The sequence below is a fragment of the Salmo salar genome, chromosome ssa13, assembly GCF_905237065.1.
Source record: "Salmo salar chromosome ssa13, Ssal_v3.1, whole genome shotgun sequence".
Taxonomy (NCBI): Eukaryota; Metazoa; Chordata; class Actinopteri; order Salmoniformes; family Salmonidae; genus Salmo; species Salmo salar.
This window is the reverse complement of record NC_059454.1, coordinates 104,225,238-104,369,416: the sequence shown is the minus strand read 5'-3', so window position 1 is coordinate 104,369,416 and position 144,179 is coordinate 104,225,238. Positions and strand designations below refer to the sequence as shown.

Below are 144,179 nucleotides of genomic sequence, written 5' to 3'. Positions count from 1 at the left end.
TAAATCGCATGGTTTGCTTTCGCTGTAAAGTCTTCTTGAAATCTGACACCGTGGTTGGATTAACAAGAAGTTCATCTTTAAACCAATGTCTAACACTTGTATGTTTTATGAATTTTTATAATAAGTATTTGTTTTTGAATTTGGCGCTCTGCAATTTCACTGGATGTTGGCCAGGTGGGACGGTAGCATCCCACACCCTCTAGAGGGGTTAAAAATCGAGTTTCAACTGTTCAGTGCTGCCCTTTATGTCATTAAAACCCACATGGACTACAATAGCATTGATGTCCATGTCCTGAAGTAGTGTATTCGGGAGCAGCTTAGTAATGTAATGACAGGACATTTTGCACCAAGAACGGTCACATTTCTTACCATGGAGCCTCCCAAAATCACAGCTGGCGAGAAGGATGAGGAAATCCGCCTATTCCAACACGTCGGAGAACCCTTTATTGACGGGCAAGAGGCAGGATAACTTGAGCACGTTGCTCCCGACAGATGGAGAAGCCCCGATTGATCCAGAACAGGGACGAAAGGATGCTGACGTCGAAATCGTAGTAGTAGGCACCGCGGCCACAGACACAGGCACGCCCAGTGACGAAGGTGCAGGAAGATCAGGCTCCAGGACGGCGAAACTATTCATTGTTTGTATCCGCTCGTTGGGAGTGTAGACTGCGTTGTTGGAGGCCGCTGTATTTTGGCTTCCCGGCTATCAATTAGGGGCGGTCCGAGCAACACCAGCCAGTCGGATAACGACAAGGCGGAGATTCATCCAACAAGCACGAACGCCGTCCAGCCACCGGCATAGAAAATGTAAACATTCCACTCCACAGTTTATTTATTTCTCCAGACAAAGAGGGCTCCATTGCAAAACTCATCTGGTACCAAATTCGTTAGTTTGATGGCTAGCAGCTTAGTGCGTCTGTCAAGCAGGATTCCCAGGACAAGAAATAGCGGTTCTAGATGTTAAAACCTAACTGTGTCGCGGAATCCACCCAAAAACAAATTCGGTATTCGTATTTAATAAATTGCGGTTTTGTTTTAATAAAAAAATAACTGAATTGTTTCCATCATCCTGTGAAGCGGAGAACCTGAGCTCTGACGTTGCGTAAAGCATGTAACTATACAGCCTCTGTGTTCCAATTTTGGTGCTTATCAATGACACAATCTGCCATTTTCAAGTGGAAAGGGCTACTGCTAAGCTAAGTAAACATCTTGGGTCTCTGACTCTCCTGTTACATCAGCTACTTTCTAGGTAGGCGGCGTAGGCCTGGTTATGAGGTCAGGTTCCAATTGAGCCAAATACATTAAAAACAGGAAAAACTGAAGAAAACACACCATTGCAGAAACGTCACATGCTAAAATTATCGAAATCAAGAGAAAACAAGTCAGAAATCAACAGGTGATAAACACAAGTTACACCACAGCAGAGCGGACAGACACATCAAGCCCATTTCAAGCAACATAAAGGGGGGGGGGCCCATGGAAGCTCCCAAAGCTTTAGAGGCGGTTTGGGAGGAAATAACATCTTAATTAACTCATTGGGACAAAAGATAATGGAACAATAAATTGATTATGAGGATAGATAAATAGGATAACAAAAATAAACAATTCCAAAGTAAAAAGGGAGGTTCTATAAAATCACCCAGGTGTTTTTCAGATCATGCGGACCATAAGAGAGAAGCTGTGCAGCATTTGAAGGCTATAGAAGCTGTTCAGCATTTGGAGGCTTTAGAAGCATGCAGCATTTGTGTCGCAACATGCAAGCCCACACGAGGTTTGTCCTGACCTGTGGCTCCTCAACGAGTCGGCTCTACTAGATGAGAGGCTCCTTCTTTCAGAGAATTACACAATTCTCAAGCTATAGGAGAGAGAGAAGATGAGAGATGACAGTTATGATGATGTGGTACTGTAGATATCTCTGTGTGATGTAAAGAAGCCTGTCAGGATAGAAGGGATGGGAAGACTGTACAATACATCCGCTGTCACCCCAGAACATGTAGAGTAATAAATATACCATATACACACACACACACACACACACACACACACACACACACACACACACACACACACAGCCAGCATATGAAAAAAAAAACATCATCCATAACACAATACACTGCCCAGAACGACAGAGTAGTTTGATCATTAACTCAAAACACAGTGGCAGACTGTACAACATTGAGAGGATTCAGGGGAACATTTAATAATTCTGTGAAATTACATGTTGGTTGCCTGCTGTGTTTGTCGTTTTAGTGACTTTCATTACTTAAGGATATAATCATATAGCCTGGTCCCAGATCAGTTTGTGTTTGGCATGACAAACTATAGGCGTTGGAAAGACCACAAAAAAAACTGATCTGGAACCAAGCTAACAACCATACAAAATAAAGAATCTTTGTATAGGACAGGACGAACAGAACACCACAGACTAGAAAGGACAGCCTTGGCCTGTCCGTTCTCAATCTATACATTAGAGTAATAACATTATCCACCCTTACAAGAGTCCGAGGGGAAAATGTCAATCAGTGTGCATCTCTGCCTACAACTCCCACCAGCTGTAGGCTTTGTGTGATTAGCAGCCAGAGAAAGCTCTATTCAGAGCCTGAGAATATACTGAGATCCCTCTAACCCCATGACAGCATCTTTAACGCTATAGTCTCTTATGGCTACCTAATTGGTTATGTTGGAGAACATGTTATTATAATGGTCGAAGCACAAAAACAGTACTGAAATAATAAACTTTTTTTTAAATCCTGGGAAATTTGATGCTTTAACATTACAGCCATTTGTTTTTCAGCTGTCAAATCTCAGGCGTGACATAAATATTTTCCCATGGCACATCAACGGCATTACCATTTTGAAAACAAAGAATATTCTGAATGTGCTTCACAGAAAGTTCTACAAGTGTTTGTTGAATAAAAATGTATTCTCTGAAATAGTGGCAAACAAATAAATCATTCACACAAAATCTTAAAATGTTTCTTTCTGGCTGCAATACAAGCAGAATTAATAAAGAGATGAAAGAACGTAGAACTCATTTCTGCAGACAGATGGTCAAACCTTAATTCACAACACTTTCCCTGTGTATGCTTCCCAATCCCCCATACGCAAAATTAAAGCACTTCAAAAGAGTGAATGCATTTCCCCCCTTCAAGAGAACAGAAACTAAGCCCTGCCTTGCTGCACTCAACTCAAAATAGATCATTAAAACCTGTCACAAAAAAAATGTATGGGCTTGCCTATTGATTTAACCTTTGATGGTTTAGATTCAAAACCACAAAATACTCAGGTGTAAACATTAAGATAGATACAGCAACATTAGCATTCCATCTTTGTAACTCAAACTCTGAACACATTCATATATTTTGGCAAGTGGATGTTAATCTCATGAATAAAAAAATATAAAAAATGACAAGGAAACTAACTGGCATTACCATTTAAAAAAGGTCTCTTGAAATAGACATGTCTTAAACTCAAAATATTATATACTGGTTAAATAAAAGGCTAAATGAAAATAAGAAATATGAGATGAAACTCAAAGAAGAAGGGTTTCCATTGTACTGCACGGCCCTCAGCCCCTGGCAATGCAACAGAGATCATTATCCCATGATAAGATACAATCTTCCAGACAATTGAAATCAGGTCACAGAATTGCTACCCAAACATTGAATTAATTAGCATTTTTTGGGATGCGTTACTGTACAAAACAACGGACAATTTATCAAGTCATGCAGAGAATTGGGCACATACAACAATAGATTAAAATGTATATAAAACAAATTATATGGCTTTTAAAATTATATGTTCTTTGTCCTGTCCATTTCAAATAGCCTATATGGCACACAATACATTGCAGAGATAGGCCACTGGGGAATTCCTTTGTAATTCAAAAGCCTGTCAGTGTATATTTAAACTGCGTATAGAATGCATGCGCCACTGAACTTTGACAATGTTTTTTAATCTAAACTCATGTCTCAGTTAACATAGTCATCACTTACACATCATTTTGGTTTCAAAAGTGTTGTGACTTATTTTGGCTATTTACACCAATACCTTGAATGTACTTCCTTCCTTCCTTCCTTCCTTCCTTCCTTCCTTCCTTCCTTCCTTCCTTCCTTCCTTCCTTCCTTCCTTCCTTCCTTCCTTCCTTCCTTCCTTCCTTCCTTCCTTCCTTCCTTCCTTCCTAGCCTGTGGCTTTAGCAAACCGTCACAACAAAGACAGCAACACCCCAAATAAGGTATCGCCCTGTGCGGTGTCCCACTCCCTCACCCCCATGATCACATCTCAACTGTGGCTCCTCCTGCCTCTCAATGCTCACATCATCAATAGTTTGTGAGGAGATGACAGGGCACCAAATTGATGAGCTATAGGTTAGGGGTCACATCCCCCTCTACATACTGAGGAAACAGGCTTCACTTGACTCCCACAAAACGGGGCACCGGCTCCAGACACATCTCAATTGAGCGTTGACTGACCAGTGCCACGCACCCATAGACCCCTGCCCGGCCCTGGTGACACGGCAGACAGAGCGGAGGAAGTCAGGGTGTCACGGGGTCCACATCTCTAATTGATGAGCGATGCTGAATAAGAGGCGCCATTTCACTTTTAACAAATGGCCTACTTCACAACAAACGCATGGCAAACAGACTGCTAGAACTCACTGGGCCGTGACACCTGATTTCAAGTTGAATGCTCCTTATAGGACACATCACTGCATTCTATACTCCTCTGTAAACTGGTCATCTCTGTATACCCGTCGCAAGACCCACTGGTTGATGCTCATTTATAAAACCCTCTTAGGCAGTTGTAGCTGCTTCGCGTGATGTATCGTCTCTACCTTCTTGCCCTTTGTGCTGTTGTCTGTGCCCAATAATGTTTGTACCATGTTTTGTGCTTCTACCATGTTGTTGCTACCATGTTGTGTTGCTACCATGTTGTCATATGTTGCTGCCATGCTATGTTGTCTTAGGTCTCTTTATGTAGTGTTGGTGTCTCTTGTCGTGATGTGTGTTGTGTCCTATATTTTTATATTATTTTTTAATCCCAGCCCTCGTCCCTACAGGAGGCCTTTTGGTAGGCAGTCATTGTAAATAAAAATGTGTTAACTGACTTGCCTAGTTAAATAAAAGGTTAAATAAATAGGGAAGTAAAGTTCAGATCTCCTGTAGGTAGCCTGATGGATATAGTCTGTAGATATAGTCAGTCTATGCCTTGATGAATCTCTGAGCCTGCCCTATAAGAGAGAGAGGAAGCAGGTGGAACACAATGTCATATTAACTACTAGTCACACTCAGATGAACCTCGAAGCATCTCAGACAGCAACAGGCTGGTGCCCAACTCCTGAGCCTTGGCCTCTTTCTCTATATGTAGCTGTGGCTATGACTTCCCCCTGACACTGATATGAATACACTTCACACGCATGGTGGACTAGCTGAGACCGACTGGGGAACGCCACTCATACCCTGGCCATGTGGCCTTTCCAGTAAAGATATCACCAATACCCTCCGCCCCGGCCTGCTCCACATTCTCATCTGTGCTGTCATGCTTAGGGTTCAGTCCCAAATGGCACCCTATTCCCTATATAGTGCACTACTTTTGACCAGGGCCATTTGGGACACAACCTGCCAACATCCACACTCCCCTGACAGCCCTGTCAACATGCTGAAGTGGGGGAGGGGAGAAAGAGAAAAGAGGGGCGGTTACAAGCCACGGAGAGAGAATGGGGGTTGACAGAGAAGAGGAGGGAAATGGGGAGAAAGAGAGAGACTGTGGGTGAGTTGGCGTCCTCATAGGTTTGGTTTGCTCCTAGCAGAACTCGGCTAGGTGAAGCGAACGTCATTCTCCCAAAGGACTTTGGCTGAAAAACGTGTAAAAAACAACATTACTGGTTTGTCCTTAGAGCCACTATAGCAACATAGCCAGTAACACTTCCTCAAAATAGTCTGAATTAATCTAAGATAAATCAAGAAGTCTGTTATTCATTGTCATTTTTGCAGAGGTCTTAGTTGCGCAATCTAGCTAAGATGTTTGGTGAAGTATTTCAAGTGAAAACAAATGTGCATGAAAACTACTAATGCACTGCAGACAGTAGGACCTAGCTGCACTCTCTTCTTCTGTTGAATGACAGCAAACACTTGAAGAAACCTGTCCATATTCCCAACTCTACTGTTGACCAATCACCAACAAAAAGGGGCATAGACCTCAGCTACAGCTGAAAAAACCCTTTCCAAACACCAAAACAAACAAAAAAAGTCGTAATATATGTACCGTTGAAGTCGGAGGTTTACATACACTTAGGTTGAAGTCATTAAAACTCATTTTTCAAACACTCCACAAATTTCTTGTTAAACTATAGTTTTGGCAAGTCGGTTTGGACATCTACTTTGTGCATGACACGTAATTCTTCCAACAATTGTTCACAGACAGATTATTTTTCTTATAATTCCCTATCATAATTCCAGTGGGTTAGAATTGAACATACACTAAGTTGACTGTGCCTTTTAACAGCTTGGAAAATGACAGAAAATGATGTCATGGCTTTAGAAGCTTCTGATAGGCTAATTGACATCATTTGAGTCAATTGGAGGTGTACCTGTGGATGTATTTCAAGGCCTACCTTCAAACTCAGTGCCTCTTCACTTGACATCATGGGAAAATCAAAATAAATCAGCCAAGACCTCAGAAAAACATTGTAGACCTCCGCAAGTCTGGTTTCATCCTTACATCCTTTATACTTACAAACAATAGTATGCAAGTATAAACGCCATGAGACCACACAGTTGTCATACCGTTCCTAGAGATTAATGTACTTTGGTACGAAAAGTGAAAATCAATCCCAGAACAACAGCAAAGGACCATGTAAAGATGCTGGAGGAAACAGGTACAAAAGTATCTATATCCACAGTAAAATGAGTCCTATATCGACATAACATTTTTACATTTTAGTCATTTAGCAGACACTCTTATCCAGAGCGACTTACAATAGTGAATGCATACATTTCATACATTTTTTTTTTGCGTACTGTCCCCCCGTGGGAATCGAACCCACAACCATGGCGTTGCAAACACAATGCTCTACCAACTGAGCAACAGGGAAGACAAATTCTTATTTACAATGACGGCCTACCTTGGCCAAACCCGGACGACGCTGGGCCAATTGTGCGCCGCCCTATGGGACTCCCAATCACAGCCAGTTGTGATACAGCCTGGATAACCTGAAAAGCCGCTCAGCAAGGAAGCAGCCACTGCTCCAAAACCGCCATAGAAAAGCCAAACTGCGGTTTGCAAATGCACATGAGGACAAAGATCGTACTTTTTGGAGAAATGTCCTCTGGTCTGATGAAACAAAAATAGAACTGTTTGGCCATAATGTCCATCGTTATGTTTGGAGGAAAAAGGGGGAGGCTTGCAAGCCGAAGAACACCATCCCAACCGTGAAGCATGGGGGTGGCAGCATCATGTTGTGGGGGTGCTTTGCTGCAGGAGGGACTGGTGCATTTCACAAAATAGATGGCATCATGAGGCAGGAAAATTATGTGGATATGTTGAAGCAACATCAAGACATCAGTCAGGAAATTCAAGCTTGGTCGCAAATTGACCACAAGCATACTTCCTAAGTTATGGCAAAATGGCTTAAGGACAACAAAGTCAATGTATTGGAGTGGCCATCACAAAGCCCTGACCACATCCTATAGAACATTTGTGGGCAGAAATGAAAAAGCATGTGCGAGCAAGGAGGCCTTCAAACCTGACTCAGTTACACCAGCTCTGTCAGGAGGAATGGGACAAAATTCACCCAACTTATTGTGGGAAGCTTGTGGAAGGCTACCCGACACGTTTGACCCAAGTTAAACAATTTAAAGGAAATGCTATCAAATACTAATTGAGTGTATGTAAACTTCTGACCCACTGGGAATGTGATGAAAGATATAAAAGCTGAAATAAATCATTCTCTCTACTATTATTCTGACATTTCACATTCTTAAAATAATGTGGTGATCCTAACTGACCTAAGGCTGGGAATTATTACTAGGATTAAATGTTTAAATGTATTTGGTAAGGTGTATGTAAACTTCCGACTTCAACTGTACGAACTGTTGTTTCGACTGGGAAGCCTGCGACGGGGTTTAGAGGTCAGACACACCAAGAAAACAGACCACCAAAACGTACTTAGCACAGTAGGCTGCCGTTCCTTCTCTTGCTCGAAAAAATAAATAAACACTGTCTGCTGAGTACTGACCTGGTACCGACAAACCGTTCGGTTGTACTTGTAGTGTCGCCTACCTGTCAGTGGCCGACAAATTGACTGAGCCAATCCGAGAGCACGGACCTCTAAGTGGGGGAGCCGAAAGGAAAATGTAAAAAAGTTCATTACACTGGGAAAGTAGCCAATTATTATTTTAAGTATGTTCAAGCAATCCTGATGAAACAATCAAAATCGCGGCATAATACTTTTTTTCCCTAGAGCATGTCTTTACATATTCTACATCTAGCTAAGGAGTTTAGTACTTTAAGCATATTTTGTTAATGTGCGCTTGCTCATTATTAACTTGCATTATAGGGAATCATGTTTTTTGGGGGGTGGGGTGGGAAATATGGTTATTTTAAGGAAGCTTTCATGTTTCACTGTATCAATTAAGTTCTAGTCTTTCTGGCTAGCTGGCATTAGCTTGCTCTGGGCCAAGCAGTCACACACTTCATATTAAACAAATGGGGTGGTAAGTACAGCACAATGCACACAACACTAAATGATTTACCTAGCAAGCTATCTAGCAAGATTAAGAAATAATTTCAGCCCCTCTCCTTTATCCCACAGGCCCTACTGCCATTGCAAGTTGCTAGCTAACTTTAGCGTCACTATTCGCCAGTTAGCATAGCTACTCCAGTAACTCTGGGAAGCTTACAGGCAGCTGTTTGACAAAAAAAACGAATACATTGTAATATAATATAGCTAGTGACGCTAGTTATCAACAAACGCTTACTACAAATTCTATCTAGTTAGCTGGCAACAACATTAGCAAAGCTACAAGCCAAACATAGCTTAAGAAAGCCATGCTACTGCCACCCTGTGGTCTGGAGTATTTTAACGAGGCTCAAGGCAGTTGATCTGTTCCATCTAAACAACAAACATTGACTGCTGACACTCTGGGTCGAGGTTCTAAGTATCTATCGGCAGTCAAAATCCTTGGTGTGTCTGAGGCTTTAAAAAGAGTATACCGACTGAGTTCGCACTCTCCTCCCATCAGATGCCTCTGCTCTTGGTGGCTTAGAAGAGCCGGATAACCTTGCTCACAGAGATTGAAAAGGCTTTGTCCCAATCCAATACAGACTAGTTTAGGAGTTCAACTTTGGCTCAGCAGATGTTTGTTATCTGACTGTTTGGTGATTAGGCCTTGCCGGGTGGAGGACTGGCCCATCAGGTTTTAAATCTGTGTACTCGCATGCAACTAGCTAGTCCTAGCTGTGTAAACTACATTTGGAGTAATCTACGTAAGCATTTCTGTCCTAGATTCTGTCCCCATCGGTGCAATGCAGCCAACCAACACTTGAGTAAAACTATTTCTTTATACAGAACAAAACAAATGACTGGGTGAAATCCCCAGTGTTCACAATCAGCAAAGAGGTGTACCCAGAGGACAATTGGTTTCTGATCTGCACTGTGCACTGGGGTGGATTACAAAGGTTCGGGTTTCAACAGAAATAATCCCTGTCTACAAGTATTAAAACCCAAATCTGGCTTTAGAAACAACACAACAGAGGGAATGGTGCACAACAGCAAGGCTGTATTTACAATCTGGGAATACTTGAAGCAGATCATTTTAAAAAACAGCTTCCACAACCAGTTTAAGATATGACTAATCTCTCGACTAACTGAAACAATGTGCAGCACATGGAATTTTTCCAAATGGGGTAGGTTGTTTACTTGGAATTCAAAGTTATTCTAATACTGTGGTAGATTCAGAGATTTATACAGGATTCACATTTTATTAAAACAAAAAATGACATGTCATGCTGGAAGTAATAGAATTTAGTTTTCCTCAAGACAAACTAATCAAGATGTTCCATCTTCCTACAAAAGGCCTCTAGCTACTAGGCTGTTAATATTTGGGGAGTTGCCTTCCATCAGATTGCACATATTTACTGGGATGTCTGCTGATGTAATTGTTTGCTGCTGGAAAGCATGCCAGATAAAAATGAGATGGGATGTGTTGGGATGGGCGGGGGGTTAGTGGGGTTGTTCAGCAGCAACAGCGCCGATCAGAGCTGCATGAATCTTAAGTAGTCCCATGTTGAGGGGGTCTTTGTTCCCGGACCACTGACGGGGGACACTCTCCCACTTTTCTTTTCCCTTCCTTTTGGCAGGAACATTTATCATTCTTCCAAACGAACAATTGTGCTACAACACTGACCAGCACAGGCAGAACAATGAACTACTAAATCTGGGGCCTCCGTCACCCCCAATGCTGGTTGCTAAGAAACCTTTGATCTGCCGGACAGCTTGTCAACAAGCTCATCACTTACTTACTGAACTCAAAACCATCTAAGTTTTCATTCTGCACACATGTAGAAATACAGGCAGACGTACATTGTTCTACAAAAATGGGCTGGTAAAGGCTTAGCTAGTTAAAAACGGATCTGCCTCAGTATCAAAATGATCTGTCGGTTTTCAGCAATATTTTCTATGATTCTATATGCATTTAAAAACTTATGAACACATTCAAACTTTCAAAATTAAACTGTGTGCTGTAGGCTACCACTGATGCAGAGGAATGTTATCAGTCTAGGGCCTGTGGATGAAACCAGTCCAACTCCACATACCCTGGCCTTGAAGGGGTTAACTTCTTTCTGTCAGGGTGCTGCGCGTGTGTGTATATATCACAGCTGTAACCATTGAGAACGGCGTCGCTGACTCTGTGCACACTGCATGGCTCCAGTAAAGTTCAACTTATCGCACCATTTACCTGTATCGCATCAATGCAGGCAATTTATCTCAATCTGGAATTTTGACAGTGGTGCCGACAGACCCGGTCGAGCGTTTTCTAGCTCCAAGCCAACTTTGCAGTATTTGGCTTTTTTTGGTGCAATTTCTTAAATTATTATGCGCGCTAATAGCGTTTCAAATTGGTGACGTCACTCGCTTCGAGACCTTGAAGTAGTTGTTCCCCTTGCTCTGCAAGGGCTGCGACTTTTGTGGAACGATGGGTAACGATGCTTCGTGGGAGGCAGTTGTAGATGTGTGCAGAGGGTCCCTGGTTCGAGCCCAGGTAGGGGCGAGGAGAGGGACGGAAGCTATACTGTTACCTATAGGCAGAAACTAAGCAGGAAGCACTCATGGTAAAAACAGTTCAATGTTGGTCTGACCAATCAGAATCGATTACAACTTATCCAAACGAAAAACCCATGGGTAGATGGCTGCATTCACGTAAAACTGAAAGCGTAAACTACCGCATTTAACCACGGCTAAATGCCTGGGAACATGGAAGTGTACAAACAGAACAGCTATGACCTCCGTAAGGCAATCAAAGAGGAAAAAACGATAGTACAGGGACAAAGTGGAGTCACAATTAATTGCCTCAGACAAGATGTGGCAGGGACTCCAGACAATCACGGATTATAAAAGGGAAAGCCAGCCATGTCAGACACTGACGCCTTGCTCCCACAAGCTAAACACCTCTTTCGCCCGTGTAGAGGAAAATAGAGTCGCTGAAGTGGGCCCCCGCCGCGCACGAGTAATGCGTGCTCCCAATCTCTGTGGCCGACGTGAGTAAACCCTTGCAAGGCTGCCAGCCCAGACGGCGTCCTAAGAGCATGTGCAGGCTAGCTGGCTGTTCATGGAAGTTTACATACTTAGATTGTTGTCATTAAAACTCGTTTTTCAACCACTCCACAAATTTCTTGTTAACAAACTATAGTTTTGGCAAGTCGGTTAGGACATCTACTTTGTGCATGACAAGTAAATCTTCCAACAATTGTTTACAGGCAGATTATTTCACTGCATCACAATTCCAGTGGGTCAGAAGTTTACATGACTGTGCCTTTAAACAGCTTGGAAAATTCCAGAAAATGATGTCATGGCTTTAGAAGCTTCTGATAGGCTAATTGACATCATTTGAGTCAATTGGAGGTGTACCTGTGTATGTATTTCAAGGCCTACCTTCAAACTCAGTGCCTCTTTGCTTGACATCATGGGAAAATCAGCCAAGACAAAAAAATAAAAAAAAATGTAGACCTCTACAAGTCTGGTTCATCCTTGGGAGCAATTTCCAAACACCTGGAGCGTGGTACAACTTATCTGTACAAACAATAGTGCGCAAGCATAAACACCGTGGGACCACGCAGCCGTCATACCGCTCAGGAAGGAGACGTATTCTGTCTCCGAGAGATGAACGTAATTTGGTGCAGAAAGTGAAAATCAATCCCAGAACAACAGCAAAGGACCTTGTGAAGGTGTGGAGGAAACAGGTACAAAAGTATCTATATCCACAGTAAAACAAGTCCAATAATTGACATAACCTGAAAGGCCGCTCAGCAAGGAAGAAGCCACTGCACAAAAACCGCCATAAAAAAGCCAGACTACGGTTTGCAACTGCACATGGGGACAAAGATCATACTTTTTGGAGAAATGTCCTCTGGTCTGATGAAACAAACATAGAACTGTTTGGCAATAATGACCATCGATATGTTTGGAGGAAAAATGGGGATGCTTGCAAGCCGAAGAACACCATCCCAACCGTGAAACACGGGGGTGCATTGCTGCAGGAGGGAATGGTGCCATTCACAAAATAGATGGCATCATGAGGAAAGAAAATGATGTGGATATCTTGAAGCAACATCTCAAGACATCAGTCAGGAAGTTCAAGCTTGGTTGCAAATGGGTCTTCCAAATGGACAATGGCCCAAGGATACTTCCTAAGTTGTGGAAAATGGCTTAAGGACAACAAAGTCAAGGTATTGTCGGCAGAACTGAAAAAGCATGTGCGAGCAAGGAGACCTACAAACCTGACTCAGTTACACCAGCTCTGTCAGGAGGAATGGGCCAAAATTCACCCAACTTATTGTGGGAAGCTTGTGGAAGGCTCCCCGACATGTTTGACCCAAGTTAAACAATTTAAAGGCAATGCTACCAAATACTAATTGCATGTATGTAAACTTATGACCCACTGGGAATGTGATGAAAGAAATAAAAGCTGAAATAAATCATTCTCTACTATTATTCTGACATTTCACATTCTTAAAATAAAGTGGTGTTCCTGACTGACCTAAGACAGGGAATTTTTAATAGGATTAAATGTCAGGAATTGTGAAAAACTGAGTTTAAATGTATTTTGCTAAGGTGAATGTACACGTCAGACTTCAACTGTATATGTGACCGATCGCCTCGATCTTATGTAGCAAAATTTTACATTGGATAAAAATAAGAGACTCAGAGCTACAAAATGGGTGAGTGGCGCAGCGGCCTATGGTGCTGCGTCACTACAGATCCTGGTTCAAGCCCAGGCTGTCCCACAGCCGGCCACGACCGGGAGACCCATGAGGCAACGCACAATTGTCCCAACATCGTCCGGGTTAGGGGAGGGTTTGGCCGACCGGGTTGTCCTTGTCCCATCGCGCTCTAGCGACTCCTGTGGCGGGCTGGGCACAATACACGCTGACTTCGGTAGGCAGCTGTACGGCATTTCCTCCGACACATTGGTGCGGCTGGCTTCCGGGCTAAATCAAGCAATATGTCCAGAAGCAGTGCTGCTTGGTGGGGTCGTGTTCCCCACCCATCTCTTTAAGGATTCACATGAAGCCATGTGCTAAACAGACTGAGGAAGGTAGTGTAATAAAACAACCAAAGATTAAGACTAAAAGTGGTGAAAAATAGTAGCCTACAATAAAGAAAACTCCAGGTAAAAAATACACATTATCTAGTCCTTGGCCTTTATCCTAATCTGACTTTGAAAGTGTCCAGATAAAAATATTTTATAATTATTAGATGCTTACTGAGACACACTTGTTAAATTGATGGGTCAATGTGACAAAAAAAAAGTGCTAGAACCACCTCCCAGGCTAAGTGGTCACTATTGTCTAGACATGTACATTAAACCTAGTTGGTTAGCTTTAGGGACCTACAGTCGTACGCCAGCAATTCATGCATGTTGGCTAGCTATGATGTTTGTACTGTAACTATGGGTTGGGATTATGGTGCATTCTTTAGCTAGCTAGCTACATGTCTAAACAAAAGACCACGTCGCCAGATGATTACATGACCCTTCAAGTTACCCAGGTGGCCGTAAACACACCACAGACACACCTGATGTACATGACCCATCAAGTTATCAGCAAAACATGAACCATAATCCCAACCCATACCAACAGTAAAAACTGATTGTCATAGCTAGTCACCATGAATGAAAAGCTGCAGTATGTATCTGCAGGTTGCTAAAGTCAATCAACTAAGTTATAACTAGCAATGAAAATGGCTTTGTGAGATACTGATAATATTACTACACATTTCATACACGTAACGTTAAGCTAGCGAGCCAGCAAGCAAATGTTCGCTAGCTAGTTAACAGTACGTTGTAACTTGCAATGAAAAAAAAAAATATATATATATATATATATATATATATATATCTGAAAAAGTAGATAGATTCTTACACATGGATGAGCGCTTCACGGCAGCGTCTTTTCTGTTTGATTTGTAGCTACACAAAAGTATGTGGACATCTCTTCAAATTAGTGGATTCGGAATCACATTTCACCATATGGCATTCCGACGGACAACTCTGGGTTTGGCAGATGCCAGGAGAACGCAACCTGCCCCAGTGCATAGTGCCAACGGTAAAGTTTGGTGGAGGAAGAATAATGGTCTGGGGCTGTTTTTCCATGTTCGGGCTATGCCCCTTAGTTCCAGTGAAGGGAAATCTTAACACTACAGCATACAATAACATTGACAATTCTGTGCTTCCAATTTTGTGGCAACAGTTTGTGGAAGGCCCTTTCCTGTTTCAGCATGACAATTCCCCCGAGCACATAGCAAGGTCCAAACAGAAATGGTTTGTCGAGATCGGTGTGGAAGAACTTGACTGGCCTGCACAGACCTCTGACCTCAACCCCATCAAACACCTTTGGGATGAATTGGAACGCTGCTGACTGTGAGCCAGGCCTAGTCGCTCGACATCAGTGCTTGATCTCACTAATGCGCTTGTGGCTGAACGGAAGCACGTTCCCGCAGCAATGTTCCAACATCGAGTGGAAAAGCCATCCTAGAAGAGTGGATGCTATTATAACAGCAAGGGGGGGGGACCAACGCCATATTAACGCCCATGATTTTGGAATAAGTTGGTCGACGAGCAGGTGTCCATATTCTTTTGGTCATGTAGTGCAGCTTGTTTGGCCAGTTGTGTCAAGTCACTCCGGTACACACTGACTGCGCAGAAAGTAGTCCATTACAACTTTTTCCCACTGATCTTCGTCGATAACGCCTAATAAATTCAGGGCAGAATTGAGAGAAGTATCAACAATTCTGCAATTCTCCATGGCCTCAAATCAAATTTTATTTCTCACATGCGCCAAATACAACAGGTGTAGACCTTACCGAGAAATGCTTACTTACAAGCCCTTAACTCTATTTCTTGAAATGCGTTGCTGGTTAAGAAAATATTTACTAAATAAACTAAAGTAAAAAATAATAAAAAGGCACAAGAAAATTACATAATAACTAGGCAATATATAGGGGGTACCGAATCAATGTGCAAGGTACAGGTTAGTCTAGATAATAAAAAGCGAGTTGCAGCAGTGTAAAAACAAAAAGGGGGAGGTGTCAATGTAAATAGTCCAGTGGCCATTTGATTAATTGTTCAGCAGTCTTATGGCTTGGGGGTAGAAGCTGTTCAGAAGCATTTTGGACCTACACTTGACGCTCCGGTACCACTTGCAGTGCGGTAGCAGAGAGAACAGTCTGACTAGGGTGACTGGAGTCTGACCATGTTTTGGACTTTCCTCTGACACCGCCTTGTATATAGGTCCTGGATGTCAGGAAGCTTGGCCCCAGTGATGTACTTACGTTGTATCTTTCAAAAAGCAGCGATAGCAAGAATTATCTACACATACTGAACAGCTCATGTTATAGACAGAAGCATGCTACATGGCAGACCAATCCAAACGCATCTCTCGGCATATCCAGCCCATCCATTATCTCAGCTAATCATGCCTAGCAGGAAGGTTCCTGACATTTTCTGTACCTAAACCAACTAGGAACTTTACATTTTATTGGCATTTATAGACAGTATACACATTTGTTATTAAGGCACAGCAAAGTTCCAGAAGGCATTTCTGCCCCAAAACACATTAAATAAATACGTTAAAAAGCCTCTCCTGCGAAGTAGTGATGTGCGACAGATGCCTAGCTTCTTGAAATGGGTTGCGTATTCATTCTCTCCCTATCCCAGTCTGTTGTTCCCACTTGCTTCAAGATGTCCACCATTGTTCCTGTACCTAAGAAAGAATAGGTAACTGAACTAAATTACTATCGCCCCGTAGCACTCACTTCTGTCATTTTGAAGTGGTCATGGGTGAAGTCCTTGTTCACCCATGACTGCGTGGCCACGTACGTCTCCAACTCAATGATCAAGTTTGCTGACGACAACAGTGATAGGCCTGATTACCAACAATGCTGAGACAGCCTACAGGGAGGAGGTGAGAGCCCTGGTGGAGTGGTGCCAGGTAAATCACCTCTCCTTCAACATCAACAAAATGAAGGGGCTGATCGTGGACTACAGGAGACCGCAGAGAAAGCACATCCCCATCCACATCAACGGGGCCGCAGTGGAAGGGGTTAAAAAGCTTCAAGTTCCTCAGTGTGCACATCACTGAGGACCTGAAAAATGGTCCTTCACACCGAGACTGTATCACCGCCTGGTACGGCAACTGCAGGGCCCTCCAGAGGGTTGTGCGGTCAGCTAAACGCATCATCGGGGGCACACTGCCAGCCCTCCAGTACATCTACAGCACCCGATGTCACAGGAAGGCCAAGTAGATCATCAAGGACCTCAGCCACCCTAGAAACAGGCCTGTTCCCATGACCTTAAAAAAAAAAAACAGTCACTAGCCAGTATCTTACCCTGCACCTTAGAGACTGCTGCCCTAATGTACATAGTCATTGAAAACTGGACACTAATGTTTTCATAACATTTTACCCACTTTATATGTATATACTGTATTCTAGTCATGGCTCATCCTATGTAACTACTGCTGTACACACCTTTTCTATTCACATACTGTCCATACACACACACACACACACACACACACACACGTCAAAAGTTGACACCTACTTATTCCAGGGTTTCTTTATTTTTACTATTTTCTACATTGTAGAATAATAGTGAAGACAAAACTATGACATAACACATATGGTCATGTAATAACCAAAAGTGTTAAACAAATCAAAATATATTTTATATTTGAGATTCTTCAAAGTAGCCACCTTGACAGCTTTGCACACTCTTGGCATTCTCTCAACCAGCTTCATGAGGTAGTCACCTGGAATGCATATCAATCAACAGGTGTGCCTTGTTCATTTGTGGAATTTCTTTCCTTAATGCGTTTGAGCCAATCAGTTGTGTTGTAACAAGGTAGGGTTGGTATACAGAAGATAGCCCTACTTGGTCAAAGACCAAGTCCATATTATGGCAAGAACAGCTCAAATAAGCAAAGAGAAATGACAGCCCATCATTACTTTAAGACATGAAGGTCAGTCAATGCGGAAAATTTAAAGAACTTTGAAAGTTTCTTCAAGTGCCGTCACAAAAACCATCAAGCTCTATGATGAAACTGGCTCTCATGAGAACCGCCACAGGAAAGGGAGACCCAGAGTTACCTCTGCTGCAGAGGATAAGTTCATTAGAGTTACCAGCCTCAGAAATTGCAGCCCAAATAAATGCTTCAGTGTTCAAGTAACAGACACATTTCAACATCACCTGTTCAGAGGAGACCGCATGAAGCAGGCCTTCACGGTCAAACTGCTGCAAAGAAACCACTACTGAAGGACACCAGTAAGAAGAGACTTGCTTGGGCCAAGAAACACGAGCAATGGACATTAGACCAGTGGAAATCGGTCTTTTGGTCTGATGAGTCCAAATTTGAGATTTTTGGTTCCAACCGTCGTGTCTTCGTGAGACGCACAGTAGGTGAACGGATGATCTCTGCATGTGTTGTTCCCACCGTGAAGTATGGAGGAGGTGGTGTGATGGTTTGGGGGTTCTTTGCTGGTGACACTGTCAGTGATTTATTTAGAATTCAAGGCACACTTAACCAGCATGGCTACCACCGCATTCTGCAGCAATACGCCATCCCATCTGGTTTGCGCTTAGTGGGACTATCATTTGTTTTTCAACAGGACAATGACCCAACACACCTCCAGGCTGTGTAAGGTCTATTTGACCGTGATGGAGTGCTGCATCAGATGGCCTCCACAATCACCTGACCTCAACCTAATTGATGGTTTGGGATGAGTTGGACCGCTGAGTGAAGGAAAAGCAGCCAACAAGTGCTCAGCACATGTGGGAACTCCCTCAAGACTGTTGGAAAAGCATTCCAAGTGAAGCTTGTTGAGAGAATGCCAAGAGTGTGCAAAGCTGTCATCAAGGCAAATGGTAGCTACTTTAAAGAATCTCAAATATATTTTACATTTGTTTAACACTTTTTTTGGTTACTACATGATTCCATGTGTTATTTCATAGTTTTGATGTCCTCACAATGTAGAAAATAGTAAAAATACTTGAATGAGTAGGTGTGTCCAAACTTTTGACTGGTACTGTATATATTTATATTCCAGACTATGACACTGCTCGTTCTGATAAGTTAATCAAATAATTAAGACCATCGGATGATGTGTGTGTTGTTGTTGTCGTCATTGTGTTGCTAGATATTGCTGCCCTTCTGGAGCTTCACCTGCGATGACATCCGCAAAACTGGGCCTCCCGAGTGGCGCAGCGGTCTAAGGCACTGCATCGCAGTGCTAGAGGCGTCACTACAGATGCGGTTCGATCCCGGGCTGTGTCGCAGCCGGCCGCGACCAGGAGACCCATGAGGCGGCGCACAATTGGCCCAGCGTCGTCCGGGTTAGTGGAGGGTTTGGCCGGCTGGGAGGTCCTTGTCCCATCGCGCTCTAGCGACTCCGTGTGGCGGCCGGGCGCATGCATGCTGACTTCGGTCGCCAGCTGTACAGTGTTTCCTCTGACACATTGGTGTGGCTGGCTTCCGGGTTAAGCGAGCAGTGTGTCAAGAAACAGTACGGCTTGGCGTGGTCGTGTTTCAGAGGACGCATGGCTCTCAGCCTTCGCCTCTCCTGAATCCGTACGGGAGTTGCAGCGATGGGACAAGACTAACTCCCAATTGGATATCACGTTTTTTAACAAAACATCTGCAAAACTGTGTACGCGGCCAATGAACTTTGATTCGTCCATATAGCCCAGCTCTCCTGTCAACACCCACATACTGTAGGGATACATACAGTATATCCCTAACAAGAGAGATGTCTCAAAATGTTAGACTAAGATGACATGGTATCAAAATTGTGCAATATAACTACAGTATGATTAGGTATGAGGCAGATGTTTGCAACAGGGTAGTTGGTTAAAACTCTAGAGGGAACAATTAGTGTTAGACGCCCAAGTGACAATTACAAGCCAGAAACGTGACAAGCTAGCATTTTATTAGCCAGAAACGTGACAAGCTAGCATTTTATTTGCCAGAAACGTGACCAGCTAGCATTTTATTAGCCAGAAACGTGACAAGCTAGCATTTTATTGCCTCCGTCTCAACATAAGAGTATTATATAGGCTACAGAGGAACTCCAGCGTTCCAATGGAAAATAACAGGCGAGCCAGCAGCAACAAGCGAGCCAGCAGCAACAAGCGAGTCAGCAGCAACAACCGAGCCAGAAGCAACAAGCGAGTCAGCAGCAACAAGCGAGCCAGCAGCAACAGTGAACATAACAAATGAAGAGGATGCAAATGAGGCCCCATGAGAATCACATACGTCTTCTGGGAGAAAACAGAAAGGTTTTACCAGGCTGGGTTAGTGCTACATCACATGGGGTGGAGGTTATACCAGGCTGGGTTAGTGCTACATCACGTGGTGGAGGTTATACCAGGCTGGGTTAGTGCTACGTCACATGGGGTGGAGGTTATACCAGGCTGGGTTAGTGCTACATCACATGTGGTGGAGGTTATACCAGGCTGGGTTAGTGCTACGTCACATGGGGTGGAGGTTATACCAGGCTGGGTTAGTGCTACATCACATGTGGTGGAGGTTATACCAGGCTGGGTTAGTGCTACATCACTAGCACTAACCCAGCCTGGTATAACCTCCACCACATGTGACGTAGCACTAACCTTACACTAGCCCACTCTTCCTGCCTCTTGGCATGCAAAGCATTGCATGGGCGGGGAAAGCGTAATAAAAAGGCACACTAACATGATGGTGACATCCTCTTACTTCATCCAACAAAACAGGCACGAGAGAAGACAGTGGACGCTTTCTAGAACCTTCATGCAGACAATGGGAACAAGAACTTACTTGTCTGTCATGGCTTCAACTAGCGAATATTGATTCATGAAACGGCCTTTTCTGTCCTGCACAGTAGCTTGAAACAGGGGAGTGAAGGATGAGATGGTTTACATCACAGATCTGTGAAGGGAGAGAAGAGGTAAAGAGGAGGAGGATAGGAAGAGGAACAATGAGTTCATATGAAACATCAACAGCTTTACATGTGTCATTATAGCATTTATAAAATGCTACTTGCTGACATGGAACTCACAACACCCTATCTTTTCATGAAGAAAAAAAACCATGCATATACTTGACTAGAAAACCTAAAAATGCCCTTTAAAAATGGCCCGGTAGGTATTTCCCTTGCTTGTAATATGGACACTAAGCTTCTCTGGAACACTTATTACAACACCCTGTGTTTCAGCACAAAAGACATTTGAACAGGCTGAGGATAACTTGCAGACAAGCCCGACTTGCTCACAATTAGCAAAGGCAAGGATTGGTCTTCAACTTGTGGGGGATACAGTTGCCATGGCTACCAGCGCAGCTGAAGCCGCCAAGCATAAATTGTGATTCTAGCACTGAGAAATCCACCAGGCAACCAGACGGCTGGAAAGAGTGGTCTAGGATATTCTTCGGGGCATAAATTGCCGAAACGTTTCGTTAAATCAAATTTCACCACAACAAAATGTCATTACCTGATGAAAATGCATTACACCATCCAGTGTACATGTGTTTGCTATGGTTGCATCAATGTTAACAGTCATCACGTGGCGCAATATGTACACAAGGGTTCCGAAAGGCACTTGACTACAGTACACAAAGCATTTCTTTATGCATGCCAATGACGCCATTGTAGAAGTGTTTTTCTAAATAAAAAAAGACACCTATAGTATAGTGATGTAAAATGTGTTAACATTATTTACTACTGCAGTTGTATCATAAAATCGGTGTAAAAAAAAAAAAAGGCATAAATCATTATGCAGAGCACATTCTCTAATCCTGTAGAGTTTATCCTGCAATAGAGCTCTGATATTAAAAAGAAATGAAAACCTGCTCAATTTTGGATTTTCATTAGGATGTTGGTGACAACATTTTAATTTGGAATGTTTTATTTGCCACGCGCTTAACCTTAGAGCTCTAAGCTGTGTCCTCAGTGTACAGTAATGCATCAGCAGAATCAGCCATAAGTCTATCAGCTTATCTTTCCATAAAAAGATTAAAATAGTAACACACTAGCTAAATAGATTAGGCCCATCCGCATGTCAACACATACGCTAAAAAATATCCAACACCTATCCTGAAGAGGGATAGGTAGATAATCAGCTAGATGGGTTTTCGCTCTTTTAGCCTAAAAAACTGGGCCTGGCTACTGCCATTTTCAGCAAGTAGACAGACTTACAATAGGCCTTTTGACAATTACACTGGTCTGACATTACTGAATGATCACACACAACATGTAGGTCAAGATATACTTCACCACCTAATCAAAAGCAATGTTAAAAAGCCATAATGGTTTAGGACTGCTGGTGTGGATACCATAACAGAGATGCTCCAAGCAATAAAGTGTACCGTTGGAGCTGCCAGACCAGAGCTGATCTAGGATCAGGTCCTACCTGGTCCATAACAAATCTGATTCATTATGACTTAATGCCGGGCAGTACACGATTTCACCACAAAAATGCGTCGTCGTTTTTGCCGTCACCAGACTAAATTTTCACAATCGGGGTGAAATCCTATGAACTTAGGCTAGGATCAGTATGTCGGGACTGGGGTATTTTTAGTGGGTTAAGGACACCCCGATGATGGCTGTTTCCTACAGACCCCCGTCAGATGTCCTGAGCATTTTCTAACATGTCAGACGTTTTTGGTTTTGCATCTTGTAGTAGGAGCAGAGCTACGACTTAAATTGGACACGGCCTACTGCCAGTAGCCAATGAGCGCTCAGCATGTGAGATCAAAACAATGACCAAGAGGAAATCAACAACACATAGGTTGTCACTAGTTACCACAGCCACTATGTCAACATTGACTATATATCGTAAACATTCATTTTTTGTTGTCTTCATTTAAGATTAGGCATAAGGTTAGCAGTGTGGTTAAGATAAGTTTTAAAAACTGATTTTAATAAGATAAAATGTAGAAATAGGCGGGTTTAGTCATAATTAATGAGATTGATTGTGCTGTGGGGAGAACGCTGCTTCCTTTTCAATATTAAAAGTTCTCACCTCCAAGTCCTACTGTAGAACAATACAGTGCATTCGGAAAGTTTTCAGACCTTGACTTTTTCAACTTTGTTACGTTGAAGCCTGATTCCAAAAAATATATATAATTATATATATATATATTATATATATATATATATATATATATATATATATAAACAATACTGATTAAGTGAAAACAGGTTTTAAAAAACAGAAATAACTCATTTACTTAAGTATTCAGACCCTTTGCTATGAGACTTGAAATTTATTTTTTCATTGCTCCTCCTTGAGATGTTTCTACAACTTGATTGGAGTCCACCTGTGGTAAATTCAATTGATTGGACATTATTTGGAAAGGCACACATACGTCTATATAAGGTCCCACAGTTGTCAGAGGAAAAACCAAGCCATGAGGTCAAAGAAATTGTCCGTAGAGCCCCGAAACAGGATTGTGTTGAGGCACAGATCTGGGGGAAGGGTACCAAACAATTTCTGCAGCATGGAAGGTCCCCAAAAACAGTGGCCTCCATCATTCTGAAATGGAAGAAGTTTGGAACCACCAAGATTCTTCCTAGATCCGGCCAAACTGAGCAATGGGGGGAGAAAGTCTCTGAAAGTCCTTGAGGCCCAGCCAGAGCCCGAACCCGATGGACATCTCTGGAGAGACCTGAAAAATAGCTGTGCAGCGACGCTCCCCATCCAACCCGACAGAGCTTGAGAGGATCTGCAGAGAAGAATGCGAGAAACTCCCCAAATACAGGTGTGCCAAGTTTGTAGCGTCATACCCAAGAAAACGCGAGGCTGTAGTCGCTGCCAAAAGATGCAAAAATTTCGAAAAAACCTGTTTTTGCTTTGTCATTATGGGGTAGTGTGTGTAGATTGAGGAGGACTATTTAATCCATTTTACAATAAGGCTGTAACATAACAAAATGTGGAAAAAGTCAAAGCAATGTAAATCCATATTGTCCACGCCATATTTTGTGCCTCTGAGAAACACAGGGCAGGATCAACTAGGAAATCATCATGTAATGTGAGCACCCACATCCTGGGGTTGAGGATGAACAGAAGATCTGGGACAAGAAAACATTTATTAGGGAAATATGTGGGCACGTCCAAGTTGTTACGATTTTAGAGGTTGTGTATGCCCAGTATAAAAAGCAAAACAGATCCTACTCAGAGGCTTGATAAATACAGACCCAGACAGCCTCTAGCTGTGGAACCTGGAGACAATGACTGGTTCTCTGGGGGGGAAACCATCCTGGCTGGGTTGCCTGGCTGTCGTCTAGTGTTCCTGTCTGCCTCCGTCCACCTTGTTAGTGAGGTTAGGATGTCTGATGCAGTCTGCCTGCCCTGGGACATGGCTTGAGATTAGATTCCTATGGCGTTCCAAATTAACAGCCATGTCTTAGGGCAAGTAGTCTGGCCCCAGTCCCCTCGGTGCTCCTCCCCGTCAAGACAGGCCCTCTCTTTACAATAACATAAGGCAGCAGAATGGCTGACATTCTTCAATTAGGTCTATGCTCCTGGTCCTACCTCTATGTCTATAACTCAGTAAAGCTCAAATCTTCTCTACAATATACAGGTCTCCTTTTTGTCTTTAGGTCCACCCCAGCCCCTACCCATAAGCAATTGAGCATTCAATTCTTCTGTAAAGAAAAAATGTAAGAAAAGAAACATTGACCTGTGCCTGCCAACATTTGTACGGGTCTCTTGGGCCGGCAGATTAGACTACCCCAGAACGTGTGGGGCGATAACCACTATTTTCTCTAGTCAATTTCCTACAGCCAATAATGGAAAAGTTTGAAATATGCAGAGATAGCAGAGGGTTTTCCACAATGCAGTTGTTCATGAACCAATTGTCAAAGTGCTCAGTGCTGCAGACGCTAATGGAAAAATGGCAAGCGTTGCAGTTTGCCTTGCGGAGAGGAAATTCCATTAAAGTATGTCCAAGGGGGAAAAGCAACTGTTAAAAGGGTAGGACTGTGGAATTTTAAGAATATATCTTGATATCTGCATAGATGAATGCGTAAATTAGTTTCAGGTATCAAAGAGCTTCCAAGGAAAGTGCAGACTTCGAAGTCAATTCTGTTGTTTTCCTTTACCTTAGTTCAACCATCATCTAGGTGATTGAAAATGTTCTATTTTATAAAGATCTGTCCAATAGAATTCATGGAGGCTCATCAAGAAATGTGAATTTCACTACCACAGCAGGAATTCAAAAAGAGCATCATATATATAATTTTTTTTTTTATGAACAAAAGGGGGGACCCAACCTACATCTCTGATAAACAGACATCCACACAAAAAAAGATGTCAACAATTTCTATTTGCATTTTCCACTCTGTACATGTAGGATTAAATGGAAAATAATGAGGTGGTGTCAAATCACACATCACTTGATCCTTGTGATGTTTAAAGATGGCACATGAATGACAAAAGGCTGCATGGCTATCTGTTCTGTGCTACCACTGCTATTTCGGGGAATTGAGAGCTCCGAGGCACGAGCCCAGAGTCTTTGAAGTGCAGCGATAGCACTTGAAAAGACGTTAACTGGCTTTGATCTTGTGAAGCAAGGCAACACTGACTGGGCTGGCTGCTGCAAACGAAAACAGTATCCCCCATACCCAATAATGAGGTGGAAAACAAGCATCTCTACAGGGAGAGACCAAAAATACCAGCTTCCTTGTCAGGGTAAAATAATGACACACAGCGAGTAGCTTCACAACTTTTTCCATGTCCTGCTGTAACAAAACCTCAAAAAGGAATAGGTCACTTTAGCAAATAAATCCCATCTGTATAGCCTGGTAGAGGAAGGACATTAGAAAGGCCATTTCTTTTTAGAGCCTGTACAAATGTACCCCTTGCAGATCTAACTACCGGTAAATAAACAGTCAATAAGCTCATTTAAAAAGGCATAAATATTATTGTAACTAAAGAGTATAAGAATCAAGTGGAATACCTCACCACCGATAGTACGGTGGTGCTAAACAGTTTTAAAATCACATGCAGGCACCAGGAGATTTCACTAGAAACAAAAACACTGAATAATTCAACATCCAGACAGAGAAAATATGTAAAAACACTAAAACCATATGCATAAGCTTACTTCGAATGTGGAGCGTAGTAGTCGACTTCCAAAGACAAACTGATCATGACATGTTCTCAACAATAAAGAGTTATTGGTCACATTTATGCTGCTTCCGTCCAGTGTCTGTTGTCCCATGCAAGTCCTGGTAGTATTTATGATAACGGACTCTTACCAAGCTCTGTAGCCCAGTCAGAAGCTCCTCCAGCTGGGGAGAGTAGCAGTTGGTGGCTCCACTCTTCACAACCCCCTACCAAGATGTTAGCATGACCAGTGACAACACTGCTGACCATGACAAAGAGAAGAAAAAAATACAAGCATCCACCAGAGGCAGCAGTCACCTCCTCCTCTTTCCAGAGGCAGCAGTCACCTCCTCCTCTTTCCAGAGGCAGCAGTCACCTCCTCCTCTTTCCAGAGGCAGCAGTCACCTCCTCCTCTTTCCAGAGGCAGCAGTCACCTCCTCCTCTTTCCAGAGGCAGCAGTCACCTCCTCCTCTTTCCAGAGGCAGCAGTCACCTCCTCCTCTTTCCAGAGGCAGCAGTCACCTCCTCCTCTTTCCAGAGGCAGCAGTCACCTCCTCCTCTTTCCAGAGGCAGCAGTCACCTCCTCCTCTTTCCAGAGGCAGCAGTCACCTCCTCCTCTTTCCAGAGGCAGCAGTCACCTCCTCCTCTTTCCAGCCATACCGCTCCTTCCTTCTCTCCAGCAACAATAAATGATTCAACCGTCTGTCCAAAAATGCGACAGAAATAAGAAAAGGAGGGAAAAGCCCACTCATCCAACACACGGAGAGCAGAGCAGCCTTGCCTCTTTGGCAGCCCTACTCAAACAATAGGAGTATCTAGTGGACTTGCCTGCCTGCCTTCTCTCTGTCAAGGCAGTCAAGCGGTGCACGTTGTGGAGCGATAGCGCTGAAATCTCTCTCGCCTCTGGAATGCACACAATTCCAGGAGGAGGAGGGGGAAGAGGGGTTTCTCTGAGTGTCTATTGTTTAAAAGGGTCGTTCTGCGATCCTTAGCAGGCAGGGTGAATAGGGATCAGTATTCCAGCTGCCCTCTTTCAGCAGTAAATCCTATTGTTACCCAAGGTGCTCTGGTGCTGCTACAGTGAGAGAAACAGGAGCGGGTTATATCGGACCATCATTTCAGTGGTTAGTGTCCACCCACATGAGTAGAACACGTGTTATAGGTTAAAGATTGACAAGTTGTACGACAATGGTGTGGACGTCAGCTGCAAAAGAGCGGTGGACATCCCAGTGACGGAATGTACTGTACGTAGAAAACTCCCTTTCTTTCAGCCACACTGGAAACTTTTCAAAACACTGTCAATAGCACTGTGCTTCACTGAGCTTTCTGTTTCTCCCCTCAGTGACATCCATCCTCTTGGCTTCAGCTGTTGCATCTTGGAGACTTTTCAATTTCGGAGTTCTGTTTTCCTTCGGGAAGGGGGCCAGGAGTTGCCAGGACAACCATAAATACTCTTGGAAATGGAAACCATTGTTACACTGACTGAAGGCATTTGTAAGACTGAATGTTGCGATAACAGCCATACAGTATAACACGACAGTTGGGTTTCTTTTGCATCAAGCGGTTTTACACTGGATATAGGCTACCTCACGTTAACTCAACGGTATTCACAGCGTTTCAGTTTGATCCTCCTTGGCTTATACCTATAGGCTCAATGTAGACTAATAATCTCTTGCTGTCCCCGCCGCTTCAATCAATCTGACATGAGCACAACGCCTAAAGCACCATAATGTGGTTTTGATGCTTCATTGATCCTGGACAATTCATGTCACATGCATGGAAGTCACTGAGGTGATTTCATAGCAATATTTTTGATTTTCTAAAAGTCGCTAAGACATATCAATTGACAACTGAATTTGAGCCTAGAGGAGAATTGTTTTTTAAATAATAATAAAAAAGAAAAAGACAAATTGGGAGTCGTGGTGCTGAAATGAGATCTGCCGCAACTCCATGTAAGTTGGCAGTTCTTATAGTAGCAACTGAATAGAGCAACTTCTCAAATAAAAGTAGTCGTACATACATAGTGTCAATATGAGCTCCATGCCAATAGAAATAAAGAAACGTGCAGTATCTTGTTGGGTTTTTTTGGTGAAGAAAGCAGCTGTGCAGGAAACGCTAGATCAATCTTCAATATGTAGCTTCTTATCATTTGATATGAAATCATATTTCTGCTAAATAGCAAGACAAACATTAAAATGGAATATTGAAGGATTCTGGAATGCAATGCAACACACTATTCCCCGAGGCTCCGACAACAATTTAATTGTGTCTGTTGCAAGGAGCAGATGCTCCTCATGTTTGTGCCAATAGGAAATTATTCAAGCCTGGGGATGTTGGTGTGTGGGTGTGGCGGGGGTAGTTCTGCGTCTTCCATCACAATCCTGTTGGAATGCAACATATTCCCTAAAAACAACTATAGTAAGTCCTCATGTTGCTCAGGTCCTTGAGTGCCGGGGGAACAGAGGTAATGCATATGTAAATAGGTACAACAGAACAATGGGATGTGTATGATGACTTCATAGCACCGTTTACAGTGGCCTCCACAGCTGGGGGTAGAAGGCAGCTCACAACTGCTCTGGCAATTGCCAGTCTAGCCTGGAATTCAAACTGATATGAAACTGTGCATATTGTGGTCCCCAAACCCAGCAGACCCAGTCCATTAAATGACCTGATGCAGGTCGACTTACTGCAGCAGGAAAGCTTGCGAAACACAAACCTGTGATCCAACTTGGCCGTGTTAGGTACCAAGCGGAAGAAAAGACTTAAAAACCTGAACTTGTCCAATAAGACCCTTGTTTCTGTTTTCCATTGCAAAATGTTTAAAAGTGATTTCAGTTGTGTACCCTAATAAACATGACCCTGTCCTCTACAATAATTGGGGTTTGCCTCACTGGTAGCAGTGACATAGAAAACCCTCGGTGTGCTAACGGCATATCCATGCAACCCTGCACAAGCCCTCTGTCAGAGGCAATTTGAGCACTCATAAGTTCTGACAAATAGTCTGGTCTCACAGACAAGGAGTACATAACTCATGACAAGCAAAACAAACGCCATTTTTTCACATAAGTCTAGTTGGAACAAAGATGCTTTTGAGTGATATAGAGCATTCCATTTCAGTCTTATTCCAACTAGCCATAAATCAATTACCGGTGAAAAGTCTCTGAAGTCTGGGTTGCGTGCTTCAATAGGTTGTGTCACAAGCAAGAATATTCTATGTAATTCGATCTCAACTCGTTTGCGAGTCCTGTGCTTCCAATGATGTCGTTAACAACATGAACCTCAACGTCAAGACAACACAGTAGTCACACAGATGTTTAGTCAATGAAAGGATTGCAAGCGTTCAAAACATCATTAGCATGTTTGAATTAAGGAGTCACTGAATAAACCAAAACAATCTACTGCAATGAAGTCCCATAACCTTTCCTGACCTTTACTCTGAAATAACAAGACCGTAGGAAAGCAACTTGATATTGGAATTCAAGAAGTGAAACAAAATACCAAAGCAACATTTATGCATCAATGTTCTTGCATGACTTCTTCACTACAGTGAATTACCAATGACATAGCCTAAATCCGTTTATTGATCCATCATTTAAGAGTCATGATGACTACGTGCGTGTTGCTTTGAAGTAGCCTCGAGTCTAGATAATTTACCAGCATGCATTTCAATGTTAAAGCGACATCGGCCTCTTCTCCTGCTGAGAGGATTAAAGCTGAAGTTCACACACATATAATGTTGCGGATAAAGTTCGGAATTACACAATATCGTATGTACAACATCTAAAAGACCTGAACCACTATACGGAGAGATCAGATGTTTCTAAAATGACATGTCTGTTTTGGAGCCTTTGTTCATCTGTGGCCGCCATACTGCAGAACAAGCAATGAGGAAGTCTCCTGGTGGTGGGATAAATTTCTCAAAACCAAGTGGGAAAAAAAAGAGATTTGATTCACATCAGGTGAACTTCTTTAAAATGGCAGCACTGTATTCTGATGGAGGCACAGAGTCCGACAAGAGGCTCTTCTCTTCCCTGGAGTACCTGACGCGCTATTGATGAGCTCTGAAAGCACTTGGCACACACAAGTCGGCAGGAGTCAACACAGCCCTTCTGTCACTAGTCTGTCTGTTGACAGACAGGGTCCTTCCTACATTGTCTAGTTGGGTTCACCGGGTGTGCTGAGAATCATAAGTCATCATCGATATTCAACATGTTTGACTAGACAGTTCCCCATTCAAACCAAAGTTACCAAAAGTTGTCATCATATAATGTCCATAACCAGCTGATTAGTCTGTTTTCCAATGCCTTAGACTTGGCTCATAAGATGTTGGTTTCATGTACAGTACCAGTCAAAAGTTGACACCTACTCATTCAAGAGTGTTATTTTTACTATATTGTAGAATAGTGAAGACATCACAACTCTGAAATAACACGTGGAATCATGTAGTATTTTTAAGTGTTAAAATCAAAATATATTTTATATTTGAGATTCTTCAAAGTAGCTAGCCTTTGCCTTGATGACAGCTTAGCACACTCCTGGCACTCTCAACCAGCTTCATGAGGAATGCTTTTCCAACAGTCTTTCCAGTTCCCACAAATGCTGAGCACTTGTTGGCTGCTTTTCCTTCACTCTGCGGTCAATTGGGTTGAGGTTGGGTGATTGTGGAGGCCAGGTCATCTGATGCAGCACTTCATCACTCTTCTTCTTGATCAAATAGCCCTTACACAGCCTGGAGGTGTGTTGGGTTATTGTCCTGTTGAAAAGCAAATGATCATCCCATCTGGTTTGCGCACAGTGGGACTGCGTATCGCTGCAGAATGCTGTGGTAGCCATGCTGGTTAAGTGTGCCTTGAGTTCTAAATCACTGGCAGTGTCAACAGCAATGCATCAACACACCTCCTCCTCCATGCTTCACGGTGGGAACCACACAAGCAGAGACCTACTCTGCATCTCACAGACAGAGGTTAGAACCAAAAATCTCCAATTTGGACTCATCAGACCAATGGACAGATTTCCACCAGTCTAATGTCCGTTGCTCGTGTTTCTTAGCCAAAGCCAATCTCTTCTTCTTCTTATTGGTGTTCTTCAGTAGTGGTTTCTTTGCAGCAATTCGACCATGAAGGCCTGCGTCACGCAGTCTCCTCTGAACAGTTGATGTGGAGATGTGTCCGTTACTTGAACACTGAAGCATTTATTTGGACTGCAATTTCTGAGGCTGGTAACTCTAATGAACTTATCCTCTGCAGCAGAGGTAACTCTGGGTCTTCCTTTGCTGTGGCGGTCCTCGTGAGAGCCAGTTTCAGCATAGCGTTTGATGGTTTTTGCGACTGCACTTAAACTTTTTTTTTTAAGTTCTTAATTTTCCGCATTGACCGACCTTCACGTCTTAAAGTAAATGGACTGTCATTTTTCTTTGCTTATTTGAGCTGTTCTTGCCATAATATGGACTTGGTCTTTTACCAAATTTGGCCCTCTTCTGTATACCACCTCTACCTTGACACAACACAACTGATTGGCTCAAACGCATTAAGGAAAGAAATTCCACAAAATAACAAGACAACGGTTAATTGAAATGCATTCCAGGTGGCTACCTCAATCTGGTTGAGAGAATACCAAGAGTGTACAAAGCTATCATCAAGGCAAAGGGTGGCTACTTTGAAGAACCTCAAATATAAAATATATTTCGATTTGTTTAACACCGTTTTGGTTACTACATGATTCCATGTGTTATTTCATAGTTTTGTTGTCTTCACTATTATTCTACAATGTAGAAAATAGTAAAAAAGAAAAACCCTTGAATGAGTAGGTGTGTCCAAACTTTTGACTGGTACTGTACCTCCACTGTTTATGAACTGCTATATACACACACACACACAGCTTTAATGAACATGAATACTACCACCTCACACTGTTTTATGATTGTCTGCTGGCTGGTAAATGTTCACAGCAATTTCCGGTCCTGCTCTAACAAAGAGCCAGAGGTACAGGGCCAGAGGGACAACCAGAGTGAAGTGCGAGTCCACCATTATATTGACAAGGTCCGGGTGGCTGCCATGCCTCACATGACCCAACACAGGACTGGAATCTAATTTGATGAGGCAGAATAATTACTATATTGAGGCCTCGGGGGGGGTCCAATCAGACAGGCAGAGCATAGTATTCCGTCAGTGGGTCTTCAAGCATTATAAATCAATGTTCAGAGTAATGAACCTTTGATGTATAAAATAATAACTTAGTGAAACATTAAATTAATTAGGTACGTGAACAGATGTGTTCATACAACGAAAGCATTTAGCTGCCTATCTGTCCTCAATGCAAAGATGCATTTCTCACACTTGATAGCTCATCCACAAGGTAGGTTACCTTCTGGATGTCATACAGGCCTAACATTCTGTATGACTATCTGTTGTTGGCAGAGTGTCCAATGTTATCTACTATCAATATCTCCACAGGCTTCACATTTGACTAGAAGCGAAGAGCAACACAGTCAACTGGGTGGCAGGTAGCCTAGTGGTTAAGAGCGTTGTGCCAGTAAACAAAGGGTTGCTGGTTTCAATCCCCGAGCTGACTAGGTGAGAAAGAAAAAAAAAACCTGTCGATGCGCCCTTGAGCAAGACACTTAACCCTAATTGCTCTTGTAAGTCACTCTGGATAAGAGTGTCTGCTAAATTACAAACATTTAACTTCCACATTTTCCTATATTTGCTAGCAGGCTCCTGGACAAGCAACCAGGGGTACTAGCACCTCTGGGGGTACTTGATCTATCCACAGGGGGTACTTCAGGGGTACTACGGGCAGAGCAAAATTCAGTTGGTGGTACAGTCAGCAAAAAAAAAGGTTGGGAACTACTGCTATAGAGGACATTCATTTTAATGGCTTTGCATTGATATGCCTGAACTGGATAAGTTTCTCTGTACTACTTCACTCCATATCACCCAGGAGATCTGCTGAAAGAGGTAAAAGATCAAGCCTTCCCAGTAATAAAAATGACTATCATTATGAGAACTATGATTGATGCGTGTGTCTCAGCAGCATGATATACAGGTAACGCCGTGTTCTCGGTTGAGAGTATTCCAACGCGTATGCTCTTTGGTTTGACCCTAGCCTAGAAACCTGACAATGAAATTCATTGAATTCTACGCCGGACATTAATAAGTGTTTGGATCACAACCTCTACAAACCAGAATGTTCAATAAAATTACATTTTAACTTTACTGGTTGTCAATGTGGTTGGTCCTTTTGCAGGTAAGGATGTAAGACAACAGGAAAGTAGAATTACGTCAAGGTTTCTAGGGGCAGGACACCTGACAGTCCTTCTGCCTGCTCAGGTCAAGAGCCTCCTCAGGTCAAGAGCCTCCTCAGGTCAGAGCCTCCTCAGGTCAAGAGCCTCCTCAGGTCAGAGCCTCCTCAGGTCAGAGCCTCCTCAGGTCAGAGCCTCCTCAGGTCAGAGCCTCCTCCGTCTCTCTCCAAGTGGACAAGAGTGATAGTAGCTGATGCTATGTGTTATACAGTCCTTGAATTATGTCACTATTTTCTTATACAGTCAACATTATTATTTCTCTTGTGCTAGTACTCATTCATTCGCATGCTGTTTATTATGGACAGTATATTAATTCACACATTCTCTGTAAAGATACACATCCATCTCATATATCCTCTGGAAGTTGCCTTATTCCTGCCAGTGAGTCCCTGGAGCACCGCTCGCTTTTACTGGTAGTGCGTTCAGATCTCTGTCGCCTGAAGCATGACCAACATGAAAACACCTACATGAGACGCAGGCATACTTGCCGAGTTCGTGCACGCGTTTACATGGTTCTGCGCATGCTTCAAGTGATAGAAATCTGAACTCACTACCTGCTGTAAAGTAAGTTAAAATATTATTGTATTCAACATTCTGGCTTGTAGAGGTCGTGAGAGGAAACGTTTGTGATCCAACCGCTAATTTATGCCAGGCATTGAATCCAATGCAATTCGACGTCGGGTCTCCAGGCTAGTTCAAACAATTATGTACATAAACCCTGGATTGCTGGTGCTATGTATTGGCCATTGTGAGGCTTTGAAGCCACCGGTTGGCCCTCCACCGGAGCAGTCCTCCATAGGAATTAATGGAATTTTACAGTATTTCAATTAAATGTCAAGGACAAAAAAAAAGGTTATTTTTTTGTATACTTTAAAAGGAACATTTTAATTTGTGTGTTTATTTCACATATAATTCAAACGTATGCATTAATGAGTCTTTAATAGAATAAACATGGCAAAAACGAATGTAGACATTAATAAATGCACTTCTATAGCTTCCAAAATGCTTTACAATGGTGATAGGTGCCAAGATGGAGGCACGGTAGCTTCAACACAGCCCCCCCCCAGTCACCTAGTACATCTATTTATATAAAATCATTCAATTCAACCACTGTAATCTCAAACTGTTACGTGGATAGTCGTTCCTTCTCTCCCATTTCAATACAAATATTGTGTTGTTCAAATGAATGAGCGCCCTTCATTTATGCGTGCATCTCTAGCAACCCCGGAATGACCCTGAGAACTCATTAAACATGGAGATTTTAATCTTTAAAAAAGCCTCTTGACTAAATAATAATAATAAAAATTCTCTAACTGAAACAATTTTACGCCACATGTGTAATATATGAGGTGAGACGCTGTTGTGGCTACATTGTAACAAACGTGTATTTGCAAAAGTTATTAAAAAGCATGAAATACATTTTACAAGCCTTCCTTTGAAATTATTTAGATGGTGATGACAACCTACCCACGATTTTAGTCTGATAAAGGCAAGTCAACAACAGTGCACTTTTTTTTGTTACAGGAAAATCGATCTTTCAGAAGCATTTATTAATGTAACTAGATCGCAAACTTCAAAATAAACATAGTAAAGCTGTAGTAAATTCGTTACAAAATAAACAACCTGTTGTAACAAGTGTAAGGCGAACTAAAAGCTCCAACCCCTCAAATATAGACATTGCTCCAACCCTACTCACTGAGTGAGCAGCATGCATGACCGCAAGGCAAACTCAGATACCAGATAGACAGCCATGCAACAACCCGCAGCAGATAAAGTTTCAACAAATGCTCAGTAAAACATATCCGTATCACGAATTAAACGGTGCATTGATCTAAACATAAAATCAATATTTGACTTACTTGATAAAAAAGATCCTCTTTGTCTGGGTCGTTAAAATAGTTGACCGTGGTTGCCGGAGCTTGTCAAGTTTGTCGCTGTGGCTCACAGCATGGCGGGTGTGACCTGTGTGTGCTGCTGCGAATTCAAAAATCCTTTCTCAGCAGTGATATCAGTCGAGATAGAGTGGGGGGTGGGACAGGGAAAAGCATTATGCAAACAAGCAAGGTAGGTCTCCAGAGGGCACTGATGCGCTTGTGAGAGAGAGCGGCACAAAGCCTGCAGTTGTTACACATTTTATTCAGTCTTTAATGCTTGTTACGAATAATATTCTATTTGAAAGTTATTATGATACATAGGCCTAGCAGATAATGTAATTTATTTAACACCTTTAAAAAAAAAGATAATTGAGGACAGACAGAGGAGTTTAAATGTTGTAGCACATTCAATTTAGAATAGAATAGAACAGACTCAAACCTCCAAATGTGCGTCTGCATGGACTCACTAATGTCTAGACTTTACTTTTGACCAAAACTTTGGGGGGGAAATCCTTGGACAGCTACTCACAGACATTCTACTGAAGGGGTTGGAAAGGTCATTGTTATGGGTCAAAGGTTATGCAACATTTCCTCAAATGGAGCAGTGAATCAAAAACACAGTAAAGCCAGACAAACCATCCCTTGTCTTATGGTCCAAAGAAGGGGGTGGAGAGGGTAGAGTGCGGGGGTTCCAACCCCAGACTCCATAAAGTGGTGGCTTGGGCTAAACACAATCACATCTTTCAGCCGTGGAGCTTCTCTACTCTTGATGAAATGTGGTTGTGAAGTGTGAACAAAGTACTGTTGAAATATATCCAGTATTCCAATAGCCTATCTAAATGAATTATGATTTTTCCCTCGTCCCTTAGTCTAACTTAAATTCCATGCCCTCCATCTGTATAATGGCATAGTATTCCTACATATCTTTAAGTTTAATGGTCAGCGTATACAGTACATGTTTTCCTTCTACATAGATTTTTCAGCTATATCTTCACGACATACATCTAAACGTAAATGTCACATTATCTTTCTTCACCTTTATCTTTCAGACTTAGGTCCTTGTTTTGAGAAGATAATTGTAGTATGTTGTTGGTAAGATGTAACCGCTCTGTTACACACTATTATTGAGATATACAGTAAGTCATATAACTTAGTCCAATCACAGTCCTATCAGTCCCTGTAGTATCTAGAGCAGAGGAGGCTGGTCGGAGGAGCTATAGGAGGATGGGCTCATTGTAATGGCTCGAATGGAATAAATCGAACGGTATCAAACACATGTGAATCAAGTTTAACTCCGTTCCATCTATTCCATTTCAGCCATTGCAATGAGCCCATCCTCCTATAGCTCCTCCCACCAGCCTCCTCTGATCTTGCGCTTACTTTAAATGACTCCCTGTGTTAGTGGTACCGTAAGTGCTGCCCAAAATGAATATAAAAAGCAGCTGTGGTAATCTTCATTCACCATGTGACGTGTTGGTTAAGAGAAAACAGGTGACTATGGAATGTTTGTTGGAACCAGTCTCCAAACGCAATTCAGAGTCTGCTGATTTCTACAGATGTGCATTCTAGAATCTAGATCCCTTCCATTGCCTTCTAGATCCCTCCCTGTGCATTCTAGATCCCTCCCTGTGCATTCCAGATCCCTCCCTGTAGATTCTAGATCTATCCTCCACATATAATAATAATAATAATTTATTCAACTTTCATAGCGCTATTCATTACATAAAGAACCTCAAAGAGCTTTATAACAACACAAAAAAATGGTTGGAAAGTCCATGGGTTGAGTAATCATTGGAGGGAGGGGGTCAAAGGGGAGAGCAAGCAAAGATGCTCTCTGGAGCAAGTCCAGGGGAAGGCAGGCAGCACGGTGTCATCAAGGTGTCTCGCTGTCCTTGCCGTCTGTGTGGCTTCTCCATAGTAGGACTCTGATTAAGTTTGAGCTCAGCCACTGCAGTTCATGGACTCCGTAGTAGGTGTAGCCAGCTAGCTGGTCCTTCACTACTACCAAAATGAAGCACCCACAGGTGAAGATATGGGAGCCACGTGGTCAGAACTCACACCACATTTCAATAATTAAAGGAGATGTATCATCTGCTTGGATAGGATGCATTTTTGGGAATATTTTTATTCTGTACAGGCTTTCTTTTTTCTCTCTGTCAGTTAGGTTAGTATTGTGGATTAACTACAATGTTGTTGATCCATCCTCAGTTTTCTCCTATCACAGCCATTCATTTAAACTCTGTAACTCTTTTAAGTCACCATTGGCCTCAATGTGAAATCCCTGAGCGGTTTCCTTCCTCATCGGCAACTAAGTTAGGAAGGACGCCTCTATCTTTGTAGTGACTGGGTGCATTGATACATACAGTGCCTTCGGAAAGTATTCAGACCCCTTCAATTTTTCCACATTTTGTTATGTTACAGCCTTATTCTTAAATGAATTTCATGGTTTTCCTCAGCTATCTACACACAATACCCATAATGACAACGTGAAAACAGGTTTTTAGATTTTTTTTTGCAAATGTATAAAAAATAAAAAAGTATTCAGACCCTTTGCTATGAGACTCGAAATTGACCAATAATGCAATGGCCACTTTAACAGATCTCTAGAGTTCCTCTGTGGAGATGGGAGAAGCTTCCAGAAGGACAACCATCTCTGTAGCACTCCACCAATCAGACCTTTATGGTAGAGTGGCCAGACAGAAGCCACTCCTCAGTCAAAGGCACATGACAGCCCGCTTGGAGTTTGCCAAAAAGGCAACGAAAGACTCTCAGACCATGAGAAATAAGATTCTCTGGCATGATGAAACCAAGATTGAACTCTTTGGCCTGAATGCCAAGCATCACGTCTGGAGGAAACCTGGCACCATTCCTACGGTGAAGCATGGTGGTGGCAGCATCATGCTGTGGGGAAGTTTTTCAGCGCCAGGGACTAGTCAGGATCGAGGCAAAGATGAACAGAGCAGAATACAGAGGGATCCTTGATGAAAACCTGCTCCAGAGCGCTCAAGACCTCAGACTGGGGCGAAGGTTCACCTTCCAACAGGACAACAACCCTAAGCACACAGCCAAGACAATGCAGGAGTGTCTTCAGGACGAGTCTCTGAATGTTCTGGAGTGGCCCAGCCAGAGCCTGGACTTGAACCCGATCGAACATCTCTGGAGAGACTTGAAAATAGCTGTGCAACGACACTCCCCATCCAACCCGACAGAGCTTGAGAGGATCTACAGAGAAGAAAGGGAGAAACTCCCCAAATACAGGTGTACCGAGCTTGTGACGTCATACCCAATAAGACTTGAGGCTGTAATCGCTGCCAAAGATGCTTCAACAAAGTACTGAGTAAAGGGTCTGAATACTTATGTAAATGTACTATTTCATTTATTTTTTTATTGGCTAACATTTCTAAAAAACTGTTTTTTCTTTGTCATTATGGGGTATTGTGTGTAGGTTGATGAGGCAAACATTTTTTTTAATACATTTTAGAATAAGGCTGTAACAAAACAAAATGCGGAAAAAGTCAATGTTGTGAATACTTTCTGAATGTACTGTATATGAGTGATAAAGTAATGTCACCCTTCATTTGCTGTTAACCTTTGGAAGTGCTTCGATAGCAAGTTTGGGAGGGGTGTGATCTCTACACCAGAGCCACTCTTCAGATATGCCAGTGAACTAGGCAATATATAGTCTTGTTGGCATGTCCATGCTGCAGAGCAGACCGATACATCACTGGAATAAATCATACTGGAAGAAGTTGTTATGCATTAAACAAAATGTGTCTGCATCATTATGTACTGACTACAGACACACGTTACTGTCTTTCAGTGTTTTTATTGTGCTTCAACTTTTTAGAGAGAACGTTTAAGTCAAGTGGTTTCAAAGTAAAGTGGTGTCGAAGACAAAATGTCAGAAAGGTGTTGCATCAGGGCATGTAGATGTTTGTGGAAGTGTGACTATGTTAGGGGATCTTAGGGCAGACCAAGAGATCACTGTGGGTGACGTGCTCTATTAATGGAATTGAACCTCAAAATTGTCTGGTGCAGAAAATGAGGTTAAAAACGTAGTGTATGTGTGTGTGCGCAGTGCTTGTGTGCGAGAACGATATGATAGTAGGTTATGATGATTCATACTGTAATGACAGGGTCCCTCTGAAAAACTTGATGAAATGCTTTAAAAATATTTTCCACTGTTTAAAAGCCAGATCATATTATATATTTAATATAAATAGTTATTCTGCCACAGCCATCTGGGGCATTCCAGATATGAACTAGACACCATGCTCAATCTATGTTGCCTGCAGCCACGGCATGCCTTCACTCTCAATAACATGAGCACTGCACCCACAGAACAACAACAGTCACAACGTTCATAAAAAAGCAAGACAATCAAAATGGCCTTGGTAGAGAGTAAATGATCAATCCAGTCAAGAATTGACCTACTCAGGCACATAAGGCTATTGCACAACCAGCAGGTGACCTCTAGCCACATAAAGCATTGCCTATTTACACTATTTTGGTAAGGCATTTATTGTAAAGTGAAAGCTGTTAACTTCATAGATTCCATTTTTTTTTTTAATCTGTATTTCAATCATCCTCCTTCACCTCCCCGCTGCACCAACCACCAACACACCAACACTCAGCAGTTATCCTCCAGAAATATTATAGCCAAACACATCTAAATTATGGTACACCAACTATGAGCACGTAAAAGTGGCATCCTGCAAAATTATAGTTCGTTTCTTTTTAAGTAGGCCTACACCTCAATATTGGACAGGTAAGTACCAATAAGTTCCCGTCTTCACCGATGCCCTGTTTTAACATGTCCTATAGCACCATCTCATGGCCAAAAGCTTACAACACAACATTTCTGCAGGACCAAGTAACCAATTTCAAAAATATATTTATTCTCATCAAAAGTAATGACATTCAAAAAAGACAACAGCCAAACACCATAGAATGATTTAGGCTCAAGAGTGACAAACTTCTTTCATACCATTCTGTTAAGTGATACCAAGAAATGGGCCTGGTTGTCAATCACAAATGATAAGTTTGCATTTCAGACTGATGATATCCTCAGTGGTTCAGTTTAGAGGCTGTACGGCTCTATCAACAGTTATGATCACAAATACATGAGCTGAAAAATAAACATGTATGACTGGCCACCAAAAGTGGCCTGGCTGGCTACTTGTCATGCCACACGTGCTGCCTGCATGTCAGTGGACAGTACATAGAAAAACAGGTACTTTGGAGAACCTGGAACATGTAAAGTATACAAGCAAACACCATCTTTACTGGGCTTTCAATAAGAGTTGACTTTATGTACAAAAAGCTAGTCAATACCGTCTGGTGCACCTACTTATAAATCCATTCAGTTAGAAAATAGAAAACACAGTACATATCATTAGTCATAGAAAAGTGAGCACATGCAGCCATTTGGGAAGGTCATACAACAATGATATTAAAGTGATAGAAAAACAACATGTTATGTCAATAACATGTTACTCAATACTTTATTTCAACACTTGATCAAAAGGTCGATATTCATCGTAGGCACTTTGGTATTAGTGTAGTACTAGTAGCAACATAGTGGTGACGTACGATATCCATTAAATGCCACGGTGACAGAACATTCACCTCCTCCATGCAATCAGAATGAGCTTGGTTGCTGAGACAAAGACAGCTTCATGCACAGCAGACAATATAACTTGTAGGGGAGCAAGTATTCAATGAATACCACGGAATGTTGACAGGAAGGAACGTTTCAGATCAGTTCTTCGGTAGTGGTCGTCTAAACAGGAGAATGTGAGGCTCTGAAAGAAAGAAAGAAAAAAATATATATATATATATATAAAAAAGAAGAAGAATTAACTTACAAATTCCAAACCCTTTACATATAGTCTACGCTTAGCCTGGTCCCAGATCTGTTTGTGCCGTCTTGCCAACTCCTTTGGGTCACTCACTGTCACGCCAAGCATGACAACAGAAAATTGTCAAGAAACAAAACAAGCCCTGGGACCAGGCTATTTGCCTTGAGACGTGATTGATGTGGTGTAGACCAAGAATTTAGCGTACAAACCAGGTTCATGGATCATATAGTGCACCCATCCAAGAGACTGCTGCACTCCCATTCGCCTCCACTCATCCTCAGACATCAGGTGGGATTTGGGGACTTGTTTCACCATCTCCCGTGGCAACACAACATGTCTGTTGGAAGAGCAAGGAGAGCAACAATAAACACATTTTTACTGTAGTAAATAATATATTCAAAGTCCATATAGTTTGAATATTTTCTAAAAGTACTGGTTAGTGGTTATGTACTTTATAACCTAAAACCAGTGCGAGTTCATCTTTAGACTGTAGCTAGCTAGGCCTATCCAACTGAACGGAACAATAAAAGAGGCTAAGATTCAACGTTAGATATTGGTAGGTAACAGTTAAAGTAGCTAGCTAGACCACCAATTCAAATCAGGAACTGGTTATTAATGGAATTATCAATTGAAAGCTGAAACTTCAACTTTCATCAGACTGCATGAATTGACAAAGCCATCGATCACGTGACACCATTCATTATGTGACGACTCAATAGCTCATTTGAAGTATCTCAGGTGGGAGATTTATGTAGACATAAAACTATTAGTTTGAGCTACTCGAGTGGCACAGCGGTCTAAGTGCTGGAGGCGTCACTAGACACCCTGGTTCGAATCCAGGCTGAGTCACAACGGGCCATGATTGGGAGTCCCATGCCAAGTCCCATAGGGCGGCGCACAATTGGCCCAGCTTCGTCCGGCATAGGCCGTCATTGTAAATAAGAATGTGTTCTTAACCGACTTGCCTAGTTAAATAAAAGGTTAAATATTCCAGGAAATGCTATTGCAGGCTAGCTCAGTGCTGCCCCCTCTCATTGAGTGTCTCAAGTTGAAGGCTGACTGGGGTACTGCAAGCTGCCATTAGCTATTAAATTATCCTTATAACTTTTTTCTGTGATTTTAAAATAATCAGGGCATACATCTGGTGTAACAGAAGCAATTATTGGTTTCATGATTATCTTCTAAATTGTTATTTACGCAAAGATTTTCCCTTCACTAGAATGGAGGATCCTGTTTTCTGCAACGCCCGCAGAACCGCAGTCGACCTTGAACTTTGTGATTTCAACGAGAGGGGGGCAGTCATTTACCCCTAACTTACAGCAAGGGTGGTAAGCAGTAGCTCTATCACTGGGGTCCCAATATCTATGTCCATAGATGATATTAAAGAAAATGTGAAGGGAGGAAGAGTGATTGAGGCCAAAAGGTTGATCAGTAGGAAAGAGGGTCAAAGAAGAAAGCCAATCAGTGCTGCTGAGGGTTGAGAAGGTTTTGCCTGGAAAAGTACAGATTGGATTCCTTAGATACAATGTAAAATAATTTCTCCCATCCCCATTGTGGTGTTTAAAATGCCAAAGAATGGGACGTGTAGCTGTTCAATGCAAAGAAAGGAAAAGATGTGCCAAGTGTGGAAGGAACATGATTATGGTGAATGTGGGAGCAATGTGAAGGTTATTTGTTGTAATTGTGGTGGGGAACATAGTGCAGCATTTGGTAGATGCCAGGTACAAAGAGAGGCTCAGAGATATAGAATCAGTCATGATATATCATATGCAGGGGCTTTAAAACAGATTAGTGGAACTAGTGTGGAATGATGGCCCTTCCTGTACTAAGTGGACCTAATGTAGGGGCTGGTGTTTCTGCTGATCCTGGCATGGTTTACGAGGCATGTTCAGAAATCTAGCGCGCATGAATGTACGGTGTCAAAGGACACTTTGATTATGAATAGTTGACTTGGTAGCTTTTATTTGTAAGGTTATCAAAATGTCTTGGGTTGTGGAAAGCAGAAATGGCAGGTTGAAGGTTATGGTGGAGATGGCAAAAGAGATATTGGGGGTAACAGATGTAACTGTTGAAATGGTTGTTGACATGCTGAACAATCCTAAGGGTGGAGTGTTTCAGCATGATATAGATGAAGTTTAATGGGGTAGAAGTTAGTGGGGATTTATTTGTTTTCATGGTAGTACAGAATTGGGCAAATCATGAGTGATCGTACATTCCAGCACAGTAAGTGGCTGCATGCACTGAAACGATTGTTCCATGATAGCATAGAAGAAGCTGTAGCTCTGGTGCAGGGTGTCGTTCTGCAGCGCGCCAATCCACCCGCATGCTTGTAGTGGAGATCCGACACATGCGCATGGATCTGGCGGTAAGCATACGTCTTATTTTGTATTTTGAAGAATTGACAACAGGCATATCGATAAATGTTTGTCGCTAAGCTACCGACATCATCTTAACTTTGGTTACTTACGAAAGTATATTGAAGTTAGTCATTAAACAAACTTCCCTCAATGGGAGAATAGTGAGTACGCATCCGAACAACGTCACGGACCAGAGCTAACTAAGCAAAGTAGTAGCACAGAACAATGAGACAGATATTTCACCGGATGTATAAGTGTGAAGCATCCGGTTGGGGTTTCCACTCACCAAATATGGTGGTGAGAGGAAGCCCTTTGGCCTGCAGTGGGAGAAAATTGATTTTGGCCGATATTCTGCTTATTCTCTCATCGATAAACATTTGACCTCAACAGTTTTCTGTTTCTAAAACTAGAATATGTTACTACAGAGTGGTCAGATATTTGTAGACTTTACCAAAGTTAAAAAAAAAAAAAAAGCGTTAGGAAGGAGTGCAAGGGCAAATTGAGTTGTTGCACACGCGCACTTCAGAGTAGGCGTTCCCTAACGGAAATATGCTAATTAATATTATAACGCGCCAATAGGCTCTCGCTACCTCGCACTTGCCTCTGCCCACTATGATTAATACTATATATGGTAGTATTACTAGTAGCAGCAAAGATGGAACTCATCTACCTAACTAGATATTAACAGTTCACTGGAGTAATTTTAAATATAAAAAAGGACGAACGACAGTCGTTGGTAGTTACGCCATTTTCGCCTCAGAGAATATAAAGCTGGCTAACTAGTTATTCGTGTGGTTTGCGTATTGCTGCCTTTCACAGTTCGAAAATTGAGTTAGCTACATTTTGTCCACAATTTGTTTTTTTTTCATGGGGGAGAGAAATCGCATCACCATCTAACTGTAGATATATAACCCGTCCCACTACTTCGGTCCTTATAGATCCTGGCTAACGTTAGTTAGTTAAACCACACACGCTAATAGTAGCTACCAGCTAACGTTAGCTAGCGAGCCAAGTTAACACAGGATCAGGAAGCGAACATACCTGTATTCATAGTGTTCGTCGTTATATTTGTCTGAGTAGTAGATTTGTTTGTGTGACATATTGCCAATAAACAACTTTGACAGTATACACATGCAATTCCACTGCACTTTGTTTGAAAGTACTCCACGAACGTCCCCACTGCTAGCTTCGTTGCAACACGTTTGGCTAACCGATTCAAACCTATGGGAGGAAAAAAAAAGCCTTACCAAGCCACTGATTGGATAGAAAGGGATCACATGACAATAACTAAGCATGTGCAGGTCCAATGAGGGAAAATGTCCACACTAGGCAAATCAAGTGCCTAATTTACACCATTCACAACAATATATTTACGTTTCATCAAATAATTGTGATAGTTTTTTTTATAGCTATTTTTTCATTCACTTTGCAACTGAGTCCTGCAACATTGTAACGAATGATGGAATGTACGACTTGAAGCAGCCGTAGATCTCTGATAGCAGTGATAGCTATATTCTATCATCAGAGAGGAAGAGACTAAGCTAGAGGCTTTACTCCGCCAAATATATGGATATACTGACAAGATACATGTACTTCCGCCCTAACGATGGGAGTCGTTGTCCACAAAGCGGCACGGTGGGCTGTCAATCTCCCGTCTATCCTTTTTTTTTTTTTCGATTGGTGGAAACATCTCATTATTGTAATAATTTTTTGGAATATGTCTGACAAAGTGAAAATGTAGAGCTTCTGTCAACCTCACTCGCGCTGCGCATAATGTAGATATCAAAGAACACCGCGGTTCTCGGGCGGTGTAGTTTGGGAAACCATTCACTTCAGAAAAAGTTGTGATATTAATCAAGTTTTCTTTCATTATGTGTTATCGCTGTTAAGACACTGATGCCCTTTGCAACCACGTTGTGACAAAAACTCACTCTCATTCTTATGTTTAATAAATGTATTGTATAGTGTGTGTGTGTGTGTGGCAGGCTTACAATGATGGCAAAAAACAACATTTGAGAGTGCGCTGACCCTGGTGCTAGGAGTATGTAGCTGGAGGTTGAATATTTGATGGGGTACGGGACAATAAAAACGTTTGGGAACCACTGATGTAAGTGTAACAGTTTTGCTTCTGTCCCTCTCCTCCCCCTACATTGGCTCAAACCAGGGACCCTCTGCACACATCAACTACTGACACCCTCGAAGCATCGTTACCCATCGCTCCACAAAAACCGCGGCCCTTGGAGAACAAGGAAAACGACTACTTCAAGGCCTCAGAGCGAGTGACGTCACTGATTGAAAAGCTATTAGCTCGCACCACGCTAACTAGCTAGCCATTTCACACCGGTTACATAGGCTTTACGTGCGTTAGCCAACAGAGCACAGATAGTGCTGTTGGCTAGAGCACACTTGCAAATACCAGAGTGGGCACACTCGTTAAATAACATAATATTGAGTTGTGAGAACCATCAGTAGAGTGTAAAATGCGATGGAAACCCATTTCACTTTTTTTAAATATTTTATTCGGTACATACTAATTTTACCTCAATGTATTTTTATGTGCACTACATCATTACGCACCTCCTTTTATCTGCAACAAGTCAATTTGATGCAAACACATCTCTGGTGGGAAAATGCGCATATTATTTTAATGCAGATTTTAGAATATTCGCATTAAAATCTGTCTCCCAATTGGATGGAAATCTAGCTACTGTAGGTATTCTGTAGGTGGATCAGGGCAGTGTGGAGTGCAATTGAGATTGCATCGTCTATGGATCTGTTGGGGCGCTAGTCATTGTGGCATGAAGCCTTAGAGTTCCCGTGAACAGGAATGATGGTGATCAGTTTTAGATGTGGGATTTCAGACTGGGACAAGGAGTGGTTGAAATTTTTTTACATTTTATTTAGCAGACGCTCTTATCCAGAGCAACTTACAGTAGTGAATACATACATATTTCATTTGATTTTCATTTCATGCATTTTTTATTTACTTATTATTATTTAATTTTTTTTGTACTGGCCCCCCGTGGGAATCGAACCCACAACCCTGGCGTTGCACACACCATGCTGGCATTGCAAACACCATGCTCGACCAACTGAGCCACAGGGAAGGCCTTGTGAAAATGCTTGCCAGCTGTGAATATGCTTGCCAGCTGTTCTGTCCATAGTTGCGGTTGGGTTGTTGGAAATGCAACGATATAAGTGGACACGTGGCATTTCAGCAACTTTGAAACCCACTTTATATCGGAGTGGTGCCTGTTGCTCACCCGCGTAGCTGCCCTTTCATTAGCTAGAATGGTCCCGCCTGACACTTTCCATTGTTAGTGCGGTCACTCTACTATTTTGTCCATAATATAGAAAATCTTTGATCATATTCATCAACAACAATATCAGTGGTTGTTTGCCTGCCTATCGCCATTACATTTAGATTTTAGTAATTTAGCAGACGCTCTTATCCAGAGCGGCTTACAGTTGTGAATGCATACATTTCATCCATTTTTTATTTTATTGTAATTTTTATTTATTTTTCATACTGGTCCCCCGTGGGAATCAAACCCACAACCCTGGCGTTGCAAACACCATGCTCTACCAACTGAGCCACACGGGCCATGTACCAGAACACTTTCAGATGCATACATCAATGATGTCGCTCTTGCTGCTGGTGATTCTCTGATCCACCTCTAAGCAGACGACACCATTCTGTATGCTTCTGGCCCTTCTTTGGACACTGTGTTAACTAACCTCCAGACGAGCTTCAATGACATACAACTCTCCTTCCGTGGCCTCCAACTGCTCTTAAATGCAAGTAAAACTAAATGCATGCTCTTCAATCGATCACTGCCCGCACCTGCTCGTCCTTCCACCATCACTACTCTGGACGGTTCTGACTTAGAATATGTGGACAACTACAAATAAACTCTCCTTCCAGACTCACGTTAAGCATCTCCAATCCAAAGTTAAATCTAGAATCGGCTTCCTATTTCGCAACAAAGCATCCTTCACTCATGCTGCCAAACATACCCTCGTAAAACTGACCATCCTACCGATCCTCGACTTCATCGATGTCATTTACAAAATAGCCTCCAACACTACTCAACAAATTGGATGCAGTCTATCACAGTGCCATCCGTTTTGTCACCAAAGCCCCATATACTACCCACCACTGCGACCTGTACGCTCTCGTTGGCTGGCCCTCGCTTCATACTCGTCGCCAAACCCACTGGCTCCAGGTCATCTACAAGACCCTGCTAGGTAAAGCCCCGCCTTATCTCAGCTCACTGGTCACCATAGCAGCACCCACCCGCAGCACGCGCTCCAGCAGGTATATCTCACTGGTCACCCCCAAAGCCAATTCCTCCTTTGGCCGCCATTCCTTCCAGTTCTCTGCTGCCAATGACTGGAACGAACTGCAAAAATCACTGAAGCTGGAGACTCATATCTCCCTCACTAGCTTTAAGCACCAGCTGTCAGAGCAGCTCACAGATCACTGCACCTGTACATAGCCCATCTGTAAATAGCCCATCTAACTACCTCATCCCCATACTGTATTTATTTATTTATCTTGCTCCTTTGCACCCCAGTATCTCCACTTGCACATTCATCTTCTGCACATCTATCACTCCAGTGTTTAATTGGTATATTGTAATTATTTCGCCACCGTGGCCTATTTATTGCCTTACCTCCCTTATCTTACCTCATTTGCACACACTGTATATAAACTTTTTTCTACTATATTATTGACTGTATGTTTGTTTATTCCATGTGTAACTCTGTGTTGTTGTATGTGTCGAACTGCTTTACTTTATCTTGGCCAGGTCGCAGTTGTAAATGAGAACTTGTTCTCAACTAGCCTACCTGGTTAAATAAAGATGAAATAAATGTCAGTGGTACTGCAAGGCCAAAACAAAAAGGAAATCCAGGTAGGCCCATGGTCCGTATATCTTTTTATATTTTGAATTCCCGAGTCAAAACGGAGAGTGGAAAAACAGAAAACGGCTCTTTTTTATTTCTGAAATCTGCAATCTTGTTTTCCCATTTATTGTGTCAAAATTGGACATGGTATAACGGAAAAATAAATAACAACAACCTTTATAATTTGTTCGATTTTTGTTTTTCATTTTGTTCATACCCGGATGTACTATTCCCCTTATATAATATTCACAGGATTGGGGGAGGGGTGTTTACAGCTTAGGTTGGCAGCACAAAGAAAGGATTAGACTGTGAGTGTGACTGGAAGATAAAAGTACTTATGTTAGCTAAGATGCATAACTTATTATGTAGTTAACATGCCAATAGAATAAACTCAACAACTGAACAAAGTTGGCTTGCACTAGCTGGCTAAATATAACTAACTGGCTGGCTACTGACTAGCTAGCTGGCTGGCTAGCTAGCTCTACCTTGTTACTGGCTATAGTCATGCTAGCTAGTATTAGTTAGTGGAAGTAAGTTAGTCCCACAATCTGCTTTTAAGTGCCCCCAACCGGCTTTTATGTGCCGCCAACCGATTGTCTTTTTTTGTTCATTTATTTGCGTTGTTTGTAACTTATTTTTTTACTTATTTTGTGCATAATGTTGCCGCTACCATCTCTTATGACCGAAAATAACTTCTGGACATCAGGACTGCGATTACTCACCACGGACTGACAGAATCCTTTTGTCCTTTAACGAGTCTGACGAGGCCGACGCGAATGACATACTGCTTTCTCGGGAACAGGCCCAGATCCCTGTGATTTGCATGAAGAGGAGGAGGAGAAAAAGGGACGGAGGGCGGGATGCCTTCTGAGAATTCGTAGGCGATTGAATAAACCCCCACTTCCTTCCATTCTGCTAGCAAACGTGCAATCTTTGGAGAATAAAATCGATGGCCTATGCGGAAGATTAAACTACCAACGGGACATTCAAAACTGTAATATCTTATGCTTCATGGAGACGTGGTTGAACGACGACACTATCAACATACAGCTGGCTGGTTATACGCTGCACCGACAGGATAGAACAGCGGCGTCTGGTAAGACAAGGGGCGGCAGGCTTTGTATTTTTGTAAATAACAGCAGGTGCACGATATCTAAGGAAGTCTCGAGCTATTGCTCGGCTGAGGTAGAGAATCGCATGATAAAATGTAGTCCACACTACCTAGCTAGAGAGTTTTCATCTGTATTTTTCTTAGCTGTTTACATAACCACAGTCAGAGGCTGGCACTAAGACAGCTTTGAATGAGCTGTATTCCGCCGTAAGCAAACAAGATAACGCTCACCCAGAGGCGGCGCTCCTAGTAGTCGGGAACTTTAATGCAGGGCAACTTAAATCTGTTTTACCAAATTTCTATCAGCATGTTAAATGTGCAACCAGAGGGAAAAAAACTCTGGACCACCTTTGCTCCACACACAGAGAGACATACAAAGCTCTCCCTCGCCCTCCATTTGGCAAATCTGACCATAATTCTATCCTTCTGATTCCTGCTTACAAGCAAAAATGAAAGCAGGAAGCACCAGTGACTAGATCAATAAAAAAGTGGTCAGATGAAGCAGATGCTAAGCTACATGACTGTTTTGCTAGTAAGGACTGGAATATGTTCTGGGATTCCTCCGATGGCATTGAGGAGTACACCACATCAGTCATTGGCTTCATCGATAAGTGCATCGATGACGTCGTCCCCACTCTCCGCAGCCGATGTGAGTAAGACCTTTAAACAGGTCAACATTCACAAGGCCGCAGGGCCAGACGGATTACCAGGATGTTTATTGCGAGCATGCACTGACCACTGGCAAGTGTCTTCACTGACATTTTCAACCTCTCCCTGTCCGAGTCTGTAATACCAACATGTTTTAAGCAGACCACCATAGTGCCTGTGCCCAAGAACACTAAGTTAACTTGCCGAAATGACTACCGACCAGTAGCACTCACGTCTACAGCCATGAAGTGCTTCAAAAGGCTGGTCATGGCTCACATCAACACCATTATTCCAGAAACCCTAGACCCACTCCAATTTGCATACCGCCCCAACAGATCCACAGATGATGTCATCTCTATTGCACTCCACACTGCCCTTTCCCACCTGGACAAAAGGAACACCGATGTGAGAATACTATTCATTGACTACAGCTCAGTGTTCAACACCATAGTGCCCTCCAAGCTCATCAATAAGCTAAGGACCCTGGGACTAAACACCTTCCTCTGCACCTGGATCCTGGACTTCCTGACGGGCCGCCCCCAGGTGGTAAGGGTAGGTAACAACACATCCGCCATGCTGATCCTCAACACAGGGGCCCCTTAGGGGTGCGTGCTCAGTCCCCTCCTGTACTCCCTGTTCACTCATGACCGCACGGCCAGGCACGACTCCAACACCATCATTAATTTTGCCGATGACACAACAGTGGTAGGTCTGATCACCGACAACGACGAGACAGCCTATAGGGAGGAGGTCAGAGACCTGGCCATGTGGTGCCAGTACAACAACCTCTCCCTCAACGTGATTAAGAGAAAGGAGATGATTGTGGACTACAGGAAAAAGAGGACCGAGCACGCCCCCATTCTCATCGACGGGGCTGCAGTAGAGTAGGTTGAGAGCTTCAAGTTCCTTGGTGTCCACATCACCAACAAACTAACATGGTCCAAGCACACCAAGACAGTCGTGAAGAGGGCACGACAAAACCTATTCCCCCTCAGGAGACTGAAAAGATTTGGCATCAAAAGTTTCTACAGCTGCACCATCGAGAGCATCCTGACTGGTTGCATCACCGCCTGGTAGGGCAACTGCTCGGCCTCTGACCGCAAGGCACTACAGATGGTAGTACGAACGGCCCAGTACATCACTGCGGCCAAGCTTCCTGCCACCCAGGACCTCTATACCAGGCGGTGTCAGAGGAAGGCCCTAAAAATTGTCAAAGCCTTCAGCTACCCTAGTCATAGACTGTTCTCTCTGCTACCGCACGGCAAGCGGTACCGGAGCGTCAAGTCTAGGTCCAAGAGGCTTCTAAACAGCTTCTACCCCCAACCCATAAGACTCTTGGACACCTAATCAAATGGCTACCCAGATTATTTGCATTGCGCCCCCCTTACACCGCTGCTACTCTCTGTTGTTATCATCTATGCATAGTCACTTTAATAACTCTACCTACATGTACATATTACCTCAACTAACCGGTGCCCCCCGCACATGGACTCTGTACTGGTACCCCCTTGTATATAGTCTCGCTATTGTTATTTTACTGCTGCTCTTTAATTACTGGTTACTTTATTTCTTATTCTTAAATGTATTTTTTTAAACTGCATTGTTGGTTAGGGGCTCGTAAGTAAGCATTTCACTGTAAGGTCTACTACACCTGTTGTATTCGGCGCATGTGACTAATAAAATGTGATTTGATTTGATGATAAAGTTGCCTGGCCAGAGCTACCTGCTGCAGAAAGGTCCGATTTCTCCATTACTTTCTGTAGCTAACTTAGCTCGATTTTCTGTTGGCTGATGGTGTTTACTGACTCTCTAATGAATAGCAGTTACTGTAAATGTTTACCTATCTGGCACTTTGCATAGCTAACTTAGCTATTGCTTACACGTACAACAATATCCAATTAATCTATAGTCAATGGTAATGTGTGTGTGCGTCTGTGTGAGTTCTGAATGTCCCCGCAGGAGAAAACCACAGTATGACATCTCAGCTGATCATCATGAACTTCATGTAGTTACATCAGCCAATACAGTCAGTTAAAATAAGCCTTTTTATTGGTGTGGGTATAGTTCATCAACATCCTCTCCTGCTCACTGAAAGGCAAGACGGAGGCTATACTCTTCAGTTGTGAATGCGACAATTGGCCAACTTCTCTGAATGTGTACCAGTGTAGGATTTTAATTTGATCAACCTGTTGTTGCAGGAAATTTCCTACACATCAGGAAATGCTAACTTGTAGTGTATTCAAAGTTTTTAAAAAGGCTTTGTAATTTCCACTTTAAAATGTCAGACTAAAAATGTATCAAAGCTTACAAAAATTACAATGAATTATAATCCACACAATAATTCACATTTCCTGATCAATGATACAGAACCAGTCTAATATTTCATGGTTACTGATTCACTAATCCTGTCCCCATGACTGTAAGTCTGCATATCCTACTGTGCTGAGACAATATCAAATAGGCTTTATTGGCATGGGAAACACATGTTAACATTGCTATGGCAAGTGGATTGAATAGACAATCACAAATTAACAGTTAACCCTCTCTCTCTCTCTCTCTCTCTCTCTCTCTCCCTCCCTCTGTGTGTCTTGACAATCCTCACAGTTCACTCACAGGTGGTAGGCTGGTTGATGGTGCCTGCAGGGCTGTTTGAGGGTCAACTGGACAGAACATATCAGAATTGTTGGACTTCAGCTGAGACCCTCCTCTCCTTCCCCGTCCTTCAATGAAAGACCCTTCATGATGCTCTCAAGGTGTGTCGCTCCATTTCTCTCATGTCGTGTGGTATTACCTATAGATGACCCCTTGATACTTTCAAATTGTTTGCCTCTGAATGGTTGTCCACATATTCAGACTGTTAAGTTGTTACCTGTGTGTTTTAAATCCTGCGTCCCTCTCACAGAATTTTAATGATTCCTCAACTACCACATGCTCTCTCTCTCTCTCTTTTTCTCTCTCTCTCTGTCTCTCTCATTAAACATTAACACGGTTTAATTAAATGCTGTTGCCTAACGTTAGCTAGCTTGATAGCGATGTTAAGAGTTGAACAGGCTAACTCCCTGTAGAATCAAGACGGGCTGGGGAAGAAGATTAAATGTGCAGTTACTTCAATCGTGGTGTTGCAATACACAGACGAGATGACAGCAAACTGCTACAGAGATAATTTGCCTAGTGGTGCTTGTATAATGATTCCTACAGAAACAAACAAGTAGTTCATTGTTTATTAACGTGTAATTAACATTTACAATCTAAGTAAATACCTAATATTTTTTTAACCAAGGTCATCTCAGCTTCTAAGCAAGGAGGGAAAGGAAAAGGGAAGGGGGATACCTATTCAGTTGTATAACTGAATGCCTTCTGAAATGTGTCTTCCGCATTTAACCCAACCCCCAGAGAGGTGTGTGTGGGGGGGGGGGGGCTGCCATAATCGACATCTATCTAATATAACTCAAAGGGTTTTCTTTAATGGAAGCTTATCTAATGTCAAGCATGTAAAGTGTGGTGTACCGCAGGGCAGCTCTCTAGGCCCTCTACTCTTTCCTATTTTTACCAATGTCCTGCCACTGGCATTAAACAAAGCATGTGTGTCCATGTATGCTGATGATTCAACCATATATTCATCAGCAACCACAGCTAAGGAAGTAATTGAAACCCTTAACAAATAGTTGCAGTCTGTTTTGGAATGGGTGGCCAGTAATAAACTGGTCCTGAACATCTCTAAAACTAAGAGCATTGTATTTGGTACAAATCATTCCTTAAGTTCTAGACCTCAGCTGAATCTGGTAATGAATGGTGTGGCTGTTGAACAAGTTGAGGAGACTAAATTACTTGGCGTTACTTTAGATTGTAAACTGTTATGGTCAAAACATATCAGTCTTTGCTAGGTAAAGCCCCGCCTTATCTCAGCTCATTGGTCACCATAGCAGCACCCACCTGTAGCACCCGCTCCAGCAAGTATAGCTGCAGCTGGCCCAGAACAGAGTAGCACGTTTTCCTCTTCATTGTAATCAGAGGGCTGATAAAAATACTATGCATGCCAGTCTCTCTTGGCTAAGAGTTAAGGAGAGACTGACTGCATCACTTCTTCTTTTTATAAGAAACAATCATGTGTTGGAAATCCCAAATTGTTTGCATAGTCAACTTACACACAGCTCTGACACACACACTTACCCCACCAGACATGCCACCAGGGGTCTTTTCACAGTCCCCAAATCCAGAACAAATTCAAGAAAGCGTACAGTATTATATAGAGCCCTTATTGCATGGAACTTCCTTCCATCTCATATTGCTCAAATACACAGCAAACCTGGTTTAAAAAAACCAGATAAAGCAACACCTCACGGAACAACACCTGTCCTCTATTTGACCTAGATAGTTTGTGTGTATCCATTGATATGTAGGCGTGTGCCTTTAAAAAGCTGTTCTTGTCTATTGATGTTCTGTATTATGTCATTCTGTATTATGTTTCATGTTCTGTGTGGACCCCAGGAAGAGTAGCTGCTGCTTTTGCAACAGCTAATGGGGATCCTAATAAAATACCAAATACCTTCATGACCTGTCTACCTTCCTGACCAGTCTCTTCATGACCAGTCTACCTTCCTGATTATTATTATCCCAGTGTAGAGATGAAACGTGCTGCAAAGCCACATGCTCTAAGTCCTCTCTGGTCTACCAAGGTGTTTTCATGGGCTGATGTGGGTAATGCTAATACAGAGAGAACCATTGTACATGTATTTATCCTCTTTAAAGCTTTTAAAGCCTTTTTATGCCATTGTGTTTACCACTTCAATGCCCTTGAAGCATATAAAACAAATTGTATCATTATATTACATATTCAACAAAAAAATATTCATATTGCCTTAATAGAAGGAACTATGAACTCTGCTCTGTATCAGAGACTTCTACAGGAGAATGTCAGACCATCTGTCTGTGAGCTGAAACTGAAGTGCAGCTGGGTCATGCAGCAAGACAATGATCCAAAGCACACAATCAAGTCTACATGAAAATGGCTAAAAAGCAACATATCTGAGGATTTGGACTGGCCTAGTCAAAGTCCAGACCTAATCCCAATTGAGATGTTGTGGCAGGACTTAAAATGAGTAGTTCATGCTTGAAAATCCACAAATGTCGCTGAGTTACAGCAGTTCTGCATGGAAGAGTGGGACAAAATCCCTTTACAGTGACGTGAGACTGACCAACAACTACAGGAAGTGTTTGGTTGGAGTCGTTGCAGCTAAAGGTGGCACAACCAGTTATTGACTGTAAAGTGGGCAATTACTTTTTCCACACAGAAGCATTGGGTGTTGCGTAACTTTTATGAAATAAATTAAATAAGTATGCAATTGTGTTATTTGTTCACTCGGGTTCCATTTATCTAATATTAGGTTTTGGATGAAGATCTGATTGGTGGGCTGTAGCCTCGGGCCTTTGCTTCTTAATTCTCTGACCCCTCCCCTCTCTTCCAATGAGCCAGTGCCTGAGTATTTAACATATGTCTGTGGCAAATCTTTATTGTATGAGTAAAAATTCATCTTTATTTTATACCAGAGAGAACAAATGGGAATATTTGTTATGTTGTGTTGCTACCAGGTTGTTTTCATGTTGTGTTGCTACCATGCTGTGTTTTCATGTTGTGTTGCTACCATGCTGTGTTTTCATGTGTTGCTGCCTTTGCTATGTTGTTGTCTTAGGTCTCTCTTGTCGTGATGTGTGTTTTGACCTACATTTGTATTTTATTTTGTATTTTTAATCCCAGCCTCGTCCACGCAGGAGGCCTTTTGGTAGACCATCATTGTAAATAAGAATTTGTTCTTAACTGGCATGCCTAGTTAAAAATTACAAATTAAAAACAATTTAAACATTGAAGTAAACCGATTTATCAAAGGGCAGTTGAACAAGAGTGAACAAAGTTTAGTATGAGGGGGATAAAGTAGTTAATTTGGCATACTGGTAGCATGGGATTGGTGCCAATAGCAAACAAGTTCCCCCAATGTATTCTGGAGCGAGAAAGCGAGCATGGGGCAGTTGAGGAATCATTCAAATTCCGTGAGAGGGACACAGTATTTAAACACACAGGTAACAAGTAAATAGCCTGATTACGTGGACAACAACTCACAGGTAAACATAAGCGCCTCATCAGACTCACCTGGACTCAATCACCTTCCTGATTACCTTCCCTATATATGTCACTCCCTTTGGTTCTTTCCCAAGGCGTTATGGTTTCTGTTCCCGTTGTTTCATGTCTGTACGCTACTCTTGTTTTGTCCCATGTGTTATTTGTTATTAAAAGTCACTCCCAGGGTACACGTTACAATGCCTACCAGCAGGCTGAGGAGTGGGAGGAGTGGGAGGCCCTGGTGCACAACTGAGCAATAGGACAAGTACATTAGTGTCTAGTTTGAGAAACAGACGCCTCACAAGTCCTCAACTGCCAGCTTTATTAAATAGTACCCGCAAAACACCAGTCTCAACGTCAAAAGTGAAGAGGTGACTCTGGGATGGTGGCCTTCTAGGCAGAGTTCCTCTGTCCAGTGTCTGTGTTCTTTTGCCCATCTTAATATTTTCTTCTTATTGGCCAGTCTGAGATATGGCTTTTTCTGTGCAACTCTGCCTAGAAGGCCAGCATCCCGGAGTCGCCTCTTCACTGTTGACGTTGAGACTGTTGTTTTGCGGGTACTATTTAATGAAGCTGCCAGTTGAGGACTTGTGAGGCATCTGTTTCTCAAACTAGACACTCTAATGTACTTGTCCTCTTGCTCAGTTGTGCACCGGGGCCTCCCACTCCTCTTTCTATTCTGGTTAGAGACAGTTTGCGCTGTTCTGTGATGGGAGTAGTACACAGCGTTGTACGAGATCTTCAGTTTCTTGGTAAATTTCTCGCATGGAATAGCCTTCATTTCTCAGAACAAGAATAGACTGACGAGTTTCAGAAGAAAGTCTTTGTTTCTGCCCATTTTGAAGCTGTAATCGAACCCACAAATGCTGATGCTCCAAATACTCAACTAGTCTAAAGAAGGCCAGTTGTATTGCTTCTATAATCAGCACAACCATCTTCAGCTGTGCTAACATAATTGCAAAAGGGTTTTCTAATGATCAATTAGCCTTTTAAATTGATAAACTTGGATTAGCTAACACAACGTGCCATTTGAACACAGGAGTGATGGTTGCTGATAAAGGGCCTCTGTACGCCTCTGTAGATATTCCATTACAAATCTGCCGTTTCCAGCTACAATAGTCATTTACAACATTAACAATGTCTACACTGCATTTCTGATCAATTTGATGTTATTTTAATATACACTGCTCAAAAAAATAAAGGGAACACTTAAACAACACAATGTAAATCCAAGTCAATCAACACTTCTGTGAAATCAAACTGTCCACTTAGGAAGCAACACTGATTGACAATAAATTTCACATGCTGTTGTGCAAATGGAATAGACAACAGGTGGAAATTATAGGCAATTAGCAAGACACCCCCAATAAAGGAGTGGTTCTGCAGGTGGTAACCACAGACCACTTCTCAGTTCCTATGCTTCCTGGCTGATGTTTTGGTCACTTTTGAATGCTGGCGGTGCTTTCACTCTAATGGTAGCATGAGACGGAGTCTACAACCCACACAAGTGGCTCAGGTAGTGCAGCTCATCCAGGATGGCACATCAATGCGAGCTGTGGCAAGAAGGTTTTCTGTGTCTGTCAGCGTAGTGTCCAGAGCATGGAGGCGCTACCAGGAGACAGGCCAGTACATCAGGAGACGTGGAGGAGGCCGTAGGAGGGCAACAACCCAGCAGCAGGACCGCTACCTCCGCCTTTGTGCAAGGAGGAGCAGGAGGAGCACTGCCAGATCCCTGCAAAATGACCTCCAGCAGGCCACAAATGTGCATGTGTCTGCTGAAACGGTCAGAAACAGACTCCATGAGGGTGGTATGAGGGCCCGACGTCCACGGGTGGGGGTTGTGCTTACAGCCCAACACCGTGCAGGACGTTTGGCATTTGCCAGAGAACACCAAGATTGGCAAATTCGCCACTGGCGCTCTGTGCTCTTCACAGATGAAAGCAGGTTCACACTGAGCACGTGACAGACGTGACAGAGTCTGGAGACGCCGTGGAGAACGTTCTGCTGCCTGCAACATCCTCCAGCATGACCGGTTTGGCGGTGGGTCAGTCATGGTGTGGGGTGGCATTTCTTTGGGGGGCCGCACAGCCCTCCATGTGCTCGCCAGAGGTAGCCTGACTGCCATTAGGTACCGAGATGAGATCCTCAGACCCCTTGTGAGACCATATGCTGGTGTGGTTGGCCCTGGGTTCCTCCTAATGCTAGACAATGCTAGACCTCATGTGGCTGGAGTGTGTCAGCAGTTCCTGCAAGAGGAAGGCATTGATGCTATGGACTGGCCCGCCCGTTCCCCAGACCTGAATCCAATTGAGCACATCTGGGACATCATGTCTCGCTCTATCCACCAACGCCACGTTGCACCACAGACTGTCCAGGAGTTGGCGGATGCTTTAGTCCAGGTCTGGGAGGAGATCCCTCTGGAGACCATCCGCCACCTCATCAGGAGCATGCCCAGGCGTTGTAGGGAGGTCATACAGGCACGTGGAGGCCACACACACTACTGAGCCTCATTTTGACTTGTTTTAAGGACATTACATCAAAGTTGGATCAGCCTGTAGTGTAGTTTTCCACTTTAATTTTGAGTGTGACTCCAAATCCAGACCTCCATGGGTTGATAAATTGGATTTCCATTGATTATTTTTGTGTGATTTTGTTGTCAGCACATTCAACTATGTAAAGAAAAAAGTATTTAATAAGATTATTTCATTCATTCAGATCTAGGATTTGTTATTTTAGTGTTCCCTTTATTTTTTGGAGCAGTATACATAAAATGTGTTTTTCTTCCAAAAACAAGGACATTTCTAAGTGACCCCAAACTTCTGAACAGTAGTATAGCTAACTAAGAAGATGATCTCTTAGTTTTCAGTGTTCATGGGAGATCTTGACAGCTTAGGAGTTAGGCTACTTGTAAATTAGGTTATTCTAATAATATGTTTTACCTGTGTCAGAATTACATGGCCAGTATTGAATAGAGGAGAATCATAGCCAATTTTGAGCGTTTGAGAGATGGTTTTACAACAGGAGTATGCAGCATTGGTTTCACCCGTATGAACTGTGTATTGGCTATTTGCTCTTATACATGAGTGCCGGTGGGAAGTTATTTTAGGACATCGGACATAATAATGACATTAATACATGCTAATAGCTAAATAGTTAACTAGCGAGACAATCAACCAAACTACACAATATGTTTTGAATTGGCTATCTAGTTAGTCTGTTGTATATCATTATTTTACCTTTTACACACACCATTACTTTTCCAGGATTTTCATTGCTGCCCAAATACTGGGCAAATAACGATCTAAACTAGCAATGAATATCAACAAATGTGCACAAGCGGCTAGACTCGCTTTGATCTCAAAAACACATCTCGTGACTGCATGATTGAAAGGCTGCTTGTGGCTGTCAATGCAGGCCTACAATAATGTTACTTCGATTGGGAGGACAGTGTGCAACACATCGCATCCGGAGGACACTTTGATCCAATTCTGATCGTAATAGCCTAAAAGGATTTGATATTGTGATTTTTTTTTTACTTGTCCATTCGGACAACTTAAATCTAGAATTTGCTTGTCTGGCTTTTTAAAAACTTGCCCAGTGCAAGTGGAAAACAGTTCATGTCGAGCCCTGCTAACAGGAAGTGTAAAGAAGGGTCTTTCCTTGAAGGACGGCGAAGGAGAGGAGAGGAAGTCCAACAATTCTGATATGTTGTGTCCAGGTGTCCCTCAAACAGCCCTGCAGGTACCATCAACCAGCCTACATTCACTCTGTATGTGAACTTTGATTGTCAAGAGATATAGATAGATATAGAAAGCGAGAGAGAGAGCGAAAGAGAGGGTTAACCGTTCATTTGTGATGGTTTATTCCACTTGTTTTGGCAATGTTAACATACACTGAGTGCACAAAACATTAGGAACACCTTCCAGAACTTAATGTAAGGAAGAAAAGGGTTATTGTCTTTATTTTGAACATAAACTGCCTCCCAATCTCCAACGGCAAGGTTTGCGTAATTCGGGCCTACTGCTGTGCTCATTCCAGTGCCTTTTGTTTGTGGGTAGAATTTGTCATCATTTTTCAAATAGTTATTTGTAAGTACCAAGTTCAAACAGCTCCGACAGAAAGTCATTAGGCGGATTCACTGAGTCGTCACATGACTTTAGGAATTTGGCAATCGATTGTAGACCTTCAGCATGGGGAATGCAGGTATGGAAAAAGTATGGAGGCCCGTGGAGGGGACGCTGGATTGGGGTTCCTCATTCTTTGTAGGGTCTTCAATATGTAGCTTGTGCTGGATCTATTTAGAGAGGAAAATAAACATTTCAGGTGAAGTTGTCGCATGAATTTTTGTAGGTATCCACGTTTCAATTTGAAAACATTTTGAGTGGTAGAGAAAAACAGTTCCTTACCTGCGTCAGGGATATTTTGGAGAGGTTCAGGACAGGAACTTGCACGTCTCTGGTGACCGCCTCGGTGGGTCCCATGCTCTGTCTGCCTCTCCTGGTTTTGGAAGCGCTACATTGACGACCTCATTTTATTTTGGGGTTCATCTAAAGACAATCTTGATGACTTTGTCTGTGACCTGAACAACTCAATGACTTTCCTTCAATTCACTGTCATGACGTTGGCCTTATGGGGGGAGGTTTATGACCCCCATTAATACCTTCCCCCCCGTTTCTCTCTCTCTACTCTATAGAGTTGACTCTTGAAAAGCCCTTTGTTAACATAGAGATTCTGGGAACATCAAAAGGTGGGAAACGGAACCATATTTCAGTAATCCAACCAGTTGAAAATATGCGTTGGTACTTAATGAATATGATGTCAGATCAGTTGGCATCTGAGACATGATTACTGATGATACGACAACATAAATTGTATCTTGGAAAATATACACATTCTAGTTCACATAGAATTGTTGTGCAATTTAAATGTTTAAATATGAAACTATTTGTGAAAAGATTAAATGTAATTTTATCTTCTTTAATGAGAGAACGGTTTGTCATAGAGAAAACTCTGCTCACTCAGTGGCCCCGCCCAAGTGAACAGACTTTGGTTGTAAACTATGAAATACGCCCTTCTTTCACCACTATATAAACACATTGACGAAAATTAAACTTCCTGTTCCAAGGATGTGCGGTCTTGCGGTCCCCACGTTGAAAGGACAAAGATCACCTACAGAACTAAGCCAACCTCAGCGTGAGCTCTGCTTGAACGACAAGAACCTAACAAAATTAGCATCGAATCTCAACGTGAAGGTGACGATCTACACGCCGGAAGGATGAATTGACTATACCAGCCAGAATATAGCATGAGCTTAAAAGTATGGCAACTTGGTATGAACTTTGAACTCTTATTCACTAAAGAAGTGATACCCTCTCCGCCCGCTAAACGCGGGCTAGGAGAGAACGGACAGAGTATCCCTTCTACCACGCTCCAGTTCACCACTAGACATTCTTCAGAGGACCAGAGATCCATGCTGGACCACCCCGCCTTCTATCTACAACCAATCTACCGAAGCGCAGCTCAGAGTAAATATTTATAGCATTTTCCTTTTTCAAATGTGCGGTCATTTAGAATGCATAAGATACTGTATTTACGATAGTATAGCTGCCTACTGCCCGATAGAGACACAAAATCCTTTTTGTTCCTCAGTCTTCCCGCTCTTTCATTCAAAACCCAACCCCCTTTCTTTGTGTAACGAGCTGTCATATCTGTTCCGTCCGCCAGGGACATTTTCCTTTATGACATAATTTGTAATCAATGTATGATCCATTCTGTGTATATGTAATTCTGCGTGATTATTTAGGTATTTAGTAAATAAATTATTAAACCAAATTTTCTATTGCTGATTCAACTTGTTAGCCAGGGTTCGTGAAGATAACCAAGAATTTACAACTTTCAGATGAGACTAAATAAGGTGACGATTAAATATTGACTGCTATTGAGTTAAAAGATTACCAGGTCTTTAAGAGTTTTTCGGAAGATAACAGCTCTATAAACATTATTTCGTGGTGCCCCGGCTTTCTAGTTAATTACATTTACTTGATTATCTTAATCAGGTAATATTAATTACAGAGAAATTATTTTATAGAATAGCATGTCATATCACTTAATCCGGCATAGCCAAAGACACGACATCACGGTTGAAAGTGACTCCAACAGTATCAACTTCCTAGATCTCAAAATATTCAAAACTACCATCTACCGGAAACCAAAAGAGAGGAATACTGTCCTTCACTTCAACAGTAATCATCCGCGACATCTCAAAACCAATATCCCGACTGGCCAGTTTCTGCGCCTGAGATGCAACTACTCTACACTCAAAGAGTTTGATGCTCAGGCAAAGGACATGACACATACAGTGCATTCGGGAGGGTATTCATGTTTTCTACATTTTGCTATGTTACAGGCTTATTCTAAAATGGTCTAAAATATTTTTTTCCCCTGATCAATCTACACACAATACCACATAATAACAAAGCAAAGAGATTTTAGCTCAATTTCAAGTCTCATAGCAAAGGGTCTGAATACTTATGTAAATAAAGTAATTCTGTTTTTATTTTTAATACATTTGTAAAAATGTCTAAAAACCAGTTTTTGCTTTGTCATTATGGGATATTGTGTGTCGATTGATGAGAAAAAATATTCAATCCATTTTAGAATAAGGCTATAATCTAATAAAATGTGGAAAAAGTCAAGGGGTCTGAATACTTTCTGAATGCACTGTTTATTGCAACAGTTGTTGGTTCACTAATGTTTTTATTACCACTATGTACCACCCTCACACAGGTGTAGGCAATTGTAATTATCATACCGAAATGCATTAGCCTGCCGGCCGAAAATTAAAAGGTGAAATGAGGTGACGTCTTTTTAAAAACTTTTTGGTGTGCCGCCATTTCCCAATGTTTCTTGAACTTGATATTTCATTTGATGAGTATTTTTATCTTCCTGTCACACTCACACAGTCTAATCCTCGTGTTTGTGCTGCTAACCTAGGCTGTAATCACCCCCCCCCCCCCCAGGCCCGGTGCATATTCTATGAGGGGCCTTGTACTTCTGGGTATGAACAAAACTTAAAAACTAAAAAAACTATTATTTTTTTGTTTTTATTTATTTTCTGTTATTCAAAGTCCAATTTTGACAGAATAAATTAGAAACAAGTTGTTTTCTGATTTTCATTTTTCAAATTCAGAAACGAAAAACAAGCCATTTTACCTTTTTTCCACTCTCCGTTTTGACTCGGAAATCTAAATAAAAGTACAAGGACATTGAATTAGTAATTAACACTATGCTTGATTCCTTTTTGCAGAAATGTAAGTTTTGCAACTTATTTTCAGTGAATAAAACATTTTGTACAAAAAGGTAAAGTTAATGTCAAGAGAAAATACAGTCAAGAAGAAATACTGTAAAGTTAAACACAATTGAAAATAACGTGCACACTTTGCTTTAGTAAATGTTTTAATTAATACTAAATCATCTGTCTGACAATTGTTTACAGCCCTCATATGACAATATTAAAATAACTCTGTAGTAACATTATCCTCCAAATGCATCCACCAAATTCTCCCTACCCTACTACAACTCATTCATTGGCCTTTGTCAATGTGACATTTGTGATGGCATGTGTGCACAGCCATGCCCTCCCCATCCCTGCCAGTATACAGTGGAGCATCTCTCCCCTCACAAATACAACTCACCGCCAGGCAGGCAGCCATGGCATTTGCTGGATTAGAGCTGTCAATCTCTTTAGCCAGCCCCCTCACCCCATTCTTGTTGCTATGCTGTCTTTGAAACTATGGTTACGGTAAAGGTGCCTTTAGGGAGTGATCATCCTGTGTTGACTTACCTCGTTTATATGGCCAATCATGGTTGACTGACTGTCTGACTGACTGGCTGTTTCAATACGGAAAGAAATAAACAGTTATTTTATGACTGTTCGTTATGGAGCTAGGAAAATAGATGATGACCTTGTAACTGTGTCCGGATAGCACTGCGTTTACAAAAGTAGAGAACATATACAGTACCTGAGAGGGAAATAATTATTGTGTTTTTAAAATGTGTATTATTATGATTCCTATAAAATGAATTTGTTAAAATAACAAATGAAAAGCTTTTCTAAATACCATGTTCCATCTTGAATTAACTGATCGTCCTTACAACTGTAACATATAGAGTATTTCACAGGGTGAAATCAACCAGAATTGTATTGTCTGTTTCTCCATCGTGAGTTGATATGGATATTTTAACTCTGGTTTAGAGGACTATTCCCCAGCCTATCTTCCACACACACACACACACACACACACACACACACACACACACACACACACACACACACACACACACACACACACACACACACACACACACACAGCCTCGATTTCCTCTCCTCCACTTCCTGTTGCTCCTGTCTTAATGAACCAGTCTGAGAGAGGGCTTGACACACTCGAGTCATGATTATGGAGATGATCTGTCAGGGTTGTGTGGATTATTATAGTCAACAGGAAATGATTCTCTTTCTCTCTCTCTTTCTCTCTCTCTCACGCTCTCTCTTTCACTCTCTCATTCTCTCTCTTTTTCTCTCACTCTTTTACTCTCTCTTTCTCTCTCACACTCTCTCTTTCACTCTCTCTTTCACTCTCTCTCTCTCTCTGAGTAGTGGCCATTGAATGGTCTCTGTGTTTGCCATTTTCCAGTCCAGTTTTGTAACAACATAACAAAACAACATACAGTTTAATTATTCTGCTGATACCCCACTGGGACCGCAGTCATTTAGGTTACTAGGTTCTGTGTGAAATCTCATGGCACACAAACTAAACACAAGCTAAACAGTTTTTCCCCCATTTCAACCAACATTAGGTATCATTATATTTTATGTAACTTCTATATTACTTTATTGTCTTGTCTCTGTAGCTAAACCATCATGGACAAATTGACTCAGGGCCTTCAGCTGATGATGATGATGGGAGTTTTACTCCATAGTCAAAACAACAACAACAACACATTGTACTGTACACAGTACAGACACTAGAATAAGGTACAGACGTCCCAGTATTAATACAATTACTGTTAAAAATCAAATAAACTTGCAGTCCACCTATGGTATTTTGCTGAATACCAACACGTGTGTGAACATATGAGTCATCATCTACTGTCACACCCTGATTGTCTCCACCCCCCTCAAGTTGTCGCCATCTTCCCCATTATCCCCTGTGTATTTATACCTGTGTCCTCTGTTTGTCTGTTGCCAGTTTGTTTTGTTCGTAGAACCAACCAGAGTTTTCCCCCTTTGCTCCTGTCTTGTCTAAGTTCCTGTTTTCTAGTTTTTCCCGGCTTTGACCCTTCTACCTGCCCTGACCCTGAGCCTGCCAGCCATCCTGTACCCTGCCCCACTACTTTGGATTACCGACCTCTGCCTGACCCTGAGCCTGCCTGCCGTCCTGTACCCTGCCCCACTACTCTGCATTACCGACCTCTGCCTGACCCTGAGCCTGCCTGCCGTCCTGTACCTTTGCCCCTGTTGTTGTTAAAAACATTGAACTGTCCATGACTGACCCAGCAGACTCGGACCAGCTCCGCAACGCCCTCTCCTCCCAAGGAGCCACCATTGGTAGACACGAGGAGTTGCTTTGTGGTCTTATGGAAAGGCTCCAGACCTTGGCCGAACGCCACGACCAAGCATTGAATACATTGCTGGAGCAATTCCTTGGGTTGTCTACTATGCAGCCTACCACGACGGTAACGTCCCAGCCCTCTCAGAAACCCGGCTGTTAGCAGCGCCGTCACCCCGGTTTCCCAGGAACATCGCTTACCTCCCCCTGAATGTTTCGGTGGAGAGTTGGGAACCTGTCGGGCGTTCCTCGCTCAGTGTTTTCTCACCATCAAGCTGCAGCCCTCCTCCTTCCCCTTGGACCGCTCAAAGATAGCGTACCTCATCATGCTGATGTCCAGGAGGGCCCTCGCCTGGGCTACGGCCGTTTGAGAACAGCAGTTGGCCGTATGCTTCAGTCTGGAGGAATTCGTGGCAGAGGTGAAAAAAGTTTTCGAGGCCCCGTTGTCCGGGAGAGAGGCTGCCCGGAAGTTACCAGCTTTCGCTTGAACTCCCTCAGTGTGGCAGAATATGCAGTGGATTTGTTCATGCTAGCAGCGGAGGGTGCCTCGAACCCGGAAGCGCTGTTCGACACGTTCCTGCACGGATTATCAGAGGAAGTAAAGGACGAGCTTGCAGCCCGGGAACTACCGATAGATCTCGACTCACTCATCGCCTTAACCATCCGGATCGATGGACGGCTACGGGAACGTAGGAGGGAGAAGAGGTCTGATTGCGGTCCCAATCGCTCACTCAAGGATCCCACCTTGCATCTGATGAATTCCGGAAGTCCCTGGCGTCTACGTCTCCGAGAGGATCCGAGCTTACCCGAGTTCCTCCAAGAGCCCCCGAAGACTGCCGATTCACCTCTTCCCGAGCTGATGCAGCTCAGCAGGGCTAGGCTGCCTTCAGCCAAATGGGCATGCAGACTGAACACCCAGAGTTGTCTGTATTGCAGTACTGTCGGTCATTATGTGTCTACCTGTCCCTTCAACAGACCTAGCTCATTTGTAGGAATGAGTATTCTGGTGGGTCTTAAGGATCATTTTGCTTCCCCCCTTACTCGCCCCCCTCTCCATGCCATCCTGCTATGGGACAACCAGTCAAAGTCTCTCCAGATACTCATCGACTCGGGAGCCGATATGAATCTTATGGACGTGAGCTGGGCATCCCCACTCAACCCCTCTCCATTCCCATGGATTTTAGAGCACTGGACGGGCGCTTTATAGGCCGGGTCACCCACCATACCACCCCCATCAACTTACGAGTGTCGGGGAACCACAGCGAGACGATTCAGTTCCTGCTAGTTGAGTCTCCGCAGGTTCACATGGTATTGGGATTCTCTTGGCTCCAGCGACACAATTCTTCTATTGACTGGTCTACTGCTGCCATTGTGGGCTGGAGCCCATACTGCCACACTCATTGCCTGAAGTCAGCTCTGCCTACCCCGGGACGTCTTCCTGGGGGCTTGGAAATTGCTTCGGACCTCTCCGCCATTCTGGTGGAGTACCAAGACCTCCGGGAGGGGTTCAGTAAGGCCACGGCTACACCTCCGGAAGTAGAGACCATTCTCCCCTGCTCCAAGATCATTACCCCATCTGCTGTTCGTCCTCTGTTGCCCCGTACCCTCCGAATACTTCCTACTTTTCATGTGTCCAGAGTTAAATCCATGTCTCACAGCCCTTTGTCTCCTGTTTCCAGGCCCACCCCTCTCCCCCAAATCATCAACTGCCAACCGGCGCGGAGGAGAGGTGCTGGGTCCCCGCCAGAGACATCCTAGACCCAGGCCTCATCGTGGATTTCCAATGCCGACACCCCTGTTAACCAGGTATGTGCCCTGGTAGGACGCCAGGTAGCGCCCCTGGGGGGGGGTACTGTCACACCCTGATCTGTTTCACCTGTCTTTGTGATTGTCTCCACCCCCCTCCAGGTGTCGCCCATCTTCCCCATTATCCCCTGTGTATTTATACCTGTGTTCTCTGTTTGTCTGTTGCCAGTTAGTTTTGTTCGTTGAACCTACCAGCATTTTCCCCTTGCTCCTGTCTTGTCAAAGTTTCTGTTTTCTAGTTTATCCCGGCTTTTACCCTTCTGCCTGCACTGACCCTGAGCCTGCCTGCTGTCCTGTACCTTTTGCCCCTGTTGTTGTAATAAACATTGTTACATTACCATTACCATCTACCACCAGCCATTACATTACATTTACATTCTAGTCATTTAGCAGACGCTCTCATTCAGAGCGACTTAAAGTAGTAAGCGCATACATTTTCATATTTATTTTATACTGGTCCCCCGTGGGAAACGAACCCACAACCATGGTGTTGCAAGGCCTTTCAACTGAGCTACAGAGAACTATTATAGCAATTTATTATAATAGAATACATGTCTACAGTATTACATTTAGACAGAAACACAATAATACATGTTCATTTTGCAGTAGTTGTCGTTTGACATATTAACTGAATGTGTAGCTGACCACCATTCATATGCATGTAAAAAAATAGCCCTCAGTGACAAATCATCTCAAAAGAGGGGGGGGGTACATTTTCTTTTGTAAAAATGTATATTTCAAATTCCTTTCATGTTATTCAAAATTAGCATTGCACCATGTATATCAATATTTACATCTAAATTATAACATACCTCACTGTTCAAATTACATTTTTTATAGTGTTATTAAAACCGGAAGAATCGGCACCTGCGTTCAGAATGGATTCTTCCACTATTCTGCAAGCCTACCCTGAATGAGTCATCCAGCTCGTCTCTTATTGGATAAGACCATTCCATCCCGAGGGACTGCCTTCCTTGCAGAGAGAGAGATAGAAAGGCCTTGCTCCATTCACAGAAACATTGGTATGCGAGCCTAGCTGTTTCATTCACATAAAGACTAAATAATATTTGCCTTCATCGTTCTGATTCTTCTATTGTCTTCTTTCTCTTGTCCTCTCTGATTTAAGAGAAGCTTCTTTTATCTCTCCTTCCTTTTTTGTTTGCTTTTGTTTCTGAGGAGAAAGCAAACGTGCTTTCCTTTTTTTCTGTATTTGCCAGGCAGGAAGGCGAGAGAGAGAGGGAGAGAGCGAGAGAGCGAGAGAGAGACAGATAGACAGAGAGAGAGAGAGAGAGATGTTGGGAGGGACTGCAGTGCAGTGCGAAATCTGCAGCAGCAGGATGAGAGAGAGCGGAAGCTTATGAATGACTGTCAGTCTTCTTACTTGTGTCGCTCCTGTGGACATTTTACATGAATGGTTTTTGGCTTCATGTAGAAAGACTGCTGATCTAGACTGCTGCTCTACTGATGCCTTGCCTTGCTGTTTGGATGAGCCTGTCTTCTTGTGTTTCTGTTCTGCGCTGAGTCAGTGTTATCTGTTTAATTTGAAAACTTGTTTTTATTCTGTTTATGAATTATTCACTGGGATAATTCAGGACAGGCAGGTTGTTATCAGAGAGGTGAAGTATCATTCCACTGATCCTTTGTCTCAGAATGTAAATAGAATAGTGATGATGCAAATTCAGCAGAGGAAGGAAAATATCTATTCTACATTGTTCAATATTTTTTGAATGATAGATTATCATGAAGTGTACTGATGCGTTTAAATACATAGATGTGTTATCTAGATGTATTTTAATACAAGATTAGGGTCTATTTTGGCGTTTGTTTAAAATATTTGTATTAATCTCATGCATGTGTCATCATCATGGTAGAATATAATATTTACCTTTATGATGTTATAGAAGATATGTATTGATGTCCTTGTCCGTGTCATTGCATTTGTTTTGCACGCTCCAATGAGACAGTATGTTAATGTAACATTCAACTTATACATTTTGTTGCAAATACAGATACAAGTAAGATTGTCCTCTTCTTCTGAAGTACTGTAGACATGGAATAGATTCATTGCCAGCGGCATGCCTATCACTCACATGAATGTTATTTTTCCTTGTTTCCTATTTATTTGTCATCACCTGTCATCATTAGGCTATATTCAGCATCAATTACTTAGATTTTTCCCTTCACAGGAACATAACCTCTTTTAATCCCAGTCTGTAGAGGAGTTTGTTTTAACCAGATAATGAGGGAAGGGAGTATGAAGGGAGACAAGTTGATAATCATTTATTATCTTTTATCATCAGGATATATTTTTGTCTTTGCGATTCTCTTTCCCCTTTTCCCACAACCGACCGTACCACAGAATAAAATAGAAAAGCATTCCTGCGGTGAAGAGGAAATATCCGTCTGGGAAATTTGAGAACTGATTGGTTCTAGTGTGCTGTAAGTGGGAGGATTTTTTTTTTTGTAACAGGAAGTGATTTTCAGTGTTCAGTGAGCCTTTTGTTGAGAAGGTCTCTGTTCAGATCTGTGAGTCATGCTTCTGCTTTGAGCCGGTAGGCAACAGTGAGAGGAGAGCAGCAGCGCTATATAACTATATCCTCCTCTACCACGTCCATCTCTCTCTCTGCATTCTGGAAGCTTCTGGAACCTTTTTTTCACCTTTCCTCCATGTTCTATTTCCATGGATTGTGTTCTTCTTTTCTGTTTATTTTCTACCAACGGATTGGATCATCGCGGCGTTGGATTTTCCTAACAGCAACCTCAGCCTCAGCATCAATAACAGCAGTAGCAGCAGCACTAACCCAGCTCTCTAACTTCCTCAGCAGCAGAGAAAATTCTAGTCAACCATCGTACAGGGCCTGCTGGGGTTACTATAAGGCATTTGCTATGTTTAAGGAGAGAAGGATAATTTACTTGGCGGCGTTACATCTGCCGGTGCGTTTGTAAGGCAGAGGAGGGGGGAATGCTTCACCGTACCAAATACAACAGATTCAGGAATGAGTCGGTGACGTCCGTCGATGATCTACACGGCCTCACCATGAACCCCAAGGTCTCGGCAGCCCCTGCGTCCTCCGCCGAGCCCCCGTACACCCCTCCTGCAGCGCCATCCGAGGGCGGCGTGAACCACCACCACCACCCCGCTGCCGACCCCTCAGACGATGGAGCCACCACCCTGTGCACCCTCATCAACAAGGTGTCCAACCTGAAATTCACCAACTCAGGCTCCAGCCTGCTGGGTATCAAGAGCCTCCCCTCCCACGTCAAGGACCTGACCCTCTCCAAGCTGCAAGGTGCTGGAGGCTCCGGTGGTGGATCAAGCGGTGGCTCCAGCTGCATTGGTAGCGGCTCTGGCTCCAGTGTGTCGTTGGCAGCCTCCGGTGGTGGTAACGGTGCGGTGGTGGCAGTGGCGGTAACGGCTCCTCCTGTGGCTCAGCCTCCAGCATCTCCCACCACCACCACCCCCCCTGCTCCCACTCCCACTCCTCCCAGCAAGAGCCAGGCACCATGAGCAACGCAGGGGGAAAGAAGGGCAGCAGGTTGGGGCTGGAAGAGAGGGAGGCTGGGCAGAGACAGGGACATGGAGGGGAGGACTGGGGACCTAGTGGAGGAGGAGGAGGTGGAGGTGGAGGAGGAGGAGGTAACAGTGGACTGGTGAATAAACCCTGTTCCAGAGGATGGCTGCATTCCAGTGAGAAGATCTCTGGACCTGGAGTGACGTACATTGTAAAGGTTGGTGTTGATTCTTGGTTTTCCTCTCTCTCTCTCTCTCTCTCTCTCTCTCTCTCTCTCTCTCTCTCTCTCTCTCCCTTCATCCGTCCATTTTTTTTCCTTTTTCTCTCTCCTCTCCCCATTCTCTCTTTTCCCTCAATGACTGAAAAGAAGAAAATGTACGGTAGCCTAACCGCCAGATCGTGATCATCATCTTGCCCTAGTGTGGGCGTAGATAGAAACAGCAGGGATTATTGTGAAGAGAAAGACCAGCAAATAATCATTGAATAATTCAGACAAACAGAGAAGGTCATCATTGATAAAATCAGAGAAAACCCTTTGATGCCATAACAAAAGGCCATCTAGCATTCCTCCACCGTCCGAATGCTTTTATGTTTATGATCGTCTTCATCCTTTCATTTTTATATTTTCTTTTCCTTTCCTCCTTTTATGCCTTTATATGTTTTGGCGCAGGTTAGGTTACAACATGTTTGCCTGTACTGTATATGTACTGAATATGTACTGTATATGTACTGTACTGTATATGTATTGTATATGTATATGTACTGTATATGTACTGTACTGTATATGTATTGTATATGTACTGTACTGTATATGTATTGTATATGTATATGTACTGTATATGTACTGTACTGTATATGTATTGTACAGTTGAAGTCGGAAGTTTACATACACTTAGGTTGGAGTCATTTAAACTTGTTTTTCAACCATTCCTCAAATTTCTTGTTAACAAACTATAGATTTGGCAAGTTGGTTAGGACATCTACTTTATGCATGACACAAGTAATTCTTCCAACAATTGTTTACAGACAGATTATTTCACATATAATTCACTATCACAATTCCAGAAGTTTACATACACTAAGTTGACTGTGTCTTTAAACAGCATGGAAAATTCAAAAAAATGATGTCATGGCTTTAGAAGATTCTGATAGGCTAATTGATATAATTGGAGTCAATTGGAGGTGTACCTGTCAATGTATTTCAAGGCCTACCTTCAAACTCATCGCCTCTTTGCTTGACATCATGGGCAAAAAAAAAAATCTGCCAAAACCTCAGAAAAAACATTGTAGACCTCCACAAGTCTGGTTCATCCTTGGGAGCAATTTCCAAGTGCCTGAAGGTACCACGTTCATCTGTAGAAACAATAGTACACAAGTATAAACACCATGGGACCATGCAGCCGTCATACCGCTCAGGAAAGAGATGCATTCTGTCTCCTAGAGATGAACGTACCTTGATGCGAAAAGTGCAAATTAATCCCAGAACAACAGAAAGGACCTTGTGAAGATGCTGGAGGAAACAGGTACAAAAGTATCTATATCCACAGTAAAACGAGTCCTATAATCGACATAACCTGAAAGGCCGCTCAGCAAGGAAGAAGCCACTGCTCCAAAACCTCCATAAAAAAGCCAGACTACGGTTTGCAACTGCACATGGGGACAAAGATTGTACTTTTTGGAGAAATGTCCTCTGGTCTGATGAAACAAAAATAGAACTGCTTGGCCATAATGACCATCGTTATGTTTGGAGGAAAAAGGGGGAAGCTTGCAAGCCGAAGAACACCATCCCAACCATGAAGCACGTGGGTGGCAGCATCATGTTGTGGTGGTGCTTTGCTGCAGGAGGGATTGGTGCAATTCACAAAATAGATGGCATCATGAGGCAGGAAAATTATGTGGATATATTGATGCAACATCTCAAGACATCAGTCAGGAAGTTCAAGCTTGGTCGCAAATGGGTCTTCCAAATGGACAATGACCCCAAGCATACTTCCAAAGTTGTGGCAAAATGGCTTAAGGACAACAAAGTCAAGGTATTGGAGTGGCCATCACAAAGCCCTGACCTCAATCCTATAGAAAATTTGTCTCAGATCTGAAAAAGCGTGTGCGAGCAAGGAGGCCTACAAACCTGACTCAGTTACACCAGCTCTGTCAGGAGGAATGGGCCAAAATTCACCCAGGCTTCTCGAAAAATTTGACCCAAGTTAATCAATTTAAAGGCAATGCTACCAAATACTAATTGAGTGTATGTAAACTTCTGACCCACTGGGAATGTGATTAAAGAAATAAAAGCTGAAATAAATAATTCTCTCTACTATTATTCTGACATTTCACATTCTTAAAATAAATTGGTGATGCTAACTGACCTAAGACAGGAAATTTTACTAGGATTAAATGTCAGGAATTGTGAAAAACTGAGTTTAAATATATTTGGCTAAGGTGTATGTAAACTTCCGACTTCAACTGTATATGTATATGTACTGCACTGTATATGTACTGTATTGTATATGTAATGTATATGTACTGTATATGTACTGTATTGTACTGTGTATGTACTGTGCTGTGTATGTACTGTACTGTACATGTACTGTATATGTATATGTACTGTATATGTACTGTATATGTACTGTACTGTATATGTGGAGACTGAATACTGCTGTGGCTCTAGCTAGTGATACAAGGAAGAGAATCAGACAGGCAGCAAAATGCTTGTCCTCACCTACTGTTCTCAGACCATATCAGTGTACCTGCACAAGTGTATTCAGTCACCAAGAATTTACACCGTTTAGGCAATACAGATTTGCACAAAGTTTAACGAAATGTAGGCTATCGTTGTTGTAAGTAACAGATTATGAAAATGAATGGAGGAAATATGAATGAAGAGGACCTGTACAAGGTGTGGTTGGAACAACTAAAACCCACAACAGAATCTGCAGATTCTGTCCAATACAAAAATTAGCAATGCTGATCCCTGGGAGCCTATATAGCACTTTATCCTGTACATTGAATGAATACATATCTGCTCATTTCTATGTTTGAATTTATTTTGAGAAATGCAGCGTAACAGTTTGTCAGGTGAAAGAACACGAAGCAAACACATAATGTATGATCAGAATTTCATAGAGTCTGACATATCTGAATCAGGCATGTTTATGTCCAATGACACATTTCCTGTCCGGGTGTTAGTCCATTAACAAATAGGCAGCAGTGGGGTTAGAGTGAGTTAGTTTGACCGACACACACAGCCAGTTGAATCAATACATTGAAAGTGTCCACAGAGGGGAAAGGGGAAATAGGTCTCTCTCATCTCCCCCATGCACTTTTCCCCCCGGTCTTAATGCGTTCCAAATGGAACCCTATTCCCTATATAGTGCACTACTTTTGACCGGAGCCCTAGCACTATGTAGGGGATAGGGTGCAATTTGGGATGCTGTGCCTGTTTATTGAGTTATTGGTGCTATTCTGCTCTTGGGCCTTTTAATGAATGTCATGTGGTCGTGGTTACACACCATGCTCCATTAGCTTAACAGAGCAGTGGCTAGACATAGTCGTGTTGCCGTGGTGAACATTCTAGACATGGAAGTCTATTTTAACGCTACACTAGTAGATCATTTGCTCATGTCTGTTGATAGTGTGTTCTATTATGATGCTATATGGTGTCTTTCATGTGTATTGTCACTGACACATAGGTTATGCTAACCGTGTTCTGGACGCAACGAGGAAATATTTATTGTGATATACTGGTACACTCTGTGTGACCAGTTTAGTTTGGTTGATAATGTGTAATAACAATGAAAAATATATATTGTATTAGAAATTGCACTTTGAATTCAGTTTACGAGCAACTGAACCCAGTAATCCTTTAACACGCTGTTCTCCATACTTCTCGGAAACCATAGCAATCCTCCTTGTGTCTCTCCCTGGCCAAGTTAGTGTTTGATTCTTGACTGAAGGTGTAGCTACATATTAAATGCAATTTCCGTAGCTTACAACACAGTGAATAGGCTATTCATATAAAGCTACAGGTGTGGTCTAGTGAGAATAGCCAGTAGGTTAGCCATGTAGGTTGGGCTATAATATACCAGATATGCCTTGATTGGTAAATAGTGTGGGACGTTGAATTTTTGTTATTCTTGCTAAAATGTTCTGATTACATTTGCTACCGTGTCTCTGATGAGTTCAATAGTTGTTTGGTATTACAGTCTTTCTCTTTCTGTTGATACTTTACCTACAACATGCAATGATGGTTCAGTGTCAGATTAGATTAAAATAGGATTTACCTCTCTGCACCTGCCTTTGTTTCTGTTATGTATAATAAATGCGGTACTTTGATAAACAGTGATGTGTACATTGGAAATGCACTGTATAAAATGGGGCCTTTGGTTGAAATATTGTAGGCCCATTGCATTGTGAGCTATATTTATAACTATTTATATGTCCTGGCTAGCAATATATTATTTAGACTATATTTTAGAGTTCTCCCCTCTCCACTCATCTCTCTCTCTCCACTCATCTCTCTCTCCACTCATCTCTCTCTCCACTCATCTCTCTCTCTCCACTCATCTCTCTCTCTCCACTCATCTCTCTCTCTCCACTCACTCTCTCTCCACTCACACTCATCTCTCTCCACTCATCTCTCTCTCTCTCTCTCTCTCTCTCTCTCTCTCTCTCTCTCTCCACTCATCTCTCCCTCTCTCCACTCATCTCTCTCTCTCCACTCATCTCTCTCTCTCTCCACTCATCTCTCTCTCTCCACTCATCTCTCTCTCTCCACTCATCTCTCTCTCTCCACTCATCTCTCTCTCTCCACTCATCTCTCTCTCTCCACTCATCTCTCTCTCTCCACTCATCTCTCTCTCTCCACTCATCTCTCTCTCTCTCCACTCATCTCTCTCTCTCTCCACTCATCTCTCTCTCTCCACTCATCTCTCTCTCTCCACTCATCTCTCTCTCTCCACTGCCTGAAGTAAGTTGGACTTTGTTCCCTTTCACTCTCTCCATGATTCAAAAAACATGGTTTGTAATTTACCGGCATTGTTATTTACCGGCAAAACATGGCATCTAAACAGTATAGCAACACTGCAGGTCCCGTAGCCTTTAACCACTCCTTCACGACCCTCTACTGTTGATTTACCTTCCACCACCTTTATATGGTCCTGCATTGTGGTTACAAAACCTCACACATTGATAGACACCTCACTTGATCAACTGTGGGTATTCACTTTGGGTACTGTGAAAGCAAAAACATGTACTTTCAGTGCAAATCGATAAATACAGTTCTGTTTCTATTCTATTCAATTCCAGCTCTAAATATCATAGTTTCTGTGCACGTAATATATCCATAGCATTCTGTCTCACCTTTGACCAAAAGGCTACAGAGGTTAACCAACCAGCCAGGAAACACACTGCACTGTGCATGATTATTATTAAGTGTTTTCATTCATTTCCTCCTTTTGCCCTGTTTTGTTTAGAGCCACTTCTTTATGAGTCTGTCTGAGTGAAGATGAGGAGAGAAACTCCATCTCGCTCTTTTTTTTATTCTAGGGACAAAATGTTCCCTGCCAGTGGCATTAGCCAGCTAGAAGAGAGGAGGGTATGTGGGTGGATGTTATACTGCATGGGATTGGAAGACAATTACATTCATTGGATCATACTGCACTAACAGGTGTCTCTCCGTGAGAGGAAATTAGTCCCCTGGATAGTGTAGGTCACTGTGCTTACATACACTAACCTTCCCTGGCCTGCTCTTATAGCTCAGACAGACACTAACCTGGCCTGCTGTTATAGCTCAGACAGACACTAACCTGGCCTGGCCTGCTGCTATAGCTCAGTCAGACACTATCCTGGCCTGCTGCTATAGCTCAGACAGACACTAACCTGGCCTGCTGCTATAGCTCAGACAGACACTAACCTGCCCTGGCCTGCTGCTATAACTCAGACAGACACCAACCTGGCCTGCTGCTATAGCTCAGACAGACACTAACCTGGCCTGCTGTTATAGCTCAGACAGACACTAACTTGGCCCTGGCCTGCTGCTATAGCTCATACAGACACTAACCTGTCCTGGCCTGCTGCTATAGCTCAGACAGACAATAAACTGGCCTGCTGCTATAGCTCAGACAGACACTATCCTGGCCTGCTGCTATAGCGCAGACAGACACTAACCTGGCCTGCAGCTTTAGGTCAGACAGACACCAACCTGCCCTGTCCTGCAGGTATAGCTCAAACAGACACTATCCTGGCCTGCTGCTATAGCTCAGACAGAAACTAACCTCCCCTGGCCTGCTGCTATAGCTCAGACAGACACTAACCTTCCCTGGCCTGCTGCTATAGCTCAGATAGACACTAACCTGGCCTGGACTGCTCCTGTAGCTCAGACAGACACTATCCTGGCCTGCTGCTATAGCTCAGACAGACAATAACCTGGTCTGCTGCTATAGCTCAGACAGACATCAACCTGCCCTGGCCTGCAGCTGTAGCTCAGACAGACACTAACCTGGCCTGCTGTTATTGCTCAGACAGACAATAACCTGGCCTGCTGCTATAGCTCAGACAGACACCAACCTGGCCTGCTGCTATAGCTCAGACAGACACCAACCTGCCCAGGCCTGCTGCTATAGCTCAGACAGACACCAACCTGCCCTGTCCTGCTGCTATAGCTCAGAGAGACACTAACCTGTCCTGGCCTGCTGCTATAGTTCAGACAGACAATAAACTGGCCTGCTGCTATAGCTCAGACAAACACCAACCAGCCCTGGCCTGCTCATATTGCTCAGACAGACATTAACCTTCGTTGGCCTGCTGCTAGAGCTCCGACAAACACCAACATTCCCTGGCCTGCTGCTATAGCACAGACAGACACTATCCTGGCCTGCTGCTATAGCTCAGACAGACACTAACCAGCCCTGGCCTGCTGCTATAGCTCAGACAGACACCAACCTGGCCTGGCCTGCTGCTATAGCTCAGACAGACACTAACCTGCCCATGCCTGCTGCTATTGCTCAGACAGACACTAACCTTCCCTGGCCTGCCGCTATAGCTCAGACAGACACTAAACTGGCCTGGCCTGCTGCTATAGCTCAGACAGACAGCAACCTTCCTGGCCTGCTGCTTTAGCTCAGACAGACACTCACCTTCCCTGGCCTGCCACTATAGCTCAGACAGACACTAAACTGGCCTGGCCTGCTGCTATAGCTCAGACAGACAGCAACCTTCCTGGGTTTCTGCTATAGCTCAGACAGAGACCAACCTTCCCTGGCCTGCCATTATAGCTCAGAAAGACACTTCCCTGGCCTGCTGTTATAGCTCAAAGAGACACTTTCCTGGCCTGTTCATATAGCTCAGACAGACACCAACTTTCCCTGGCCTGCTGCTATAGCTGAGACAGACACTAACCTGGCCTGGCCTGCTCATATAGCTCAGACAGACACTAACCTGGCCTGGCCTGCTGCTATAGCTCAGACAGACACTAACCTGGCCTGGCCTGCTGCTATAGCTCAGACAGACACTAACCTGGCCTGCTGCTATAGCTCAGACAGACACTAACCTGGCATGCTCCTATAGCTCAGACAGACACTAACCTGGCCTGGCCTGCTGCTATAGCTCAGACAGACACTAACCTGGCCTGGTCTGCTCCTATAGCTCAGACAGACACTAACCTGGCCTGCTCCTATAGCTCAGACAGACACTAACCTGGCCTGCTCCTATAGCTCAGACAGACACTAACCTGGCCTGCTCCTATAGCTCAGACAGACACAAACCTGGCCTGCTGCTATAGCTCGGACAGACAAAAACCTGGCCTGGCCTGCTGCTATAGCTCAGAGAGACACTATCCTGGCCTGGCCTGCTGCTATAGCTCAGACAGACACTAACCTGGCCTGGCCTGCTCCTATAGCTCAGACAGACACTAACCTGGCCTGCTGCTATAGCTCAGACAGACAATAACCTGGCCTGGCCTGCTGCTATAGCTCAGACAGACACTATCCTGGCCTGGCCTGCTGCTATAGCTCAGACAGACACTAACCTGGCCTGGCCTGCTGCTATAGCTCAGACAGACAATAACCTGGCCTGGCCTGCTGCTATAGCTCAGACAGACCCTAACCTGGCCTGCTGCTATAGCGCAGACAGACACTAACCTTCCCTGGCCTGCTGCTATAGCTCAGACAGACAGTAACCTGGCCTGCTGCTATAGCGCAGACAGACAATAACCTTCCCTGGCCTCCTGTTATAGCTCAGACAGACACTAACCTGGCCTGCTGTTATTGTTCAGACAGACACTAACCGGCCTGCTGCTATTGCTCAGATAGACACTAACCTGGCCTGTTGCTATAGCTCAGACAGACACTAACCTGGCCTGCTCCTATAGCTCAGACAGACACTAACCTACCCTGGCCTGCTGCTATAGCTCAGACAGACACTAACCGGCCTGCTGTTATTACTCAGACAGACACTAACCTGGCCTGCTCCTGTAGCTCAGACAGACACTATCCTGGCCTGCTGCTATAGCTTAGACAGACACTAACCTGGCCTGCTTCTAAAGCTCAAACAGACACCAACCTTCCCAGGCCTGCTGCTATAGCTCAGACAGACACCAACCTGCCCTGTCCTGCTCCTGTAGCTCAGACAGACACTATCCTGGCCTGCTGCTATAGCTCAGACAGACACTAACATGGCCTGGCCTGCTGCTATAGCGCAGACAGACACTAACATGGCCTGGCCTGCTGCTATAGCGCAGACAGACACTGACCTGGCCTGCAGCTTTAGGTCAGAGAGACACCAACCTGCCCTGTCCTGCAGGTATAGCTCAAACAGACACTATCCTGGCCTGCTGCTATAGCTCAGACAGACACTAACCCTCCCTGGCCTGCTGCTATAGCTCAGACAGACACTAACTTGGCCCTGGCCTGCTGCTATAGCTCAGACAGACACTATCCTGGCCTGCTGCTATAGCTCAGACAGACACTAACCTGTCCTGCTGCTATAGCTCAGACAGACACTAACCTGGCCTGGCCTGCTCCTATAGCTCAGACAGACACTAACCTTCCCTGACCTGCTTTTTATTGCTCAGACAGACACTAACCTTTACTGGCCTGCTGCTATAGCTCAGACAGACACTAACCTGGCCTGCTGCTATAGCTCAGAGACAAAAACCTGGCCTGCTGCTATAGCTCAGACAAACTCTAACCTTCCCTGGCCTGCTGCTATAGCTCAGACAGACACTAACCTGCCTTGGCCTGCAGCTATAGCTCAGACAGACACTAACCTGGCCTGCTGTTTTTGCTCAGACAGACACTAATCTGGCCTGCTTCTATAGCTCAGACAGACACTAATCTGGCCTGCTGCTATTGCTTAGACAGACACTAACCTGGCCTGCTGCTATAGCTCAGACAGACACTAACCTGGCCTGCTGTTTTTGCTCAGACAGACACTAATCTGGCCTGCTTCTATAGCTCAGGCAGACACTAATCTGGCCTGCTTCTATAGCTCAGACAGACATTAACCTGGCCTGGACTGCTCCTGTTGCTCAGACAGACACTAACCTGGCCTGCTGCTATAGCTCAGACAGACACTAACCTGGCCTGCTGCTATAGCTCAGACAGACACTAACCTGGCCTGGACTGCTCCTGTTGCTCAGACAGACACTAACCTGGCCTGCTGTTATTGCTCAGACAGACACTAACCTTCCCTGGCCTGCTGCTATAGCTCAGACAGACACTAACCTGGCCTGCTGCTATAGCTCAGACAGACACTAACCTGGCCTCGCCTGTTGCTAAAGCTCAGACAGACACTATCCTTCCCTGGCCTGCTGCTATAGCTCAGAAAGACACTAACCTGCCCTGGCCTGATACTACTACTCAGACAGACACTAACCTGGCCTGCTGCCATAGCTCAGACAGACACTAACCCTCCCAGGCCTGCTGCTATAGCTCAGACTGACACTATCCTTCCCTGGCCTGCTGCTATAGCTCAGAAAGACACTAACCTGCCCTGGCCTGATACTACTACTCAGACAGACACTAACCTGGCCTGCTGCTATAGCGCAGACAGACACTAACCTTCCCTGGCCTCCTGTTATAGCTCAGACAGACACTAACCTGGCCTGCTGTTATTGTTCAGACAGACACTAACCGGCCTGCTGCTATTGCTCAGATAGACACTAACCTGGCCTGTTGCTATAGCTCAGACAGACACTAACCTGGCCTGCTCCTATAGCTCAGACAGACACTAACCTACCCTGGCCTGCTGCTATAGCTCAGACAGACACTAACCGGCCTGCTGTTATTACTCAGACAGACACTAACCTGGCCTGCTCCTGTAGCTCAGACAGACACTATCCTGGCCTGCTGCTATAGCTCAGACAGACACTAACATGGCCTGGCCTGCTGCTATAGCGCAGACAGACACTAACATGGCCTGGCCTGCTGCTATAGCGCAGACAGACACTGACCTGGCCTGCAGCTTTAGGTCAGAGAGACACCAACCTGCCCTGTCCTGCAGGTATAGCTCAAACAGACACTATCCTGGCCTGCTGCTATAGCTCAGACAGACACTAACCCTCCCTGGCCTGCTGCTATAGCTCAGACAGACACTAACTTGGCCCTGGCCTGCTGCTATAGCTCAGACAGACACTATCCTGGCCTGCTGCTATAGCTCAGACAGACACTAACCTGTCCTGCTGCTATAGCTCAGACAGACACTAACCTGGCCTGGCCTGCTCCTATAGCTCAGACAGACACTAACCTTCCCTGACCTGCTTTTTATTGCTCAGACAGACACTAACCTTTACTGGCCTGCTGCTATAGCTCAGACAGACACTAACCTGGCCTGCTGCTATAGCTCAGAGACAAAAAACCTGGCCTGCTGCTATAGCTCAGACAAACTCTAACCTTCCCTGGCCTGCTGCTATAGCTCAGACAGACACTAACCTGCCTTGGCCTGCAGCTATAGCTCAGACAGACACTAACCTGGCCTGCTGTTTTTGCTCAGACAGACACTAATCTGGCCTGCTTCTATAGCTCAGACAGACACTAATCTGGCCTGCTGCTATTGCTTAGACAGACACTAACCTGGCCTGCTGCTATAGCTCAGACAGACACTAACCTGGCCTGCTGTTTTTGCTCAGACAGACACTAATCTGGCCTGCTTCTATAGCTCAGGCAGACACTAATCTGGCCTGCTGCTATAGCTCAGAGACAAAAACCTGGCCTGCTGCTATAGCTCAGACAAACTCTAACCTTCCCTGGCCTGCTGCTATAGCTCAGACAGACACTAACCTGCCTTGGCCTGCAGCTATAGCTCAGACAGACACTAACCTGGCCTGCTGTTTTTGCTCAGACAGACACTAATCTGGCCTGCTTCTATAGCTCAGACAGACACTAATCTGGCCTGCTGCTATTGCTTAGACAGACACTAACCTGGCCTGCTGCTATAGCTCAGACAGACACTAACCTGGCCTGCTGTTTTTGCTCAGACAGACACTAATCTGGCCTGCTTCTATAGCTCAGGCAGACACTAATCTGGCCTGCTTCTATAGCTCAGACAGACATTAACCTGGCCTGGACTGCTCCTGTTGCTCAGACAGACACTAACCTGGCCTGCTGCTATAGCTCAGACAGACACTAACCTGGCCTGCTGCTATAGCTCAGACAGACACTAACCTGGCCTGGACTGCTCCTGTTGCTCAGACAGACACTAACCTGGCCTGCTGTTATTGCTCAGACAGACACTAACCTTCCCTGGCCTGCTGCTATAGCTCAGACAGACACTAACCTGGCCTGCTGCTATAGCTCAGACAGACACTAACCTGGCCTCGCCTGTTGCTAAAGCTCAGACAGACACTATCCTTCCCTGGCCTGCTGCTATAGCTCAGAAAGACACTAACCTGCCCTGGCCTGATACTACTACTCAGACAGACACTAACCTGGCCTGCTGCCATAGCTCAGACAGACACTAACCCTCCCAGGCCTGCTGCTATAGCTCAGACTGACACTATCCTTCCCTGGCCTGCTGCTATAGCTCAGAAAGACACTAACCTGCCCTGGCCTGATACTACTACTCAGACAGACACTAACCTGGCCTGCTGCTATAGCGCAGACAGACACTAACCTTCCCTGGCCTCCTGTTATAGCTCAGACAGACACTAACCTGGCCTGCTGTTATTGTTCAGACAGACACTAACCGGCCTGCTGCTATTGCTCAGATAGACACTAACCTGGCCTGTTGCTATAGCTCAGACAGACACTAACCTGGCCTGCTCCTATAGCTCAGACAGACACTAACCTACCCTGGCCTGCTGCTATAGCTCAGACAGACACTAACCGGCCTGCTGTTATTACTCAGACAGACACTAACCTGGCCTGCTCCTGTAGCTCAGACAGACACTATCCTGGCCTGCTGCTATAGCTCAGACAGACACTAACATGGCCTGGCCTGCTGCTATAGCGCAGACAGACACTAACATGGCCTGGCCTGCTGCTATAGCGCAGACAGACACTGACCTGGCCTGCAGCTTTAGGTCAGAGAGACACCAACCTGCCCTGTCCTGCAGGTATAGCTCAAACAGACACTATCCTGGCCTGCTGCTATAGCTCAGACAGACACTAACCCTCCCTGGCCTGCTGCTATAGCTCAGACAGACACTAACTTGGCCCTGGCCTGCTGCTATAGCTCAGACAGACACTATCCTGGCCTGCTGCTATAGCTCAGACAGACACTAACCTGTCCTGCTGCTATAGCTCAGACAGACACTAACCTGGCCTGGCCTGCTCCTATAGCTCAGACAGACACTAACCTTCCCTGACCTGCTTTTTATTGCTCAGACAGACACTAACCTTTACTGGCCTGCTGCTATAGCTCAGACAGACACTAACCTGGCCTGCTGCTATAGCTCAGAGACAAAAACCTGGCCTGCTGCTATAGCTCAGACAAACTCTAACCTTCCCTGGCCTGCTGCTATAGCTCAGACAGACACTAACCTGCCTTGGCCTGCAGCTATAGCTCAGACAGACACTAACCTGGCCTGCTGTTTTTGCTCAGACAGACACTAATCTGGCCTGCTTCTATAGCTCAGACAGACACTAATCTGGCCTGCTGCTATTGCTTAGACAGACACTAACCTGGCCTGCTGCTATAGCTCAGACAGACACTAACCTGGCCTGCTGTTTTTGCTCAGACAGACACTAATCTGGCCTGCTTCTATAGCTCAGGCAGACACTAATCTGGCCTGCTTCTATAGCTCAGACAGACATTAACCTGGCCTGGACTGCTCCTGTTGCTCAGACAGACACTAACCTGGCCTGCTGCTATAGCTCAGACAGACACTAACCTGGCCTGCTGCTATAGCTCAGACAGACACTAACCTGGCCTGGACTGCTCCTGTTGCTCAGACAGACACTAACCTGGCCTGCTGTTATTGCTCAGACAGACACTAACCTTCCCTGGCCTGCTGCTATAGCTCAGACAGACACTAACCTGGCCTGCTGCTATAGCTCAGACAGACACTAACCTGGCCTCGCCTGTTGCTAAAGCTCAGACAGACACTATCCTTCCCTGGCCTGCTGCTATAGCTCAGAAAGACACTAACCTGCCCTGGCCTGATACTACTACTCAGACAGACACTAACCTGGCCTGCTGCTATAGCTCAGACAGACACTAACCTGGCCTGCTGCCATAGCTCAGACAGACACTAACCCTCCCAGGCCTGCTGCTATAGCTCAGACTGACACTAACATGCCCTGTCCTGCTGCTATAGCTCAGACAGGCACTTTCCTTCCCTGGCCTGCTGCTATTGCTCAGACTTACACTAACCTGGCCTAATGCTAAATCTCAGACTGACACTAACCTGATCTGGCCTGCTGCTAAAGCTCAGACAGACACTAACCTGGCCTGCTGCTATTTCTCAAAGAGACACTAACCTGGCCTGCTGCTATAGCTCAGACAGACACTAACCTGGCCTGCTGCTATAGCTCAGACAGACACTAACCTACCCTGGCCTTCTGCTATAGCTCAGACAGACACTAACCTACCCTGGCCTGCTGCTATAGCTCAGACAGGCACTTTCCCTCCCTGGCCTGCTGCTATAGCTCAGACAGACACTAACCTTCCCTGGCCTGCTGCTATTGCTCAGACTGACACTAACCTGCCCTGGCCTGCTGCTATAGCTCAGACAGGCACTTTCCTTCCCTGGCCTGCTGCTATAGCTCAGACTTACACTAACCTGGCCTAATGCTATATCTCAGACATACACTAACCTTCTCTGGCCTGCTGCTATAGCTCAGACAGACACTAACCTGGCCTGCTGCTTTATCTCAGACAGACACTAACCTGGCCTGCTGCTATTTCTCAAACAGACACTAACTTGGCCTGCTGCTATAGCTAAGACAGACACTAACCTGCACTGGCCTGCTGCTACAGCTCAAACAGACACAAACCTGGCCTCGCCTGTTGCTAAAGCTCAGACAGACACTATCCTTCCCTGGCCTGCTGCTATAGCTCAGACAGACACTAACCTTACCTGGCCTGGCCTGTTGCTAAAGCTCAGACAGACACTAACCTGGTCTGCTGCTATAGCTCAGACAGACACTAACCTTACCTGGCCTGGCCTGTTGCTAAAGCTCAGACAGACACTAACCTGGCCTGCTGCTATAGCTCAGACAAACACTAACCTGACCTACTGCTATAGCTCAGACAGACACTAACCTTCCCTGGCCTGCTGCTATAGCTCAGACTGACACTAACCTGACCTACTGCTATAGCTCAGACAGACACTAACCTTCCCTGGCCTGCTGCTATAGCTCAGACAGACACTAACCAGCCCTGGCCTGCTGCTATAGCTCAGACAGACACTAACCTTCCCTGGCCTGCTGCTATCATTCAGACAGACACTAACCTTCCCTGGCCTGCTGCTATAGCTCAGACAGACACTAACCTTCCCTGGCCTACTGCTATCATTCAGACAGACACTAACCTGCCCTGGCTTGTTGCTATAGCTCAGACAGACACTAACCTGGCCTGCTGCTATAGCTCAGACAGACACTAACTCTCCATAGCCTACTGCTATAGCTCAGACAGACACAAACCGGGTCCTGGCCTGCTCATATAGCTCAGACAGACACTAACCTGGCCTACTGCTATAGCTCAGACAGACACTAACCTTCCCTGGCCTGCTGCTATAGCTCAGACAGACACTAACCTTCCCTGGCCTGCTGCTATCATTCAGACAGACACTAACCTGCCCTGGCTTGTTGCTATAGCTTTGACAGACACTAACCTGTCCTGCTGCTATAGCTCAGACAGACACTAAACTGGCCTGTTGCTGTAGCTCAGACAGACACTAACCTGCCCTGTCCTGCTCTTATAGCTCAGACAGACACTAACCTGGCCTGCTGCTATAGCTCAGACAGAACACTAACTTTCCATGGCCTACTGCTATAGCTCAGACAGACACAAACCGGGTCCTGGCCTGCTCATATAGCTCAGACAGACACTAACCTGCGCTGGCCTGCTGCTATAGCTCAGACAGACACTAACCCAGCCTTCTGCTTTACCTCAGACAGATACTAACCTGCCCTGGCCTGTTGCTTTAGCTCAGACAGACACTAACCTGGCCTGGCCTGCTGTTATAACTCAGACAGACACTAACCTGCCCTGCTGCTACAGCTCAAACAGACTTTAACCAGGCCTGCTGCTATAGCTCAGACAGACACTAACCTGACCTCGCCTGCTGCTATAGCTCAGAAAGTGTCACGCCCTGACCTTAGAGATGTTTTTTCCCTCTATTTTGGTTAGGTCAGGGTGTGATGTGGGGTGGGCAATCTAGTTTTTCTTTTTCTTTGTTTTAGCTGAGTGTGGTTTCCAATTAGAGGCAGCTGTCCATCGTTGTCTCTGATTGGGAACCATACTTTTTTCCCCCTCCTTGAGTTGTGGGATCTTGTTTTTGTGCAGCTGCCTTTGAGCAGCCCCAGAGCGTCACGGTTCTTTCTGTTTTACCTGTTTATTGTTTTGTTCGGTTTTTCTAAAATAAAGTATGTGGAATTACCGGCACGCTGCGCCTTGGCTTATATATGACAGGGAGTTCGAAGATAGCGAACGTGACAGAAGATCCCACCACCAGAAAGCCAAGCAGCGTGCGCTTGCTGGGAAGACGAGCTGGACCGGGGAGAACCAACATCAAGGGAAGCACGAGAGGCATCCCCAAAAATATTTGTTTTGCACACGGGGAGTTTGGCAGAGTCAGGGTGGAGACCTGAGCCAACTCCCTGTGCTTACCGTGGGGTGCGAGTGACGAGGCAAGCACTGTGTTATGTGGTGATGCGCACTGTGTCGCCAGTGTGCACTCACAGGCCGGTGCAATCTGTGCCCGCGCCCTGCAGTGGTCGAGCTGGGTTGAGCATCCAACAAAGACGGGTTGTGCCAGCCATATGCTCCAGACCTCCAGTGCGCCTCCACGGCCCAGTATATCCTGCGCCAGTTCTGCGCACTGTGTCGCCAGTGCGCCTGCACAGCCCAGTTCGTCCTGTGCCAGCGCTCTGCCTTTGCCGGGCTAAAGCAAACATCCAGCCAGGACGGGTTGTGCCAGCCCTGAGCTCCAGACCTCCAGTGCGCCTCCACGGCCCAGTATACCCTGTGCCAGCTCTGCGCACCCGGTCTCCAGTGCGTCTCCCCAGTCCGGTGAGACCTGTTCCAGCTCCACGAAAGAAGCCTCCAGTGATGATCTACGGCACGAAGCCTCCAGTAATAATCCATGGCCCGGAGCCTGTAGGGATGATCCATGGCACGAAGCCTCCAGTGATGATCCATGGCCGGGAGCCTGTAGGGATGATCCATGGCACGAAGCCTCCAGTGATAATCCATGGCCCGGAGCCTCCAGTGATAATCCATGGCACGAAGCCTCCAGTGCTGATCCATGGCAAGAAGCCTCCAGTGATGATCCATGGCACGGAACCAGTAGCGATGATCCATGGCACAGAGCCTACAGCGAAGTCCCCCGGTCCGGAGCACCCAGCGACGTCCCCCGGTCCGGAGCCCCCAGCGGCGGTCGACGGTTCGGAGTCTTCAGTGGCGGTCGGCGGTTCAGAGCCTCCGGCGATGATCCACGGTCTGGTTCCTCCGGCAACACAGAAGTGGGGGGATCAGCGGGCGGTGTGGGGGCTACGCCCCGAACCAGAGCCGCAGCCAAGAATAGATTCCCACCCGGACCCTCCCCTATAGGTTCAGGTTTGCGGCCGGGAGTCCGCACCTTTGGGGGGGGTACTGTCACGCCCTGACCTTAGAGACTTTTATTTTTGTCTAGTTTGGTTAGGTCAGAGTGTGATGTGGGGTGGGCAATCTAGTTTTTCTATTTCTTTGTTTTGGCTGAGTGTGGTTTCCAATCAGAGGCAGCTGTCCATCGTTGTCTCTGATTGGGAACCACACTTAGAATTACCGGCACGCTGCGCCTTGGCTTATATATGACAGGGAGTTCGAAGATAGGGAACATGACAGAAAGACACTAACCAGCCCAGGCCTGCTGCTATAGCTCAGATAGACACCAACCTTCCCTGGCCTGATGCTATATCTCAGACAGACACTAACCTGGCCTGGCCTGCTGCTATAGCTCAGACAGACACTAACCTGGCCTGCTGCTATAGCTCAGACAGACACTAACCTGGCCTGCTGCTATAGCTCAGACAGACACTAACCTGCATTGGCCTGCTGCTATTGCTCAGACAGACACTAACCTGGCCTGCTGCTATAGCTCAGACAGACACTAACCTGGCCTGTTTCTATAGCTCAGACAGACACTAACCTGGCCTGCTGCTGTAGCTCAGACAGACACTAACCTGGCCTGCTGCTATATCTCAGACACACACTAACCTGTCCTGCTGCTATAACTCAGACAGACACTAACCTGGCCTGTTTCTATAGCTCAGACAGACACTAACCTGGCCTGTTTCTATAGCTCAGACAGACACTAACCTGGCCTGTTTCTATAGCTCAGACAGACACTAACCTGGCCTGCTGCTATAGCTCAGACAGACACTAACCTACCCTGGCCTGCTGCTATAGCTCAGACAGACACTAACCTGGCCTGCTGCTATAACTCAGACAGATACTAACCTGCCCTGGCCTGCTGCTATAGCTCAGACAGACACTAACCTGGCCTGCTGCTATAGCTCAGACATACACTAACCTGGCATACTTTTATAGCTTAGACAGACACTAACCTGGCCTGCTGCTATAGCTCAGACAGACACTAACCTGGCCTGTTTCTATAGCTCAGACAGACACTAACCTGGCCTGCTGCTATAGCTCAGACAGACACTAACCTGGCCTGCTGCTATAGCTCAGACAGACACTAACCTGGCCTGCTGCTATTGCTCAGACAGACACTAACCTTCCCTGGCCTGCTGCTATTGCTCAGACAGACACTAACCTTCCCTGGCCTGCTACTATAGCTCAGACAGACACTAACCTGCCCTGGCCTGTTGCTATAGCTTAGACAGACACTAACCTGGCCTGCTGCTATAGCTCAGACAGACACTAACCTTCCCTGGCCTGCTGCTATAGCTCAGACAGACACTAACATGGCCTGCTGCTATAGCTCAGACAGACACTAACCTGGCCTGCTGCTATAGCTCAGACAGACACTAACCTGACCTGCTGCTATAGCTCAGACAGACAGTAACCTGGCCTGCTGCTATAGCTCAGACAGACACTAACCTTCCCTGGCCTGCTGCTATAGCTCAGACAGACACTAACCTGGCCTGCTGCTATTGCTCAGACAGACACTAACCTGGCCTGCTGCTATTGCTCAGACAGACACTAACCTGGCCTGCTGCTATTGCTCAGACAGACACTAACCTGGCCTGCTGCTATTGCTCAGACAGACACTAACCTGGCCTGCTGCTATAGCTCAGATAGACACTAACCTGGCCTGCTGCTATTGCTCAGACAGACACTAACCTTCCCTGCTGCTATAGCTCAGACAGACACTAACCTTCCCTGCTGCTATAGCTCAGACAGACACTAACCTTCCCTGCTGCTATTGCTCAGACAGACACTAACCTGGCCTGCTGCTATAGCTCAGACAGACACTAACCTGGCCTGCTGCTATAGCTCAGACAGACATTAACCTGGCCTGCTGCTATTGCTCAGACAGACACTTACCTGGCCTGCTGTTGTAGCTCAGACAGACACTAACCTGGCCTGCTGCTATAGCTCAGACAGACACTAACCTGGCCTGCTGCTATAGCTCAGACAGACACTAACCTGGCCTGGCCTGCTGCTATACTGTAGCTCTGCTGTTGTAGCTGGTGCTGGATTCACAACTAGTCTGAGACTGGAGTTCTGATCTAGGATTCGTTTTTCCTTTTAGATCATATGGAATGAGAAATGGATGTATGATGAAGTGTTTCAAAATAATCGTGTGGATCTAGGTTCAGGGCCCTATTCCCCAAACACTTCTTATGCAAAAGAATAAATAAAGAATAAAAATAAGGACTACATAAGATAGTTCTTATGCAATTCCTCAACAAGTTCAATTCCTCAACAATATCTTAAGATTTAATGATTTTCTTATGAACTTCTCAAATATCTTCTCACAAATATTTCATAAGATGTTTGTTGCTAGGCAACCGTTTTAGCTTCCTCTCTAGCTAGCAATGGAAATCATGTTAGCATATTTCTGTTCTAAAACATGTTATTGACTTTAAAATGAATCAATACTGATACTTTTAGATGAAGTTTGTGAATGAATTAAACATGTCCAATTGCTTTCATGAGCTTTTTTCTCACTGCCCTGAGTTTAAGACAAAGGTTTAACTATCTTGGAATTAACATTTCCAATAACTTTATTTTCAAGAATCTAATTTCTTCTTAACTTTTTGCTTAAGGAGAAACATAAGAAATAGTGCAATAACATTTTCAAGAACCTTTTTGAGGAATAGCAACTTTGCTTATCTTTTTTCATAAGTCTATAGTTAAGGAAAAAATGGCAGTTAAGAAGACATTTACATTTACATTTACATTTAAGTCATTTAGCAGACGCTCTTATCCAGAGCGACTTACAAATTGGTGCATTCACCTTATAATATCCAGTGGAACAACCACTTTACAATAGTGCATCTAAATCTTTTAAGGGGGGGTTAGAAGGATTACTTTATCCTATCCCAGGTATTCCTTAAGAAGGTTTTGTGAATCTGGGCCCAGGTCTCCCCTGTCCACATAATGTTATTCATTATGATCTAAAAGGCTAAACTGATCCTAGATCAGCACTCCTACTCTGAGACGCTTTTGTGAATATTTATTTATGAACCTTTGAGATAAAACTATTTTTTCAAGAGAGCCCTGTATACGTTTACAAATAAAACCCAGTACATAAATAAACCACAACAGACCTACATAACCAATACAAATAAAACACACTATAATAAAACAGACTGTAATAAAACACAACAGACCTACATAACCAATACAAATAAAACACACTATAATAAAACACACTATAATAAAACACACTATAATAAAACACACTATAATAAAACACACTATAATAAAACACACTATAATAAAACACACTATAATTAAACACACTATAATTAAAACACACTATAATAAAACACACTATAATTAAACACACTATAATAAAACACACTATAATTAAACACAACAGACCTACATAACCAATGCAAATAAAACACACTATAATAAAACACACTATAATTAAACACACTATAATAAAACACACTATAATAAAACACACTATAATAAAACACACTATAATAAAACACACTATAATTAAACACACTATAATTAAACACACTATAATAAAACACACTATAATAAAACACACTATAATTAAACACACTATAATAAAACACACTATAATTAAACACACTATAATAAACCACAACAGACCTACATAACCAATGCAAATAAAACACACTATAATTAAACACACTATAATTAAACGCACTATAATGAAACACATAATACACATCATTAAACATATTTAAGAAAAGCAATCGCATTCTGTATTATAAAAGTCTCCAATCAATAATGTTAAATTCCTGAAAGGCACCAGAATATCAAACTGCAAGGAATGCTGTTTATTGTTCCACACATAAGGGACAAAAAAAAACTAGCCAGATTTTCCCAATTCTGTGGAGTCCAAAGGGATCTCCAGAGTTATCCATCCCTGAGAACGAGTTTGGTCATTTGTACGTCAAAAATTAATCAATTAAGTAATGTACAGAGGAAGTTTCTGCAAGACTACTGTGTAAATACATAAGAGAGTGCAGCTCTCTTCTTACAGACAGAGAGGTCCAGTGGTGATTTTAGCATGTAAATCTTGGGTTGTATGCCAGCAAAGACACAACACAACACTAAACAATACATTAATTGCACTATAATGGTGACAAACGGTGCCCCCAAACTGTTAGGGCCTACATAAAGCTGTTCCAACAGCAGAGTCCCAACAGCAGTACCAACACCTTACCACTGCTACACCTGGCTATCAATGGAGCCTTGTCTGGCAGCGAAATAGTTCATTCAGCCTCATTTACTGCCTTTAAAAACATCATAGCTGATATGGCTGACTTGCTTAAACAAATGTGGTTTCTACTGACAATTGAGATGTACAAACTATGGCATAAGGGGACGACAAGCGGATAAGAGGCAATCCGTAATTTCAATTAAGACATTAATGAGCGAGCTAGGACGGACGTAGTGAATATAACTATTTCTTCAACACTTTTGAAATGTAGTCATGGCCAACATTTTTGGGAATGACACAAATATTAATTTTCACAAAGTCTGCTGCCTCAGTTTGCATGATGGCAATTTACATATAGTCCAGAATGTTATGAAGAGTGATCAGATGAATTGCAATTAATTTCAAAGTCCCTCTTTGCCATGCAAATGAACTGAATCCCCCAAAAACATTTCCACTGCATTTCAGCCCTGCTACAAAAGGACCAGCTGACATCATGTCAGTGATTCTCTCGTTAACACAGGTGTGAGTGTTGACGAGGACAAAGGCTGGAGATCACGCTTGCTGACTGAGTTCGAATAACAGACTGGAAGCTTCAAATGGAGGGTGGTGCTTGGAATCATTGTTCTTCCTCTGTCAAACATGGTTACCTGCAAGGAAACATGTGCCGTCATCATTGCTTTGCACAAAAAGGGCTTCACAGGCAAGGATATTGCTGCCAGTAAGATTGCATCTAAATCAACCATTTATCAGATCATCAAGAACTTCGAGGAGAGCGGTTCAATTGTTGTGAAGAAGGCTTCAGGGCGCCCAAGAAAGTCCAGCAAGCGCCAGGACCGTCTCCTAAAGTTGATTCAGCTGCGGGATCTGGGCACCACCAGTACAGAGCTTGCTCAGGAATGGAAGCAGGCATGTGTGAGTGCATCTGCATGCACACTGAGGCGAAGACTTTTGGAGGATGGCCTGGTGTCTCTAAGAAAAACATCAGGGACAGACTGATATTCTGCAAAAGGTACAGGGATTGGACTGCTGAGGACTGGGGTAAAGTCATTTTCTCTGATGAATCCTCTTTCCGATTGTTTGGGCCATCCGGAAAAAAGCTTGTCTGGAGAAGACAATGTGAGCGCTACCATCAGTCCTGTGTCATGCCAACAGTAAAGCATCCTGAGACCATTCATGTGTGGGGTTGCTTCTCAGCCAAGGGAGTGGGCTCACTCACAATTTTGCCCAAGAACACAGCCATGAATAAAGAATGGTACCAACACATCCTCCGAGAGCAACTTCTCCCAACCATCCAGGAACAGTTTGGTGACGAACAATGCCTTTTCCAGCATGATGGAGCACCTTGCCATAAGGCAAGTGATAACTAAGTGACTCGGGGAACAAAACATCAATATTTTGGGTCCATGGCCAGGAAACTCCCCAGACCTTAATCCCATTGAGAACTTGTGGTCAATCCTCAAGAGGCGGGTGGACAAACAAAACCCCACAAATTCTGACAAACTCCAAGCATTGATTATGCAAGAATGGGCTGCCATCAGTCAGGATGTGGCCCAGACGTTAATTGACAGCATGCCAGAGAGGATTGCAGAGGTCTTGAAAAAGAAGGGTCAACACTGCAAATATTGACTCTTTGCATCAACTTCATGTAATTGTCAATAAAAGCCTTTGACACTTATGAAATGCTTGTAATTATACTTCAGTATTCCATAGTAACATCTGACAAAAATATCTAAAGTGTCACGTCCTGACCAGTAATAGGGGTTATTGGTTATTGTAGTTTGGTCAGGACGTGGCAGGGGGTATTTGTTTTATGTGGTTCGGGGTTTAATGGGATATGTATTTATGTAAGAGGGGTGTTTGATTTATGTGTTCCGGGGTTTTTGGGTAATGTTCTTGTTTTGTATTTCTATGGTTTTCTATGTTGTGTATTTCTTTGTGTTGGCCTGGTATGGCTCTCAATCAGGAACAGCTGTACATCGTTGTTGCTGATTGAGAGTCATACTTAGGTAGCCCTGTTTCACCTGTCCCTTTGTGGGAAGTTGTTGTTGTACTGCTGTGTGTTAGCATGCAACACTGTTCGTTCGATCGGTTTTTGTTTGTTACGTGTTCTATTAAAGTTAAGATGAGCACTCAACCCGCTGCGCCTTGGTCCATTACGTACGACGGCCGTTACAAAAAGACACTGAAGCAGCAAACTTTGTGGAAATTAATATTTGTGTCATTCTCAAAACTTTTGGCCACGACTGTACAGCGAGAGAATTCCGAACATGGGCTGTTCTTCCAATGTTCTCCCTGTACACCAAGTCAGAACCGTAGGATAAATAAAGGAGGCATATAAGCAGACAATGAAAGCTCTTACAATATTTGATTATTACATTTCTCTAATACAGGGGTACCACCAAGTCAGAACAGTAGGCAAAATTAAAAGGTGATAATAGACCAAATAATTAGGGTGAAGCACATGGGCTACTAACAGCTTACTACACAACATACACTTAGTATTACTTTCTTAGCTACAGTATACATATCTCCCTGGCATATTACATCATTTATGCAGCAGCATACAAAACATTTTTGGACTCACCTCACCTCACCTCACCTTTTTGGATTCACTTGAACAGGAAGGTGGCGCGGCGGTCCTTCGTGGGCAAATTTTGTCGTCAAAGTCTGCCATTCTCTGGATTTATGGTGCTTTCAAGACAACTGGGAACTCGAGAAAAAAAAAGTTGAATCATGATGACAGCAGTGATCTTCAGGTCGTAGCTCTCGAGTTGGGTGAAAGTTAAAAACGTATTTTCACAGTCGTAGCTTGTTTTTCCCAGTTGTCTTGAACTCACTAAAGTCAGATTTTGCAGTTTCGAGTTAAAAGTTGTTTTGAGCGCGGCACAGATCATGCTTCATTGACAGCATAGCCAATGTTGAATGTTTATCATTTTAAACTAGGAAAAGAGACCCTTAATCTTAGACTTGGTACCGCACAGCCACTCCACTGAATAGCAGGCTAATGACTGCTTTGCGATGCTTGCAGTTAGCCACTTATTCCTTCCAAACCACTCATTGTTGAATTTGCGATGTCCAACTTGTTGTGTAATGTTTGTGGCCAATGAGCACCAATACATTTTACCTATAGTTTCTCTTCATAATTTCTCTTCATACGACAAGGATTAAAAAGGATTTGCCAGTAGATTGTCGACTTGATTCATGATGATGACTGCTAGCTAAGATTTTGAAAGTATGATGTTGGACAGTCCAATCAAAGGTACTGTCGATAGAATGTGATTTGACATCATTTTATCTGTGGCCAATGACCTTGAGCCTTCTTGGATGGGCACTTCTAATGTAACTCTATGGCAGCACCCAAAGGGCTTGAATTTTCAAGGTCTACCCTTAGACTTGGCCGTGACGTAGTGTCTCCATGAGTGACAGAAAACTGAACCAATCACGGCGCAATGCTCTGTATTTTCTGCTGACTTGCCCCACCACCACAGAAAGCACTGAGCTAGGCTGAAACACCTGTATTTTGGAGCTGCCTTACTCAAGAAAGCAAAAAAGAGATCATGTTTGTATGGAGGCTTTAACTCAATGATATATATATTTTTACATTGTTTGCAAACTGATATGTGACACGTATTAATGCCAAAATTACATGCAAAGAGGCAAAATATTACATGTTTTGTAAAGAATACAATGATGAGTTCTAAAACATATCGCAGTGATAAAACGTATTAGTGAATGGAATACTGAGGCCAATGGCTTCAAAACAGATGCTGCCGCGTAAATATAAATAATGTCAACATAGTCTATTACAGGGAGAATCTTCCTTCTGTTTTCGGGAACTGAGGCAGGATTTATTTCTATATAAAAAACAATCAAAGATCTCAAGCTTCTTTGTCAAGTTTCAATGTGTGTTTCAAAAGGCAAACTTGTCATCAATCCAGATACCGAAGGATTTATAGTGAGAAACATGCTCAATTTGGGCTCCATTTTGGAGTGCAAAATACGCAAGTCCTCAGGGTCAACGCTACGAGACCGAGAGAACAGCAGAAACCTGGTTTTATTTGCATTTAACACTAATTTAACATCAGTAAGTGATTTTTGGATTGAGTCCAAATCATGCTGAGGGTCACGAATGGCCTGCTGCATTGAAGAGGCACAGGAATAAATAACTGGGTCATCTAGACCCCGGTCCTCTTTCTCAGACTACAATGGGCTGCTTATATTATAAGAGGTAGAATTGCAAATATCCTGGGTGTTAAAGTCACATTGTTTTGACATAATTAAATTCTTCACATCTTAACATTCATCCATTAAATAACTGAATCTCTTCTCTCTCTCTTCTAGTATTTGGGTTGCATTGAAGTCCTTCGGTCGATGAAATCACTGGATTTCAACACGAGATCGCAAATAACAAGGTAAGAGATTCATGTGTTTTGTTGAAGGAAATGGATACTATGTGGGAGCGATTTATTATCCGTTGTGTTATCCATTTGACCCATATCTTACCCATACTTTACCCCTGTTTTACCCAAATGTACCCGTATTTTACCCCCATTTTACTCATGTTTTACCCCAGTTTTGCCCCTGTTTTAATTTGACCCATATCTTACCCATACTTTATCCCAGTTTTACCCCCATTTTATCCCAATTTCACCCCTATTTTATCCCTATTTGACCCCATGTTTTACCCATATTTTACCCATATTTAACCTGTTTTACCCCTATTTGACCAAGACAATGCTTACTTACTTACCTACACTGCATTCGGAAAGTATTCAGACTGACTTTTTCCACTTTTTGGTACGTTACAGCCTTATTCTAAAATGTATTAAATTGTTTTTCCCCCCCTCATCAATATACACACAGTACCCCATAATGACAAAGCAAAAACAGGTTTATAAAAAAGAAAAACTGAAATATCACATTTACATAAGTATTCAGACCCTTTACTCAGTACTCTGTTGAAGCACCTTTGGCAGCGATTACAGCCTCGAGTCTTCTTGGGTATGACGCTACAAGCTTGGCACACCTGTATTTGGAGAGTTTCTCCCATTATTTTCTACAGATCCTCTCAAGCTCTGTCAGGTTGGATGGGGAGCGTCGCTGCACAGCTATTTTCAGGTCTCTTAGAGATTTTTTACATTTACATTTACGTCATTTAGCAGACGCTCTTATCCAGAGCGACTTACAAATTGGTGCATTCACCTTATGATATCCAGATGTTCGAATAGGTTCAAGTCCGGACTCTGGCAGGGCCACTCAAGGACATTCAGAGACTTGTCCCGAAGTCACTCCTGAAAAACATCTCCACAGCATGATGCTGCCACTACCATGCTTTACCATAGGGATGGTGCCAGGTTTCCTCCAGATGTGACACTTGGCACTCAGGCCAAAGAGTTAAATCTTGGTTTCATCAGACCAGAGAATCTTGTTTCTCATGGTCAGAGAGTTCTTTATGTGCCTTTTGTCAAACTCCAAGCAGGCTGTCATGTGCCTTTGACTGAGGAGTGGCTTCCGTCTACCATAAAGGCCTGTTTTTTTCTCTGACATGCACTGTCAACTGTGGGACCTTATATAGACCGGTGTGTGCCTTTACAAATCATGTCCAATCAATTTAATTTACCACAGCTGGACTCCAATCAAGTTGTAGAAACATCTCAAGGATGATCAATGGAAACAGGATGCACCTGAGCTCAATTTGGAGTCTCATAGAAAAGGGTCTGAGTACTTATGTAAATAAGGTATTTCTGTTTTTTATTTGTAATACAAATATTTTTGTAATTTGCTAAAATTTCAAAAAATCTGTTTTCGCTTTGTCATTATGGGGTATTGTGTGTAGATTAATAATTTGTTTTATTTAATCCATTTTACAATCAGGCTGTAACGTAACAAAATGTGGAAAAAGTCAAGGGGTCTGAATACTTTCCGAAGGCACTGCATACTTATCTCTTATACTCACCTAACTGCCCCCATTTATTTAAATTCATCTCCATTGTCCCCAACAAATAGAAACATTAGAAGAAGCCTGTATTTTCTATGGTTGTTTTTTGAATGACAAGGCCATGGCTGCCAGTAGAGCTGTGACTGTGAGAGACGTGAAGCCTGTACTGTGAATATGGCATGTCTGTGTCACGTTCACTTTTCCGCTTGACTTCATGGAGTCAGCTAGCTGGTTTAAACCAGAGTGAAAGCTGTGCTCAGAGCCACTCTTCATTGTGCGCCTAGCATTCTGTCTGGTTTAACCAGCAGCGTTCAAGTCCACTGCAAGGCAAGGACCACATGATATTGTACTATCCATTGACGAGAGGGAGAGAGAGAGAGAGAGGGAGAGAGAGGGAGAGATAGATAGAAAGAGAGAGGGGGAACGAGAGAGAGAGAGGGAGAGATAGAGAGGGAGAGAGAGGGTGATGGAGAGATAGATAGAGGGAGAGAGAGTGGGAGAGAGAGAGAGAGATAGAGAGAGAGGGAGAGATAGAGAGAGAGGGAGAGATAGGGAGAGAGAGGGGGGAGAGGGAGAGATACATAGAGAGAGAAAGAGAGAGAGGGAGTGGGAAAGATGGAGAGGGGGAGGGAGAAAGGTAGAGAGAGAGAGTCAACTTTTGGTATACTATAAATAGACTTCCTATTCTAAAAGAATTGAGAGCATGTATTTAAAGACGGTGATAAAAATAAAATAAACACATTTCTGTCTCATCACCACCAAAGCTACTGCTATAAATGTACTGTAGCATAACACTGTTCTTTTGTTTCTTATTGGATTATTAGGTGAGTTATCATCATACTAGTCTAGAATCTAGAAGGAAGCTGTCTTATAGCAGAGGGCCAGGATTCAAACACATATTTCCCTTGCCTCTATCTGTTGTAGAAAAATGCAGGTAGCCTAGCAGTTAGGAGTGTTGGGCCAGAAGGACCTTGGTCAGGGAGGTGACCAAGAACCCGATGGTCACTCTGACAGAGCTCCTGATTTCCTCTGTGGAGATGGGAGACCCTTCCAGAAGGACAACCATCTCTGCAGTACTCCACCAATCAGTCCTTTATGGTACAGAGACCAGACGGAAGCCACTCCTCAGTAAAAGGCACATGACAGCCTGCTTGGAGTTTGCCAAAAGACAGCTAAAGGACTTTCAGACCATGAGAAACAAGATTCTCTGGTCTGATGAAACCAAGATTGAACTCTGTGGCCTGAATGTCAAGTGTCACGTCTGGAAGAAACCTGACACTATCCCTACGGTGAAGCATGGTGGTGGCAGCATCATGCAGGGGAATGTTTTTCAGCGGTTGAGCCTGGGAGACTAATCAGGATCGAGGGAAAGATGAAAGGAGCAAAGTACAGAGAGATCCTTGATGAAAACCTGCTCCAGAGCGCTCAGGATCTCAGACTGGGGTGAAGGTTCACCTTCCAACAGGACAATGACCCTAAGCACACAGCCAAGACAACACAGGAGTGGCTTCGGTACAAGTCTCTGAATGTCCTTGAGTGGCCCAGCCAGAGCCCGGACTTGAACCCGATCGAACATCTCTGGAGAGACCTGAAAATAGCTGTGCAGCTCCCCATCCAACCTGACAGAAGAGCTGCAGAGAAGAATGGGAGAACCTCCCAAAATACAGGTGTGCCAAGCTTGTAGCGTCATAGCTAAGAACTTGAGGCTGTAGTCGCTGCGAAAGGTGCTTCTACAAAGTACTGAGTCATTTTTTATTTTATTTATTTTTTATTTAACCGTTATTTAACTAGGCAAGTCAGTTAGGAACAAATTCTTATTTTACAATGACGGCCTACCCCGGCCAAACCCTCCCCTAACCCGGATGACGCTGGGCCAATTGTGCGCCGCCCTATGGGACTCCCGATCACGGCCGGTTGTGATACAGCCCGGGATCGAACCAGGGTAGTGACGCCTCTAGCACTGATATGCAGTGCCTTAGACAGCTGCGCCACTCAGGAGCGAAGGGTATGAATACTTATGTAAATGTTAATACTTTCCAAAAGGCACTGTATTTCTCTTGCATCTATAAGACTGATGATAGCTAAGCTTACCCGTTGTTAACCAGCTCTATTTTCTGTGGCATGGAAGAGTCATCCTGTCCTTGTGTCCTTCTATCTCTTTACCACCAGAGAGGCCATCAGCTTGGTGTGTGAGGCAGTCCCGGGGGCCAAAGGAGCGCTGCGGAAGAGAAAGGTACCCCCTAACTTACTCCCCATATCTGGGCAGAGAGGGAGGGAGGGAGGGAGGGAGAGAGAGAGAGAGAGCGAGAGAGCGAGAAAGAGAGAGAAATAGAGAGAGTGTGTGTGTGTGATAGAGAGAGAGTACGAGAGTGTGTAAGAGAGAGTGAGAGATACAGAGTGAGAGATACAGAGTGAGAGATACAGAGTGAGAGATACAGAGAGAGAGAGAGAGAGAGAGAGAGAGGGTGTGGGACTGTGTTCTCTGTGTGCGTGGGCATAGATCCAGCCCACGACGCACAGTGAGTGTTCAGCTATGGTCAGCTCTGCTCAGTGACTCATGTAGAGCAGAATATCACTAATCAGGAGGCTGAGCTGGAGATGGGGAGCCATGCAATGTGTCTGTGTCCTCGTAGTGTGGGGTGTTGATCCATGCTATGTATTTACATTTACGTCATTTAGCAGACGCTCTTATCCAGAGCGACTTACAAATTGGTGCATTCACCTCATGATATCCAGTGGAACAACCACTTTACAATAGTACATCTATATCTTTTTTTTTTTTGACCTGGAGATGGAGAGCCATTCTATGTGTGTTACTGTGTGGATCCATGTTTCTGTCTTAGAGAAGCTTGCCCTCATACTAGGGGGTATGTGTCATTGTGGTGTTGTGTGGGTGTGGGTGGGTGTGTGTATTAATGAGCTTGATATGGGGAGCCATGCAAGCTAGCTATGTGCCTGAGAGGAGCGCGTCCTCTTATAATACATTTAATCAAAGCAATATTCAGGTTGGATTCCATGCTAGCCTTTCCAGTGTACATCACAACTTCCTCTGCCTGAGATAATATAATAATATAACAATCTGATGTAGTTAAACTGTAGACCAGTGGTCACCAACGGGTCGATCGCGATCGACTTGTCGATCTCCAAGGCAATTCTAGTCAATCGCCAAACATTTCTGTAAAAAACTCAACGATAAAGCCTTGCGTTCCTATTTTTTTTATTCGTCTTGGGCTGTTTGTGGTAGTTGCAGCCAATTCAGCTGCCCTGCGCATCGGGTAGGAAAACTGTTGCCAATTCTTGTGTCTGAAGGTACAAACTCTGCCTTCCCGGTGGGCCTGGAGAGGAAATCAAGTGCACTATGCCCCCTCTGGCCAATCAGATGGCTCAGATGACCGAGTCTGCAGTAACGTAGCAGCCATACAAGAAAGCTACGGCAAAATTGATAGTGTGAGATTTCAAAACGTTTAAATCCATGAATAGAGAGATTGTTAACGAATACAGGAAAGAGCTGCTGTTTTTATGAGTGAGTTCATGTTTAAGTTCTTACTCAGCATTGTCAACACTTTGTTTTCAACAGTTTTATAAGCCATAAAATGCACGTTCTTCATACTTCCACTCAGCGCTACAACCAGCACTGCAGCTGTAATGAATGAGTAGGAAAGTGTATCTATAGGCTTGCGTTGTTATTATTAGCGGCTTGGGTATTTTTTAATATCAATGAATATTTCACTTTCTCTGTTCATAGGAGTAACAATATGAACTTGTGCATGAGGCAGAAATAATGCGGTGGGACTCGAGTTTCGCCATCAGCTGGAAGACGGTGTCCCTTTTTGGTCAGTGTCAGGGAGGAAAGGAAGAGCGGAGGGATGTTGAGAGACGGACCCTCAGTCTGCTGCTCTCTCCCTCTGCTGAGACTGACCCTCAGTCTGCCGCTCTCTCCCTCTGCTGAGACTGACCCTCAGTCTGCTGCTCTCTCCCTCTGCTGAGACTGACCATCAGTCTGCTGCTCTCTCCCTCCGCTGAGACTGACCATCAGTCTGCTGCTCTCTCCCTCCGCTGAGACTGACCCTCAGTCTGCTGCTCTCTCCCTCCGCTGAGACTGACCCTCAGTCTGCTGCTCTCTCCCTCTGTTGAGACTGACCATCAGATGCAGGCACCATCAGCCCACTAAAATAAAAAGCAAATTATTTAAATGTATGCCCACTCAGCTGTGCCTCACAAGTAATACAACACCGGTGTGATCATATAGCCTACATCATATAGCCTAATATAATTTTAAAAAATGTCCGGAACAACAATGCATTGGTAGGGGAATTCAGGCAAAGCCAGTATGGTGATAATGTATTGGGCCTATAGCTTACTGAACAAACCTCATTACTACAGTACTGCTTTTAATTGGTTAATGTTGCATAGGCTTACATTTTTTAAGTCATGTTAATAAAAAATCAGAGCGGTAGATCTCGACATGCATTTTGACTCAGAAAGTGATCTTGACTCAGAAAAGGTTGGTGACTACTACTGTAGACGATCATAGTATAGCAGCTGCTTCAGTGTCCTGGCACTTTTGGTTTTTGAATAAAATGACAAACAAAATGTATTATTATTATTATTATTAATATTATTATTGCTCTATTTGTGTATGAAGTACAACTCATCCCCTACCTGCCTCTCTTCTCTCCCCCCCAGCCTCCATCTAAAGCCCTGTCCAGTATCTTGGGGAAGAGTAACCTCCAGTTTGCTGGGATGAGCATCAACTTGAATATCTCCACCAGCAGCCTCAACCTGATGACCCCAGACTCCAAACAGGTCAGTTTAGAAACAATGTAAAGTTAAGAAAATATCTTTCTGTAAGAGATGTCAAGAACAGTTAGGCTACTGTGTTATTTGATTTCCTGATCAATGTGTGGTCTTTATTATTTTACCTCTGCCAGATCATAGCCAATCATCATATGCAGTCCATTTCCTTTGCATCGGGAGGAGATCCAGTGAGTGATCCAGTAAGAACATTTTGTTTTATTTTAACCTTTATTTAACCGTTATTTTAACCTTTATTTAACCGTTATTTTAACCTTTATTTAACTGTTATTTTAACCGTTATTTTAACCGTTATTTTAACCGTTATTTTAACCAGGCAAGTCAGTTAAGAATAAGTTCTTATTTACAGTGATGGCCTACCGGGGAAGAGTGGGTTAACTGCCTTGTTCAAGGTGGCAGAACGACAGATTTTCTTACCTTGTCAGCCCGGGAATTCGATCCAGCAACCTTTCTGTTACTGGCCCAACGCTCTAACCATTAGGCTACCTGCTGCCCAACGCTCTAACCACTAGGCTATCTGCTGCCCAACGCTCTAACCACTAGGCTATCTGCTGCCCCATATTGGTTTATTTTGTGTATCACTCATGTCAATCCAGTGTATTAACACATCTATGCATTAGTATGCAGACTCTCCTTAGGACTGCTGTAGATGTCAATGTATGAATGCCTTCCTGGTTGACTTTCCCTTTGACGTCTCTGTTCACTGTTGACTATTTTTCCTTTCCTTGGTCCAGGACACGACTCATTATGTTGCCTATGTAGCAAAAGATCCTGTCAACCGAAGAGGTAGGCCCTACCTGTATTTCCCTTCTTCTTCTTCTTCTTCTTCACCTTTCTCCTGCTGGTAGTTGACCTCTGCACCTCCTCTCCTATCCTAGCGTGTCATATTCTGGAGTGTTGTGATGGTCTGGCCCAGGATGTGATCAGCACCATCGGCCAGGCCTTTGACCTCCGTTTCCAGCAGTACCTCCAGTGTCCCTCCAGCAAGATGACCTCTGTACACGACAGGTGAGCCCGTCTGCCATCATAGGCAACAGTACTGTGACATTATTTCCTATGTTTTGTGTGTGTATGTGTGTGCCCTGCTAGACATATGCTGTACGTCCTTCCTATCCTCCCTGCTAGCCATATGCTGTACGTCCTTCCTATCCTCCCTGCTAGACATATGCTGTACGTCCTTCCTATCCTCCCTGCTAGACATATGCTGTACGTCCTTCCTATCCTCCCTGCTAGACATATGCTGTACGTCCTTCCTATCCTTCCTGCTAGACATATGCTGTACGTCCTTACATCCTCCCTGCTAGACATATGCTGTACGTCCTTACATCCTCCCTGCTAGACATATGCTGTACGTCCTTCCATCCTTCCTGCTAGACATATGCTGTACGTACGTCCTTACATCCTCCCTGCTAGACATATGCTGTACGTCCTTCCATCCTCCCTGCTAGACATTTGCTGTAGGTCCTTACATCCTCCCTGCTAGACATATGCTGTACGTCCTTACATCCTCCCTGCTAGACATTTGCTGTACGTCCTTCCTATCCTCCCTGCTAGATATTTGCTGTACGTCCTTACATCCTCCCTGCTAGATATTTGCTGTACGTCCTTACATCCTCCCTGCTAGACATATGCTGTACGTCCTTACGTCCTCCCTGCTAGACATATGCTGTACGTCCTTACATCCTCCCTGCTAGATATTTGCTGTACGTCCTTACATCCTCCCTGCTAGATATTTGCTGTACGTACTTACATCCTCCCTGCTAGACATATGCTGTACGTCCTTCCTATCCTCCCTGCTAGACATATGCTGTACGTCCTTACATCCTCCCTGCTAGACATATGCTGTACGTCCTTACATCCTCCCTGCTAGACATATGCTGTACGTCCTTACATCCTCCCTGCTAGACATATGCTGTACGTCCTTCCTATCCTCCCTGCTAGACATATGCTGTACGTCCTTACATCCTCCCTGCTAGACATATGCTGTACGTCCTTCCTATATCCTCCCTGCTAGACATATGCTGTACGTCCTTCCATCCTTCCTGCTAGACATATGCTGTACGTTCTTCCTATCCTCCCTGCTAGACATATGCTGTACGTCCTTCCATCCTTCCTGCTAGACATATGCTGTACGTCCTTACATCCTCCCTGCTAGACATATGCTGTACGTTCTTCCTATCCTCCCTGCTAGACATATGCTGTACGTCCTTACATCCGCCCTGCTAGACATATGCTGTACGTCCTTACATCCTCCCTGCTAGACATATGCTGTACGTCCTTACATCCTCCCTGCTAGACATATGCTGTACGTCCTTACATCCTCCCTGCTAGACATATGCTGTACGTCCTTACATCCTCCCTGCTAGACATATGCTGTACGTCCTTACATCCTCCCTGCTAGACATATGCTGTACGTCCTTCCTATCCTCCCTGCTAGACATATGCTGTACGTCCTTACATCCTCCCTGCTAGACATATGCTGTACGTCCTTCCTATCCTCCCTGCTAGACATATGCTGTACGTCCTTCCTATCCTCCCTGCTAGACATATGCTGTACGTCCTTACATCCTCCCTGCTAGACATATGCTGTACGTCCTTACATCCTCCCTGCTAGACATATGCTGTACGTCCTTACATCCTCCCTGCTAGACATATGCTGTACGTCCTTACATCCTCCCTGCTAGACATATGCTGTACGTCCTTACATCCTCCCTGCTAGACATATGCTGTACGTCCTTCCTATCCTCCCTGCTAGACATATGCTGTACGTCCTTACATCCTCCCTGCTAGACATATGCTGTACGTCCTTACATCCTCCCTGCTAGACATATGCTGTACGTCCTTCCATCCTCACTGCTAGACATATGCTGTACGTCCTTACATCCTCCCTGCTAGACATATGCTGTACGTCCTTACATCCTCCCTGCTAGACATATGCTGTACGTCCTTCCATCCTCCCTGCTAGACATATGCTGTACGTCCTTCCTATCCTCCCTGCTAGACATATGCTGTACGTCCTTACATCCTCCCTGCTAGACATATGCTGTACGTCCTTACATCCTCCCTGCTAGACATATGCTGTACGTCCTTACATCCTCCCTGCTAGACATATGCTGTACGTCCTTACATCCTCCCTGCTAGACATATGCTGTACGTCCTTCCTATCCTCCCTGCTAGACATATGCTGTACGTCCTTCCTATCCACCCTGCTAGACGTATGCTGTACGTCCTTCCTATCCTCCCTGCTAGACATATGCTGTACGTCCTTCCTATCCTCCCTGCTAGACATATGCTGTACGTCCTTCCTATCCACCCTGCTAGCCATATGCTGTACGTCCTTACATCCACCCTGCTAGACATATGCTGTACGTCCTTCCTATCCTCCCTGCTAGACATATGCTGTACGTCCTTCCTATCCTCCCTGCTAGACATATGCTGTACGTCCTTCCTATCCTCCCTGCTAGACATATGCTGTACGTCCTTACATCCTCCCTGCTAGACATATGCTGTACGTCCTTACATCCTCCCTGCTAGACATATGCTGTACGTCCTTACATCCTCCCTGCTAGACATATGCTGTACGTCCTTACATCCTCCCTGCTAGACATATGCTGTACGTCCTTCCTATCCTCCCTGCTAGACATATGCTGTACGTCCTTACATCCTCCCTGCTAGATATTTGCTGTACGTCCTTACATCCTCCCTGCTAGATATTTGCTGTACGTCCTTACATCCTCCCTGCTAGACATATGCTGTACGTCCTTACATCCTCCCTGCTAGACATATGCTGTACGTCCTTCCTATCCTCCCTGCTAGACATATGCTGTACGTCCTTCCATCCTCCCTGCTAGACATATGCTGTACGTCCTTACATCCTCCCTGCTAGACATATGCTGTACGTCCTTACATCCTCCCTGCTAGACATATGCTGTACGTCCTTCCATCCTTCCTGCTAGACATATGCTGTACGTCCTTACATCCTCCCTGCTAGACATATGCTGTACGTTCTTCCTATCCTCCCTGCTAGACATATGCTGTACGTCCTTACATCCTCCCTGCTAGACATATGCTGTACGTCCTTACATCTTCCCTGCTAGACATGTGCTGTACGTCCTTACATCCTCCCTGCTAGACATATGCTGTACGTCCTTCCTATCCTCCCTGCTAGACATATGCTGTACGTCCTTACATCCTCCCTGCTAGACATATGCTGTACGTCCTTACATCCTCCCTGCTAGACATATGCTGTACGTCCTTCCTATCCTCCCTGCTAGACATATGCTGTACGTCCTTCCTATCCTCCCTGCTAGACATATGCTGTACGTCCTTACATCCTCCCTGCTAGACATATGCTGTACGTCCTTCCTATCCTCCCTGCTAGACATATGCTGTACGTCCTTCCTATCCTCCCTGCTAGACATATGCTGTACGTCCTTCCTATCCTCCCTGCTAGACATATGCTGTACGTCCTTACATCCTCCCTGCTAGACATATGCTGTACGTCCTTACATCCTCCCTGCTAGACATATGCTGTACGTCCTTCCTATCCTCCCTGCTAGACATATGCTGTACGTCCTTACATCCTCCCTGCTAGACATATGCTGTACGTCCTTCCTATCCTCCCTGCTAGACATATGCTGTACGTCCTTCCTATCCTCCCTGCTAGACATATGCTGTACGTCCTTACATCCTCCCTGCTAGACATATGCTGTACGTCCTTACTATCCTCCCTGCTAGACATATGCTGTACGTCCTTACATCCTCCCTGCTAGACATATGCTGTACGTCCTTACATCCTCCCTGCTAGACATATGCTGTACGTCCTTCCTATCCTCCCTGCTAGACATATGCTGTACGTCCTTCCATCCTCCCTGCTAGACATATGCTGTACGTCCTTACATCCTCCCTGCTAGACATATGCTGTACGTCCTTCCTATCCTCCCTGCTAGACATATGCTGTACGTCCTTCCTATCCTCCCTGCTAGACATATGCTGTACGTCCTTCCATCCTCCCTGCTAGACATATGCTGTACGTCCTTACATCCTCCCTGCTAGACATATGCTGTACGTCCTTCCCTATCCTCCCTGCTAGACATATGCTGTACGTCCTTACATCCTCCCTGCTAGACATATGCTGTACGTCCTTACATCCTCCCTGCTAGACATATGCTGTACGTCCTTACATCCTCCCTGCTAGACATATGCTGTACGTCCTTACATCCTCCCTGCTAGACATATGCTGTACGTCCTTCCTATCCTCCCTGCTAGACATATGCTGTACGTCCTTACATCCTCCCTGCTAGACATATGCTGTACGTCCTTACATCCTCCCTGCTAGATATATGCTGTACGTCCTTACATCCTCCCTGCTAGACATATGCTGTACGTCCTTCCTATCCTCCCTGCTAGACATTTGCTGTACGTCCTTACATCCTCCCTGCTAGACATATGCTGTACGTCCTTACATCCTCCCTGCTAGACATATGCTGTACGTCCTTACATCCTCCCTGCTAGACATATGCTGTACGTCCTTCCTATCCTCCCTGCTAGACATATGCTGTACGTCCTTCCATCCTCCCTGCTAGACATATGCTGTACGTCCTTACATCCTCCCTGCTAGAAATATGCTGTACGTCCTTACATCCTCCCTGCTAGACATATGCTGTACGTTCTTCCATCCTCCCTACTAGACATATGCTGTACGTCCTTACATCCTCCCTGCTAGACATATGCTGTACGTCCTTACATCCTCCCTGCTAGATATTTGCTGTACGTCCTTCCTATCCTCCCTGCTAGACATATGCTGTACGTCCTTACATCCGCCCTGCTAGACATATGCTGTACGTCCTTACATCCTCCCTGCTAGACATATGCTGTACGTCCTTCCATCCTCCCTACTAGACATATGCTGTACGTCCTTCCTATCCTCCCTGCTATACATATGCTGTACGTCCTTCCTATCCTCCCTGCTAGACATATGCTGTACGTCCTTACATCCTCCCTGCTAGACATATGCTGTACGTCCTTACATCCTCCCTGCTAGACATATGCTGTACGTCCTTACATCCTCCCTGCTAGACATATGCTGTACGTCCTTCCTATCCTCCCTGCTAGACATATGCTGTACGTCCTTCCTATCCTCCCTGCTAGACATATGCTGTACGTCCTTACATCCTCCCTGCTAGACATATGCTGTACGTCCTTCCTATCCTCCCTGCTAGACATATGCTGTACGTCCTTCCTATCCTCCCTGCTAGACATATGCTGTACGTCCTTACATCCTCCCTGCTAGACATATGCTGTACGTCCTTACATCCTCCCTGCTAGACATATGCTGTATGTCCTTACATCCTCCCTGCTAGACATATGCTGTACGTCCTTCCTATCCTCCCTGCTAGACATTTGCTGTACGTCCTTACATCCTCCCTGCTAGACATATGCTGTACGTCCTTCCTATCCTCCCTGCTAGACATATGCTGTACGTCCTTCCATCCTCCCTGCTAGACATATGCTGTACGTCCTTACATCCTCCCTGCTAGACATATGCTGTACGTCCTTACATCCTCCCTGCTAGACATATGCTGTACGTCCTTCCATCCTCCCTACTAGACATATGCTGTACGTCCTTACATCCTCCCTGCTAGACATATGCTGTACGTCCTTACATCCTCCCTGCTAGATATTTGCTGTACGTCCTTCCTATCCTCCCTGCTAGACATATGCTGTACGTCCTTCCATCCTCCCTGCTAGACATATGCTGTACGTCCTTACATCCTCCCTGCTAGACATATGCTGTACGTCCTTACATCCACCCTGCTAGCCATATGCTGTACGTCCTTCCTATCCTCCCTGCTAGACATATGCTGTACGTCCTTCCTATCCACCCTGCTAGACATATGCTGTACGTCCTTCCTATCCTCCCTGCTAGACATATGCTGTACGTCCTTCCTATCCACCCTGCTAGACATATGCTGTACGTCCTTCCTATCCTCCCTGCTATACATATGCTGTACGTCCTTCCTATCCTCCCTGCTAGACATATGCTGTACGTCCTTCCTATCCTCCCTGCTAGACATATGCTGTACGTCCTTACATCCTTCCTGCTAGACATATGCTGTACGTCCTTACATCCTCACTGCTAGACATATGCTGTACGTCCTTACATCCTCCCTGCTAGACATATGCTGTACGTCCTTACATCCTCCCTGCTAGACATATGCTGTACGTCCTTCCATCCTCCCTGCTAGACATATGCTGTACGTCCTTACATCCTCCCTGCTAGACATATGCTGTACGTCCTTACATCCTCCCTGCTAGACATATGCTGTACGTCCTTCCTATCCTCCCTGCTAGACATATGCTGTACGTCCTTCCTATCCACCCTGCTAGACGTATGCTGTACGTCCTTCCTATCCTCCCTGCTAGACATATGCTGTACGTCCTTCCTATCCTCCCTGCTAGACATATGCTGTACGTCCTTCCTATCCACCCTGCTAGACATATGCTGTACGTCCTTACATCCTCCCTGCTAGACATATGCTGTACGTCCTTCCTATCCTCCCTGCTAGACATATGCTGTACGTCCTTACTATCCTCCCTGCTAGACATATGCTGTACGTCCTTACATCCTCCCTGCTAGACATATGCTGTACGTCCTTACATCCTCCCTGCTAGACATATGCTGTACGTCCTTACATCCTCCCTGCTAGACATATGCTGTACGTCCTTACATCCTCCCTGCTAGACATATGCTGTACGTCCTTACATCCTCCCTGCTAGACATATGCTGTACGTCCTTCCATCCTCCCTGCTAGACATTTGCTGTAGGTCCTTACATCCTCCCTGCTAGACATATGCTGTACGTCCTTACATCCTCCCTGCTAGACATATGCTGTACGTCCTTACTATCCTCCCTGCTAGATATTTGCTGTACGTCCTACTCCATCCTCCCTGCTAGATATATGCTGTACGTCCTTACATCCTCCCTGCTAGACATATGCTGTACGTCCTTACATCCTCCCTGCTAGACATATGCTGTACGTCCTTACATCCTCCCTGCTAGACATATGCTGTACGTCCTTACATCCTCCCTGCTAGACATATGCTGTACGTCCTTCCTATCCTCCCTGCTAGACATATGCTGTACGTCCTTACATCCTCCCTGCTAGACATATGCTGTACGTCCTTCCTATATCCTCCCTGCTAGACATATGCTGTACGTCCTTCCATCCTCCCTGCTAGACATATGCTGTACGTTCTTCCTATCCTCCCTGCTAGACATATGCTGTACGTCCTTCCATCCTCCCTGCTAGACATATGCTGTACGTCCTTACATCCTCCCTGCTAGACATATGCTGTACGTTCTTCCTATCCTCCCTGCTAGACATATGCTGTACGTCCTTACATCCGCCCTGCTAGACATATGCTGTACGTCCTTACATCCTCCCTGCTAGACATATGCTGTACGTCCTTACATCCTCCCTGCTAGACATATGCTGTACGTCCTTACATCCTCCCTGCTAGACATATGCTGTACGTCCTTACATCCTCCCTGCTAGACATATGCTGTACGTCCTTACATCCTCCCTGCTAGACATATGCTGTACGTCCTTCCTATCCTCCCTGCTAGACATATGCTGTACGTCCTTACATCCTCCCTGCTAGACATATGCTGTACGTCCTTCCTATCCTCCCTGCTAGACATATGCTGTACGTCCTTCCTATCCTCCCTGCTAGACATATGCTGTACGTCCTTACATCCTCCCTGCTAGACATATGCTGTACGTCCTTACATCCTCCCTGCTAGACATATGCTGTACGTCCTTACATCCTCCCTGCTAGACATATGCTGTACGTCCTTACATCCTCCCTGCTAGACATATGCTGTACGTCCTTACATCCTCCCTGCTAGACATATGCTGTACGTCCTTCCTATCCTCCCTGCTAGACATATGCTGTACGTCCTTACATCCTCCCTGCTAGACATATGCTGTACGTCCTTACATCCTCCCTGCTAGACATATGCTGTACGTCCTTACATCCTCACTGCTAGACATATGCTGTACGTCCTTACATCCTCCCTGCTAGACATATGCTGTACGTCCTTCCATCCTCCCTGCTAGACATATGCTGTACGTCCTTCCATCCTCCCTGCTAGACATATGCTGTACGTCCTTCCTATCCTCCCTGCTAGACATATGCTGTACGTCCTTACATCCTCCCTGCTAGACATATGCTGTACGTCCTTACATCCTCCCTGCTAGACATATGCTGTACGTCCTTACATCCTCCCTGCTAGACATATGCTGTACGTCCTTACATCCTCCCTGCTAGACATATGCTGTACGTCCTTCCTATCCTCCCTGCTAGACATATGCTGTACGTCCTTCCTATCCTCCCTGCTAGACATATGCTGTACGTCCTTCCTATCCTCCCTGCTAGACATATGCTGTACGTCCTTCCTATCCACCCTGCTAGACATATGCTGTACGTCCTTACATCCACCCTGCTAGACATATGCTGTACGTCCTTCCTATCCTCCCTGCTAGACATATGCTGTACGTCCTTCCTATCCACCCTGCTAGACATATGCTGTACGTCCTTCCTATCCTCCCTGCTAGACATATGCTGTACGTCCTTACATCCTCCCTGCTAGACATATGCTGTACGTCCTTACATCCTCCCTGCTAGACATATGCTGTACGTCCTTACATCCTCCCTGCTAGACATATGCTGTACGTCCTTACATCCTCCCTGCTAGACATATGCTGTACGTCCTTCCTATCCTCCCTGCTAGACATATGCTGTACGTCCTTCACATCCTCCCTGCTAGACATATGCTGTACGTCCTTACATCCTCCCTGCTAGACATATGCTGTACGTCCTTACATCCTCCCTGCTAGACATATGCTGTACGTCCTTACATCCTCCCTGCTAGACATATGCTGTACGTCCTTACTATCCTCCCTGCTAGACATATGCTGTACGTCCTTACATCCTCCCTGCTAGACATATGCTGTACGTCCTTCCATCCTCCCTGCTAGACATATGCTGTACGTCCTTCCTATCCTCCCTGCTAGACATATGCTGTACGTCCTTCCATCCTCCCTGCTAGACATATGCTGTACGTCCTTACATCCTCCCTGCTAGACATATGCTGTACGTCCTTCCTATCCTCCCTGCTAGACATATGCTGTACGTCCTTACATCCTCCCTGCTAGACATATGCTGTACGTCCTTACATCCTCCCTGCTAGACATATGCTGTACGTCCTTACATCCTCCCTGCTAGACATATGCTGTACGTCCTTCCTATCCTCCCTGCTAGACATATGCTGTACGTCCTTACATCCTCCCTGCTAGACATATGCTGTACGTCCTTCCTATCCTCCCTGCTAGACATATGCTGTACGTCCTTCCTATCCTCCCTGCTAGACATATGCTGTACGTCCTTACATCCTCCCTGCTAGACATATGCTGTACGTCCTTCCTATCCTCCCTGCTAGACATATGCTGTACGTCCTTCCTATCCTCCCTGCTAGACATATGCTGTACGTCCTTCCTATCCTCCCTGCTAGACATATGCTGTACGTCCTTACATCCTCCCTGCTAGACATATGCTGTACGTCCTTCCTATCCTCCCTGCTAGACATATGCTGTACGTCCTTCCTATCCTCCCTGCTAGACATATGCTGTACGTCCTTCCATCCTCCCTGCTAGACATATGCTGTACGTCCTTCCTATCCTCCCTGCTAGACATATGCTGTACGTCCTTCCTATCCTCCCTGCTAGACATATGCTGTACGTCCTTACATCCTCCCTGCTAGACATATGCTGTACGTCCTTCCTATCCTCCCTGCTAGACATATGCTGTACGTCCTTACTATCCTCCCTGCTAGACATATGCTGTACGTCCTTACATCCTCCCTGCTAGACATATGCTGTACGTCCTTACATCCTCCCTGCTAGACATATGCTGTACGTCCTTCCTATCCTCCCTGCTAGACATATGCTGTACGTCCTTCCATCCTCCCTGCTAGACATATGCTGTACGTCCTTACATCCTCCCTGCTAGACATATGCTGTACGTCCTTACATCCTCCCTGCTAGACATATGCTGTACGTCCTTCCTATCCTCCCTGCTAGACATATGCTGTACGTCCTTACTATCCTCCCTGCTAGACATATGCTGTACGTCCTTACATCCTCCCTGCTAGACATATGCTGTACGTCCTTACATCCTCCCTGCTAGACATATGCTGTACGTCCTTCCATCCTCCCTGCTAGACATATGCTGTACGTCCTTCCTATCCTCCCTGCTAGACATATGCTGTACGTCCTTACATCCTCCCTGCTAGACATATGCTGTACGTCCTTACATCCTCCCTGCTAGACATATGCTGTACGTCCTTACATCCTCCCTGCTAGACATATGCTGTACGTCCTTCCTATCCTCCCTGCTAGACATATGCTGTACGTCCTTACATCCTCCCTGCTAGACATATGCTGTACGTCCTTACATCCTCCCTGCTAGACATATGCTGTACGTCCTTACATCCTCCCTGCTAGACATATGCTGTACGTCCTTCCTATCCTCCCTGCTAGACATATGCTGTACGTCCTTACATCCTCCCTGCTAGACATATGCTGTACGTCCTTACATCCTCCCTGCTAGATATATGCTGTACGTCCTTACATCCTCCCTGCTAGACATATGCTGTACGTCCTTCCTATCCTCCCTGCTAGACATATGCTGTACGTCCTTACATCCTCCCTGCTAGACATATGCTGTACGTCCTTACATCCTCCCTGCTAGACATATGCTGTACGTCCTTCCTATCCTCCCTGCTAGACATATGCTGTACGTCCTTCCTATCCTCCCTGCTAGACATATGCTGTACGTCCTTACATCCTCCCTGCTAGACATATGCTGTACGTCCTTACATCCTCCCTGCTAGACATATGCTGTACGTCCTTACATCCTCCCTGCTAGACATATGCTGTACGTCCTTCCTATCCTCCCTGCTAGACATATGCTGTACGTCCTTACATCCTCCCTGCTAGACATATGCTGTACGTCCTTCCTATCCTCCCTGCTAGACATATGCTGTACGTCCTTACTATCCTCCCTGCTAGACATATGCTGTACGTCCTTACATCCTCCCTGCTAGACATATGCTGTACGTCCTTACATCCTCCCTGCTAGACATATGCTGTACGTCCTTACATCCTCCCTGCTAGACATATGCTGTACGTCCTTCCTATCCTCCCTGCTAGACATATGCTGTACGTCCTTACATCCTCCCTGCTAGACATATGCTGTACGTCCTTCCTATCCTCCCTGCTAGACATATGCTGTACGTCCTTCCATCCTCCCTGCTAGACATATGCTGTACGTCCTTACATCCTCCCTGCTAGACATATGCTGTACGTCCTTACATCCTCCCTGCTAGACATATGCTGTACGTCCTTCCATCCTCCCTGCTAGACATATGCTGTACGTCCTTACATCCTCCCTGCTAGACATATGCTGTACGTCCTTACATCCTCCCTGCTAGACATATGCTGTACGTCCTTCCTATCCTCCCTGCTAGACATATGCTGTACGTCCTTCCATCCTCCCTGCTAGACATATGCTGTACGTCCTTCCATCCTCCCTGCTAGACATATGCTGTACGTCCTTCCTATCCTCCCTGCTAGACATATGCTGTACGTCCTTCCTATCCACCCTGCTAGACATATGCTGTACGTCCTTCCTATCCTCCCTGCTAGACATATGCTGTACGTCCTTCCTATCCTCCCTGCTAGACATATGCTGTACGTCCTTCCTATCCTCCCTGCTAGACATATGCTGTACGTCCTTCCTATCCTCCCTGCTAGACATATGCTGTACGTCCTTCCTATCCTCCCTGCTAGACATATGCTGTACGTCCTTACATCCTCCCTGCTAGACATATGCTGTACGTCCTTACATCCTCCCTGCTAGACATATGCTGTACGTCCTTCCATCCTCCCTGCTAGACATATGCTGTACGTCCTTCCATCCTCCCTGCTAGACATATGCTGTACGTCCTTCCTATCCTCCCTGCTAGACATATGCTGTACGTCCTTCCTATCCTCCCTGCTAGACATATGCTGTACGTCCTTACATCCTCCCTGCTAGACATATGCTGTACGTCCTTACATCCTCCCTGCTAGACATATGCTGTACGTCCTTACTATCCTCCCTGCTAGACATATGCTGTACGTCCTTCCTATCCTCCCTGCTAGACATATGCTGTACGTCCTTCCTATCCTCCCTGCTAGACATATGCTGTACGTCCTTACTATCCTCCCTGCTAGACATATGCTGTACGTCCTTCCTATCCTCCCTGCTAGACATATGCTGTACGTCCTTACATCCTCCCTGCTAGACATATGCTGTACGTCCTTACATCCTCCCTGCTAGACATATGCTGTACGTCCTTACATCCTCCCTGCTAGACATATGCTGTACGTCCTTACATCCTCCCTGCTAGACATATGCTGTACGTCCTTCCTATCCTCCCTGCTAGACATATGCTGTACGTCCTTACATCCTCCCTGCTAGACATATGCTGTACGTCCTTACATCCTCCCTGCTAGACATATGCTGTACGTCCTTACATCCTCCCTGCTAGACATATGCTGTACGTCCTTACATCCTCCCTGCTAGACATATGCTGTACGTCCTTCCATCCTCCCTGCTAGACATATGCTGTACGTCCTTACATCCTCCCTGCTAGACATATGCTGTACGTCCTTCCATCCTCCCTGCTAGACATATGCTGTACGTCCTTACATCCTCCCTGCTAGACATATGCTGTACGTCCTTCCATCCTCCCTGCTAGACATATGCTGTACGTCCTTACATCCTCCCTGCTAGACATATGCTGTACGTCCTTCCATCCTCCCTGCTAGACATATGCTGTACGTCCTTCCATCCTCCCTGCTAGATATATGCTGTACGTCCTTCCTATCCTCCCTGCTAGACATATGCTGTACGTCCTTCCTATCCTCCCTGCTAGACATATGCTGTACGTCCTTCCTATCCTCCCTGCTAGACATATGCTGTACGTCCTTACTATCCTCCCTGCTAGACATATGCTGTACGTCCTTACTATCCTCCCTGCTAGACATATGCTGTACGTCCTTACTATCCTCCCTGCTAGACATATGCTGTACGTCCTTCCTATCCTCCCTGCTAGACATATGCTGTACGTCCTTCCTATCCTCCCTGCTAGACATATGCTGTACGTCCTTACTATCCTCCCTGCTAGACATATGCTGTACGTCCTTCCTATCCTCCCTGCTAGACATATGCTGTACGTCCTTCCTATCCTCCCTGCTAGACATATGCTGTACGTCCTTACATCCTCCCTGCTAGACATATGCTGTACGTCCTTACATCCTCCCTGCTAGACATATGCTGTACGTCCTTCCCATCCTCCCTGCTAGACATATGCTGTACGTCCTTCCTATCCTCCCTGCTAGACATATGCTGTACGTCCTTCCTATCCTCCCTGCTAGACATATGCTGTACGTCCTTACATCCTCCCTGCTAGACATATGCTGTACGTCCTTACATCCTCCCTGCTAGACATATGCTGTACGTCCTTACTATCCTCCCTGCTAGACATATGCTGTACGTCCTTACTATCCTCCCTGCTAGACATATGCTGTACGTCCTTACATCCTCCCTGCTAGACATATGCTGTACGTCCTTCCTATCCTCCCTGCTAGACATATGCTGTACGTCCTTCCATCCTCCCTGCTAGACATATGCTGTACGTCCTTACTATCCTCCCTGCTAGACATATGCTGTACGTCCTTCCTATCCTCCCTGCTAGACATATGCTGTACGTCCTTACATCCTCCCTGCTAGACATATGCTGTACGTCCTTACATCCTCCCTGCTAGATATATGCTGTACGTCCTTACATCCTCCCTGCTAGACATATGCTGTACGTCCTTCCTATCCTCCCTGCTAGACATTTGCTGTTCGTCCTTACATCCTCCCTGCTAGACATATGCTGTACGTCCTTACATCCTCCCTGCTAGACATATGCTGTACGTCCTTCCCTATCCTCCCTGCTAGACATATGCTGTACGTCCTTACATCCTCCCTGCTAGACATATGCTGTACGTCCTTACATCCTCCCCGCTAGACATCTGCTGTACGTCCTTACATCCTCCCTGCTAGACATATGCTGTACGTCCTTACATCCTCCCTGCTAGACATATGCTGTACGTCCTTCCTATCCTCCCTGCTAGACATATGCTGTACGTCCTTACATCCTCCCTGCTAGACATATGCTGTACGTCCTTACATCCTCCCTGCTAGACATATGCTGTACGTCCTTACATCCTCCCTGCTAGACATATGCTGTACGTCCTTCCTATCCTCCCTGCTAGACATATGCTGTACGTCCTTACATCCTCCCTGCTAGACATATGCTGTACGTCCTTACATCCTCCCTGCTAGACATATGCTGTACGTCCTTACATCCTCCCTGCTAGACATATGCTGTACGTCCTTCCTATCCTCCCTGCTAGACATATGCTGTACGTCCTTCCATCCTCCCTGCTAGACATATGCTGTACGTCCTTACATCCTCCCTGCTAGACATATGCTGTACGTCCTTACATCCTCCCTGCTAGACATATGCTGTACGTCCTTCCATCCTCCCTGCTAGACATATGCTGTACGTCCTTACATCCTCCCTGCTAGACATATGCTGTACGTCCACATCCTCCCTGCTAGACATATGCTGTACGTCCTTACATCCTCCCTGCTAGATATTTGCTGTACGTCCTTCCTATCCTCACTGCTAGACATATGCTGTACGTCCTTCCTATCCACCCTGCTAGACATATGCTGTACGTCCTTACATCCTCCCTGCTAGACATATGCTGTACGTCCTTACATCTTCCCTGCTAGACATATTCTGTACGTCCTTCCTATCCTCCCTGCTAGACATATGCTGTACGTCCTTCCTATCCACCCTGCTAGACATATGCTGTACGTCCTTCCTATCCTCCCTGCTATACATATGCTGTACGTCCTTCCTATCCTCCCTGCTAGACATATGCTGTACGTCCTTCCTATCCACCCTGCTAGCCATATGCTGTACGTCCTTCCATCCACCCTGCTAGACATATGCTGTAAGTCCTTCCTATCCTCCCTGCTAGACATATGCTGTACGTCCTTCCTATCCTCCCTGCTAGACATATGCTGTACGTCCTTACATCCTCCCTGCTAGACATATGCTGTACGTCCTTCCTATCCTCCCTGCTAGACATATGCTGTACGTCCTTACATCCTCCCTGCTAGACATATGCTGTACGTCCTTACATCCTCCCTGCTAGACATATGCTGTACGTCCTTACATCCTCCCTGCTAGACATATGCTGTACGTCCTTCCTATCCTCCCCGCTAGACATATGCTGTACGTCCTTCCTATCCTCCCTGCTAGACATATGCTGTACGTCCTTACATCCTCCCTGCTAGACATATGCTGTACGTCCTTCCTATCCTCCCTGCTAGACATATGCTGTACGTCCTTCCTATCCTCCCTGCTAGACATATGCTGTACGTCCTTACATCCTCCCTGCTAGACATATGCTGTACGTCCTTCCTATCCTCCCTGCTAGACATATGCTGTACGTCCTTACATCCTCCCTGCTAGACATATGCTGTACGTCCTTACATCCTCCCTGCTAGACATATGCTGTACGTCCTTACATCCTTCCTGCTAGACATATGCTGTACGTCCTTACATCCTCCCTGCTAGACATATGCTGTACGTCCTTACATCCTCCCTGCTAGACATATGCTGTACGTCCTTACATCCTCCCCGCTAGACATATGGTGTACGTCCTTCCTATCCTCCCCGCTAGACATATGCTGTACGTCCTTCCATCCTCCCTGCTAGACATATGCTGTACGTCCTTACATCCTCCCTGCTAGACATATGCTGTACGTCCTTCCTATCCTCCCTGCTAGACATATGCTGTACGTCCTTACATCCTCCCTGCTAGACATATGCTGTACGTCCTTACATCCTCCCTGCTAGACATATGCTGTCGTCCTTCCATCCTCCCTGCTAGACATATGCTGTACGTCCTTACATCCTCCCTGCTAGATATATGCTGTACGTCCTTACATCCTCCCTGCTAGACATATGCTGTACGTCCTTCCTATCCTCCCTGCTAGACATTTGCTGTACGTCCTTACATCCTCCCTGCTAGACATATGCTGTACGTCCTTACATCCTCCCTGCTAGACATATGCTGTACGTCCTTACATCCTCCCTGCTAGACATATGCTGTACGTCCTTCCTATCCTCCCCTGCTAGACATATGCTGTACGTCCTTCCATCCTCCCTGCTAGACATATGCTGTACGTCCTTACATCCTCCCTGCTAGACATATGCTGTACGTCCTTACATCCTCCCTGCTAGACATATGCTGTACGTCCTTCCATCCTCCCTGCTAGACATATGCTGTACGTCCTTACATCCTCCATGCTAGACATATGCTGTACGTCCTTACATCCTCCCTGCTAGATATTTGCTGTACGTCCTTTCTATTCTCCCTGCTAGACATATGCTGTACGTCCTTCCTATCCTCCCTGCTAGATATATGCTGTACGTCCTTCCTATCCTCCCTGCTAGACATATGCTGTACGTCCTTCCTATCCTCCCTGCTAGACATATGCTGTACGTCCTTCCTATCCTCCCTGCTAGATATATGCTGTACGTCCTTCCTATCCTCCCTGCTAGACATATGCTGTACGTCCTTCCTATCCTCCCTGCTAGACATATGCTGTACGTCCTTCCTATCCTCCCTGCTAGACATATGCTGTACGTCCTTCCTATCCTCCCTGCTAGACATATGCTGTACGTCCTTACATCCTCCCTGCTAGACATATGCTGTACGTCCTTACATCCTCCCTGCTAGACATATGCTGTACGTCCTTCCTATCCTCCCTGCTAGACATATGCTGTACGTCCTTCCTATCCTCCCTGCTAGACATATGCTGTACGTCCTTACATCCTCCCTGCTAGACATATGCTGTACGTCCTTACATCCTCCCTGCTAGATATATGCTGTACGTCCTTATATCCTCCCTGCTAGACATATGCTGTACGTCCTTCCTATCCTCCCTGCTAGACATATGCTGTACGTCCTTACATCCTCCCTGCTAGACATATGCTGTACGTCCTTACATGCTCCCTGCTAGATATATGCTGTACGTCCTTATATCCTCCCTGCTAGACATATGCTGTACGTCCTTCCTATCCTCCCTGCTAGACATTTGCTGTACGTCCTTACATCCTCCCTGCTAGACATATGCTGTACGTCCTTACATCCTCCCTGCTAGACATATGCTGTACGTCCTTACATCCTCCCTGCTAGACATATGCTGTACGTCCTTCCTATCCTCCCTGCTAGACATATGCTGTACGTCCTTACATCCTCCCTGCTAGACATATGCTGTACGTCCTTACATCCTCCCTGCTAGATATATGCTGTACGTCCTTCCTATCCTCCCTGCTAGACATATGCTGTACGTCCTTACATCCTCCCTGCTAGATATTTGCTGTAATGTTTGCAGGAAGAGCTTCACGATGCATGTATTAATCCTGCTTTCTAGTGAGCAGCAATTCACAGCTGATCGACCCTCTGTGTGATGACAGGGTTCTGAATATGGAGTCAGTCTGGACAGAGGAGGAGGAGGAGGAGCCTGCTGATCATCCATACTACAACAACATCCCCGGCAAGATGCCACCACCTGGAGGGTTCATAGACACCCGGCTAGGCCAGAGCATCCAGGCTGAGGTACTGGACAGTTCCCTCGCCACATCTCACCATATGCAGTAGCAACAGCCAGTACAGAGTGCTACACTTTAGGGCTCCAGAGTGGTGCAGCGGTCTAAGGCACTGCATCTCAGTGCAAGAGGCATCACTACAGTCTCTGGTTCGAATCCAGGCTGTATCACATCCAGCAGAGATTGGGAGTCCCATAGGGCGCTGCACAATTGTCCCAGGTTTGGCCGGGGTAGGCTGTCATTGTAAATAAGAATTTGTTCTTAACTGACTAGCCTAGTTAAATAAAGGTTAAAATGTGTATATATATATATATATAAAATATATACAATTCTACCTCATCCACCTCCCTATAGTAATATCATAATAAGATATGCCCCCAGGATGGTTCATAAATACCAGGCTAGGCTGGACCAACCAACCAGACTGAGACACAGAAAACCTGGTCACACCTACCTCACCATCCACTTAGCTATAATAATATATACCACTTAGCAGATGCTTTTATGCAAAGAGTTCAACACAGTTTTGAACAGTGACTACATACATGTTTTATGTGATCACTGCGAGACATTAACACACTATCTTGGCTTCGCTGGCGTTGCACCGCAAATCAACATGTGTACGTACGTCATCACCAGTTACAAATACAATTCCCAGGATGTCCATTCCACACTTACCTCATCTACACTAACCTCATCCATCCAACCTCATCCACACCAACCTCATCCATCCTACCTCATCTACACTAACCTCATCCATCCAACCTCATCCACACCAACCTCATCCATCCTATCTCATCTACACTAACCTCATCCATCCAACCTCATCCACACCAACCTCATCATCCTACCTCATCTACACTAACCTCATCCATCCAACCTCATCCACACCAACCTCATCATCCTACCTCATCTACACCAACCTCATCCATCCAACCTCATCCACACCAACCTCATCATCCTACCTCATCTACACTAACCTCATCCATCCAACCTCATCCACACCAACCTCATCATCCTACCTCATCTACACTAACCTCATCCATCCAACCTCATCCACACCAACCTCATCCATCCTACCTCATCTACACTAACCTCATCCATTCAACCTCATCCACACCAACCTCATCCATCCTATCTCATCCACACCAACCTCATCCATCCTACCTCATCCACACCAACCTCATCCACACCTACCTAATCTATCCTACCTCATCCACACCTACCTCGTCAATCCTACCTCATCCACACCAACCTCATCCACACCAACCTCATCCATCCTACCTCATCTACACTAACCTCATCCATCCAACCTCATCCACACCAACCTCATCCATCCTACCTCATCCACCCCTACCTCGTCAATCCTACCTCATCCACACCAACCTCATCCAAACCAACCTCATCCATCCTACCTCATCCACACCAACCTCATCCATCCTACCTCATCCATCCTACCTCATCCACACCAACCTCATCCATCCTACCTCATCCATCCTACCTCATCCACACCAACCTCATCCATCCTACCTCATCCACACCAACCTCATCCATCCTACCTCATCCACACCTACCTAATCCATACTACCTCATCCATACCTACCTCGTAAATCCTACCTCATCCACACCTACCTAATCCATACCTACCTCATCCACACAACCTCATCCACACCTACCTAATCTATCCTACCTCATCCATTCTACCTCAGCCACACCAACCTCATCCATCCTACCTTATCTTTCCTACCTCATCCATGCTACCTCTTCCTATGGCACCCAGGGCCTACATACGTCACCACAGTCTAGAAATACATCCTGTTAGCCTCTGGGATTTGATTTGCTTCCCAATCATGAATGAGATGGATACTGCTGACAGAGGAAGGAAGGAATACAGACCTTGCAGAAGAGTTGCTGTTTTTTATCTTTATTTTTCTCTGACTCATTCTGTTGTTGTTCCTGTGTCTGTCCCTCGAGCAGCAGGCCCCAGGGGCTGGGGTGGACCAGACTTACTACCAGGGTAGACACTGTGGCGAGATCTGGGGAGCGGACAGGAGGCCTACTGGGATACTCGTCCAACAGGGTAAAAGAGGATCTATCTGTCTCTGGTCTCTCTTTCTCTCTCTCTCTCTTTGGATATCTTTCTGGACGTGTCTTTTTTTTCTGTTTTTCTGCCCTCTCTCTCTGTCTGTCTTTCTCTGTCTCTTGCTCTCTCTCCGTCTCACCTTCTCTCTCGCTCACCATTACGATTGACCATTACGTATCGGTCCCAGTTAAATTTAACTAAACATAATCTTAGGACCAAAATAGCTTTTTACCACCTGAGGAACATTGCCAAGGTACGGCCGTTTCTCTCTCAGGCTGATACAGAGACTCATCCATGCTTTTATTACAAGCAGGCTTGACTACTGTAATGCTCTCCTGTCTGGTCTACTGAAGAAAGCCATTGGTCAATTGCAAAACATACAGAGTGCTGCAGCACGGGTACTGACCAAGACCATACGGAGAATACACCTTACAGCAATTTTAAGGTCTCTGCACTGGCTGCCTGTGAATTTAGAATTCATTTTAAGATTGTTCTAAATCAATCCACAATTGTGCACCCCAATACATGTCAGACATGTTTTTAAGTTATGTACCCAGTAGGTCCCTCAGGTCCTCTGGCACTGGCCTTTTAACTATCACAAAGCTTAAGACCAAGAGGCATGGAGAGGCAGCCTTTAGTTATTATGCCCCCAGCCTCTGGAATAGCCTGCCAGAGAACCTGAGGGAGAGACTAAACTGTGGACATATTTAAAATATCTTAAAACACACCTTTTTAGCTTTGCTTTTCATTAGGGGGCTTTTTAGTTGTTCAGTTTTTATTGTTATTCTTTTGTTTTTTATCCTCTTACATTTGTTGTGTAGCAAATATTTCCGTTTTTTCCCCATTGTTTTTATATATTTTTTCCTGTGAAGCACATTCTGTTGCATTCCATGTCTGAAATGTGCTGTATAAATAAAGCTTGATTTGATTTTAATCTAAAATGTAATCTATGTAATCCCCAAAAGTAATTATTTATCATGAGAAGGCCATAAGCAATAACTAGTAATGCTGAATACTCCAAGAAAGTTCAAAATCTCACCTTTCTGGTCATTCTTTAAAATAAATTGCTGAGGTGTAGTCACTTTTCAGGACACAAGCTCAAGTACACAGTACAAATATGATAAAAATAAGAACGTTTATATAAAATAATGGCATCCACAGATATGGTCTGATTTTGGCTAGGCTACTTTGAAGCAAGGTAAGACATGCCTCATAATATGTAGTAAAACCTTCAGGTTTCAAACAGTTAAGTATATGTTTTCAAAATGCATACTGCCTCCAGCTCATTGCAAAGTGGTGTGTCACTTGCCTTCCGTTGCCTTTGCATTTGCTGTTTGAGATGTTGTAGCAGCAGCTCTCGCGCTGTCTGACAGATTTTACGCTCAAAGACTGTATCTGTATGCTGTACGCATGTGATAAAATACATAACGAATATAAACATAACAAAGATACATAACGAATATACTGTACACAAGTGGCAAATTAAGTACACAAAATTATGCAAATGAACCTATAGACGGATAAACATGACCAGTCAAATGAATTTCCATCGACGCGTATTTCCATCAATGAAGAGGCTAAAAAGCGTTACTTCACAATGGTGTTTTTTCTTCTTTTCCCGGACAATTTGCCTGTGCCAATTTTATTTATCAGCTTTTCTATTTTTTTATAGGTCAAAAGCCAGCTATTTCCGGCTAAGGGAAATCTTGACACACCCACACAAGTCAGCTCAGACAGATCCAGCTTAGAGAGACCCAGCTCAGAGAGGACCAGCTCAGAGAGGCCCAGCTCAGAGAGGCCCAGCTCAGAGAGGCCCAGCTCAGAGAGGCCAAACTCAGAGAGGCCAAACTCAGAGAGGCCAAGCTCAGAGAGGCCCAGCTCAGAGAGGCCCAGCTCATGAGCTCCATCAGCAGCAGATTTGAATGGAAAATGAATGTGTTTATTCAATAAAAGTGTGCATTGAATCGTATCGAACCAAATCGTTTTGTTACTCTAATCATGTAAGGGTGCGTGCTGGTGGCAGGGAAGTCAGGCGCAGGAGATCGAACTTGGTATAAAACGGAGCAGTTTAATAAGTGCTCAAAAACTCAGAAAACCAAAATATACAAAATAATACACGTGGGTACAAAACCCGTCGCACACCAGAACATATCTTGCACAAAGCTTACAAACAAACAATCACCGACAAGGACAATGAGGGGGAACAGAGGGTTAAATACACAACATGTAATGAATGGAATTGGAACCAGGTGTGATACAAGACAAAACCAAAGGAAAATGAAAAGAGGATCAGCGATGGCTAGAAGGTCGGCGACTTCGACCGCCGGCAGTCGCGACAAATCAAATAGAATCGGCACCGAATCGTTTCAAACTAAAACGTGTCGTTCATGTATCGTATCAGATCCCATGCATCTAAACTCAGCAAAAAAAGAAACGTCCTCTCACTGTCAACTGCGTTTAATTTTAATATTTTGTAAATATTTGTATGAACATAACAAGATTCAACAACTGAGACATAAACTGAACAAGTTCCCCAGACATGTGACGAACAGAAAGGGAATAATGTTTCCCTGAACAAAGTGGAGGTCAAAATCAAAAGTAACAGTCAGTATCTGATGTGGCCACCAGCTGCATTAAGTACTGCAGTGCATCTTCTCCTCATGGACTGCACCAGATTTGCCAATTCTTGCTGTGAGATGTTACCCCACTCTTCCACCAAGGCATCTGCAAGTTCCCGGACATTTCTGGGGGGAATGGCCCTAGCCCTCACCCTCCGATCCAACAGGTCCCAGATGTGCTCAATGGGATTGAGATCCGGGCTCTTCGCTGGCCATGGCAGAACACTGACATTCCTGTCTTGCAGGAAATCACGCACAGAACGAGCAATATGGCTGGTGGCACATTGTCATGCTGGAGGGTCATGTCAGGATGAGCCTGCAGGAAGGGTACCACATGAGGGAGGAGGATGTCTTCCCTGTAACGCACAGCATTGAGATTGCCTGCAATAACAACAAGCTCAGTCCGATGATGCTGTGACACACCGCCCCAGACCATGATGGACCCTTAACCTCCAAATCGATCCCACTTCAGAGTACAGGCCTCGGTGTAAGGCTAATTCCTTCGACGATAAACGCAAATCCGACCATCACCCCTGGTGAGACTAAACTGCGACTTGTCAATGAAGACGAGTCCTGTCTGCCAGTCCTGTCTGGTCCAGCGACGGTGGGTTTGTGCCCATAGGCGACGTTGTTGCCGGTGATGTCTGGTGAGGACCTGCCTTACAACAGGGCTACAAGCCCTCAGTCCAGCCTCTCTCAGCCTATTGCGGACAGTCTGAGCATAATGGAGGGATTGTGCATTCCTGGTGTAACTCGAGCAGTTGTTGTTGCCATCTTGTACCTGTCCCGTAGGTGTGATGTTCGGATGTACCGTTCCTGTGCAGGTGTTGTTACACGTGGTCTGCCACTGCGAGGACGATCAGCTGTCCGTCCTGTCTCCCTGTAGCGCTGTCTTAGGCGTCTCACAGTACGGACATTGCAATTTATTGCCCTGGCCACATCTGCAGTCCGCATGCCTCCTTGCAGCATGCCTAAGGCATGTTCACGCAGATGAGGCATCTTTCTTTTGGTGTTTTTCAGAGTCAGTAGGAAGGCCTCTTTAGTGTCCTACGTTTTCATAACTGTGACCTTAATTGCCTACCGTCTGTAAGCTGTTAGTGTCTTAACGACCGTTCCACAGGTGCATGTTCATTAATTGTTTACGGTTCATTGAACAAGCATGGGAAACAGTGTTTAAACCCTTTACAATGAAGATCTGTGAAGTTATTTGGATTTTTATGAATTATCTTTGAACGACAGGGTCCTGAAAAAGGATGTTTATTTTATTGTTGAGTTAGATACATATCATTCCTGTATGGTATAAGAGCCCATGTATCTACATACGTATAATTCGTGTATGGTATAAGAGCCCATGTATCTACATAAGTATCATTCCTGTATGGTATAAGAGCCCATGTATCTACATACGTATCATTCCTGTATGGTATAAGAGCCCATGTATCTACATACGTATCATTCCTGTATGGTGCCAGAGCCCATGTATCTACATACGTATCATTCCTGTATGGTATAAGAGCCCATGTATCTACATACGTATCATTCCTGTATGGTATAAGAGCCCATGTATCTACATACGTATCATTCGTGTATGGTATAAGAGCCCATGTATCTACATACGTATCGTTCGTGTATGGTATAAGAGCCCATGTATCTACATACGTATCATTCCTGTATGGTATAAGAGCCCATGTATCTACATACGTATCATTCCTGTATGGTATAAGAGCCCATGTATCTACATACGTATCATTCCTGTATGGTATAAGAGCCCATGTATCTACATACGTATCATTCGTGTATGGTGCCAGAGCCCATAGATGCGTATCTAGTCGTCTTGAAAGAGAAAGATATGCATCCCTCGTTTCTACTAACTCATAACTCCCCCCAGGTAAGAAGAGAAAGACTCTTTATTGTCTATTTTTTTCTTCAGATGACAGAAAATATAAATTCGTTTTTCTTGCTTTTAACTTTTGTTTTGACGTCTAGGATCATGTGACATCTACAGTCTGCCGGAGGGGAAGAGCACAGCACCAAAAACGGGGGATGTGCCTACGTACGTGAACACCCAGCAGATCGACGCCCAGGTGCTGGCAGCGCTGCAGGCTGAACAGGACAGCATGGCAGCAGAAGGGGCAACGGGCACAGCAGCCAAAGAAAGTCCAAGGAAAGACCTGTTCGACATGAGTAAGAATACCTACCTCTAACTGCTTATTGCTAACAGTAACGAGAGAGAGAGATATGTTTGCCTGTAAGCAATATTCACATTATTGTACAGCATGGCAGAGGGGGCATCAGGCGTAGCAAAAGACAGTCCCAGGAAAGACATGAGTAAGAACTAACCCTAATGCTAATAACTCTAGCATATTCCTATTCAACATCTACGAGAAGACTAACCGCGAACCGTTAATTACACTAGAATATTCCCATTCAACATCGACAAGAAGAAGAAACTAACTGCTAAACGCTAATTGCTGTTAACACTAGCATAATCCTATCCAATGATCTGGTCCTATTACGATATCTACCCCTCCCCTTGGCCCTAGCCCTTCAATGTTTACAGATCTGAAGCTTTACCACTACACTGCTTATACTTATCCTTAGACATACTAACATAGAGGTGTAAGGGAACAAGGGGGATGGATAGGGAGTGATTTAGGACCGGCTGAACATACTTATAAAAATAAGAAACTCACTGCTAAAATGTTTATGCTAATAACACTAGTATAATTCCTATTGAACCTGTATAGAAGAACCTTACCACTAATCGCTAATTGTTAACAGTAATAACACTAGTCCAACCACGAGACATGATTATAATTATAGAGGTGATCTGGCTATTGTTTCCAGGGGGTTGTTTTGTGCTATAATTACATTGTGTCAGGTCCAAGACAAAAGGGAGATATCACTGTAGACCACAGGAGGCTGGTGGAACCTTAATTTGGGAGGATGGGCTCGTGGTAATGGCTGGAACAGAATAAGCGGAGTGTTATCAAACACACGGTTTCCATGTATTTGATGCCATTCCATTAGGTCTGTTCTTGCCATAATTATGAGCCGTCCTCCCCTCAGCAGCCTCCTGTGCTGTAGACACTATAATATGTCGTGGCTTCCCACAACCTCCCCCCAACTTGAGGGTTACAGGTATACTGCATGTTATTCAGATATAGCTGATATATCTGACAAACAAATTGCATGTATGCCACGTTGCTCCTTATGAATGTAGCGTCGAGGTGAATGAAGAACCATGTGTGTCATAATGGAGGCTGGGGATGAGGTGACATCTTGGTTATAATAGGTTCCTTTATCCAGGTTCTTCCTCCTCCTTTACACTATATGAACAATTTACTGAATAATGTTTCAATTACTACCGAGTGCCTACACATAAGTGTCATTATTTCCAGGAATAAAACTAGGGAAGTATTCATGTATGACTACACAGACATATAGCATAGTACCACATCTCACCATACATTATGGAAGTTATAATCAACCAGGGGCTAGGCGTTCTAAAAACAATGTATGAACGACGTGGAAGGTGTGTTCCACGTCGTGTTGGTGTCCTTTAGTAGTGATTTCTTTGCAGCAATTCGACCATGAAGGCCCGATTCACGCAGACTCCTCTGAACAGTTGATGTTGAGATGTGTCTGTTACTTGAACTTCGTCTCGGGCCTAACAACACCCATGCCGATATATCCACCAAACACCGGCTTCTTCTTCACTTAAATAATGCACGCTATAGAATGCTTTTCAAGCCAATCACAAACTAGTATTCAACAATGCAATGGTGTAACATACATTACACAACTTACATTGTCCATGCTCCCCTTTGTACCTGCATAGGCCTATTTCCGCCATATTGTGCTCCCTGCTTACATGTATTCTTTATCCCACCACCACAGAGCCTTTTGAGGATGCCATCCTGACCCAGTCAGCGGTCCCTGCCCTTCACAAGGCTGGATCTGTGGATAACTCCAGCCCCTTGTTGGTGCGCTCTGCTGCCTTCAAGGCCCAGGAGGAGCTGGAAGGCCAGGCCTGGTACCACGGAGAGATGAGCCGACGAGACGCAGAGAAACTACTGGTAGACGACGGAGACTTCCTGGTTAGGAAGAGCACCACCAACCCTGGGTCGTACGTACTGACGGGCATGCACAATGGGCTGGCCAAACACCTACTGCTGGTGAATCCTGAGGGCACGGTGAGCAGGGAGGGAGAAGCGGGCGAGAGAGAGTTACACTAGTGTGAAAAGGCGAATAAGAGAAAGGGTGAGTGATTGAGTAAATACCCACTGGGCACAGAGGTCAATTCAACGTCTATTACTCATTGGGCCAACGTAATTCTGTTGAAATGACATGGAAACAACATTGATTCAACTAGTGTGTGTCCAGTGAGTAAGTAATTGTGAGACAAAGAGAGAGAGAGAGAGAGAGAGAGATACAGTATGCTAGAGAAATGTTTACCTGTAAATAATACTCATATTATCCCCCATGTCACTCACTCACTTTTGTATCCTTTGTATCTTTTGAAAAGGTGCGGACAAAAGATCACATATTTGACAGCATCAGTCACCTGATAGGCCATCACCGTGACAACAGCTTACCCATAGTGTCTGCAGGAAGTGAACTTTGTCTGAAGCAGCCTGTGGGCAACAGGAAATAGTGACGATCCACTCACTAAACCTGATGGGAGATGGAGTTCTGAAACTTAAACCTCCAATTCCTCCTGAAAACCTGAAACTTGAAGATGAAAATAGAGAATATATTATTGTTGAAAAAAGGTTACTTAACGATGATGACAGTGTCTTGGAAGCGGTCTGTGGCTGAGCAAACTCCCAGGCCACAAAAAGGAGGATGAGAAAGAAGAAGGTTTGCTGATATAAAAAATATTTATAGAACTGTTATTATTTTGTTGTGATGATTGAAATGCTATATTTTTGAGAAGACATATAGGTGCATTTGGGACATATATGTTGATTTGGTGTTTTAAAAACAAAGAAAAACAAGTTAGTAGTTTAGATGACGAAGCGCAAATCGACATCAAAGAGGGGAAAGAAAATAGTATTTTCGAATAAAACCCTGAATTTTTGTTTTGTCTATCAAGCACAACCAGATTTACACAGTCATTGGTAAGTAGGAGTTACATAGAGGAGAACAACTATTTGAAAATGCTGTTGTTTATATTGAAACTATTTTAGGATTATTTGTCCTTTATCGCAGCTATAGCGCGACGACATCTTCCCTTGGGGTTACTAATGAATCTATCCTGGTCCCAGACCAGTTTGTGATGTCTTGCCAACACCTGAGGGCGGGACAATGACCATAGCCCATAGGAGTGGGTAAGACAGCACAAATGGGTCTGTGACCAGGCTAAAATGAATCTGCTTTATAAGAATTAAAGACGTGAATGTGTTTTGCTTTACAGTAGTCACAGTGTGTTGGGGTCAGGGGTCGCAACCTTTGGCCCCTCATAGTGCTGTCAACATGGCTTTAAAGATACTGGGTGAATCTGTTGTACTCCCTTGATTCCTTGCATCCTCTCTCCTTGCCCCCCCCCCCCTTCTCAAAACCTTCCGATAGCCTTATGAAACCAGACTGATCTAACTGTAAGTCTCTCTGGATAAGACCGTCTGCTAAATGACTAAAATGTAAATGTAAAAATGTGACAATGTCACATTCTGTTTCACTTCACGAAACGTAAGCTCAGTGGTCAGTCTGGTTTCATGAGGCTATATAGATCCGAGGGGAGGACCCTCACATCTTCTGCTCCAATGTGCTTTGAGAAGGAAACAAGGAGGGAGGGGCATGAGGAATGAAGTTATTACTATTGAGATTGACCCAATGACATTTTATTTATAATGAAGTACTCTACTTGTGTCACTGCAGTCGCATGACTTGACAAATCTAACTGTTCCTGTGGACATTGTTCATAGACCTTGAACCCCCTTGGGAGTTACTTGTGTATGCTCACACTGTTAAAAAAAATATATATATATATATTTATTGCTTTTCAAAATATTATTTCATAATTGGTTTCTGGATCCTTCTTTAAACTGGGTGTGTAGTAAGTCAACTAGTTTGGAGCTTCGATCATGCAAATGAATATTCTTCACATCATTTCTAGCATTTATGGCTTTATAGTGGACTTTTAAAAGTGTATTATTTGACAAATTATTATCACAAATGTATAGCACAATCAGAAGTTTAAAAGATTATCTGTGTTAATTGTATTGAGAACAATTCACCAACGTGTTTTAACTTAAATCACTATACCGACGGGAGGTTTAGAAAAATCCTCGCGATTTCACCTAGCGCACTCTTAATTAGATAATAAGGATATTAGATCACTTTCTCTTGTGTAACAATATTGATTATAAATTAATTCTCATTTCTCAATGTATGGATTTGGATAGGTCTATTGACATCACAGAATGGTCATCAAGTACAGAAAAGCTGACTGATAGAACAGCTAAATTGGCCTTTTACCTATGCATTTAGACTGAATTTACATAACTAGGAATAGTTCAATTATATTTATCATGTTATATAGCATATGTTACATATTTGTTTTATATACCTATTGTGATAACATTGTAATAAAATAAAAAATAATGAATATTGGAGTTGTATGGTACAACTTATTTAAATTCAACCACTTGAAATCTATACATTAATATAGTTTACAATACATATTTAGAATTTTTATTTTTTTACAGTAATTGCATAGGTAAAACAGCCATTTATCTAAATGGTTACAGAAGCTGAAAATAAAACATGTTTTAGCCTCATGTTCATGCATAAGTACAGAAACTGAATACTATGACCATTTACAAAACCTGTGACAAACGGGATACTGATGCTGTTAGATAATGATGTGTACAGGATTGATCCAAAACAGAACCTGTGTTTCCAGTTCATTTGATTGACAAGAAGATTTATGATACTGTAGGCTACCTGTATTTTGCAGCAAGAGGAAGTGAACGTGGATCTACTCTCACAACTGTCTTTTAAATAAGTCTTACTCTGATTTTTAAAGGGGATCATAGCAATGTTATGATATGATAACCTCCCCATCAAAATATGATACAGTTGCTGTCTAACCTAAAGCAGTTCCATGTACTTTTAGTCTAGATTGTGTACATTTACAGACAGCCCGCTGCTTTCGTGGCAGTTTATGAACAGACGAAATAGAATAGTTATACATTTTGTTTGGCAGATCTGTACAGTGACTTTTTGGAAAGGACCAGATTGAAGAATAGTTTCCCAAAACTCTTAGGGACAAATCCTGACTGGAGGTCGACGCATGATATTCAAACCTTTAAACAAATAATCAAATAATCTTACATGAATCAATCTTACACCATTACAGTAATAGCTTGGCATAAATAATGTTATGTTAGCTCAACAAAGAATTGTGAGTCAACTCAACATCCCCATGTATACTGTAGGGAGTCACACTAGAACATGGCTTTTTCAGATTTCTGTTGATGAAAATGTGCCTTTTATTTGTACCAATGGTGTTTTTCTTCTTCAAAGTGCAATAGCTGGAACTTCTTCATGGGCATGCCCTGCCGTTCGTTAGAGTGCATCCCATTGGCACCCTAATCCTTATATAAAGCACTACTTTTGACCAGGGGTCCCTGGTTAAAAGTATTGCACTATAGAGAATAGGGTGCCATTTGGGACGCATTCTAAGAGTTGTGTTTCGCAGTACTGCTTGAGTGTTGCTGCTTGAGATTCAACGTTTTTCTCTCTCTCTAGTTTCCAAATTCTGAATATGATGAGTCTTTTTGTCAGAAGGACCACAAAAACACATTTTGGAACAAGTAAAAAATAAAAAAAAAACAAAGAAATGAGTCCAAACAATGTTTACAGATTTAGTCTTTGGTTGTATGAGTTATCATCATTCTGTATGACTGTTGGCAATAAAACCGTGAATGTTCTTTTTTTGTTTGATGAACAGTCATACTATTTTCCATGCAGTTCCACTGACTCCCATTAAACAGCATGCGGTATATGTGCCTCAATGCACAGCAAACGTATGTAGTGATAACATCAGTGATAACATCAATCGATTGTTTTATATCAAATGCTGTTTTCTACATACAGTATTCCGATTAATTGCATTCCAACTGAACCACTTAATGTGTAAAATTTACTGTTATGTCTGAAAAATATTTGTCTTATTTGAGAAGTTTGTTTATGTTTGTCTTGAGCAATTGTCAGCTGAATAGATGAACTGAAAAGTCTCTTTAGTTCAGTGGTCGATCTCCAAGGCATTCATAGTCGATCACCAAACATTTCTGTCAAAAACAATGATAAGGACTTGCGTTCCTATGTCATTTTTTGGTTTAGCGCTGTTGGTGGTAGGTGCACATGATTCCGCAGCCATAGCGCCAGAAAGGAAAAAAAGTGTTTCCATTTTGAACCGTTTCATGTGCTTGAAGGTGGAACTCCACGTACCCGGCAGGCCCAGAGAGAAAATCAAGTTCCCCTATAGGCCTACCGCTGGCCAATCAGATAGCTCAGCTTACCGTGTCTGCAGTTTCCTCGAGCCATAGGCTGTAAAAAGAAGCCTCAAATGCACAGCAAAGTTGATACTGTGAGATTTCAAAACACTTAAAACCATGACTCGAGAGAGAGACTCGATGAATACAGCAAAGAGCTGCTGTTTTTACAACTAAGTACATGTTTAAGTTGTTATTCAGCAACGTCAACACTTTCATAAACCATAAAATGCGTGTTCTCCCTACTTCCACTCATTCTACAACCAGCACTGCAGCTGCAATGAATGAGTAGGAAAGTGTTTTAATAAGCCTTAGTTATTATTAGCAGCTTGTGTCTTTTTCAATATCAAGGAAAATGACACTTTCTCTGGTCATAGGAGTAACAGCATGAATTGGTGCATGAGGCAGAAATAATGTGGTGCGACTTGAGTTTCACCATCAGCTGGAAGACTGTGTCCCCTTTTCTCAGAGGAGGGATGGTGAGTCGTTTGAGAGGCTGCTTCACCGCTGCTCCCTCCCTCCCCTCAGACTGACCATCAGATGCAGGCCATCAGTACAGTAAAAAAAAAAAGCGAATTATTATGCTCACTCAGCCGTGGGTGCATGAGGCAGAAATAATGCAGTGCGACTTTGAGTTTTGCCATCAGCTGGAAGACTGTTTACCCTTTTCTCAGAGGAGGGAGGGACGGTGAGTCGTTTGAGAGGCTGCTTCACCGCTGCTCCCTCCCTCCCCTCAGACTGACCATCAGATGCAGGCCATCAGTACAGTAAAATCAAAAAATATTATTATTTTGTCACTCACAAGTAATACATCAAATTATCTATTACCAGTCTGATCATATACCTACAATGTTGAAATATAATTTTAGAATGTCCTGCGAAAAACAACATTGGCAGGGTAATTCAAGCCTAGCCAATATACAGTGATAATGTATTGGGCCTATAGCCTACTGCACAAACCTCATTACTACAGTACTGTTTTTAATTGGTTAATGTTGCATAGGCTTACATTTTTTAAGTCATGTAAATAAAAAATCTGAGCGGTTTGCTTTTGGACTCAGAAATTGGTCTGGACTCAGAAAAGGTTGGTGACCACTGCTTTAGTACATAGCAGCAGAGGGTGGTGCCCTGCAACCTCCAGTCAACACTTCAACCTGGTTTAGCTCTGCTACAGGGAAGCTTCACTTCAACCTGGTTTAGCTCTGCTACAGGGAAGCTTCACTTCAACCTGGTTTAGCACTGCTACAGGGAAGCTTCACTTCAACCTGGTTTAGCTCTGCTACAGGGAAGCTTCACTTCAACCTGGTTTAGCACTGCTACAGGGAAGCTTCACTTCAACCTGGTTTAGCTCTGCTACAGGGAAGCTTCACTTCAACCTGGTTTAGCTCTGCTACAGGGAAGCTTCACTTCAACCTGGTTTAGCTCTGCTACAGGGAAGCTTCACTTCAACCTGGTTTAGCTCTGCTACAGGGAAGCTTCACTTCAACCTGGTTTAGCTCTGCTACAGGGAAGCTTCACTTCAACCTGGTTTAGCTCTGCTACAGGGAAGCTTCCATGAGCTCATAGACATATTAACAGTTAAATGATGCTACAGTACAGGTAGTAGCATAATGTTGAGCAAATCATCTGGTTAAATACAATCGTTTTACACAATAAAACAAAGAGCATGCTACCATTGTATAATTAAGCAATAAGGCCCGAGGGGGTGTGGTATATGGTCAATAAACCATGGCTAAGGGCTGTTCTTAGGCACGACGAGTGCTTGGATACAGCCCTTAGCCATGGTATATTGGCCATATACCACAAACTCCCAAGGTGCCTTATTGCTATTATAAATTGGTTACCAACTTAATTAGAGCTGTAAAAATAAATGTTTTGTCATACCCGTGGTATACGGTCTGATATACCACAGCTGTCGGCCAATCAGCATTCAGAGCTCGAACCACACAGTTTATAATGTAGAGTAACAGTATTTAGGAAAAACTGTACACATATGTCAAAGTATGACAAACAAAAAAATAATAAATAGCTTTTTTCAAGAGTTACATTTACAATGAATGTAAAATAACCATCTGTTTACCATCCCAGCCCACCATGCGTGCTTTACAGGACCTACAGTATAGTGGCAGTCTACAGCTTCACTGTAGTTTATGGCCTAGATTAAATTTGGACCGCGGAATATCTGCGTCATAGAGCGATTTGACATTTAAAGGTAATTAAACATATGCAGCGTTTACCATGAATGCAGTCTCTGCGAAAGCAGAAAACGTTACCTTTAAAAAGGTGCCGAATTTAATATAGCCCCCTATATCTCGACTGCACAGTGTTTATCTGGTCTGGACAGTTTCTGGACCCTCTACCCTCACAGAGAGGGAGAGCCAAGTGCTTGTTTGTGGTTATGAAGTAATTCGGCTAAATATACTGAACAAAAATAGAAACGCATCATACGTACTGCCAAATTCTCTATGACGACGTTGGAGGCGGCTTATGGTAGAGAAATTAACATTAAATTGTCTGGCAACAGCTCTGGTGGACATTCCTGCAGTAAGCATTTGTGTGCAAAATTGAAGAGAAATAAGCTACAAAAAGCGTATGGAAAATGTAGGGCCTCTTATTTCAGCTCATGAAACATGGGGCCAACACTATACATGTTGCGTTTATATCTTTTGTCAGTATAGTTACATTATAGGCCTTCAATGTCTCTCCATCCTATGCACAGCATAGGGCTACAATGTCTCGCGTTGCCACACTTCGTAGTCTCTTGTGTTCATTCAGAATGATTTGGATATGGAGGTTCAGGGCCCAGCAGAAAACCTCAACCCTCCTCTCCATTGGCCACATTGGCGCACGATGATGTTGGACTCTTTATCAAGGTCTGTGCCACTATAATATTCAGACTACTGTCCCTGTTCTTCTGCTGCTCATCTGCCCTGCTGTGGTTGTTAGGATTATTATGGGCTGTGCTCCTGCTGTGCTCCTGCTGTGCTCCTGCTGTGCTCCAGGTTACTGGGCTTATTGGGCTCACCGCTGCTGGAGACCTTCCCCTTTATCAGACAGCCACAGACCAAGCTAAAGAAGGCTCTCCTCATCTCCCTGCTGGCCAAGGTGTAGATAACAGGGTTCATGGCAGAGTTGAGCACGGCCAGGGCTATGAAGTAGTCGGCCTTGTAGAGGATGGTGCAGCAGCGATGCTCGCAGGCCACATCAATGAGGAGGAGGACGAAGATGGGCGTCCAGCATGCAATGAAGACGCCGACCACGATGATGACAGTACGGAGGAGGGTCATGGAGTGCTCTGAGTTCGAATGTTTCGTCACCTTGCGACTGCTGGATAGATAGAAAGACAGAGAGATAAATAAAACCATGGATGGATGGATGGATGGATGGATGGATGGATGGATGGATGGATGGATGGATGGATGCATGGACACCGGCCACCCATCCATCCAAGACAGAAGACAAAAAAACAAGTAACCAACATATAGATAGCATCAATACACACCTGGTCCTCACCAACATGTAGATAGCATCAATACACACCTGGTCCTCACCAACATATAGATAGCATCAATACACACCTGGTCCTCACCAACATGTAGATAGCATCAATACACACCTGGTCCTCACCAACATGTAGATAGCATCAATACACACCTGGTCCTCACCAACATGTAGATAGCATCAATACACACCTGGTCCTCACCAACATGTAGATAGCATCAATACACACCTGGTCCTGACCAACATGTAGATAGCATCAATACACACCTGGTCCTCACCAACATATAGATAGCATCAATACACACCTGGTCCTCACCAACATGTAGATAGCATCAATACACACCTGGTCCTCACCAACATATAGATAGCATCAATACACACCTGGTCCTCACCAACATGTAGATAGCATCAATACACACCTGGTCCTCACCAACATGTAGATAGCATCAATACACACCTGGTCCTCACCAACATGTAGATAGCATCAATACACACCTGGTCCTCACCAACATGTAGATAGCATCAATACACACCTGGTCCTCACCAACATGTAGATAGCATCAATACACACCTGGTCCTCACCAACATGTAGATAGCATCAATACACACCTGGTCCTCACCAACATGTAGATAGCATCAATACACACCTGGTCCTCACCAACATGTAGATAGCATCAATACACACCTGGTCCTCACCAACATGTAGATAGCATCAATACACACCTGGTCCTCACCAACATGTAGATAGCATCAATACACACCTGGTCCTCACCAACATGTAGATAGCATCAATACACACCTGGTCCTCACCAACATGTAGATAGCATCAATACACACCTGGTCCTCACCAACATGTAGATAGCATCAATACACACCTGGTCCTCACCAACATGTAGATAGCATCAATACACACCTGGTCCTCACCAACATGTAGATAGCATCAATACACACCTGGTCCTCACCAACATGTAGATAGCATCAATACACACCTGGTCCTCACCAACATGTAGATAGCATCAATACACACCTGGTCCTCACCAACATATAGATAGCATCAATACACACCTGGTCCTGACCAACATGTACAGTGTCTTGCAGAAGTATTCATCCCCCTTGGTGTTTTTCCTATTTTGTTGCATTACAACCTGTAATTTAAATTGGTTTTTATTTGGATTTCATGTAATGGACATACACAAAATAGTCTGAATTGGTGAATTGTTTAAAAAAAATTGAAAAAAAAAAAACAACTCAGAAGTGCATATGTATTCACCCCCTTTTCTATGAAGGCCCTAAATAAGATCTGGTGCAACCAATTACCTTCAGAAGTCACATAATTAGTTAAATAAAGTCCACCTGTGTGCAATCTAAGTGTCACATGATCTGTCACATGATCTCAGTATACATACACCTGTTCTGAAAGGCCCCAGAGTCTGCAACACCACTAAGCAAGGGGCAGCAGCAAGCAAGCAGCACCATGAAGACCAAGGAGCTCTCCAAACAGGTCAGGAACGAAGGTGGGGAGAAGTATAGATACGGGTTGGGTTATAAAAAATATCCAAAACTTTGAACATCCCATGGAGCACCATTAAATCCATTATAAAAAAATTGAAAGAATATGGCACCACAACAAAATGCCAAGAGAGGGACGCCCACCAAAACTCATGGATCAGGCAAGGAGGGCATTAATTAGAGAGGCAACAAAGAGACCAAAGATAACCCTGAAGGAGCTGCAAAGCACAACAGCGGAGATTGGAGTACCTGTCCATAGGACCACTTTAAGCTGTACACTCCACAGAGCTAGGCTTTACGGAAAAGTGGCCAGAAAAAAAAGCCATTGCTTAAAGACAAAAATAAGCAAACATGTTTGGTGTTCGCCAAAAGGCATGTGGGAGACTCCCCAAACATATGGAAGAAGGTACTCTGGTCAGATGAGACTAAAATGTTGCTTTTTGGCCATCAAGGAAAACGCTCTCGTCACCCGAGAACAAAATCCCCACAGTGAAGCATGGTGGTGGCAGCATCATGCTGTGGGGATGTTTTTCATCGCCAGGGACTGGGAAACTGGTCAGAATTGAAGGAATGATGGACGGCGCTAAATACAGGGAAATTCTTGCGGGAAACCTGTTTCAGTCTTCCAGAGATTTGAGACTCTTCACCTTCCAGCAGGACAACGACCCTAAGCATACTGCTAAAGCAACACTCGAGTGGTTTAAGGGGAAACATTTAAATGTCTTGGAATGGCCTAGTCAAAGCCCAGACCTCAATCCAATTGAGAATCTGTGATATGACTTAAAGATTGCTGTATACCAGTGGAACCCATTCAACTTGAAGGAGCTGGAGCAGTTTTGCCTTGAAGAATGGGCAAACATCCCAGTGGCTAGATGTGCCAAGCTTATAGAGACATACCCCAAGAGACTTGCAGCTGTAATTGCTGCAAAAGGTGGCTCTACAAAGTATTGACTTTGGGGGGGTGAATAGTTATGCAAGCTCAAGTTCAGTTTTTCTGTCTTATGTCTTCTTTGTTTCACAATAAAACATATTTTGCAACTTCAAAGTGGTAGGCACATTGTGTAAATGAAATGATACAACCCCCCCAAAAAAATCTATTTTAATTCCAGGTTGTAAGGCAACAAAATAGGAAAAATACCAAGGGGGTGAATACTTTTGCAAGCCACTAGATGTGTAGACAGACAGACAGACAGACAGACAGACAGGCAGGCAGACAGAGACAGACAGCAGACAGACAGACAGACAGACAGACAGACAGACAGACAGACAGACAGACAGACAGACAGACAGACAGACAGACAGACAGACAGACCAATCGATCACCATAAGATAGCATCAATGCATACCTGGTCCTCACCAACATGTAGATGCGTATGTACAGGACGGACATGGCCAGCAGCAAGGCCATGAAGATGATGATGCAGAAGGCCACGTACTTCTTGGTATAGAGCGGTAGGACTGTGGAGCAGTCAGGGAGGTTGTCCAAGCAGTTCCACCCCAGGATGGGCAATGCTCCCAGGGATATCGCTATGAGCCAGCAGGTCCCTATGAGCAAGAACACCCTGTAATTCTTACTGGCATCATAGGGCCTCATTTTAATCATGGTCAGATGTCTCTCTATAGCTATAGCCAGGAGACTGAATGTGGAAGCCCCCAGGGCTACAAACATGCTCCCTTCCCTCACAAACCACAACACTGGAGACAGGTGAAGGGTCTTCTCCCCTGACATGAGGAGGTTGACGATATAAGCCACCCCAGCCAGAAGGTCACACAACGCCAGGTTGGCTATGAAGAAGTACATGCGGTTGTGGAACTTGTGGTTTTTCCATATTGCTACTAGAACAATCAGGTTCTCCAGGATTATGAAGCAACAGATGATGAGGAACACGATGGTTTTAGCATCCAAGGTGACGCCACCACCTGTGATTTTTCCATTCTGACGGTTTTCCAGCTTCCCTGTGTAGTTATAGTGGATAAATATCTGCTGGTTCATCGTCTCTGGTTTTCAAGCTGTTATTCCACAAATGTCCAGCAGAGATGAGTAAAGAGGCGTATTAAAAGTCCTTTTTTGAGTGAGATCGACGAATATCCCACCTTTTACAGCTGAGCTGAAAAGTGATGGACCAGCTAGATAAAAAAAAAAAAAGATTATTAACACGTTAGTTTTTTTTTATCCCTCTCTCTTGATCGAAAATGAATGAGTGCATCTGGGTAGCATCTATCCGGAAATTGAGACGTTTATTATCCAGAGTTGCTGCCCTAGAAACATGTTTCATTTAGTCTATGATTGAGGTATGCTGTCATTTAAATCTTACTGCCAATTCAAAGGCTCTCGACGAGCACACCCTTTGTTCTTAATGTGTTTAAACACAAAATAACATACAACCAGAAAAAAATACAATTCATGTAATTTCACTAAATTATGTTACATTTCAAATAAAGATAATCTTAAAAACACATTTTATTTTTGTCTATAGTTTATACTGGCGACTATAGCCAACAAAATATATTTTTAATCATAGTTTTTATTATAGCCTATTGAAAGGAATTAGAATCCCGTCCAGCTATAGATGTAAATAGTAAAGAGTCACCGTCAGATGCTCTAGTCTGGAGCCGATTTCAGAGATCCTTTCCAGCGACGCGCGAAAGTTACTCGACTTCATCCAAGCTTCTTTCAGATAATTAAATATTTTTTACATTTCTTCAAGTGGTGGTGATAAATCCTCTTCATTTAGTAATAATACGAGTCTACAACGTTATTCCTTCACCCCCAAAGTTCTTCTTGCAGAAGTTTCAGTATTTGTCTTTACACATTTCTCTACATCTGTACTGAAGTAGCCTGCCCCTCTTTCTTCCATGTCTGACTAATGGCTGAAGGCTCACACCTCCCTTCCAGAGAGACTGACGGGAAACTAGGGAGGGCTGTATTAACAACACTGCAGACATTATTAAACATGCATTACTCAAAGTCATTTGGATCAATATTGAGTCCAGTATTTTCATCATGGTAAGATACAACTACCATGATACAATGTAGGTGTCATTGTAAATAAGAATTTGTTCTTAACTGACTTGCCAAGTTAAATAAAGGTAAAATCTTTTTTTATTTAAAAAAAAAACAAGGCCCTCACACTGTTAAAACTCCCAATTCACCACTTTATTGACAACGTTTAAATCCAAAACAGTTCTTCATCAGGTAAAAAAAAAACCCAGCTCAAACCATTGTTTCTGAAGTAATAAGTGGTAGGTATCATGTTGTATAAAGGATTGGAGACAGGCGAAGGAATACGTAATTGGGGTTTTTAATACTCCACCCAAAAATACAACATGCCATGAAAGGCACAGGGACGAAGCCAAAAACAAACACGTAAACAAAAACAGGGATGTAACCCGAACAAAAGAGCGAAGTAAAACCTCTAGTAAATACACGGGACGAGACCCGTAATAACAATACACGGGACAAGACCCGTAATAACAATACACGGGACGAGACCCGTAATAACAATACACGGGACGAGACCCGTAATAACAATACACGGGACGAGACCCGTAATAACAATACACGGGACGAGACCCGTAATAACAATACACGGGACGAGACCCGTAATAACAATACACGGGACGAGACCCGTAATAACAATACACGGGACGAGACCCGTAATAACAATACACGGGACGAGACCCGTAATAACAATACACGGGACGAGACCCGTAATAACAATACACGGGACGAGACCCGTAATAACAATACACGGGACGAGACCCGTAATAACAATACACGGGACGAGACCCATAATAACAATACACGGGACGAGACCCGTAATAACAATACACGGGACGAGACCCGTAATAACAATACACGGGACGAGACCCGTAATAACAATACAAGGGACGAGACCCGTAATAACAATACACGGGACGAGACCCGTAATAACAATA

At 44.2% G+C, this 144,179-nt stretch overlaps 4 protein-coding genes across 15 annotated transcripts in view; 1 reads left to right on the top strand and 3 right to left on the bottom strand.

Annotated features, from left to right (window-relative positions):
• The window catches only part of sema4d (sema domain, immunoglobulin domain (Ig), transmembrane domain (TM) and short cytoplasmic domain, (semaphorin) 4D), a 113,107-nt gene extending 77,872 nt beyond the window's left edge, over window positions 1–35,235 (bottom strand). For 6 of the 11 annotated variants that reach the window (XM_014138878.2, XM_014138877.2, XM_014138879.2 and 3 more), the window contains exons 1-2: window positions 35,013–35,235; window positions 20,567–20,677 (exon numbers count right to left, since the gene is read on the bottom strand). In XM_014138878.2, the coding sequence (XP_013994353.2) occupies window positions 20,567–20,604 (38 nt within the window). In that variant the 5' untranslated portion in view covers window positions 20,605–20,677; window positions 35,013–35,235. Of the gene's footprint in view, window positions 1–1,783; window positions 1,856–20,566; window positions 20,678–25,852; window positions 26,202–35,012 lie in introns of those variants that run through there. The other 5 variants (XM_014138876.2, XM_045692579.1, XM_045692580.1 and 2 more) reach the window with 5 other exon arrangements.
• A 4,669-nt stretch (window positions 35,236–39,904) lies between these two features.
• Window positions 39,905–44,504, bottom strand: zgc:86839 (CKS domain-containing protein). Its single transcript, XM_014138881.2, has 3 exons — window positions 44,287–44,504; window positions 41,098–41,225; window positions 39,905–40,831 (listed from the first exon to the last, which is right to left on the bottom strand). The coding sequence occupies exons 1-3, from the start codon at window positions 44,376–44,378 to the stop codon at window positions 40,788–40,790; spliced, it is 264 nt and encodes an 87-aa protein (XP_013994356.1). The 5' UTR covers window positions 44,379–44,504; the 3' UTR covers window positions 39,905–40,787.
• Window positions 44,505–68,402: 23,898 nt separating this feature from the next.
• Window positions 68,403–134,666, top strand: shc3 (SHC (Src homology 2 domain containing) transforming protein 3). 2 transcript variants are annotated; one of them, XM_014138884.2, is made up of 12 exons: window positions 68,403–71,170; window positions 96,767–96,837; window positions 100,533–100,596; window positions 103,050–103,169; window positions 103,295–103,360; window positions 103,913–103,964; window positions 104,057–104,186; window positions 121,897–122,038; window positions 124,006–124,108; window positions 128,716–128,913; window positions 130,630–130,992; window positions 131,258–131,381. In XM_014138884.2, exons 1-11 carry the CDS (start codon window positions 70,946–70,948, stop codon window positions 130,965–130,967), a joined length of 1,509 nt encoding a protein of 502 aa, XP_013994359.2. In that variant the 5' UTR covers window positions 68,403–70,945; the 3' UTR covers window positions 130,968–130,992; window positions 131,258–131,381. The 2 variants fall into 2 exon arrangements, with proteins under 2 accessions (XP_013994359.2, XP_013994357.2); XM_014138882.2 differs by having other exon boundaries at window positions 68,406–71,170; window positions 130,630–130,925; window positions 131,258–134,666.
• s1pr3b (sphingosine-1-phosphate receptor 3b) lies at window positions 134,467–143,097 on the bottom strand. The gene is made up of 3 exons (XM_014138885.2): window positions 142,832–143,097; window positions 141,587–142,367; window positions 134,467–138,557 (listed from the first exon to the last, which is right to left on the bottom strand). Exons 2-3 carry the CDS (start codon window positions 142,231–142,233, stop codon window positions 138,182–138,184), a joined length of 1,023 nt encoding a protein of 340 aa, XP_013994360.1. The 5' UTR covers window positions 142,234–142,367; window positions 142,832–143,097; the 3' UTR covers window positions 134,467–138,181.
• Window positions 143,098–144,179: the final 1,082 nt, after the last annotated feature.

Excerpts from the sequence above, each read along its gene's own strand:
- shc3 (XM_014138882.2), top strand. The coding sequence starts at position 70,946 with ATGAGCAACGCAGGGGGAAAGAAGGGCAGCAGGTTGGGGCTGGAAGAG. Across the intron at positions 103,361-103,912 it reads GAGATCCAGTGAGTGATCCA|GACACGACTCATTATGTTGC; the intron begins GTAAGAACATTT and ends TCCTTGGTCCAG. Across the intron at positions 122,039-124,005 it reads GCCAGAGCATCCAGGCTGAG|CAGGCCCCAGGGGCTGGGGT; the intron begins GTACTGGACAGT and ends TCCCTCGAGCAG.
- zgc:86839 (XM_014138881.2), bottom strand. The coding sequence starts at position 44,378 with ATGTGTATACTGTCAAAGTTGTTTATTGGCAATATGTCACACAAACAA. Across the intron at positions 41,226-44,286 it reads GACGAACACTATGAATACAG|ACATGTTGTGTTGCCACGGG; the intron begins GTATGTTCGCTT and ends CTCTTCCAACAG. Across the intron at positions 40,832-41,097 it reads CTATATGATCCATGAACCTG|AGCCTCACATTCTCCTGTTT; the intron begins GTTTGTACGCTA and ends TCTTTCTTTCAG.
- s1pr3b (XM_014138885.2), bottom strand. The coding sequence starts at position 142,233 with ATGAACCAGCAGATATTTATCCACTATAACTACACAGGGAAGCTGGAA. Across the intron at positions 138,558-141,586 it reads TACATGTTGGTGAGGACCAG|CAGTCGCAAGGTGACGAAAC; the intron begins GTATGCATTGAT and ends CTATCTATCCAG.